At 43.9% G+C, this 121,896-nt stretch overlaps 5 protein-coding genes across 6 annotated transcripts in view; 3 read left to right on the top strand and 2 right to left on the bottom strand.

Moving 5' to 3' along the window:
• Positions 1-1,042: 1,042 nt before the first annotated feature.
• klhdc4 (kelch domain containing 4) lies at positions 1,043-12,499 on the top strand. The gene is made up of 13 exons (XM_070972794.1): positions 1,043-1,273; positions 2,214-2,305; positions 2,814-2,892; positions 3,423-3,521; positions 4,013-4,149; positions 4,408-4,500; positions 5,485-5,647; positions 5,730-5,808; positions 5,916-6,124; positions 7,415-7,646; positions 7,745-7,927; positions 8,132-8,248; positions 10,867-12,499. Exons 1-13 carry the CDS (start codon positions 1,175-1,177, stop codon positions 11,037-11,039), a joined length of 1,755 nt encoding a protein of 584 aa, XP_070828895.1. The 5' UTR covers positions 1,043-1,174; the 3' UTR covers positions 11,040-12,499.
• Positions 12,500-18,663: 6,164 nt separating this feature from the next.
• Positions 18,664-68,847, top strand: jph3b (junctophilin 3b). Its single transcript, XM_070972406.1, has 6 exons — positions 18,664-20,459; positions 35,546-36,032; positions 38,726-39,091; positions 52,909-53,033; positions 54,064-55,049; positions 66,192-68,847. Exons 1-6 carry the CDS (start codon positions 20,078-20,080, stop codon positions 66,270-66,272), a joined length of 2,427 nt encoding a protein of 808 aa, XP_070828507.1. The 5' UTR covers positions 18,664-20,077; the 3' UTR covers positions 66,273-68,847.
• A 1,322-nt stretch (positions 68,848-70,169) lies between these two features.
• zcchc14 (zinc finger, CCHC domain containing 14) lies at positions 70,170-96,655 on the top strand. Its single transcript, XM_070972416.1, has 14 exons — positions 70,170-71,444; positions 73,252-73,476; positions 79,786-80,062; positions 85,198-85,268; positions 85,442-85,513; positions 85,623-85,690; positions 86,313-86,479; positions 89,224-89,260; positions 89,343-89,868; positions 90,452-90,540; positions 92,911-93,047; positions 93,228-93,380; positions 94,488-95,717; positions 96,480-96,655. Exons 1-14 carry the CDS (start codon positions 70,950-70,952, stop codon positions 96,533-96,535), a joined length of 3,603 nt encoding a protein of 1,200 aa, XP_070828517.1. The 5' UTR covers positions 70,170-70,949; the 3' UTR covers positions 96,536-96,655.
• A 4,600-nt stretch (positions 96,656-101,255) lies between these two features.
• map1lc3b (microtubule-associated protein 1 light chain 3 beta) lies at positions 101,256-109,158 on the bottom strand. Its single transcript, XM_070972041.1, has 4 exons — positions 108,858-109,158; positions 105,789-105,844; positions 103,539-103,645; positions 101,256-103,160 (listed from the first exon to the last, which is right to left on the bottom strand). The coding sequence occupies exons 1-4, from the start codon at positions 108,895-108,897 to the stop codon at positions 102,983-102,985; spliced, it is 381 nt and encodes a 126-aa protein (XP_070828142.1). The 5' UTR covers positions 108,898-109,158; the 3' UTR covers positions 101,256-102,982.
• Positions 109,159-116,154: 6,996 nt separating this feature from the next.
• det1 (DET1 partner of COP1 E3 ubiquitin ligase) overlaps positions 116,155-121,896 on the bottom strand; it is a 9,426-nt gene continuing 3,684 nt past the window's right edge. The window contains exons 6-9 of one of the 2 annotated variants that reach the window (XM_070972227.1): positions 120,838-120,967; positions 118,562-118,752; positions 117,393-117,584; positions 116,155-117,020 (exon numbers count right to left, since the gene is read on the bottom strand). In XM_070972227.1, coding sequence (XP_070828328.1) covers positions 116,831-117,020; positions 117,393-117,584; positions 118,562-118,752; positions 120,838-120,967 — 703 coding nt within the window. In that variant the 3' untranslated portion in view covers positions 116,155-116,830. The remainder of the gene's footprint in view (positions 117,021-117,392; positions 117,585-118,561; positions 118,753-120,837; positions 120,968-121,896) is intronic. The other variant, XM_070972228.1, reaches the window with a different exon arrangement.

The raw sequence follows: 121,896 nt of genomic DNA, 5'->3' as shown, positions 1-121,896 counted from the left end.
AGAAATTGTGTTTGCAGACTGTTATGTACAGGGTGTATTGTACAGATTATTCCCTATGAATGATTATTTTCAGTATTGAGAACATGCTGACGTGCTGCCCTCGACACAGAGCGGTTTGGAAAGTCAAACTTTAGAGCAGTGGCGTAATGTTGTCATGATGGGGGCCCAGTGCACACTGGTTACTAGTTATGACGCACACATATCATCTTGTCACGTCAAATAGAGGCTTGACATTGGACAACGACTACATACTGTACCGTCCTGCCAAGGACCTCTATGATGAAACACCAGGAAAAAGGAATTATCATGGAAACGGTGCCTTTATTCAGCTACACATCACTGTTGGCCATGACTACGCCGTACAGGAGATCTGCTCAACAACAACAACAACAACAACAACAACAACACCAGAAAAACCCTGGTGATCTCCTACGCTCCCTCCCTGGACCTGCCCCTCTGTCCTTCTCACCAACCATAATAAGGCACAGCACTCTGAAGCTGGTTTGCAATAATTAATAACATAAATGAATGTAAACATTTACCTGTTGACTATAACTGACAGTAAGACTGAACTCGTCACATCTAAACAGAACAATCTCACAACATGTGAACAGATTTGCCACAATTCATATTAATATATTATTCATCATTCCATATCTGTGTGTGACAAAAATACCAAAGAAAATCAGAAATTATTAATTTAATTGAATAATTGGTCATAGTTTTTTCATAGTTTTATGTAGAATAAGTATGTTTGTTGTAGACTGCTAGCAAACTGTTTCATCAAAAGGAAAAGAAAACACAGGTGTATTTCAGAGAAGGCAATCTTAAACATAAGGCCCACTCTATATTGTTGGATTCCTGTGCTCCCTCTCCCTCAGTGGGCCCCACGGGCCCCAGTGCAGCCACTCACTCTGCGCCGTCTGTACACGGCCCTGCTATGGCACTCTTGTGGAAAGTGTAACGTCTTTTAAGGTCCTCCGACGCGCTAGAGGGCGCTGTTACATTTAAGCACCGTGCTGACGTCCAGGTTGTTGCCGGAAGGAAATCCTACTCAGAGGAAAGACATCGGCATACGAGTTTGTTTGGATTGCCATGTGACACCAACTTCATTTTAAATAGCAGATAAAAGTGACGGACCTGTAACGCTATCTGTCTGTGCATCCCAGCAGCCATGGGCAAAAAAGGCAAGAAGGAAAAGAAGGTGAAGGGCGCCGAGAAGACAGCCGCCAAAATGGAGAAAAAGGCTTCAAAGAGGTCCAAACGAGAGGAGGTAACGCTCGACCTGCACTAAATGAATAATGCTATGCAGTATATTTATATCTGTGATTTTCATATCACACAAAGAGGACACAGATAACAGCTTTGTACAAATGACTGTTAATGTGTCCTGAAAATAATTCACAGCTCGTCATTGGTTTGCTCACTGTATACGTCACTACATGTGCTGACTAAACTTCAACTCTAACTAAATGCAATATTTCTAGGACTCACAACATTAGATGATTTTTGAAATCCATTCAACTCCTTCTGGTAGTCTCACCTTCGAAGTCATGTCGTGAAGATGAGAAATACATCTCTGAGTCTGCAAACAGGCATCTTCTCTGATGAAGAAACTGGAAAAGATAGTTTCAGTACAAATGAACTCCTTTCTTAAAGAAAATAACATCCTGGAGGATGCTGGGACCTGATTGGTCCATTGCTGTTCTCATTATACACGCTGCCACCTGATGACATCATTAGAGAGAACAGTGTATGTTTCCATAGTTACATAGATGAAACACAACTGTACATCTGTGCTGAACCAAATAATGCTGCAGCTGGCAGTAAATATTTTTTTTTAGTTTTAGCTGCTCTGCTCTGGCTTCAGGATTGATTTGAAGGTCTTCCTCCTTGTGCACAAAGCGCTTAATGGACAAGGACCAAGCTACTTTGTAAATCACTTGTCTTTAATTAGCCTTCAAGAACTCTGTGATCATCTGCTGCTGGTCTGCTGGAGGTTTCCAGCAACAGTGGACAGAAAATCAGGGATGCAGCTGTTGTTGATGAAACCCCAAACACATGACCCACAGATATCAGGAATGCAGCTCGCTGAATAGAAAGCTAAATTCATTTTAGCCTTTAACTAGCTCTGACTCCCTTATACAGGCCTGACATTCGTGTGCTTTGTCTTGCGCTTATTCACTGCTGCACATCTTTTAAATTGTGTCCAGGAGGATTTGGAAGCTCTGATCGCTGAGTTTCAGAATCTGGATGCAAAGAAGACTCAAGTTGTAGAGACAACATGTCCGCCTCCATCACCAAGGTGAAAGACCGCTCTTCACTCTCCTCGACTCTATCATCTTCATATCATCATCATTATCTTATATAAACTGTGTACATCTTTGATAGCATGACATCAAATGTCTTACTCTGGTAGAGCTGCTCTTTGGTGATCTGAATCTCTGTCCAGCAGTGAGAAGCTCAAATTCATAACTGCGTGAGGAAGCCTGTTTTTTTCTTGTTTTCACCTGTCAAAAGTTTAATAATTAAGAACAAAAACTGTGATGACTGACTCTGCCATAGTCGCTATGTGACTAGATGAAGATTCAGGGAATCACAAATGGACAACAAATCATCCTGAAGGAGACATGAATGTCCCAAATTTCACGGCAGTCCATCCTATTAGCTCAGATATTTCCATCCGCAGAGCCATACTGTCGTAGCTCGGCTAAGAAGCATCTGCAGAGGAGCTTGTAACATTATGCATGAATCATTCCTGTCCGTCAAGGTAGGTGGATGTACGCGCCTCTGATGTCTTTTCTGTTTTTCAGATTGAACGCGTCCCTCTCCGCCCACCCCGAGAAAGATGAACTCATCCTGTTTGGAGGCGAGTTCTTCAATGGAAAGAAGGTTAGAGAGATGCTCTTTGTGTTAAATTAGTGCTTCTCCGTCGTAGTAATTTATGAAACTTCCCTCTTTAGATGCAAATATGTCTTTTGAAGATGGAAAACTGAATGAGAAGGTAATTAGATGGTTCAAACGGTGACGTTTAATCAGCGTCCACCAGTTCACAGCCACAGACTTCAAAGTGGAAGCCATCTTTACGCTTAATTACGTGGCACGGTGGAACAAGTGGTAACACTGTCGCCTCACAGCTAGAAGGTCCCGGGTTCGATTCCCACTGTGGCCGCCAGGTCACCTCCACCATGCCTTCGGTGCCTGCTGCTCGAGGAAAAAGGGGCCTTTCTGTGTGGAGTTAGCATGTTCTCCCCGTGTTCACCTGGGTTACCAGGTTTATTCAGCACTTTTTCAAACACACTGTGCAGACTGTATGAAGCTCACGAGCTTTGATGCATATGTTTTCTTCTATTAGTGCGTTGCTGCAGGAATTCCACTGAATAAATTCTCAATATAAAACCCTGTTGTTGCCTTTTTCGCAGACATACCTTTACAACGATCTGTTTTTCTACAACATCAAGAAGAACTGCTGGGTGAAATCAGAGATCCCCAACCCTCCTCCCCCACGCTGCTCTCACCAGGTACACCCACAACCAGGATCCTTAAAATTCTGTTAATATTCCTGCTCTCACTGAACACTGCAAACCAGCAGCCAGCAAACACCACATTCCCCTCTGTATGTCCTTCTGCATGTGTGAATTCTCAGCTTTCCATGACAGTATTTGATTTTTAGTTTCACTTCCAAGTAAGCAAAGGTCAGTTGACTAATGCCAGATGTTCATAATAAGCTTGCATCTGTATTGAATAGCCCCTGTTAATGCTACATTTGCTATACTGTAGCATCATTTTTACCTGGAAGTCTTTGATCAAATATGTGATTCATCATTTATACCACAAGGGGGCACACAGCTGCTGTGCAGATCAGAGCAAACTTTGAAACTTATCAGCGGTGTCATCACCAATTACCAATTAAACCAATTAAACCAACCAATTAAATCTGAGGGCATCAAACCTGCTTATCTCACTCCTTGCTCCTCCCCATTGTCTCACCCCTCCTCCCTTCCTCCTTTAGGCAGTGGTAGTTCCTCAGGGTGGGGGTCAGCTCTGGGTGTTCGGGGGAGAGTTTGCCTCTCCAAACGGGGAGCAGTTCTACCACTACAAGGACCTTTGGGTGCTGCACCTGGCTACACACACCTGGGAGAACATCAAGTATGTGCATAGGGTCATAAAAATAGGTGTAATGATTGAATGTGTGAATGCAGGCTGACCACAAACACTGTTCATCCCACCCTGTGAGCCTAATCAGTCGATGTGTTGATTGCTTGGTTCATAAAAACACACAGACTCATAGATTCACTGCTTGATTATGTAAAACAAGCCCCAAGAGTTTTGCTTTGTAGCTGTAGTGATCATTTCACAGGCATCAGACAGCGATCAGAAATGACTTCAGGTGTTGTGTTTTTCCAGGGTGCCTGGTGGTCCGTCAGGGCGCAGCGGCCACCGGATGGTCCTCAGCAAGAAACAGCTGCTGGTGTTTGGAGGTTTCCACGAAACCACCAGGTGGGCAGAAGGTTACAACAAGGATGTATGTCTGTAGTGGGGTAGATGGTGGGCAGGTAACACCTTCGATTGCATCATTACTTCTTTGGTGCCTGTTATGAGTGGAAGAAGAAGACTTCACTTTATTGATCACCACACAACATGCACATGCCAACACAACAACAACACAACATGCACATGCCAACACAACAACACAACATGCACATGCCAACACAACAACAACACAACATGCACATGCCAACACAACAACAACACAACATGCACATGCCAACACAACAACAACACAACATGCACATGCCAACACAACAACAACACCACATGCACATGCCATGCTTTTTTGGTGAAATTATTCCTCCACATTTTCCCCATCCTGGTCAGTCCTTCCTCTGTGGCAGACCAGGAGCGGTGGGCCGCCAGCCGACAGCTGGCATTGGTCAGGTGGTGATCTTCTTGCATGTTTTTAGTGGGGGGGGTTTGTGGAGGATACCCCAGGTGAACACGGGGAGAACATGCAAACTCCACACAGAAAGGCCCTTTTCCCCGAGATAAGGGGCAGCAGGCACCAAAGGCATGGTGGAGGACACGCACACAGCGCCCCAGACGGGAATCAAATCCGGACCTTCTAGCCGGGAGGCAACAGTGTTACCACTGTTCCACCATGCCACCAAAGGGGACCACCTCCTCCAAATCCTGCTTATTTCAGTGCTGCAAGAATCCAATTTTATCCCACAGAGATCAGCAAAGTTTCATCTTACATATAGAAGGTATAGAATAGGAACAAGTATAGAATTTTAAAAATAAAATTGCTACTTGCGACACCGTCTAAAACTTAAAACCTGCGCCATTTTTCTGAGGAGTCGCAGAGGCCAAAAACAGAAACATGACTCCAGATGAATGCTGCTCTGTATGCTGGAGGGACATGTTTGCTAACAAGCTGTGCTCAGTTCAGTTTCAGCCGCTTCATCTCCTCTTCCTCCCTCGTAGGGATTTCATCTACTACAACGATGTCTACTCTTTCTCCCTGGACACCTTCACCTGGTCACGCCTCACTCCATCAGGCTCTGCCCCCTCGCCGCGCTCTGCCTGTCAGATGACCTCCACGCCAGACGGAACAGGGGTCATCATCTACGGGGGATACTCTAAAGTGGTGTGTGTGTGTGTCTCCCATGTTGATAATGTGTTACTTACGATCTGGACTCTGCTTACTAGTTGTGTGTGTGTTCCTCTAGAGAGTGAAGAAGGATGTGGAGAAGGGGACCATCCACTCTGACATGTTTCTTCTGAAGCGAGAGGGTAAAGATGGTCAAGGTACAAACAAATTCACCGTTAGAGACAAAATTACGATACAAGTGATAAACAGAAATCATCCAGCCAGTGTTTTTTCTACTTGCCTTGACTGCTTCTCTGTCCTCCAGAGAAGTGGTCGTGGTCCAGGATGAACCCCTCCGGTAGCAAGCCCACTCCCCGCTCTGGTTTTTCTATGGCGGTGGGCCCAGCAGGGCGGGCGGTGCTGTTCGGCGGGGTCTGTGATGAGGAAGAGGAGGAGGCGCTGGAGGGAGACTTCTACAATGATCTGTATTTGTATGATACAGTGAAGAACCGCTGGTTCCCTGGCGTGCTCAGGGTAAGACACGCTGCAGGGGTGCGTTTGTGTCGTGTTTGTCAAGCTTGTGTGGATGAAAGGACGTGTTTTAGGAAAAACACGTGGCACTGCATTGGCTTCAGACTAACATCAGCTGTATGATCATTTCATCCAGACTCACATGAATGCTGTTGCTTTGAGCATCTTTGTCACTGTGTGTAGTTTGGATAGTTGTCAGTCTAAAGCAGCGATCGTCTGGCTGCTCCATCCAGCCGGCCAAAGCTTCCCCTCCCACTCCCAGCCCACAGAATATGAATGAATTCAGAAAACATGCACATCTAACATTACTCACCAGTGGAAGAGGCCCAGCCTGCCCTGAGAGAGATTGTTAATTAGCTTGCCAACCGCTGGAATGAGCCCAAAAGTCTGTAATTCATAGTTCACCTGTTCTACAGAATCTGACTGTTCTCCAGCTCCGCCCTCTCTGCTCCGTCATCAAACTGCTCGGCCCCCAGGCTGGCAGCAAAACTCATCTGTTAGACACGTGAGGCGTCACTTGGTTTTATTTCGTTGGCCAGCTGTTGTATTGTGTCTGAAATGGAGTATTTTTGTTTACTTCCTGGAACCCTGAAGATGAGTTTTTAGAGATGAGGGCTCATTCACTGGTAGTTGACCTGTGGGTTTTGTGTTGAGCGCTGACTGCCTCCTTTATTTTCAAGTATCTAGTTATCAATCATAGACTAGTTAGGCCTGAATATTTCATTTTTTTATTTGAAGGTCCAGCCACAGGATTCTGGCCCTTGAATAAATGTAGTTGATCCCTGATCTAAATCCTTGAGTTCTCCGAGCTGCTGGGTTTGTAGGAATATGGTAACTATTTAATTAATTATTTCCAACTTCTTGAGGTTACAGGGTCTCGTTCTATAGATGTGCTTCCAGTTAGTTTTCTAGAATCAATGCTGATTTCTGTGCTGTGAAGCTGGGGTTAAGAGACTTTAAGCTTTCAACCGGACAAAGTGGTGATTGGATGGGGCAACCTGAGTTGGCGCCCCTGCTGTGCTGCTGGACTGGCTCCATTCAAATAAATGAGGGTACACCTTTTGTCCACTCTTTAAATGGTGACTGTCATTGTTGAATGAGCGATGCCTGACATTGTTTTATTGAGTTGTGTAATGTTGGATAGTTTACCTTGATCGTTTGTCCATTTAAGTCCTGAAGCAAAGTCCTGACTAGAACCTCTGGCACGTGACCAGATCGTTACAGTATGAAGTGGTGCTTAACGGCTGGGATTGCTGTCTGCCATAGTTCATCATTTTGTTTCCGTCTGCGCAGGGAAACAAGTCAGAGAAGAAGAAACGACGGAGGGGGAAGAAGGGTGGAGCGGAGGGGGAGGGAGCAGAGGAGGAGGAGGAGGAGCTGGAGGCGGCACCTCAAGCACCCACTGAGGTCATCAAGGAGATTGTCACCGAGGACGGCACAGTGATGACCATCAAGGAAGTGATCCCTGGAGCTCAGGAGGAAGAGGAGGAGGAGGAGGAAGAGGAAGAAGAGGAGGAGGACGATGGCAAGATTACACACTAAACTAATTTAAAATGGGAGCAAACAGAAAATGTGTAGATAGGCTGAAGAATCCCATGTTTTTTTTTATCTTCTTGGGTTCAGCCTCGGCCTCCCTGGTGGAGCCCTGCCAGAGGTCCAGCGCCATGGCGACGGTGCGTCAGGGCAAGCTCTTCCTGTACGGAGGGATGTTCGAGGTCGGCGACCGCCAGTTCACCCTGAACGACTTCTACTGCCTGGACCTCCACAAGATGGACCAGTGGGAGGTGCTGGTTGAAATGGATCCAAGTGAGTAAAGAGGATATGTCAGGAAAGTGTGAGCGAAAAAAAACCCCCCCAAAAAACAGACCTGACGTGTCTTCAGTGTCAGATAGCCGTAAAGCTGCCCGCACGCTGATGTCTTACCTTGTCTGGATATCTTGAGTTGGAGGATGATAAGATGGGAGAGAAGGGTGTGAGGTTTCACTTGGATTAATGATTCTTTCTCCACAGAGACGCAGGAGTGGCTCGAAGAGTCTGAGTCAGACGATGAGGAGGAGGAGGAGGCGAAAGGAGCAGATGGGGAAGAAGAGGAGGACGAGTCTGAAGAGGAAAGCGAGGATGAGGAAGGCAAGGGATTGTTCTGCCTATTCGTTGTCTCAGCTGTATCTGTTTCTTTTCACGCGGCTCACAGCGTCTCCATCAGGATTCGCTTGACATTAAACAGACGGTGCAGCAACCATCCAAACATGTGAAGTCATCTCCAATATGACTAGACTTCAGAAGAAATCATTTTTTCAAATTACTTCATCTATTTGATTTGGCCATGCCGATATTGGCTGATATCAGGCCAGTAAGGTACAAGAAACTGCAGCACAGGGGTACAAGCGCTTCTTTGAGATGGGTTGTGAAACCATTACATCGTTTGTCCCCCAGAGAGACAAGTTACATTTTCAACTGTTGCTCTAAATGTTCGGCTCAGTATAAATCACAATTTCACAAGACTAAGAGTTTACAGCCATGCGAGCAGATCTTTGAGGATGTACTCAGGCACAGCAATGCTTTAAGCTAAATGCTAACATTAACATGTTAACATAATCACAGAGACAATGATAAAACACTGTGTTAGCATGCTAACGTTTGCTACGTGGCTAAGTGCACAAAGTACAGCCGAGGCTGATGGGAGTGCCCACCAGGTCTGCAGGTATGTTGGACAAACTGAATTGTTAACCTGATGATGGGGCTAGATGAAAACCCACCAAAGTGATTATCTCCTGAGCCTTAGGGACCGTGACTATCGACAAACCATCCAATAGTTGTTGAGATTATTTAGCCACACACATACACACACACACACACACACACACACACACACACACACACACACACACACACACACAGTCTGAATCTAATCGTCTGGGCATTTTAGTCTTATCTTAGTCAAAGAAAACTCTATTTTAGTAGTTTTTCAGTCAGTCTTTTTTACTCATCAATCAAATCAAACTTTATTTATATAGCACGATATAACACGATAAAATGCAACACAAAGTGCTTTACAACGGTTAAAAACATTGTAAAAGAAAGAGAAAACCCATCCCTCCCACCCTCCGTATGTACATATGGAGACCCACGACTACACACACACACACACACACACTCACACACACACACTCACACACTCACTGTAGTGAGACATGGCAAGGCACTGAGGATCGGGGAAAATGCCACCTTTGGGGCCGTCCACACTGAGAGGAGTCGTCACAGACTATGACCACAGGGGGTGCCAGCACCCGGGCCCCCCCGACTCCGACAGACAGGCGGACCCCCACACCAGGGCGGGGATCCCCCCGCCCAGCCGGGCCGAAGGGACCCAGCACCAGCACCCCCAGCAGTAGACCAGACACAACTCTCAGTGTGAAGGACCCCCCTGAGGAAACAGGAAACACTGCAGTTAAAAGTAAAAGGCATGATGTAAGATAACTAAAATAAATTAGACAGTTAAAGGAAAAAAACACACAAGATAATAAATAAAGTAGATTAAATAGAATAAAATAGTACAGAATATAAAACAGCAAAATAAAAGGCATCAACATATGATAAATGATAACGTAAGAGAATTTAAAGGTCATCAGTTTATATGGAGCATTTCAATCTAGTCGAGTCAAAACCAATAACTTTTTGTCATTGTAGTCGAACTTATTTCACATAAGATTTGATCTTATCTGATAAAAAACACAGACTGAATGATTTCTGTTCTCGTCATCTGATGGAATCAATTTAAGGAAAACATCCAGGTTCATTTTGATGAGAGTGTGAAGGACATATGAATACAGCATGTTCATGTCGCCAGATACATCCGTTAGTAAGTCAGCTGCTCAGGTGTTTGGTGCACGCTAGGCTGGTGTTGATGATCGTGAGGTGTTTGGCTTACAGGTTGTTCGCTCACTAGTTTCAGACTGAAGCTCCTCCTGCTGCTTTGAATTAACCTGATATCTCACTGAAACATCAGCGTTTCCCATATTTCCCCCCTACAGTTTCATGTCAGCATCCCCTGCTTATAAACCCACCTGTGCCACACGGGTCCAGATCTTCCATCACACTCTCTTAATAAAAATACAAACAGGCGTCTGAGTCTGATATGCTTTAGATTTATTGCAGTACAATAAATCGAGCTGCTCCCGAGAGCGACTAAGCGAAGTCAGTCAAACACAGCGTTATACTATCTTTACTCCACAGCCATCGCTGCTCTGACTGAAAATCTTATTGTGCGCCTATCTTTGCAAAACACCGTTGTCTGGTAACCGAAGGCGTTTCCTGTGGTCGAATGGAATATAATGCTATCTTGGCTCCCTTCCTCCAAGGTCACATGATAAAAACACACCTTTGGTCACTCTGCGTCTCTATTCTCGGACAACACCCTCAATTGGTGTTTTTAATGTTGACTCAATGAATGAAAATGAGTGAATATATTAGTCTGGGCTCCGAGCTCCAAAACACTCGATCGTAGGTTCTTTGCCTGGTAGACGTCCACATCTCCATGTCCACAGTTAGTACCCTGTAAGTCTGAAATACCCAGAATTCTCCTTTAACACGAGGAGTTGGACTAACCTGCTCACTTGAAACCAGCAGATATGCTTGATGGGAAATAACGAGCACACAGGCTTCATTGGAGTTGATGTTTGGCTGGAAGCTGTAAATTAAAATGTGATGAGCAACATTAACGTTTCTTCCTGACTGTGTGTTTCCAGATGAAGAAGAGCACCCCGCGGTGCAGGAGGGAGAGGCCGTGACGGAGTACCAGGTCCGAACAGAGCAGTACTGGATAGGGCTGGCGCGTGCCAACATGGGCCCCGATGCCAAGGACAAAAAGGTCGCCAAGGTCGCCCTCGCCATGTCGAAAGTCTTCTATGAAGACCAGTAGTGGGATACGCCAAGGTGTCTGAGTGACTGTGAGTGTGCAGTTTGTGTGCGTGTGTGTGAGAGAGTGTGTAAAATATATTTGTAATTACCTTTTATAAAACATGTCATTTGAACTGTCCTGCAAATAATTCAGTCATGCAAATTTAATTTCAGTTTAAAACAGAAAATGAAGATGAAATTTGAACACGTTTCCAACCACTGAGAAAAAAACGGTTTTCCATCACTTTCAATAAATCAAACTATCCTCAGACTGAACTAAGTGATATGTAACATTTCTTACTTACATTACTGCTGTCAGTTTTGAGAAGTGAAGCAGAAACGAGTGTTTAAGTGAACAGCTGAGCGTTGAGTGGTACAGCTTCTCTGTAACGTGATTCTTTGTTTGCACACATTCTGAAGTCAGCCAGTGTCTTTGTAACTTACCTCTTTCACTAAAGCACATACAGAAACTGCTACTCAATCATGAATCTTTGAAGTCGTCGCACTTCTGGTCACAATCCGGTCAGTAAGCTTCCTAGATTTCTTCAAAAGTTCAGAGAGCTTTGCAGCAAACCACAAGAAGTACCAGAACTAAATCTTGTCTACACTTACACCTGCATCCAATCATTTTTTTGCCCACTCAGGATCAGCAGAACAAGCTGTAAACACAACATAGACACATTATCAGCAGATACGAAGCAACATTATCATTCATTTGAAATTGAATTTCCGGCTGCCAGACAGTTTGTAGGCCCAAAAACCAAAACAACGAGCTGAACGACATTCTGCAGAGCTGAGGGAATCGAGTGATGAGCCACTTTGACACATTTCTGACACATTTCATTACACATAGACGTTTAATGCATTGATGGTGTGATTATTAATGCTACTTTAAGGTGCGCTGGTGAGTAAAAATATATTTTTTTTATGTTCCATTGCACCCAAAAGCTGTTTTGTTTCCTGCTGCAAGAAGACACTGATTCAGCTGACAGTAAACATGATCCCACTGCGGTGAGGACAGCTTAGAAAGGTGGTAAGACAAAGAGCAGAACGCAAAGTAATTGACAAGTAGAAACAGGAAATAAATGATTAAACCATGATGTGCATGTCCTTCAAATTTTATTTTTTCAATTCAGATTTTCAGCCTGATAATTCTCAAAGAGTTTTGCTCACACTGCGCCACGTACTGTTTCTAGGTGGGATTTTTGACCCGACACAGTGCTAACGGCGCCTTGACTGCTTTAACAATATGCAAATATGGAGGGATGTGCAAGCAGAACCAACAGAGTGGTGCTTTAAGTTTATTAAAACGGAACAAATAAACAAAGATGTCGGGGCTATTTTACTTTTCACTTAAAAACCATTGTGAATAAATAACTTCAATGACAACTGCTAAAATACATCTACTCAAGCCTTTGTTTGAGCAGGAAGTAGACAAGAGTACTCCAGAAAGTAGCTCAAATAAAAGCATGATGTGGTTTTACTTCCGCTCCCTCTGATTTAACTTCCCACCTGTACACACGTCATCATTTTCATCATCCCAGCTAAGTTGCATCTTTCCACATCGCTTCTGATTACGAGGCTGTGCTTTTCTCACTGTAGCGAGACCATGGCTTCATAAATGTGACGGCTGGTCGTGCCCCCTGCAGATAGCGAGCAGCAACACATGTCCTTTTGTCTGAGTTTTACTCTACGACAAGCAAGAGGGAAGATGAGAAGAGAGAAAAGAGAGGAGGCTGAGCTGATCGTCAAAAGATGAGAGGGGATGGAGAGCCAGGGAAGCAGCGTCAGAGAGAGGAGAAGGTAGAGAGAGAGATAGCGGTTGAGAAAGATGGGGAAGAGCAGGGAGAGGAGGAGGAGGAGGAGCAAGGGATGCAGGGAAGGAGGAGGGGAGGAGTGCACGATGTGTGAGGGAAGACATCAGTCACTGTGCGAGCACCAGCCTATCCCTCGGTGACCTATTTTATCCTCCATCAGCATGCTGAACAAGGGATGAGAAGAGGCTGATGAATAATAGAGGAGAGGGAGAGATGGATGAGAGCGAGGCTGCTTTCCTTTCGTTCATCTCTCCCTCCTTGAACAGCCCCTCTTCTCCCTTTTTCCTGCGACCCCCTTTTTTATTTTAACTCCGGGACAAAAAAAGATTTTATAAATAACTAACGAGATTTTTTTGGGTGCACTGCTGACGTGGGGGCACGTAGCGTGTAATCGTCAGAGATGCGTCTGTTGTGTGTGTGTGTGTGTGTGTGTGTGTGTGTGTGTGTGTGTGTGAAAGAGAGCGAGAAACTTGTAGAATATGGTTCGTCACTGTGGGGGGGGCAGGGTATTTCTAGCTTTTTCTTACCTTGTACATTATATTGCAAGAACAAAATCTCTTTATGTAGAAGAACTGAGTCACTTTTGGCTTCCAGGAGATCGTGAATGAAGAAAAAAGTGGTGAAAACGAGTGACCCAACATTGGAAACCACAGTATTCACACTGTGATGCTCGCACATATTTAGTAAAAACGTGACATATTACTTAAAGCACACACAAACTAGTGAAACCCACATTCTTTGATTAAAAAGCATCTTCAAAACATAATGTCGTACAAATGTCATTAAAGCTGCAGTACTCAGTATTTTCATATTAACGATGGATCAAATGACTACATGCAATGTGAAAGGAGTAGCTTGTATTGATGAGCCCACAGAGAATTATCCCTGACTCTGCGGTTGTCCTCATCTCCGCAGAGTGTTTCAGCATCTTTTTGCTCGTTTTGGTTTGCTTTCACCACTCATCAGCGTTCTTTCCAGGCCGTTTCTTCTGCAGAAGCCCCTCATATACCTATTGCACACCACCTGCCCAGCACCAAACGCAAGAAAGACTTGGCAACTCGCAGGTGAGCATAGTGGAGCCTTTAGGAGCTGAAGAGACAGATATTTCCCTCCCACCAAAACAGAGCTGAAAGGCTTTAGATGTGATGTGAATATTGGGCTGTATAGTGAGGCCAGAAGCATGACTCCATGTCTGCTCAGTGTGTGAATCAGCAACAGTTTGAAAACACATTTTGCCATGTGCATCTTTTTGTATGAAACATGGTATATGAAGCTTTATCATATTGACTTAAGTGGTAATAAAGACAGTGTTGCGTTTACAGCTAGTTTCTGTGGGCCCAAAGCGACCAAACATGTCAGTTAAGGCCATTTTAGTGAGTGCTTCGACCCTTCAGACATTTGAATAAGCAATACTGTGCCAAACAATTTCCAAAGTCCGTAATTCAACAGAACCGCCCACTGCATGCAGCGATTGGTCAGTTGGATCAGAGTAGAGACAGCCATGCATAAAAAAAACCCCACAAACGCCATCTTGTTTGGGAAGCAGCAATGAAATGCTCTGAAAGTTACTGCTGCTGAAAAAATTCTGTAATCTTGTTAAATCCTCTTGAACGTATTCTGATTTACTGTTTTGGTCGAAACATAACTTCACTGAAATCACTTTAATTTTTCTCTCTTTATATATATACAGAATATGTCAATTTGAGACAAACAACTTTAGCGTGCGAGTTGCGTATTTAAAGTGAGACCTTTCCGGCCCTTCATACATACGTTCATGTAATTCCACTCATGCTCTGCTTTTTACATTATGTAATGACCCAGTGACCATTATTCATGATTGCGCCAGTGCCGTTTTAGCTGCGATGACTCTTGTTCAGATGATGTCATGGATTTGAGAGCCCAGACACTTGCTTTACTAACTTCTCTAAATCCTAATCTCCTTGTTGTGGTCAGGAAATCACACTAACGGTGCCTCCTCCCCCAGCCTTCCCTCTCATTCACCTGCTCACCTTCTCTGTCGTGTCCTCCTTCACTTCTACCCTCTCTTTCTCACTCTGTCGTTCTCTCTACTACCAGTGTGTTTAGAGGCCTAAGCCTTAATCCCCAGCCTCACAGTGATTTTATTACTGTAATCTGGGCTGGAATTGGCTTAGCTCTCTCAGACACTGGCAGGCAGAGGGACAAGGACAACAACAGCAACAGGGCAGCTGTAGGGAGGAGCTGAATAGGAAAAGGAACACATGGGAATAAGAGTAAGAGACTTTGTGATCTGAGAAGGAAGGATTAGAGGATAGTTTGGGACAGGAAGGAGACAGAAAGAGTAGCCTGAAGTTAGTTAATCTGAAATAATAGTTTTAGTGACATTGGTTAATAGTTTTGTTTGTATAGGACCTTTTAAAACAAAGTTACACAGTTTCAAAGTGCTGCACAGGAAACAAATAAGAAAGCATACATGTATAAAAAAATACATGCATGAAAATAAATTACAGGAAAAGTAAGTAAGTTTTGAAGTATTTTAAAGCCATTTACAGACTCAGCTGATCAATAGTAGAAGGCCCTCCCTACAAAGCACAGTCACCCTTGGATTTAGTCTTCGGACCTTGGTTGGATGATCTGAGTGTGATAATAGTATCTTGAAATCAATTCTGTGCTTTACGGAGAGCCAGTGAGGCGATGCCATGACTGGTGTGATGTGAGATCCACAGTTGGTGTTGGTTAGCAGCCTGGCTGCAGCATTTTGCACAAGCTGCAGGTGGGACTGTGCTGCTTGACTGAGACAGGAGAAAGAGCACTGCAGTAGATCCTCAGTCCCATCCTTAGGGTGTGAAAAAGTTAGGGTACGGTTTAGTAATTCTAGATCTCTGGCGGACAGCATTGAGCCGGTTTTGGCAATATTCCCGAGTTGGACAAAGCAGGATTGTACAAGCTTGTTTATGTGTGGGTCAAAATTCAGATTTTGGTCAAAGATTACCCAGTTTTCTGTGTTTAACAGTGAAGGAAATTGAGTGACATCTGTTCTATAACAGCAGCCAGGCAGTCATGGAGGGCACCTATATTACCCATATGCATAGCATCTGCATAACATCAATGTAGCAGTGGTGAGAGATACAATTGAACTGGCCAACCAGGTTGTCTAGAAGTAACATGTGAAGTGAGAATAGGATGCAAAGCCTGTTTCCTTTCTGCTCACACTGAGATCTGAGCATCCGTCAAGTGATCCATATTAGCATGACAGACTCAAATAAGCAGGTCCAAAAAAATCAGCTCTCTCATTCATTTGAATGGAGCCATCAACGCAGAGGGGGTCAATGGACAATGCAGGCTTGTCCGTCAAAAAAGTGAAAGCAGGCTCAACTTTTGCTGCAAGACAACGCAACATCATCCAGGAAAGTGCTGAGTTGGCCAAAAACATGACATGCAAGCAGACATTTGTGTCATGATAAAGGATAAAAGCTTCCACTGTTCTGGAGTTATAATATCTGTGACTGTTACCAGCTGTTGTCTAAACCTATAAACACATTACTGTGTCACTCAAACTGGAGTTCCTGCGTTATATTAAATTTTCTTAGCGGTACCTTTCAACACAGAGCCGCCTGTGCTGTTTTAACGCATAGCTGAGGCGATTTTTGCGTAGTGGCCACATGATGCCCTGTGATGCCATACACAATGTTTACAAAAGAGATGGCTGCAAACCCTCTGATATGACTCTTTATTATCAATGCTGTATTTGTGCCAGTCTTGTGTTCAGGGAGCCAGCAGGAAGCGCTGTAATGCTTGTGCTCTATTGGTCAAGATATGTGAAAACCTTTCTGGCAAATGCACCCAGTTAACAACTTACATTAGAGCAAACGGGGGCGCCATCTGGGAAGATCCAGTTTTCTGAATACATCCATGGCCTGACCCATTGAGCTGATATTGGCAGCTGAAACAGCACAAACCGCAAGTCAGTGTTAGCTGGAAATTACACTGAATTGCAAAGAAAAAATGAAAAATGCACATCTGGGTCTGAGATTTGCATTTCTTCAGTGATGCATTGCAGCAATGCTGCAAATCAATCACAGCCCTGGAACAAAATTACATTATGGTTTTTAAATTCAAGTAAAACTCAGTGTTGGTTAAACAGTTAAACTTGATGTGTTTCAACTGTCAACTGCCTGATGTGATGATATGCCCTTCAGCCCTCAATTAGGAGGGCAAAGCTCCTCATTGAACACCCATAATAGGCTTTGTATCAGCTGACCTTAATAGTCTAAATTTAATCAGAATCACATTCAGTGGTGCAATCAGTCTTTTTAGAAACCACTGAAGCTGATTTGTTATGCTGTAAGTAAAGAAATCCATGTCACACTTAAGTGTGGGTTTCTCTGAAGGATCACATAATATCGATATCAGCTAATCAATAGGAGGTCTTCACATTGATTACCCCCGCCCCCCCCATGCTAATATTAAAATGATAACTTCAGCATTAAACACCTTTTGGGTAACTGACACCTGTTCAACAAATTTGAACAAAACTCTCTACACGGCTACATAGCCTCTATCCACACTGGACATGTGTCACCTGCATTTTTCAGTCAACAGGACACACATGCTTCAGTTTTAATCAGCACCAAACCTTACTTTTTATCCTGCATGGAAAGCATTTAGTCTGTCCTCCTGAGCCTCCATCTTTAATGATAGCCAAGAGGTCCACTGCTGTACTTATTATTCTTATCCAAACTTTCTTTTGTGAACTTGTACCAGTGTAAAGCACTAGCTAACATTATCGCTGATGCAGCAGACTCCTGCTGAGTGACAGGATAGGGGACATATGTGAGCGGTAGGCAGGATTTAAACCCTTAAGGTATGTCCTGTGTCACTTGAGGTGAATTTTAGAGGCGACTGCATTCAAAGTCAACGGACTTTGATAATGATAGCATAATTGTTGAAGACATAAAGGGGTGCAATTTGTCCCAAAAACACCTGGGGTGATGTCAGCTAAAGCAAAGATATGTCGACCTAAGCAGAAAATGTTTCAAGCTGAGCAAAGAATTTCTCCTTTCCCGGGCTTTTACGAATCTATTAGGTCGTCTTGTACAAAGAAAGAAAGACTGGAGAAAAAGAAGAGAAAGAACTGAAATTCTTGGTGAGTTCAGAGGTGTGTCACCGGACACAAACACACAAAACACACACACAGGTATGCTATCATACATGCTGTCTGTTGCAAGATAACTTGCAGCTAATGCCTGTGCAGCTGGTTCATCAGCTGTTTGGGCTGAATAAACACAGACTGCATGATTCAGAGGTAAATTTCTAGTCTTCTCACACTATCGATCTCTTTGCTAAATACTCCAAATTCTTGGCAATTTAAGAGTTCATTTCTGTTTTTATATGTCTTAATAGGCTGGTGTTTTCCAGATCAGAGTTAATATGGTGGTCAACTACTCGCTAGTAAACACCATCAATTTTCTAATCTAACTCTCAGCAAGACTGCAAGTATTCCCAAAATGTTGAACTATTTCTTTAAGGATCACCTGTCTACTGACTGGAAATATGTGTCACTACCACTGCAGTCATCTTTAGACTCCCAGATCACGCCATCCAACCGAGACTGAGACAAGATGCCGAAAGAGAAGACAAACGGTGAGTAAACGATACAAAGCTACAGGTGAGGGAGGAAGAGAGAAGCTTGTCTCTGTGCAGAGTGTGTGTCTCTTTAAGAGCTGAGCTGGAGTGTGCTATTGAGCAGGGGAGGGGGGGTGTGTGTGGGGTGGCTGGGGGGGGGTTGGCTGCATTGGAACAGTCCTCTCTAATGAGCAGATTTTCTGAGGGAGACATATACACACACACACAGATCAGGAGAGAGAGAGTTACTGAGATCCAGCCGTAGGAGGAGAGCTTGTAAGACCGAGGCAGCAGGCAGGAAGGCAGGCTGTGCGTCAGCCGGTGCTCCATAGGGAAACATGGAGACAAGCAGGAGATGCTGAAGCACCACAACAGGATCATATAGATGGATGTTCTTTCATCAAGCAGGCAACCTGAAGGCAACCCACGCAGGAGATAAACCACTTATGGACGCAGTGGATTAAAGACCTACAGACAGACTGAGAGGGAGAGGGAGAGGGGGAATAGAGGAGGAGAAATTAATCAATTCAGTTGTTTATTTTCATTGTCTGTGTGTGCGCACTTGCTGTCAGAAAGAGTGTGTGCCTGCATGCAGTGTGTGCCTGCATAAAGCAGGAGACTGCATTGCTGCTCTCCAGCAAGACAGGACAGACAAAAAAGAAGGCAGCCAAGCAGATTACCTTATGTGTTTCCCATTTTTCTGTCTCTCCCTCTCTCTATGCATGTGTGTGTTGCCTCGCTGTGCAACCAGGCACAGTGTGTGTGCGTGTGTGTGAAGACTGGGAATAAGAAGAGGATGCTGAAGCCTGAAGTGAGCTACAGATTCTGACTTTGAACGGTTTTTGTATTGTCGGATCATCAGGAGTGGGCTCGAAGAAAAAACAATATCTGCTGTGGAAGATCTTTTTTCTTCTTCTTCTTCATCATACAACATGTCACAGCTCCAGTTTGGGCCGTGGTGCTGATCAGGGAGTCTAAGGGTGGCTTCTATGTTGGAGGCTTGGAGGTTTGAAGGGCTGCCACCGGGGAGACTTCTCGTCTCTACACCCCAGAGAGGTGGAGGCATCATCAGGTAGGAGGCGACTGAACACGGGGGCCTGAGCGGAAGGAAGGAGAGGAGTAGGAGGAAGAGTTGTGTGTGTCGTAGACTGTGTAGGCAGGGCGATGGCAGGACCGGTGGAGCTGCCTGGTGCTTCGAACTCTTGCTGAGAGAGGATAATGGCAGCTCTGGGCCCACTCTCCTCCTCTCTCACCTGCATCCGCCACAGAGAAGCTGGAAAGTGCTAGCCGGTGCTACAAAGAGGCCACCAAGAGGATGGTGTGAACAGCGTCAACCTTCCCCACCACGCCGGGAGACCCCTGACACCTTTGTGAGGGGCCAAGTTTTGTTGCTCACCTTTCTCCCTCCTCTTCTCCAAACCAGCTCAAATAAAGGGGTGGCGTTGCTTGATTTGTGCGGGAGTTCTCTCCCTCTCCCTCTCTCTCTCTTCCTCACCCCTGACCTCTCCGTCCTCCAAACTCAGCTCCATGGATTGGTTCTAGCACCAACCTGTCCTCATTTTTCCTCCCTCTGTTTTCTTTTTCTTTTCTTTTTCTTTTTGTTGAGGCTTCAGGGGAATTGCCAAGACCTGTTTCATGCATGTCCACTGGCGGCAGGTTCAACTTTGACGATGGGGGGTCATACTGCGGAGGGTGGGAGGAGGGCAAGGCGCACGGCCACGGGATCTGCACAGGACCCAAGGGCCAGGGCGAGTACTGTGGGTCCTGGGCCCATGGTTTTGAGCTGCTGGGTGTCTACACCTGGCCCAGCGGGAACACCTACCAGGGCACCTGGGCTCAGGGCAAGAGACATGGCTTGGGCGTCGAGAATAAAGGCCGCTGGGTGTACAAGGGCGAGTGGACGCACGGCTTTAAGGGACGCTATGGCCTGCGGGAAAGCACAGGGACGAGCGGGAAGTACGAGGGGACATGGAACAACGGGCTTCAGGATGGATACGGAACAGAGACGTACTCAGATGGAGGTAAGAGGGAAGAGCGACACATGGGCAGATGCATTGTGGGTGTTTTGGGGGTCGGTTGGAGTGTCGGTACTGTATGTGAGAAGAGTGACTGACAGCTGTCCTACATGAAAAGGATTGGAGAATGACTGACAGGCTGGTGACAGTTACAGCATGACAGATGTACAACAGGAGGAGTTTATCGGGAGGTCTTCTCAGGTCATCCCTTCTTTTGCCACGCCTTGGCTGCACACACACACACACACACACACACTCGTGCAGCGGCAGGAGGTTGCGTCAGGTCAGGCTTGGAAAATTATACTCGATCTCTACTCTAATTTTCTACGTGGGAGTCCTCCCTCCTCTGTCTTCTTCCTCCTCATCGCCTCTTTCGTCCCTACCCTCACCCCTAACTTCAGCTGCACGAGGACATGCTGTGTATTTGGAGGCCTTCAATTCAGGCCATGCAGTCTTAAGGGATGAGTTAAAGGTTAGAAGGATGGATGAGGACAGCAGCTCCCAAGTAACAAGTCCCAGGAAAACAGCATTTTAGAAAACAGATTACAATGTTGTAATAATTCACCAGAAAGGCTAGAGACATAAAATCCATGTCATGTCTTCACCCTCGATTTCCCCACTTACATGTACCATGCCAGCTTAATTACTCCTGTAATCTAAATACACTGCAGAACAAAAGATTCACACTTCATTGTTTCACTCCAAATAAGATCTAAGTCAGCATGCTATCATGCTCACTATGGCATTGCTAACATGCTGATGCCAAGCTGGTGTAATGTTTATCATGTTTGCCTTCTTAGTTTAGCATGTAAGCATGCTGACATCTGCTAATTAGCGCTACATACAAAGTACAGGTGATGCTGATGTTATGAACCACAGTACTGTATGAATTCTAATTTCGACCTGATGATGGTGCTGCAAAAAAGGAGATAAAAGTTAATTCAGTTAGTCTTCTGGGGCCCCTGTACTCAATCTTATGACAAGTCATCCAACAGTTGTTATGACATTTCACTCAAAACCACAAATGTGAACCTTGCGGCAGCAATGAGGAATAGTCACAGGATCACGAGAGTCATTATGCTTCACCATTTATGAACCACGAATGTTTATACAAAATTGTGTGTTAATCCAACCAGTAGTTTTAGTCTGGACCAAGGCGGTGGATCTTATAACTGACTGCCAGACTGGCATTACTATCCCCAGAGCCGTGCTGCTTGCATGGCTAAAAATACAGCTTAAATCAAATACAGTATCTTCTAGTGGAAATGGCCAGAAAAATAAAAGCTGAAATTTTGATTATGGCAAGATAAGATGAAATTTAAGCCTCTTTGCACATTTAAATACATTTTTATGGACCTTTAATGTCTAGAATACAGTATCTTTGGAATCAGTGTCAGATTTACCCTGAAACTGGAATCAATGCCATCAATTCACTTTGAATCTCTTGGACCGGGACTCAGCTCAGTCACTGTTATTGAGGCACACACACCATATGGATTCTTGCTTAAAAATAGATATGCACACGCACACGCCCGAGCTATGCATTGTGCATGCAAAAATCCACACTCAAATCTAGTGGTGTGAGTTGAGCAACAGAGCTGACAGTAGCATACATGCAGTTAAAGCAAAGCTTTTGTTACATAACTCTACAACTAGCAGGCCGTGCTTGCAACGACTGGTCTGGACCAAAGGCGTGTGCACACACACACACACATGCACACACGCACAGTCTGATAAAATCCTTAGACCAGACTGGTTTGAGGTTGAATCAGGACAAAGGAGAAGAAGTCAGCTTGATAGATAACCAGACAGATGGGGCGAATGGACGGAGGGAGGGATAGTTGGATGGACAGATGTACAGATTGATGGATGAATGGATTAGTTAAATTATGAGCAGATAATGGAAAGATGGCTGGTCGGATGGATGGATGATTATCATGATTACAATGAGAGATATGCTTTAATCAGAGAACGAGTGAGAGCATTACGGAAAAAAGGGAATGGCAGAAATGGACAGCAAAAAAGCCTCCCAGAGAGGGACGTGTAGGAGAGACACTGTAGCTCTGTGAAGTATTTGAACCCACATACTGTAAATGCAGCAGAGATTGGCCTAGTTATGAGTGTTTACCTTGCTCCAGCAGTACGCAGTGTCCTTATTATAACAGCATGCATTTGTCCTTTATTGAAATGTATGTCAAACTAAAATGTTTTGACTGGAGAGAGTGACTGATCAAGCTCAAAATGATAAATACTCAAGTGTCCAAAGAGGGAATGTATTTTCTTTCAATGCTCATCTGTGTCATGTGTTGCTAGGATAAAGTTAACTTTGCACTGGATGACTTACTCAACTAACATGTCGCTTTCTAGTGATTTTCACACAGCATATTTCCCTTCCTGGTTTAGCTCTAACTGGCTATCATGCTAACAAACCATTGCCTTACTTTTACCTATTCAGCAGACCTTAAGCACCATTAGCATCCATTTGAAGCTGCGTTTTTGGCCACCTGACAAATCTAGTTTAATGTTGCTCTCTTTTTTTAATCTCTGTTTTGTTCTCCAGCAGCATCTGATGAGGAAAATCTCTCTCTACCTCTAACAGCAATGTTCAAATTCCTTCACCAGCTACTTACTAACTTTGTCTGGTACTGGACAACTACAGTAGCATATAGTGGTTTTCTGGTTGATTCGAGCGCCAAGACTGAAAGTAAATACACTGTTAAACTAAACAAAGAGCAAACAGAGGATAAAAGGCTTACGAAAGTCATTTAAGAGTTACAATCCTGAATCCAGTTACACTGTACTCTGTACTCTGTACAAACTGTTTGCTCAGTTTGTCCTTAATGATCAAAATTAGTGTAGTCTTGAGATGTAATGACATTCACTTCTCAGTCTTTTGTTGATTTAATGGCTCTGTCTTGTGTAGCAGACCTAAGCGTTTTTGCTAAATAAGGCATAAAGATGGGCTTAAATTAGGCATACTATAATTGTTATCGCTAGTTATTGACTATTTGATCATGAAATCAAAATGGCAATGATGTTAAATATGATCTCAATGCGCAGAAACACATTTGGTGCCCTGAAATAAACTCCACCGTGGGAAGCGGTCATCTGAGATGGTCAAACACAGGTTACTCTCAGATTAAAGCCGACAGTCTATCTTTCCAACCTCAGCGCTCTGTCACGTCCAAAGCAATGAGAGTCAGGAGCCAAAGCATTCAAAGATGCTCTGCTGCCCACATACTTTTGGAACATGCAGTGCACTTTAGAGCCAGCTACATTTCCCACAGTCAGGTCGAACCTGACTGCCAGTCCCACTCTCCTCTCCAACGGCACCTGATGCCACATTTCGAGGAAACACTCTTCTATCTTCTTGCCGCTGTTTGGTGTTTGGTTCCTCTCTTACGTTTGCCAACATTCCTCTCTCCTCTCCTCCCACCTCTCTTTCCTCCCTCGCTCCACTGCATTTCCTCGGAGCCGCTCAGTACAGTAGGGTTTCCATAGCAACGCTCACCGACATGCAGCAGGTCAGCGTGTCACGAGGGACTCAGTGTTCTTCACTCCCATTGGCTGCTCAGCCGGTTCTGACGGGCTCTGATTGGCTGGCTTGGCCTTCCGGGCTAATGGTGTTTACTGAGATGAAGAGCTAAGCTGACTGATTACCAACCACACACACAGAAAGAAAGAGGGAGTGAAGTAGAAAAACGAAAAGACAGCTTCAGTAATCATTTTAGTGAGAAATGAAGTGAGTCACAATGGGAGAAGCAGAGATTACAACTGTCACTGCGTACAACAGCGGTAACAACTAAAGATTACAGCAGTAGTGGTTGTTGTGTCTAACAAGCTAATACGCCACACACAGGGTCAAACACACAGAAACTCTCTAAACTGTCCCTTCTTCCATACTGCATGAAGTCTTCACCAAACACTGAAAAGAAATTGCCACAGCATTTATATCAAAGCACATCCAATCACATGTGCTTCATTAAACAAGGCTCGTGACAGCTCAGCAGCATCCTGGAACCTCTCTCCTATCCTCCAGCTGTTGGCAAACACACTACAACAACATTATAATTGTCCTACATTAACATATCTTGCTCGTTTGCTAAAGGCTGCTATCATTGCAGTTATTATTCCAGCTCTGACCATGTTATGTAAGCTGACATAATAAATTCACTTCTCATGTTTAAATACACCCGGCAACTGCATCAATCATTATCTACACTGAGATAGGGTAGGTGGGCCAGATTTAGTTAGACACCTGTTGGGTCATGTACTGCCATGGTAAGACATGCGCTCTGGAAACTAGATGACTGTATTTCAGAGGATACATTTGCAGCCAATTTGAACGTGTGGGAGGAAGCTCTTCAGCTAACAGCATCACTCTGTTTTCTATCATCCTGTAACTAAGACATGTCTCTCTGAACCCCTCAGACATGCATATACAATACACGGGTTATGTTCAGACTGGAAATATTGAGGACATTTTTTTAAACATCTTCTCAAGATGCTGTGTATCACCATATTTTAAGTCTCAGACAACAGCAATGAACCATGGTTCAAGTCCCTCTGTCAGCAAGTATGAGCACTGCTGAAGTGTCCTTAACATGACAGTAGGTCATGGGGTCCTGGGTTGTAGGTCACCAATAAGAACTATCCAGACATCCCTATCTTTGCGTTGGTTTCCTGCGAGCTTTACAAGTATCCCATCTTTCTCTTGTGTTGTTGGCCATCTTGCTCAGATGACCACACTATCTCTGTTGTCTTTTCATCCTTGTGTCTTCTACAAGTTTATTGTCAGCTATAGGATTGTTTTTTTGGTCTCTGTGTGTGTGAAAGTTTGTTTGGGTGTGGTTTTCCATTCCCTCCAGCTGCTAATCTACCTGTACACCTGCGACCAATCCACTCATTAAACCAAAGCAGTATATACCCTAGCTCTTCACTCTAGTCATCACCAGATTGGCCAGTTCACCAATGTGGTAGTAACGCTACAGCCAAGTTTTACTCTAATTTCTTCATGTCTGCCTGAACCCTGTTGAACCCTGTGTTCTCCTGTGACTCAGATTCATTGTCCCTTTGTGCTTTCTGTCTGCCTCCTTTGGCTAGCATTTGCGAGTTTGCCTTCCAGCCAATGCTTGACCATAACTCGTCTCATCTTACCAAAGCCCATCTCAACTGCTGGGTAATAAATCATATCATCACTAACAAACACTAACTATCATCACTCAACTTACCCTGGCAGTATCTGCAGTTCAGTCCATCCAGCATGTTCCTCCAGTTCCACTTCCTATGTCTCCTTCACCAGTGGGTCCTACCCAGAACTGCTCAGTGGAAATCTAGCAAAGTGTTGCTTTCCCCCTTCAGTGCTCCCTCGCTGCTGACTTTCACATTGGATCAGTCCAAGGCACATTATATTATAGGACTTTTGAGTTTTGAGAGGAAGGACTTTGGCTTGGGCAGTTAATGCAAATCAGTTTGCAGTTGCACTCTCTTAAAAATGAAAAGAGTTCAAACAGTCTTTGGCTAAAATGACATGGCTCACCACTAGAAGTGGGAGTACTGTTGAAGCAAACTGATTCCTCAGCCTCATCTAAAGCCAGAATGCAACTTCAAGCTATCCCTTTTTACAATCAGTTCTTCCTGGCCTCCCCTGACTTTGGTCAACTCGCCTTTGGCTGAAGATTTAGCCCTTCGGTTTTGAGTTTCCCTTGAACATCTTGAATCCCTGCTCATAGTTTGTGCTTTCAATGGGAGACATTAGGGAGAGTTAATATTATCTCTGCACCTCTAATTCTGGGGCGTCCTTGGATGAAACAACACAACTCCCAGTGTCAGTTGGTCGACTGGGAAAATTGTCAGTTGGACTGCATTTTGCTCACCGTCGCTCCTTCCACTCCGGATCCTCCAGATCCACCATCCCCACTTAGTATCATGATCTGGGTTAGGTTTTCAGTAAAGACTCTCTTTACCGCGTCACCACCCCTATGATTTTGCTATTGACTGTCTTACCGGGGCCCCTCTTCCCTCTCACAGACTTCACAACATGTCCTGAAAGAGAGGCTATGGAGAAATATATCAATGACTCACTAGCTGCGGGCATTGTTCGACCTTCCTCCTCCCCTGTTGGTACTGGGTTCTTTTTTTGTCTCCAAGAAGGATCACTCTCTACATCCATGCATTGACAACTGCGATTTGAATAACATCACTGTAAAGAACAAGTATCCTCTGTCATTTATCAACTCTGTATGCGAGCAGCTCCATGGTGCCACAGTATTCACAAAACTGGATCTCCGAAATGCAAACAATCTAGTCAGGATCAGGTAGGGAGGCAAATTGAAGATGGTCTTCGAAACCCCTCTTGGACACTTCAAATATCTGGTAATGCCTTTTGGACTCACTAATTCTCCTGATGTTTTTCAAGCTGCAATAAATGATATACTGAGAGATTTTCTCAACCACTTTGTGTTTGTGTGCATTGATGACACACTCATCTTCTCCCAGAACATGTCTGACCACATCTTCCATGTGTACTAGATTCATCATAGACTTTAAGAGAATACATCTCTGAGAGCAGGCAGGTGAGGATGGGTCTAGAAAAGATCAGACAAGTGACAGAGTGGCCTAAACCCACCACCTGTAAACAACTTCACTTTCAATAGTGACCCAGGTAAAAGTCCACCTCACTGCCTATTTGTGCCTGATCCTGTCAGTTCACAGGTCTCCAGTGGGTGCACACTTCCTGTTTTGCCTGCCATCCAGAAATACGTTGCACCTTGTCCCTCCTCCTCCTACTTCTGGTTGGCTAATGTGGAGGCAGATCCCTGTGCCTTTGTGTCAGACCGCTCTGTCTGTGCTTGAGGGAATCCTCCCATCATCCACCCTCTCATCTGTTATGCCAGCTCCCTGTTCCAAGTTGTCTTTGGTCACACACTTCATTATTGGTCTCTCCTTTTTCAAAGTAACACAGTCATACTCATCATTGTTGACCTGTTCTCCAAGGTGTTTCACTTTGTGGCTGTTCCCAAACTCCCCACAACCTGTCAAACAGCTGACCGCCTGGTACGACATTTCATCCATCTCCATGGCATTCCGCTGGACATCTGTAATGGTCCTCAGTTCATGTCACAGGTTTAAAGGGTGCTTTCACAGGCTCTTGGTGCTACTTTTAGTCTTAACTCTGGTTTCCTCCCACAAACCAACAACCAGATGGAAGAGGCTAACCAGGGCCTAGAAGCTGCACTATGACCATCACCAACCCCTCATCCTGGAGTTCCCAGCTCCCTGACCACAACTTTGTCCACTTTTGAGCCCTCTTTGGGTTATGAACCACCTCTGTTCCAGTGAACTAGTGGTACCCTCAGTCCTGATATGCCTCCACTGATTCTGCAATGTCAGACGGACACCAGCTCTACTCTACTTCACTCCGTTGGCATCAACTGGTGCATCACTGACTGCCACAGGACCACAGCTCCACCCACCTGGATCATCAATGATTACAACTACCAGCTGCCAGTCTACACCCCTCGACCAATGTACTCATCAAACCCAAGCAATATATATACCTCAGATCTTCACTTGCCAGATTGTTCAGTTCACCAACGTGGTACTAATGCCACAGCCAAGTTTTACTCATTGGTAATTTCCTTGTGTCTGCCTGAATCCTGTTTAATCCTGCCTTCTCCTGTGCCTCAGGTTCATCGTCCCTCTGTGCTTTCTGTCTGCTTGCTTTGCCCAGCGTTTGCCAGTCGGCCTTCCAGCCAACAATTCCACTCTCTCTCTTTGCTCTGCTCCCCCATAGTTCTAGTTCAGTTTTCCAAACCTCCATCTCATCTACTTTCTTGATTCTGCTTCTACTTTGTCAACTTTTGCTCTTATTGCAGCATCTATGCTGGTCACTTGTCAGTGACGCTGACAAGGTATATACAGTATGCACAGCTTTCCACCACTTTTCTAACCTTCACAAGCCATTGTAACTGGACGGTGTTCATTGTGTTTACATTGAAGATTTTGACCTTTTATCTGTGGTTGTTGAGGCTCATTTATCATACAAGAGTGGTGCAACTGTAGTTGTCTTCCCATGCATGTGTTGATAAGTATGTGGCAGCAATGCCAAGTCATCTGCAAAGCACAGGTTGTCCAGTTATGTACAAATTCTTCTGCTTTATGTAAGACTTTGATTGTTGTCAGTCGCCAGTAGAATTAAAAAGGGGGCAGCAGGCACCCTTGACCCCACTACTCACTTGGCTTTGCAGGTCATTGCTTCATACATGTTTTGACTCTGCTGACAAACTTGACAGATTTACCGCAAAGTTGAAAATATATTCAAAAAGTTCTCATTTTCCTTACTGTCAAATTGTCCACAATAAATTAGATGGATAATGATTTGGAAGCTGTAATAATAATGTAATAATAAACCTTATTGAGACAACACTTTTCAAACAAAGTTACATAGTGCTTTACATGGTTGAAACAGGATTAAAAACATTTCAGGACTGAGAAGTAAAATCAGAGACTCAAAATAATGTCAAATTAAAAGGAATAAAATGTTCAACAATAAAGAGAAGAGCAATAAAAGTCAGATTCCTTATACGTGCACACATACTTAGCCATGAAAGCTGATTCTAATTCTGATTCTGATTCAACAATGATACTAATACAACAGGTAAGACAACAAAAAGAAAGAAAAGAAAAACGTGCATTTTCAGAAGTGATTTAAAAATGACACTCATTCTGCTCTGAGTTCCAGAGCTGAGAGGCTCTGAAAGTAAAATTCAGACACCTTTGGTCTTGAGCTGGGACCTGGGAACAGCAAGGAGAGCCCTGTTGAGGGTCTGAACATACCTGCGCATACCTTGGCAGTGTCACTTGGTCTGTATTCCATCATTGCTCAGTCACAGTACAGAGTTGTAATTCGGTCAGTACAGTACACCTCTGTGAAATACAGTGTGCTCCTCCTGTCTGAATCCTGACTAATTCTTTCATTCTGTTCAAAATGATCCTGTTAAGCACTTTGCTTGGTATGGGGTGTGATCCCTCTGCAGTTTTTTCTGATGCTCCTCTTGACTGATGGTAGCATTTTAATTTACATGTCCACACTAAATTTACCATGTGGAGTTTTTGAGCACTAGCTGCACTGTGGTGCAGTATTTTTGTTAACGGGTGTCTTGTGCACCTGAACTAAAATACACATACGTATGCATGAATGCATGGCGATGCAATACACTTTCCTGGCAGCATTTATAAACTATTCAACCAGTTCTTGCCATCCACTTGATGACAAGACGTTAGTGAGGACAAGGGCAAAAGTTTGGACAAAGTTATTTATGTTTACAAGCAATATTGAACACACTACAATGAGGTCATCAACACAAAAAACTGTGGATATTTTGAAATGTTCAGGGCAATGACATGCCACCATGTTATCAGGGGTCTTTATCAGGAAATTTTTAGCAGATAAATAATCCTCAAATGGAAATCTGAAAGACTCAGACAGAAAAAGGGCCTAAGCAAAATCTCTTAAACGGATAACAGTCCCACACAGCGATTTACACATGCCAGAGGTTCAGCTTTGAACTGACTTCCCTTGCTTTTAGTGTTCAGTGACATAGTTTAGCTTGTCTGTCTCCATCCCTGCCCACCATATCTGCTATGTGTCTTCTTGCTGTTTATCCTGCATGTTTGTAGAGCTTGTTGTCTGTCAATTGTCTGGTCTACATGTCTTTAGTTTGCCATCTGTCTCTCCCTTTGACTGGTGAAGTGGTTTCTTTTTCTATTTTCTCTCTCTCTGTCTGGTATTTCTTACACTACACCATGCATCACATCATAGCAATTGATACAAAACATAAATCTGCTGATCTAATATGCTGGGACACACACTTCCATGTGTAATGCACTAGATTTACTTCTTTCTCCTAAAAGCATTGCACACGATACGGGACGAGACCCACCCAGAAATGGTGGAGTCAAAGAAAATCCACCTCCTCAGCATTTTTTCATGCCGTTTTTGATTTCCCACAGATGTGCTCCAATTGTGCAGTGAATTAAGTATTCAGAAGTGCCTTGGCATTTTTTTTTCAGGGTCATCACTAATACACACCTCCTCTACTACCAACAACAACCCCACTGCAGGCTTAAGCTTATGTAATGGCAATGGTTTGATGTTTGTAGTGAGGATTAGCAGTGCGGTCCGAAACATAAAAAACTCTAAATATCCATCTTGGAAGTCTGCCCTGCACCACTACTAATACGATACTGACTGCACATACTTATGAAGGAGCACTTGGGGCGGCATGGTGCTGCAACTTCTCTTTAAACTCTTATATGGGACTGTGTGAACATTAATAGCAGGGGAGGAGGGTCAGAAATATATATCTGTTCTTTTTATTGAGATTATTATCAGTTTTCTTGCAAGATCAGGAGGGATTATCTTTTATCTAACCCTTTTTCTCAGTCTGTTTTTATAGTTTATAGTTTTATAATTTATTTAAGATTTAATCATAAATTTAAAACATTTATTTTTTAACAAGAATGAACAAAAAATGTTGGTTTTTGGGTGTTATTATTATTATTATAATCTGATTATTCTGGTTTGAGTTGCAGATTTCGTAGCTGTTGTAATGGAGTTGAAATACGCTGCAACTGAAACCTCTACTGGCACAAATGATGTGAGAAAGCTGTGTGAGAAACCTGACCTTGTGTTGTCTAATCTCACTCTCCCTCCACATTTCTCTCACACACACAAACACAGACACTGCTCCGACATGCAAGTGCTGACATGGGGAAACAATGCATTAATAATTCATAAAATAACAAATTTCAACTCCTTCACAGGCCTTCTTGCATCCTCTTTCTTCCTGTTGTGCTTCACAAATCAATATTTTAAGGTGTAAGGTAGCGTCAAAGGCTAGTGTGCAATAATATAGGCACACATGAACTATGGACTTTAACTCCTCTGGAACTAGTGGCTGAATGTTGAACCCTTGTCATCATAACTTAAAGTATGGATAAGGGTCTAATTTTTGAAAGATAAAAAAAATGAGAAAAAAAGTACAGTTCACACAAGCAGAATTTGCAGATTTAGACAAGTGTCTCCTACTGCTGTGTCCTTAGAATGAAATACAGACCCTGAGAGACAGATGGTTTTTAACCTAGAAATAGAGAACAGACGCGCACATTTGTTAAAGAGACAATTATGAATTCAGCCTGGGGGTTGGCGCGTGATCAAATCGCTCTGCCTCTGTGATGTTTCCACAGCTTTGATCTCTCTGTTAACTCTTTCCGTGCGGCTGCCTCGTGCCCGCAGTAGCCCCAGCCCGGGTTTACAGGCCCATATGATTTGCGAGCGCTTCCTGTTGGCCTCCAGGCAGAATCAGTGAAATCGTTTTGGCATGCAGTTGTGACGTGGATTCTCCTCACAACTGTAAGCCTGGGGTTGAGGCCTTTACACATCTAGGAGTCTGTTTTTTTTTTTCTTTTATACAGCTCTGACATGTTCATATTGGAAATGATGAGTGGAGGATAACCTAATCTGCTGTTGCATATCTCTCTTGTCACAAAGCAGGTAAACTAAATAAATAGATAAATGAAAAAGTAGTGTACCTCACTCTGCTCTGTTTAATAGAGTTTCCATGTAATGTGCTGATTTGACATAAAAACTGTAAGAGGTTTTATTTTGAAGGACTACAACCACCAACAGTCTACCTCTCAGACTTGTTTTCAGCACCATGGAGAGCGACAGGCCCATATTGGAAAAGCAGCCTAGTGCCCCACTGAATATTTTATTTACTCAGGCATTACTGACTGAGGGTTGTATATGCTTCCAAGAAATCACGAAAAAGCAACAACCCACACACTGCTTCATATATATTTATTCACTCACACATTCAGTGGCCGGTTTCTGAGGTGCACCTGGCTGAAAACTGCTGCAGTCTGATACAACAGCCCTGCAATAAATCCTGCTGTTGTGAAGGTTACAATGTTCAGTTTGGGGTTGATTCAGCTTTATGGTCATTTTTGGGGCTGCGGTTTGTGCTGTTGAACTGTATTGTGCTATACTGAAGGTTTTCTTCTATTTACAATACTCTAAATATTGAGGGAAACGCTGGATTTACAACACTTTTGTAGCAATGACACTGAGTAGTAGTTTGATTCAAAACATTACAAATGAGGGAACAATGTGTGCAAAATAGTTACAAAATCTGTGGGAGTGTACTAAAACTGGACATTTGTATTTTTTCTTCATTCCATGCACAGAATGTTTACGGGGATGAGAGATATCTAAAGTTTTAAAATGATCTTTTGGTAGATACAAGATAACCATATGTGGATATGTGATTTCTTGCTTTCTAGATTTGGATGAAAAGATCGATACCACCCAGACAGCAGTTAGTGAGCTTAGCATAGCATAAAGACTGGAAACAAGGGGAAATAGCTAGCCTGGCTCTGCACCTGTAAAGATCACTAATTAACTGTATTGTATCGTGTTTGTTTAAACTGTATGTAATCCGCGTTGTAAAAAAACCCCGCAGTTTTATGTGGGTGATGTGTCTGACTGTTTCTTTGCCAGGAGCAGTGACTTCCTGGAGCCTCCGCTGGTTGCCTAGCAACCTCACAGTGATGAGAGACTTCGGAAAAAAGAGGCACAAACTCTCAGTAAAATGGGTATAGATTAAAGAACAAGGTATAAAAAAGTAATTAAGGAGGTTTAGAGCTGCTGGGTAGGTTCATTTTGTTACCTTTGATGGAGCAAGGTTGGCTGTTTCCCCTTGTTTCCAGTCTTTATGCTAAGCTAAGCTAAGCTAAGCTAACCAGCTGCTGACACATTAAACATACAGACATGAGAATTATTGTATTGATCTTCTCATCTAACTCTAAGGGTATTTCACAAAATGTTGAACTGTTTCTTTAAGAATGCTATTGCCAATAAAATTTAACAAAGACACCACAAAATGTCTTTTCAAAAATGCAGTGGAGCTGTTCAACAGTTTAGTTTTAGTTTGTTTTTTTTTGTATATTTTATTTTGTCACTTTTCCAACTTTTCCAATGGTAACACACACAACTCTAAACCTGCTTAGAATTAATATGGACAGTTTTTCTTATTGTTATTTTCTCATTATAAACATGACACAGTTTTTTTTTTCTTTTTCTGAAGCGACCTCTTTCTGCAATGTCAGCAGAAACACTATCGCACAGAAACAAAGGTGAAGCTCTGTCTCTCTGAGCACTCAGGACTGTCTCTCTTCTTTGTTGCCCTCTGTCTCACTCCCCTGCTCAAACATGCTAGCAGCCATTTGATGTAATGGTAACCTTGTCATACTGTTGCATGGGTGTTCCTGTGTGTGTGTGTGTGTGTGTGTGTGTGTGTGTGTGTGTGTGTGTGTGTGTTTGTGTGTGTGTGTATTCTTTGATCTGTCTGTCATATGGTCGTACAGCTGTGCACTGACATGATTACAAAGGCCCAGCCAGATGTGCAGGCAAGCTGTCTATGACACAGACTCTCTTTGTTTGTGTGTGTGTGTGTGTGTGTGTGTGTGTGTGTGTTTGTGAAGGATAAGAGGCAGCATATCGTCCTAATGACGAGGGCAGGTTCAGTCAAGTTTTTGAACAATACTGTGCTTGTGCTTGTTGTGCGTGTGTGTGCGGGCGCATTTGAGTGTGTCTTAGAACGCAAGAATAGAACTGGCGTTTAACGTCGGCTTCATTCACCACTTGCCACTTCACTGATGCTTGAGCCCACAAGGGAAATGTTTGTGTGTGTTTGCGATAGAGACGAAGAACGTGGTTGCAGTCCTTATATGGTCATGTAGTTTGGTTAGAGCAAGTGCGTTTACTACAGAATGAATCAGAGTGCTGTTACATCAGAGGTACGGGCAGGCGGGATGGATCACTTGCACTCCTATTGGAACACACACTTCCGTTCGAGTGTGTGTGTGTGTGTGTGTGTGTGTGTGTGGTGTGTGTGTGTGTGTGTGTGTGTGTGTGTGTGTGTGTGTGTGTGTGTGTGTGTGTGTGAGAGAGAGAGAGAGAGAGAGAGAGAGAGAGAGGAATGACGGAAACGCACACACACACTCCACACAGATGCCCTACTTTTCAGGAACATGGGGATGTAAGGACTATTATGCAGCAATATGGAGTGCAGAGACATGGTGTGAATGAATGGGAATGAATGGACAGATTAGAGGAAGCCACTCCCATGTACAGTACTGCTCCCCAACTTATGACTTTGTCAAATTATTTAATCAAAAATATGACTGTATACACATCACAGCATAAAATGCATAAAAACAATATGGCGTAAACTGCGCCTGTCACCCAGCCATGGCCTGATTAACATGTTAGGAGGCTTCAGGCCAAATATTTTCTGTGGAGCCTCTACTGATCCCCTAAAACACACACATTTATTCAGGAATATCCACCAAGTAAGCATGCTAGAAAGTAAAATATGAGAATAAAAGCTCTAAAACTAGCAAGGCCCCTCTTCAAGACTGACTCACTGCATATCGTTTCACAAAGGTCCGCTGTGCTCATTGACAGCTGTTTGCTCCGGTCAGAGAAAAAAATTGACCAATCACAGCTTAGTAGATGAAAAATGGGACTGCCATCTTCCTACCTAGCTACCTAATAACCCACCTAGCTAGCCCCGTTCTGCTCTGACTCATCCACTGCGTAGGAGACAGTCCTGGAAGGTCCCATAGAAAGGCCGCTGCACTGTATCAAAAGTTAACCAGAATGCATTGTCAAACCAAGCAGGTAGTTTTCACCCTTTATGTCTTTTGTCTTATACCAAATAAGTTTTACACACAAATGATATATATATGAAAAATCTAAAATCATGTGCCTCAGTCATGTGTGAGCTCTGAAACTTCAGCGATTTTATTGTATTCTGTGTACTTTGTATTTTTTTTATATTGTCCTTTAATTCTCTTTTTACGTACTATTTTATGTACTTTGTTCTTTCCTTTATTTTATATATGGTTCATCTTTTGCTTTTGAATTGCCTGTGTATGTAAATGTGCTATAGAAATAAATTTGCTATTGCTATGTAAGAAATTATTCTTATAGAATTGGTTTTGATAATTTTCTCATCTTTCTGTAGGAACATTTCAGGGCCAGTGGGTTGGCGGGATGCGGCATGGCTACGGAGTTCGTCAGAGTGTGCCGTATGGCATGGCGGCCGTCATCCGCTCCCCACTCCGTACCTCCATAAACTCTCTGCGCTCCGGTTCAGAGCACAGCAATGGTACAGCTCTGCTGGACCGGACCGGGGCAGTGGTTCCTGGTCCTCCTCCTGTTCCAGGGACACTGACCACCAGCGTGTCCATGTGCAGCACGGGCAGCAGCGGCAGCAGCCCCGCTGTGTCTCGCGGAGGGTTCGTGCTGACGGCGCACAGCGAGGCTGAGCTGCTGAAGGGGAAGAGAAAAGGAGGGCTGTTCAGGAGATCCATCCTGTCCGGGCTCAAGCTGAGGAAATCTGAGTCCAGGAGCTCTCTGGCCTCCCAGAGGTCTAAACAGAGCTCATTCAGGAGCGAGGCTGGCATGAGTACTGTGTCCTCTGCTGCGTCTGATATCAACTCTACCATCAGGTAATAACAGGAGAAGATGGTGGAGGGGGTGGGGTGAAGGTCTACTGCGGGTCAGGCAGTAGCTAGTGAGGTTGTATTCAAACTAAAGGTGTGGCAGAAAATCACAAGCATACAATGGATGGAAAAAAGCTTCGGTTTACAAATTATGTCCATATTGGAAGATTCTGCACCTCACAAATTACATCCAATGTCAACATTCAGTGCCAATTCAGTAAGCATAGCGAGCCTGACTTTGAAGCCGTAGAGTGGAGTTTGGTCACAAACCCACAATTAACCTTTTAAAAAAGGTATCTATTTTTAGGTTACCTTTTTAGATAGTTTTTTTTTTACATAGAGTTTTAAAATGTCAGCATTGAATGGTTCTTGACTGCCAATAAGGTTCCAAAATAAGTAATATCATATATAAAATTTCCATCCATTTTTGGGGCAGCCCACCCAAGCCTTCCTCAAGTCCCCTGGCCCCACTATCCTGTTCCACCCAGAAACAAAAGCCATTTCAAGGCCATTTCAGGACTGTGTTACGTCTTACATACAGTGCTGGCTGACGATGATACGAGTGTGTCAAACCAACTCCGTCATGAGGTAATGAAATGAATGAAAGTGCTAGCAAGGTGGAGTGAGAGGACAAGGAGGGATGACGTACAGAGAAAGGGTACTGTCCTTCATCTGGAGGACATCACAGCAACAACAGGCACCTGTCCTACTTTAGTGTCTTTAAAGTGGATTGGCATGCAGTCCAAAGCGTCCTATAGGTCTGTTTACTGGTCAGCTGGCCCAGCGCCTGATGAAATGTACATTGTGTTATCCAGTGAAACGCCTGTCATCTTTGTCTCTGCTCCGCTGTTGTCCACATTTTCACATTAATCATATTGCACTAGCTCAGAGTCAGGCACAGGGTGGACATGCTGCTGGGTGCACTCAGTTAATAGTAAACAGCAGTGTCTTTGTCTTGGATGTGTTGAATCAATTGTGTGCCATTAGAAAGGCTTGACGTAAAATTCGAAGTACGCTGGGTTGAGGTGGCTTATTTATAAAGGCACCAATTACCTGACAACAAGCGTCAGCAGCTTCAAACCTGTTTGTTGGCGAAGTGGCTGACAGCAGCTTATCAGGTCTGATTAATTATTGGCAAGGCTGATAAGGAGAGAAAGGTCTCGGCTTTTTTTTTCCTGTTCTACTAACGTAAACATTTACAGAAAGTCCTCTATAAGAGCTTATGTATGAATGCAAGGGAAAATACAACATTCAGAATTCATTTCTATGTAATGCATTGCAAATGATTAATTATTTATTGTAGTGTTAGTTGTCCTCATCATCTGATGGTGCACATTATGAACATGCGATAGAGATAAATCTTGTGTTGGGCTATTGAAAAAATACTAAAGGGAAGCAGAGATCTAATCAATGGGCCTTAGGAGGACAGATGAAAATGAGCCTCTGTGAATCCCAGTTAAGTAAGACACTTACTGTTCCCTATCAACTTCAGAGCAACTGTGCAGGGACTTACCATGAGGGAGTGTTACACGAAGGATTGGTTTCATATGAATAAGTAGGAACAAGGGAACGGGCAAAAATATCTGTGGAGCTTTGTTCATGTTATGTCTGCTCTCAAGTTTTTGAGATGCACATTCTTCATTAGACATCATGGGGAAAAAAATGCATGGTATTTTTGGATTTCATCATCACTCTCTGGTTCAAATCGTTATTTCTGGATGTTTTGCAGAATGATTTAAGGAATAGTTAAACTTCTCGAGAACAGCTGTTACAGGCTTACTTTCCAAATGACGGTCGCTATCAAGCTCACGTCTGTGTGATAAGTTTGTAGACTTGAGTCGCTACATGAGTAGCCATGGCGAGCCTTCTGGGTGTCTTATTGTCAGAGTGAGGTTGCCAGGTTTGGTACCATCATCCTTGTAAAGAAAAACCTTTGCTCACAACCATACCTGGCAGTCCACGATATAGTGATGCTGTCCAGGAGATAGATAAAGTTGTTAGTGAAGAAATAGCTTCTCTCAATCTCAAATTGTCATTTTTACATTTCAATGAAAGAGATTTAACGTCTTAGATTGTTGAATTTAAGAGGTGTTGGTTGGTGTAATTCCAACCTTTTCCCCGGCTTCTTATGCTAAGCTACGCTAACCACTTCCTGACATAAAATAAGTAATTATTTTATCTCCCTAGTTTCAAACTGCCCTTACAAGAAAATAATTTCTCTGGTTGTAATCTCGGCTTGATTGCTTTGTTTGGTTTGGTAAGTTCTAGGAAGACATCGCCTTTGGACCACATAGGGTGGTGGTCTCGACGTAAATAGGCATTACCTATGTCTACAGTCCTTGAGTTGAGTGGGTTTCCAGACGGTATCTTCATTTCAGTAGGAGCTGGGTCTTAATTTGATGAGGATTGGGTTACAGAAAGAGGGGAAAGATAATGAGACATGGTGAAAAGGATATTGGCAGGCTAAGAGAGGACTACTCATCAGCAGCCTCTAACATCAAAGCTACTATCTGCCATTGGTGTGCAGCACTCAAACATTTGTTTTTGCCATATAGGATTATATTTGACAAGAAAACTTGACTGATTGTTTTCTGTCACATGATAGAGCTCTAATTTTGTTCTTCTCAAAATGACATGCAGGACGTAGGATCATTGACTGAATACACAAGCCAAACCAATGTACCCTTTCACCTTTCCAGTCTTGGAGATGCAGACACAGAGCTGGCTGCGGCTGATGACGACGTGGACGCCACTGCAACAGAAACCTACTGTGGGGAGTGGAAGAACGACAAGCGGACGGGGTACGGCGTGAGTCGGCGGTCCGACGGGCTGCAGTACGAGGGGGAGTGGCTTAGCAACAAACGTCACGGCTATGGCTGCACCACATTTCCTGATGGCACAAAAGAGGAGGGGAAGTACAAACAGAACATCCTGGTGAGTGGCAAGAGGAAGAACCTGATCCCCCTCCGGGCCAGTAAGATCAGAGAAAAGGTGGACCGAGCCGTGGAGGGAGCGCAGAAGGCAGCTGACATCGCCCGGCAGAAGGCTGAGATCGCTTTGTCCAGGTAGTGGCTTTATGGTCGTTATTTCCCCCAATTGGTTTAAGTAAAAGGCCACCCAGTCTACGGGTGGCATGTGTGTGTTTTCTGGCACAGTTAAAGGCCGTAATGTCTTTCTCGTTCAGCTTTCCATGACGGGTGCAGTCATATATGAGCACAAACATTTCAGCTAAAGCTAGAATTAATTTGTTTGTTTCACATGTGAAACTTCTCTGTTTGTCTTTTGTCTGTTTCTTGCTGCTTTGAAGTGGGTGGAGCTCAGTTGGAAAAAGTGATGTCACTTGAATCAGGATTTACATATATTTGGATCAAGTGGTGATGACAGTTGTGGAATTGTTTAGAGTTGTTTTAGAGTTGTTATTCAGAGCCGTGTCAGTCAGTCCTTGTTGCCATTTTTATCACTATTTGTAATGGCTATACCTAGCAAGCTTCCTAGCATCATATCATGGGAATAGCTAAATAGCTACCTAGCTATGATGTGACATAGTTTTAGGATGAGGGCCCCATTCTTAATCCTGCTTACAAAGCTCTGATTTGCAGACTGTTTCTCCAAGTGGCATAAAACACACATCAAAGTGCGCAGGACCAGACCTATATGTGAATGACTAAACAAATCACAGACACATGTGTCAATTCAGAAATCTGAAACCGATTCTTAATCACTGTGGCATTTTGCTAATATTGAATTACAGATTGTGGATTGGCTATTGGGCTATTGCCCAATGCAACAGGTGCTCCTGTTAATTCCTCCGAAGCACCGGTAATGTCGGGTCATACTTTGCTGTAGATGCTCCACCTTGCCAAAGCTTATACAACAATCTGCACTTGAAAGCACTTCACTGCAATGATGAGTACTTAAGACTAATTGTACTATTTATTCTCTATTTTTGTTTGCGACTTGGCTTTTTAAAGATAATTTTCTCAGCTTCCTTGCTGAACTCCCTGCTAATAACTTCACATGGCTCTGCAGACTCCTGGTCATATGATAATTCCCTCCTCTCTTGTTCACATTCCCACTAGAGGTATACAGTACATGTAAAAGCAAATCTTAACAATCTCATACTGAGTGGACTATACTGAATCACCATTGTGACTGACCGATTTATTTTGAGCCATTAACCTGATAAACTAAGAGTCTAAACTAGCCACATACTGAATGTTCAACTGAAGTGCAGACAGTCAGGATCAGCGCTGAATGTTGTGATGTATGAGCAGTGATGCCTTTAGTCAAGTCCATATATTCCAGCTCACTACCTGTCTTATTCTGTGATCTTTCTGTCCTTGTATTGTACCAGTGTCCATCCCATACCGATGCCTCCACGTGTCTGAATCATTGGGGGAGTCGGCTGTACCTATAGACACCTGTAGATGGCTTCATTCCACATTATAATTGAGATCAATGAGAGATTAACAACAGGATTAAGGTTAAGGTGAAAGTAGGGTTAAGGAGGTTATAGTACAAGTTAAATAGCAAGCGTAGCGAGACCGTCAGGAGCTGCTGAGACTTTGATGAAGCTGCTCTGCTGAATGGAAATGAGAGTCTGCTCTCATTATAACTCTGCTCATTGAACTAAAACAATGAGCACAGTTGGGGTTATGATGTTAATGGCCATGCCCTGACCTTCTTTACTGCAGCTAGAAACTTTTGGACAGGAATATAACACAACAATTTTTGTTTTTCAGCTCAGGACTCAAAGCAGAAATTAATTAGCTGTCCTGGGACCTGTAGTCATGGATACACATTGATACTCTTGTCACGTGGGGACCCATCAGAAGTAGGTCTCTGACCCATTTTGGTCCCAGACCTTGTTGTTTCAAGGAATCAGGTTATCTGACCACAGATACAGTAGTTCTGTGGCGGCTCTTGCTGTCGAAGCTTCTTTTTTTAAACACATCATGTGTAGAAAGTGTTTGTAGAGCAACGTTTGGAAAAGAAAATATAATAACTGCCAAGGTGAGCATTTCGGATAACGTTACACCACAGAGATCAATCCAGGGATGCAAACTGAGCAAGCAATTTGGCTGCTAGCTTCACACGAATCCCATTCCAGTTAAATTTATATCCACTAAAAGATAGTTGTTCTGAGCCAGTTCTGAAAAGTGATACAGAAGGTCGCAAGTAAATGTAGTTCCCAAATGACTGTATTGGCATTTAAACTGTATTCCTCTGATACAGTACCAACAGTCTTGAGTCTCTAAAATATGAGAAAAGTAACCCCATATGATGCTTTTGAACACATGGATTCTGGTCTAAAGGTTAGTGAACAGAGGGTCACAGGTTTAATGGCAGGATAAATCTGGGTGGAGAAAGAGAAAGAGCAGCAGGGCTGGAATCAGAAAATGTTTTGTCTCTGTCACCTACACGCTCACGAGTTAACAGGCTGTGTAACAGGTTACAAAACGCTCATATTTAACAGAAAAATATTAGAGTGGTGTCACTTTTCTCATCTAACTCTCAGCAAGAAAGTGAGCGTATTTCCCAAAATATCAAACTATTTGTATAAGGAGCGCCATACAAATTACAGCTCGAAGACAAATTCAGCAAATCTCGGAAATTTTTCTTCATGAACTTGACTTTAAAACAAGAAAATTACTTGGAATTATCTCAGACTTGCATTTCTAATGCTAAAGCTTTGATTATGACTCCTAACATAGCGGCAAAAGCAATTTTTCTTTTGGATTGGAAATGGGAACTGGTAAGATTTTTTCCCTATTCGGGTTTTTCATTTCACATGCTCGGCTTCACATGTTGTCTTTAGCCTCAGCTTAAGATTTGACTTAATCTTGTGTGTGTGTGTGTGTGTGTGTGTGTGTGTGTGTGTGTGTGTAAATATGTGCTACAACATCAGATCTTGCTGTATGCGACCCACTGCACATGTGATCACTCAACAAAGACACATACGCTGTAATTTCAGTGTTATCCAGGAAGACGTCTAGCTTCACAGTGCCAGCACATGTTTGCCTCTGTTGCATTATGGGTAACAGATATTCAGTCTGCAAAGGAAAGATGTGAGCAGACGTCAGACAATTGGTTAGTGGTACTGAATTTGTGATTGAACCATAAACAGGAGTTAACTTTACTGTCTAATTGGCAATTAACTTTGGAACAGATCAATAATGTTATCACATGTTGCACACATCATGGGCAATAACTGTAACTTATGTACAGTATCCTGCTGTTTGCATGTGAGTAAAAGTGGATCACCTGTTTTCTACAATTGTCAAGGCTTAGATGGACAAGCTTGTTAAGAAGGGGATAGAAAAAACATAAGAGCGTGACAAAGGAATGGTGTAAGATGGAAATGAGAGAAAGGGCAGAGATGAGAGGAGTGTAAAAAAGGGAGTTAGACAGTAACAGACAATAAGAAAGTGAAACAGAAAAAGTCAGAGAGAGTGAGAGAGATTTCCGCATTATGCCATCAATGTTGGCAGGCAGCCTGAGAGAGCAAAGAGGCTGAACTGAACACACACACAGACCTGATCTTCCTTATATACTTAGAAGCTTACTTGTATGCTAATGTATGTGAATGCAGCTGCTGAGCACGCCTGTGTTTGTTAGGGCTACATGGAAGAGGAAACATGGGCTGAATGACTAAAGATCCAATCCTATTAGTCCTGATAACGGTCTTCTGCTCAGGGCGGCCTGACCACAGCTCGCTACAGCTGCTCGGCTCGCTCATCTCACACTGCTGATAAGTCACGCAGAAAACAAAGAAGGATTGAAGGAAATGACAAATTAAAGGTGGAGAACACATCAGACACTGGCTTGTCGTGTGCTGTTGAGATTAGGTCTCTCAGCTCTTGTATAAACCTGCATTTTAAAATTGCACAAAGAGTGAGATCCAATCTGGGCAAAGTTTCCAGAGGCAGCTGAACTCATCTCAGATCAGCTGGGGCAGCCTGTCAACAAATTTGAGGCTTCAGCAGATCGTGGCTAAAGAAAGTAAAATATCCTATTTCAACAGGTGTCAAAAATCTCTGTACCTGGTTCATATCTTGTAATATGTGATCAGCATAGTTATATAAAAAGTTTATAGGTGTGGTTTAATGAACATGAGACCCTGTTTCTATGTAATACACCACTTTGACACTTCTCACCATCATATGAATATTTCTGTTTAGGTCATAGATATTTAAGTCATGATTAAATTTACCATAAACTCTATTCCCTTTCATTGAAATGGTTGATGTTTTAGAATATTTTGAGAGATATGGTTTTGAGTAAAATCATTATTTCTTTGCATACGTTTTTACGTTCACTGACCTTGCTGGAACTGATTACAGGAAAAATACTGTAAATGTGAACTCTGTCTCAGCTGGCACAACAGAAACCACAGTGAAAGAACCACTTCCAAAAGAAAATGAGTCTTTTTGTTGTACATCAGTTTTCAGAGTGAGCGATGGTGCTATCCACCAGATGGCTTAGTGCTACAGCAATTCATGACCAAAGTCTTGGGGTTAAGATGGTTGGTATGCACAAATAAACAAAGCAGGCAGCCACATGAAGCCACATATAGGCTAATGATTTCAACTAGCTTCTCTGCTATCACCGTCGCTTAATGCTGAATTTTACTCTTCGTACAAATGAATTATGAAAAACTGTTTTTATCTGTCATGTTTTATGCTACTTAACAAGTGAGAAGTTTCATATTTGTGATTATAGTAGAGAAACTGGTCCAGTACATATTTAGCCTAAGCTAAGACCAACTCTTGAGGCAGGAGGAAACATGCTAGCTAGCTGCATCAAGCCACCTTCCAACAACTAAGCTGTCAAATGTTCATATCATATTTTGTGTGTTTTGCATGATACATGTAGATGTACAGAAGTAGACACTGTTGTTTAACACATTAGTTGTGTTTACTGAGAAGTAACTGAGTCTGTTGACATTACTGAGCCTCTAAAATTACTGTAAGCCTCTTAACAGTGAAGTTTCCAGCTTTTCCCACTTTCCTAACCTTAGTGAAACTCCAACTCAGACACAATGGCAGCTAGTTGGCAAGCTAACAAGGTAAAACACATCTGTAAGACAAGTTTTTGAATTGTTGGAGGGCATATTTTTTTGTTTCAGTGGAGCTTAGATGTTTCCTACCGCTTCCTGTCTTTGTGCTAAGCTAGGCTAACACATTTTTTGATCTTTTCCTGTATACAGAGACATGAAACTGAAACAACAAAACAAGCAAATTTCTTACATTGGAGATATATTCCTTTAAAGGTGGTACATATGGCATTTTACTTTCAGTATCAATATTTAATTGTCAGATTAAATGTGATACTTTTATAGAATTACTGAAAACAAATGGTAAAGATACTCGCGACAGCATTTTCTCATGTTTTTCTCAGTATACATCCACATTTACTATAAACTCTGGTTTGCTCACAGTAATTTATACAACATTTATTAATTTGAAGAATCATTCATTACTGATCAGCTTGACCTGGTTGTCTTTTCTTTTTGTCTGTTTGCGTCATTGCCAATCTGCTGGTTCACCTCACCGTATTTCTGCCGCTCTGTGTCAATGATGTGGTGGCTAACAATCATTTCCCACCAGCCTGGGGACAGTTTATTTGTCTTTGTTTTATTCTGTCAAGTTCTGTGGGTTTGAACAAAGTCTGACTGAATTATCTAAGTTGTAATTTGGATCCACAGGTGGATCTGGCAAGGTGAAGACATCAAAAAAAGACACACAGTCAGGTCATTCAAACTTGAGCTAATGTCTGCTGAGAAGGATTGTGCTGGGATATTTGGAGGGCAGGAGCTCATGCACAAAGGGGGGGCATAACTTATTTTTGGGGAGGGACAGAGTGTCCTTGTTTAAAGTAGGGTGCCACTTTATGCATGCTTAAAGCTGATAAACCCAGATCCCTCAATGCAAAAAGTACTTGAATTAACCTATTTCATGAAGGCAGTCAGAGCAGCGCAACACCACAGAGCTAAATGCTGACACATCGTAACTTAGCATGTTAGCACACTAACATGCAACCTGCATTAGATTATATAGCCATATCGATGTTAGCTCACCTCTACATTTACAAATAGTAAAAACTCTAAATTTATACTAGATTGGAAAAACATAACATGTTCAAAGATGAGGTCTTTGAAACAGAAGCAGCTTAAAGTGCTCATCACACCACACAGCTGAAGCTTGTCAGCAGGAGGTAACATGCAGTTTGAACTAATTTAATGAGTTTCAAAGTGGTGACGCTCTGAATATTTGACAAGTTCCCTGCAGACAGTCCAGGTAGATGATGCTATTTGCAATATGCATCATGGTTCCCATACCAGTCCATGTGTTTTCCATGTTTTTGTGTTCAACTTTTTGTGTGCATTATGAACACTGGACATTTACATTTGTACATTAATGTCATAACAATAAGTTTGTATTGACTAGCAAGGGTTTAATAATTAACATTTAATCGACTAGTTGACTAATCGCTCACATCCTTATACAGTACAGTTGCAGCTCTACACACACACAGAAATGTCTAACCCAGATTCAGACAGCAGCATAGCCCGGGACAGGGCAGCCTCTCCCTCTCTGTGTCCCAGAACAGAGCAGCAGGGTATTTCCTTGTGGAACACCAGGAGAAACCCTGAGAGGTGAAACACAGTCACAGGATAGTTGCTGCAGATACTCTCTGAGCTAAATGAAAGCACAATGGAAATCTAGTTCAAGGATGATGTGGCTCTTTGTCCAACCTTCCTGGAGTGTGCGTGTTTCTAAAAATGTTCATAGGCTACTTTTGAACGTTAATCCAACTTCTTAATGTTGACTCAGACAAAAACAAATCCACAAATTCCCTTCCTAAACACACTGAATGTGTTGACTGTATGATTTCCAAACAGAGTGAGATTTGCCCAGCCGTCAACAAACACTTTGTTGATGCTGGGCATCCATTTGAAAAGAATACTCAGGGCCTTTTCTTACTCATGATGACTGCACTGAGCCAAGCCTCTCGGTTTGACTTTCATCCCTTCTTTGCTAATGATCTACTGTACTTGAGGCTTTGCAAGCCATTGACACCAGGAGTTGAACTGAAGAGGATAAATTGGATTCTTGTTTTCTAAAACTGTCTGCTCCAACCATTTATTTAATCTTTTCATCTCAAATGATTCATGTTTTGAAATCAGTGTGGTTCCTTCACATAACCATGGCGATAGAGATGTTTTTTAATAATTACTGCCCAATCTCCCAAAAACCCTGCCTACAAAAATCCTGAAATCTTTGGTTAAACACCCCACCCAAGTCTTCTCTTGCGAGTCCCTCAGTTTTGAGTCTGCACCGATCTGGATTTAGAGCTAATCGCAGCACCATTGCAGCTGTTGCATTAGTTATAAATGATATAGTATCTGTATTGGTGAATAAGAAACCCTGTGATGCCCTTTTTGTGTATCTCTCAAAAGCGTTTGATGCAGTTGATCATCCTTTGCTTTAACAAACATTATTTAATACTGGTTTGGGTAGAAAGGCTCATGACTGGTTTCAGAAGTTTTTGTCTGAGGGAGGCTGAGTTTTTGTTTGTAACAAAGGGTGTGCTGCAAGGTTTAATCTGGGGTTCAGTCCTCTTCAGCATTTTTTTATCAAAGATAATGTCTCTTCTTTGAGTGGTTGTCAAGCCCATTTTTATGCCAATGACACTATTGTATGTTGTATTGCTGATTCTGTACTGGCCACGGACAACCTCAACTTTCTTTTAATGCTCAAAGGAAATTAAATGTATGGTTCTCACAATATCCAAAAACATAGACTATTGTTATCTGCATATCTCTACTGACAACAGATCAAATATTGAAAGCACTTTGGCCAGTACCTTGGCACCTGGTTCCACAATGAATTTACATTTAAAAACCCCATCCAGAATCTTGTTGGCAAATTACAACATAAGATTGCATTTTTATTCAGAAATAAATCCAAATTTCCTTTTATCTGTAGGGACAGTATTGATGAATCAACTTTCCAAACAATTTTGAATTATAAGGACATAATTTACAGGCACGCTGCTCCTTCTACACTTAGGCCCTTAGATGGTATTTACCACTCAACCCTGAGGTTTATTACCGGTGATAGCTACAATAATTAACACTGAATCCTCTATGATGAGGTTGGTTGGCCTTCTCTGCTTGAGGTGTGATAATCACAGGTATGTGTTTATCTTTAAAGCCCTGTTCAGGAATTTATCACCATATTGGCCCACCATACTGGCTGATTCTTCAGGCATCTTGTGCCAGGACTGATCTTGGAAAGACTGCTTTTAGTTTTAGTGCAGCAGTCTCATGGAATCTCTTCCAACTTACATAAAACTGAATGCACTTATATCGCTTTAATGCTTAAGGACTTAACTCTGCAACAATCTGTTGACCTGTAGCTGTTTTAAGTGATACTCTTATTGTTTTGTATGTTTGTATTTCCACGTTAACTGGATTGCTTTTGATTGTTTGATGTGTTTATTCATTCTTGCCATGGTTGAATATAAGGGTCTCCCTCAACTGACTCCCCGAGTCTCGAAGGACCAGTGTGTAGGATTTAGTGGCATCTAGTGGTGAGGTTGCAGACAACCAACTGAATACCCTTTGCCTCACCCCTCCAAACATGTAGGAGGTCGTACACTGGCTGCAAAACTCACAAAAAATGTGAAAGACGTGCTCTAGAGCCATGTTTGCTTTGTCTTTCTGGGCTACTGTAGAAACATGGTGGTGCAACATGGCAGACTCGGTGGAAGAGGACTTGCTCCCTCTGTAAATATAAAGAGCATTTTGAGAGCTATTCTGCCAATAGACCCCACTAAATCTTACAAACTGGACATTTAAATAAAGGTTTGAATGAATAATCTGTGCTATCCATGTCAGAAGGCAGAGAGGTCAAAGGTCAGGTTGAGGTCCAGATTAAAATCCTGGATCTGGTTGAAATTCTGTATCAGCTGTCACCGCGCCTGACGTTACAGTAAATCTCTGATTTGTATGTGTGTGCATGATACCGGGCTGATGTGCCCTGATCGCTGCTGTCACATGTGCTGATGTAACTGATGTGACATCAGGCTACCTGTGATTAGTTAGTACCAGATAAACACAACAGTGACTCACTGTGCTTTGTGGACAGAGCCATTCACTGCAATCCTGTGACCTCGTTTCATCAGCAAGCCCAACACACACACGCTCACTGGCATGCACACACACATCCACAGTGATGCAAACCGGAAAGCTCTGTTAGATATTCAGGTATGAATCATCCTCATCATCATCAGCTGGTTCAGAGTAATGACAGAGATGATGGAAGAGCTTAGCATGAGTCCTGGATTAGACTTTCTCTCCCTGTCTCTCCTCACCTCACCTCCGTGTGCTCGCCTTCATGTCTTCTCTGTGTATCTCTTCCATCTTGTGTTTGTTTGGAGTCTCCTCTTCTTCTTTTATTTCTCCTTTGGCCTTGGTATCCCTGCTCATTTACTGTGTCCTCTTAAAGGCGCTACGTATACCATTTAAACATCCACATACTATTGTCAAAGTGATAGCCTGCTTCACATGAAACAGTGAACACTGAACAGTGATACAGTCATAGTTTAGCCGCATGGCAAAGCTTTGGGATGCATGTTGAAGTGTGAAGTGAAGTATCTTGTGGGATTTCAGGTTACAATAGAAAAATCCCCATGTCAGGACAGGAGCATCCATTGTGCGAGAGCTAAGATGCTACAACATCAGATAGCGGTACTGTCCTGCTAAACTAAAGACTGCACCTCTGTCTGTGGATTATTCCTTATCTGTAAAAATAATTTTCTCTTGTAAATTTAAACATGCCATTTGAAAACATGAACAATACAAGCATAAATCTAGCCACCATGCTGTCCAATGTTTTTCCGTAATAAGCATCCAAAGTGTTTTTTTGTTTTTTTTAGAACAAAATAGATTTTGATCATTATATATCACCATATACAATATGTAATATTATACTAGAGCTGACAGGCTTAATCATGCAAATATGAACGATGCTCCTAGTTTCTGTGACTTCTACATGGACTTTTTGCCTGGGACATGTTGCTGCAGCCTTGGGTTAGGGTTAGTTTAATTTTAAGTGGTAAATCTGCTGTCATTATTGCAAACTGCATACCTGCTAGATTTGCAAGGGTCCTTGCAATGAGCATATGAAACCAGAGCTGGGCAACTAATTATTATTTCTATCATTGAATGATCAGTTATCTGTGATTGATCCATTGTTTTCTTGATTAGCAGTAATGGTTTTGTCTCTAAAAATGGAAAAGACTAATGGTGAATATAGCAAAAACAACAAACAACAAAAACACCTATCACAAGTTTTTAGAGGTCCAGCTCATGTCGCCAAATCACTTGTTTCATCAGTCTGAAACCCCAAATATTCAATTTATGGTTATATCAACGAGAGAAGAGTATCAAATCATCACATTTGAGAACCTTGGACCAGCACATCATCAGGTGAAGAATGAAATATTAATTTGTTTCTTTATCAAAATACCTCCAAAACTAACAACATTCCCATCAGCCTCAGCTACTGTGCTGAAATGTTAACATGCTAGCAGGCTAAAATAAGAGGGTATGTCATTATACAATGACAATGCTAACATCAGCATGTTAGCATTGTCATTGTTGTGCACGTTAGCATGACTGAAACAGTTACTGTTAATCTGATTAATTGATGCTTTGCTATAGAGGTTATCAATCTTTTGGGCACCGCTATTATTACGTTGTCTCACAGTCTGCTCATGATTCACTGATGTCAAACCCCAAACACCTTTTCAACACCATCTTCTGTCTTCCTTGTCAGCCCCTCCCCATGCCATTCTCCATTACACCCTCTTTACCTCTCCTCCCTCCCTCCCTCCCTCCCTCCCTCCCTCCCTCCCTCCTTCCCTCCCTCTCCTCATCACCTCACTCCATCGCTCTTTCCTTTCTGTCTTCTTGCCCTCCATCTGCATCTCTTTCTTCTTTTGGACAGGATGTTGTGTTGTATAATCAAGCTGCCATTGACAAGGCAGCTTTTTTCTCTGCAGGCAGTTGATTCATCCAGAAACAGGTTGTTCCCGGGGAAGACAGGAGTGGGACAGGAAGTTGTGGAGGATGAACGTGAGAGAGAGAGAGAGAGAGAGAGAGAGAGAGAGAAATTCTTTTGTGTTGTGGTGTGAACACCAAGGTGAGAGCATGTTGTGCCAGATTAGCATGAGTGTGTTTGCATGGGAAGCAGTTTATTCATGACATATAAACCTTGTGAATATGAAACTTTTGGCAAAAAAATAAATAAATCTCCATGCCATTATGTCATGTGAAACAGTAAGATAATCTTCTTCTCTCTTTTTACACCTCACCTCCCCCACAGCCAACAAGCACACACTCACACACGGTGGTGTTGAGTATACTGTGGGCCTGGCATAGCAGTGCTGGCAGAGAGTGCAGAGAGGGGCAAAGAGAAACAGAGAGGCGAAGAGCAAAAAAATCAATAGCCATCGACATGCAACACTGCATCAAGACTGTTACTGCCCAGAGAGAGAAAAAGGGAGGGATGGAGAGGTTATTTTACACAAGTCAAGAGCCCTTCGAAAGACATCGAAAGATAGGAGAGAGAGACAAAGGTGAGGGGAGGGTTGAGATTGAGAGAAAAGATCCGTTTGATATGACCAGAGAGAAAGAAAGAAAGGGTGTGACAAGAGTCAGATGAAAATGGGCTTGTGATTAAGGAGGAAGGGGCAATTAGGGAGAGACAGAAAGTGTCATGGGCAGAAATAAAAGAAAGGGTGAGGGAGATATGAAAAGGAAGCTGGGAAGGAGCACTTAGAGAGATGAAGGAGATGTGAAAAGCAGGCCAAGCAGTGGCAGTGGGATGAAATTATTTCGTGAAAATAAACACATTTTCAAGTACAAGATTACAGCTCCTGCAAACAGATGAATGCACACCACCTCATCATTGTGCAGCTCTGTAATAATTGTCGTCCCATAGCTACTGTGTGAGATATCATGTAATATGCTGCTGCCTACATGCTGTTGACAGTCCTGTGTGTGTGTGTGTGTGTGTGTGTGTGTGTGTGTGTGTGTGTGTGTGTGTGTGTGTGTGTGCGTGCGTGTGTGTGTGTGTAGGTGTCTGGGTGTGTGTTTTTCACCCTCTGGTTCAGGTGTCTTTTATAATGAGATTCGTCAGCCATAAAAAGACACAATAGAGCAGATAACTCAGATATGAATGCTGCATGTTCTTTTAATAATGAGACCTGAGAATCGATGCTTAATGTGGGCACATGACAAGAGCATATGACTAAGACGAGAGCCTAATTTAAGGCAACATATTCACATGAGTTACACTCATACACATTGCTTATTGACATTGTTTGGAGCAACAGTTGATCAATCAGGTCTTCTTAAGTATAGGGAGGTCATCTTCCTATCTACATAGACATCTTTATTTCAGTATGAAAAAACATGACATGCTCCTCGAGGACGGCGGGACAGATAAATCATTCATCGATTATAGCAAAGCAAAACCAAATAAACCCTCCTCCTAACATGAAATCAGCTAATAAGAACAGAATGTCACGCTGAATGGAGTGAGTGAAACGAAATGGCAGCTGATTATCAGGCTACATCTGCACTAAACTGGCTAATTTTGAAAACACTGTCTATGTGAGAGAATGTGTGTGTTCACACAACCCTGCTGAAAAAGCAGGAAGTGTGTTTTTTTTAGGTTGTTTTCATAAAGTTTTCCATCCACACTCAGCTCAGCCTCTGTTCTGTCCCCTCCTGCTCTCTCTGAGCCGTTGAGGGACAATTGAAGCAACTGTTCTCATATACGGCGCGTGCCTCACGGCGAGAAGGTCGCCGGTTCGATCCCCGGGTCGGGCAGGGCCTTTCTGTGTGAAGTTTGCATGTTCTTCCTGTGTATGCGTGGGTTCTCTCTGGGCACTCCAGCTTCCTCCCACAGACCAAAAACATGCTCATTAGGTTAATTGGTGACTCTAAAATTGTCCTTAGGTGTGAGTGTGAATGTGAAAGGTTGTTTGTCTGTATATTTTGCCTTGCGATTGGCAGGCGACCAGTTCAGCGTGTACCCCGCCTCTCGCCCGTTGACAGCTGGGTTAGGCTCCTCTCATAAACGTATTTGACGTACATTTACACAAATTGTGATTCATTTGCCGCTTCGTAAAGCTCTCTTTTGAATGACAAAAATGTTGGTGTTAAAAATGTAGCCTGTTTATTGTGCCTGCACTGTGACTCGAGTCCACCTGTCAGGTTTATTGGTTGTGTATTCGATAATAAAGGTTACTAACTTGTTTTTACATGGGTCCAAACAAGGTCAACAAGAGCCCTTTGGAGTAGCTGTGACAACAAACAGGCTCCTTAATTTGCATACAGTTTCCTGAACTTTTCGTCCAATCATCAAGGTGTTGGTGCACACTGCAACGTTTCTCATCAATGCTTGGGCAACACCTGAATGGGTTATTGGAGGTGAACTGGTTGCAGTCTGAGGGTCCTGTGTGTATTGAATAAGCCAGGGTGAAGCCATAAATACCTGTATATCAGTGAAAAAATTCTGTGGTGCACTGTTGGCACTTTCATTGTTACAAAAGGTCAGTTACTGTATTTTTCTTTTTTACCTTCAGTATTTCTGGACTATTTTCTATTCTGTTCTGTTCTTATGAACTCGGCTTCCTTATCGTCTTCCAACCTGCTATACCTTTTTCTTATAGGACATCACTACCAGAGATTCTTTTCCACTCTTTTCTCATTTTAAAATGTTATTATTATTTTATTTTAAAGATAAAGTGTGACGTATTTATTGTACTCTATACACTCTGTTCCCTGTCTTTTGTGTGTCAGGACGGCTCATGCACAGGGGAAAGCAGAGGCAGCCGTAGGAGCAGCTCAGAAAGCCCAGGAAGAGAGTCGCATGGCGAGGGTCACCGCCAAGCAGTTCTCCCCTTCCTTCCAGCACCCGGGAAACGGTGCGCACACACTCAGCAAAATCACAACACGCATACTGTATAGACTGCAGCACATCCATAATCTACACGCCCACCAAGCAGACATATATGCAACAACGTGTCTGTACACACGCATGAACACACAAACACATACTGTACAAGTGTGTGTGTACGTGTGTGTGTGAGTTGGTGATAAAGGTCAGTGTATACCACCCTCCAGCTTTGTGTTTCTGCCTCTGTCACTCATACCTGTACAGCACTGCAGGTAGCCAACCCACAAGAACATGCACTACTAAGCGCTGTGACAAATACACACATACACACACACACTGACTTCATGACACGTACTGTACACTCCTACACACAGATACCTGAGATGACAGTGATTGTTCTTTTGCCATCAATTCTGCTCTCAGTGGCTGTCTGTTTCTCAAGCCGCTAATAAAAAAAGGAAAAAAAAACAACTCCATGTTATTGTGAGGACATTTATGTCAACAAGTATCAGTGTTGACATTTTCCAGCATGTGATACATACACCCTAGACATCATCATACACCCCACTGTTTCTTTCTTTGGAAGAGCAGGGAAGGGACTTTTCACTTTTTCTCATCCTAGATTAACTCACTCACAAAGGTGACTTTTCATTTTCGCTGCTGTCTGGAAGAAATGTTTCCAACATGCTCGGCCATGTACTTCATTAGATGAGATCTTATATATCAGTCAACATCAGCTGATCGAATTCATGCATATTTTAATCAAGTGGAATCCGGGGTGGGGGTGGAAATACTGCAGTGCTCAAGTCCGTCAGCAGCCACAGAGATGGTGCTTGTTTAACTCATTCTGTAGCTGTAATAATAACTATTAACTTAGCAGCTTCATTCAAAAATACTTCCCCACCCTATATTCATACAGATGATATGGATGTCATTGTTGGCTGCACTGATACTTGCTGTCATTCAAGCAAGCTTAAAGTAATTCCAATCAGCATGGAGACAATGTCCATTGAGCATCAAATGTCTGTCATTTTTCTGATGTCATCTGTATTTTTCAGGCATGGAGGTGCAGCGTCCTAAACGTCAGGTGTCCAGCGAAGTGGAGGGCGAGGGGTTGTCAAGTAGCGCCGGCACTGCTGACAGCCCGGACCTCTATGTGAAAAGTGCAGGCTCAGACGACCCCTCTAATGATGCTGCAACCCCAGACCTCAGTCCCCCTTCCTCCTCGCCGCCGCACACTCCGCCTCCCCCCGCCCGGCCTTCCCAGCGCAGCAAGAGTGCCCGCTTCCATCGGCAGAGCGCTGTGGACCACGGGGACAGGGGGAAGGATGGAGGAGAAAAGGGTGAGAAAGGTGGGGGAGGAGGGCAGACGGAGATCCAGGTGTTGATGGAGGGAGGAAGCGGGGCAGGTGAAGGCGGAGGAGGAGGGAGGGGGGAGTACCCACGGGCCAACAGCTGGAGCGAGGACAAGAGGAGAGGGATGTTGTCAAAAGGAGGAGGTGGGGCCAGCGGACGAGGAGCGAGCCGGACCAACGGACACAAACATAGCTCCTCCAATCACAAGTCCAGGGAGCACGGATCATCCAATCACAGACAAGCCAGAGGGGACAGGTGGACGGAGTCCTCCTCATCTGCTTCATGGACATCTGGGCACAGGGGCGTGCACGGCAGAGGAGGCCGGCTGTTGGAGCAGGATGAGGAGAAAATTAGCAATTATGAGATGGAGATGAAGCCTTTACAGCCCAGAGACTCCACGACCCACAAGCCCCATGGGCATGGGGAGGAGAGGCACGGACACAGTCATGCTCACGGAGAGGGGCGCTCGCACACAGTGCAACGACAGAGGCATAAGAACCGTGATGGGAGGGAAGGAAGAGATGGGAAAGAGGGGAGGGAGGGGGGTAAAGACAAGCTGGACAGACCGGGGGAAAAGATGGATTCACGGCCTCTACGTCGGGACCTCACCCTCTCCCCCCCTCTGAAGTCCTCCCCCATTGCACCAGAGCAGCAGGACCACAGCCTCACGCAGAGCAAAGGCAACTCGGTAAGACTCAAACTGAACACAGCAGCACAACTCTGTTAGACACAAATACACTTAAAGCTGCACAGGGTACGATCTTTGTTTCAGAGCAAACAGACCACCGGCACAGTGAACAGCTGACGGCTGGGAAAGTCTTAACATGGCATCGCACAAATTACTTAAATTACTTTGGCGGATGGTCGCTGGCTGAAATTCCTACCGGTGCACAGGCAGTGTAAGCTCAAATGTAGGAGAAAAATACCAAACTGGCAGTGTGAGTTTAATGTGAAACCAGTAAGCAAACAAGCAGCCCTTCCAGCACTCACCATGCTCAACACAGGCTGAATATCTTCATCACCGTCTTCACCTCAGCAGCCCCTGTGAACAATCTTTTGACCCATAACATCACATTTCTAGTCTTATAAACTTCCAGAAATTCCATCAGTGCAGAGTTGCATTTGGTGCAGCTTTGAATCTTTTATGGGCCTTTTTTTTTTTTTTTTTTACAGCTGATGAAGCCGCTGTATCAAACTGTTACAAGAATGATCCTGTAGACACAAAATACAACGCCACAAACCCCTGCGAATACTTCCTGGTCTGAACAATGAGCCAGTTCTGAATTTAAGCAATCCAATATGAGCAAATCAACTTTTTGAAATTGCACAACTTGAAATTACCTTGTTGAAATTTCAAAGAGGGGGATTCAAACCACATAAGTTCAGACAGATGTTTTTCAAAGTTAAATGTGCAAATATGTGTCTATAATCAGTATTTTTATATTCTCAATGGATCACATGGCCACTTTTGTGGCTATGTGTGGAAGGACCTGCTTGTAATGATGAGCCTGCAGAGAATTATTATGCAACTCTCCAGTTCCCCTCAGCTCTACAGAGCATTTTCATCTTTCACTCATGTGATGCCTCTGAAACATTAGCATTTTGACCTGCGACATTAGTTTGAACTGTGGGCCCTCAGCTCCCGTCAACATGCTCCCGATCATCATACTCTGAGGAGGGTGCGTTGGTCATATTGGAGGTGTTCGGACTGGGCTGCCAGTCTGCCTCTGGCTCCACCGACTTGCTGAATCTTTTTTAGTTTTGTATCTTTGCTTTGAATCTTAATGAATTTCATTCATTGTTTTTAATTATATTCATTTTTGAGCAAATACATTTTTGAGTGCTGCAGAGCCAACCTGTGATGTTTGTGGAGTTGCTGCATTGCTCTATCTCCACAAACGAGCGTGGTGGGTACATTATTATGATAACATAACAAATGATGGCTTAAACAAAGGCTAAATTGTTGCTGAACATCTCTGCACAACACCACAGGAATTAATTTGCTCCTACAGCAGCCTCCACTCTTCTGGCAAGGCTTTCTGTAAGATTTTGATACCTGCAGGGATTTGCTCCCATTCAGCCACGAGAGCATCAGTGAGGTCCAACACTGATGTTGGCCGATGAGGTCTGGTCCATAACCCTAAGCTGTTGGACGAGGTTGAGGTCAGGGCTCTGTGCAGGCCAGTCCAGTTTTTCCAAACTGTGAAAGCAATCTTTAAACACATTTTCTTAGATTTCCTCAAAACTGAATTCATTGATTTTTTGGCCACTTGAGTGTGACACAATACACTGAAATCACTGCATTGGATCACTTTCACAAACACACAGTACAAACATTTGACCTGTAGTTGTGATTCTGACCACCTGAAGAACGTAACTTCGACAGTCTTTCTCTTTTTAGCTCTGACTTCGGTCCTCACAAACTCTCCAAAGAGATATTTAGCTCTCAGCAGCCAGATGCTCCACCAGGTTCACCAGCTAGCTGCTAACTTTGGCTGCTGTTTATTGCTGGGCAGGTTGCTTTAAAGCGACTTTATTCAAGCTTTTTACTGTAGCGACAAACTGTTGCAACTGGACACAATGCTGATGAGAGATGACAGAACTGAGAGTCACTGAGGAACCATTTCACTTTACCTGAAGTAATTTTTTCCATTGTTAAGATAAAAATGTTTATTGTTGCAGTGTTAAATTTCAGTAATTGGAATGTCTGCATGGCCCTGTTTGGCCTTAATATCACCCTGGACAGCAGCTGTATGGTGCATTTGTCATATCTGTCATGTCACTGCCACACATTGATTTGACTAAAAGGATTTGTTGCCCACTTTCATGAGGATACATTCCATCCCTGGTGACATAACACAATGTTATCCCACATATTAAGATAATCCTGGGGGAGAGGCACAAGGTTTAACCTTGTGAAATAAAGAAAGATTTTTTGTACTGTGAGCGAGCAGGGGGGATTACGCTGCTATAATATAATTTTTTTGGCTACGTCTTGACTCAGGCTGGTGGATGGCCCCAATCATGCTAATCCTGGATGATAATACGATCGCAGCATTAGCTAATGAAACAGGAAAATCAGCAGCATCTGAAAACCACACATGGTACACTATGGACATGCAGAGGGCACATTATGAATACAAGCCCTCTCTCTCTCTCTCTCTCTCTCTCTCTCTCTCTCTCTCATGCGCACACACATGCTCTACTTGTGTATAAACTGTTAAGTACAGTTCGGCACTCCTCACACAACTTGCTCACTTTAATACCGATTTGTCTGAAGCAGTGTGATGACTCTGGCACAGCGAATGAAGTGGTTATTTTGTAGTTAAGTGGCTGCTACTGCTACCTGCTACTTGAAAACATGAAGCCTAAAATACACACACACATAGGAGGAGAGAGAACCCCAGTGGTCCTCTCTGCACCTTAGTAACAGCAGACTGGCAAATTAGCCCCTTCCTCACTGAAGGCCCCCTATTGGTTAACCGGTGCTCTGTTGCTAGGGAACAGCTTATGCCTTGCTTCAACGGCGGCCAATCGGTGGGCGTGTGTCAGTGACAAGGGGGCGGGGGGGGTGGAGATGGGGTGAATGTGTGTGTGTGTGTGTGTGTGTGTGCGCTTGCAGCCGCAGAGAGGCTAGTGAGATTTGTGTAAGGCAGGTTCACAGCATACACAGATACTATCACACTCAGATAAATACACACAGGGAATGCTGCGAACACCGTGCGAACACTGGGGCTGCTCTGACACACACACACATGCATGCACACACATTCACACACAGGCAATCTCTTTTTAACAATCAGATAATCAAACTTTCTTGAGGTGTGTTTTTTGTGCAAGATTGCACCACAAAGTGCATTATACAGAAATGAAAAAACAGCGTACTCTTCCAGTTTAGCATGAAACCTGTACCAAAATAGCACTGCACCTCTGTGTCCACTTAAAGACATCAGCTAGTCATCATCATGGAACACAGAAATGATCCTCTGTGCATCCCAAAGGCTCCGCTTTACAGGAACAACACCTCAGTAAGATGTGTCCCCAGATGACTGAGCCCTACATGATTCACATTAACAAAAACTAACATAACGACAGAGATCCTAAAAGTAAAGACCTAACATGATGTTAAAAATGAAGAAATTCTTTAGCAGATGAACCAGTAACTTTGATCTAAAATTTATATCTTAAGATTTTGATTAAAAATGCCATCAGGTTACGATGACGCAATCGGCTCCAGACACTAAAACCTGCCTCTGTATCGGTTTTCGTGGTAGATCATGGATCAACTGAACCGCCAGTGCTCGATGAATGAACAAATGTCGTGGGCACACGTCTTTAAAGCGTGTTTGACATGCAAGTCAGTCTCTAATTAGTGATTTGACAACCAAGAGCAGAATCTCAAAATGAGCATTTTGAGAGCAGAATCTCAAAACGTACTGCCAAATAGTCAGTGCACACGCTGCTGTATTTTGGTTGGTCTGCAGCTTGTCCAAAGCCATCTTTGGTGGACCACAAAAGAAAGCACTACAGTCCTGTAGTCTCCTTTGGTATCTGCGTGGAAGAGATGTGGCAGTACTTTTGCAGTATCTCCTGAGATGATAAAGGCAGTGCTGTTGATATTTTGTGTGTGAGCCTCAAAATTCAGATGAGGATCAAAAAGCAGACCAAGGTTACAAGCTTTTGTGTCAAGGATTTTAAGTCACTGCTTCTGTTTCAGAGCCTCTGCTCTGTCAGTTGTAGGACAGTTTGTGACATAAAAGAATAGATGTGATGAATATATTGATTTACTAGTAGCATTTATATCATTGAGTGATAGAGAATTTCTAACCTAGTAGCCCCAAGGGATTATGTCCACGTCAGCTGATTCTACACCTAATGATTTTCTTCCTGTGCCAGAATTCAGTGCCATTGCAGGAAATATTGTGCCCTTTATGTAGTGTTTGTGGAGATGGGGGTAGTGGATGGTGGATGGTGAGATGTTCGTCGCAGACCCTTAATTGTAACCATCACCTCATGGTCTATGTGGCAATAAAAAGCAGGTCTGTGTCTGCTGATAATATTTTCAATGGTTGCATTTAAAGTCTGAACAACACTGGTCCTAGAGTGCTGCCTTGGGGTCACTAAGAAAGCAGACAGCATAGTCTCTGCCAGACAGATGAGACATAAGCCAATTTAAAACTGTGCCATAGAGCCTCACACATCTCTGTAGTTTTATACGAGTGAGGACAGCATGTGTAAGTGAATCAAAATTCATTTTTCTCTCTCTCTGCTGTGTTGAACAGGAAAAGTCTAGACAAACTTGTTTTTTCTCACTTGGAGGCAACTAACACAACAAGTTGAAACAGTCTGATTAGTTGTGGTTAATGTGTGGTCTATATTTATTTTTAACACACTCTTTACAATTTACACATTCAACAGACACAGAGCAACATTAGACATCTTAAAGTCCAATATTCACTCTGCTTTCAGCTCTGTTTTGGTCACCACTGTTTGGCTCTTTCACTACTAAATGTTTTATTTTGTATAGGCTTCACCTTCTGAGAGCTGTTGCTATTGGAGTTCAGTAAAAGTCCCCTTACATATGTCCCACCACTGTACGCTGTATAGTTGCCTCTCTCAGATTCTCATGTACAGTATAAAGCATCATACGTATGTGAGCTTTACTCCTAAATCAAGCAGCCAACAAGTGGAGAACAGAAGTGAAGATGAAGAAGTTCCACCACTCTTAAGCTGTCCTCTTGTGCCCCGCCTATCAAACCATCTGCATCCCTCCGGCAGACCTTCATCATGTAAGGCTTGCCTCAGTGCTGAGCACGTCAGGCTACCTTAAAATCCACTGCCCACTTGTCAGTACTGTAACTGCTTGCCTTAGAAGGAGCTCCAGCAGTGAGTGGATGCCTTCATGGAGCTTCAGAGGACGGGCAGCGGTGACGGAAGCTGGGCTACTACATCGGCATCCCTCTGGAGGATGAGGCAGACGAGTTAATCTTCAGTGGTGACATCCCAGACATCCCAGAAAGGGACCCAGACAGTGGTCACAAGTCAGATGGCTTGGCTCCTTCCATCTTGGGTTTCTCTGCTCCTGGGAGACCTGGAGACTGGTTACAAGGGTCAGGCTGCAGCTTTCCATGTCCCGACTGCAGCCAGGGCCTCCACTGCATCGACTCTCTCTTTCTCTGTGGGTCTGCCACCCAGCCAGCCATATGCCAGCTGACAAAAAACTTTTTCAGGACTTGCCGCGCATCATCATGAAGGCGGCAGATCTGAGGGGCATCGCAATGCTGGTAGAGCAATCTGCACCTGCTTCTGGCCTCTTAGGTGGGGACGTTTGCCACCATTAGCCCTACAGCCCTACAGGAAGGCAGTGTTTTCCAAGCCCCAAAAACTTACAGCGCCGGTTTCCACGTACTAGCATTTCACCAGAGTCCACAAAGACAGGGAAACAGGTTCTCCCCCTGTCTCTGAACAGGAGTATCTGGCTGCACGTGTCTCTGCTTCCTCCTATCATCAGCTGGAGCTGCTGGATGGTCCCGTATAAGAAGCAGAGAGAGGGAAGAGGCACACCTCCTGGGGCACAGCTGCACCTCAGCGTCATCAGCAGCACTGAGATGCTCAGTCCAGGAAGAGGCACCCTGCACCTCCACATACACCCACGAACAAAGCTGATGGAACACAACAGCTTTTCCCATAAAGATCAGTTTCCTTTCAGCCAGTCCACTTTCACCCCTACTGAACATTTTGCAGCTACTTTCACACAGACCATCCCCCCACACACACACACAGTATGGCAGCACCTCGCATTTTCACGAGTAATAAATTCTCACTTAAAATGTGCATTATTGACCATAAAGAATTGTCACCAACCTCCCACTTTTCAGGGCAAGTGAGTGGTGATATATCAGAGCAACCGGTTTGAGACTCAGGGTTTGGACACATAGAGCTCAACGCTCAATGCGTTTCCAGCACCGGCCCTTTCAAGATGGCCTTGCCATGGCAGGTGATGAACGAGCAATCATTTCACACAGCTTCAAAGAGGGCTATGAGCTGGCTGCAAATTATGTCAACAGACACTCCACAGACATGCACACATCTGCTTACAGAGCACAGCTCAGCGTGGCAAAGCCTGCTGTCCGTGAAAACAATCCCCATATTCCGATAACACTTTTATGAAGTCTTCCTGAGCCCATGCAGTCACATCCTTCATACAATCGTGTTTCACAAAGTCGTGAATTTCGCTCCATCTTTGCTTGTGAACAACTGAGTCATCAATTTTTCTGGCTGTGTAAATTAACTCCACAACCCTGAGAGCAAAGCTGTCACCAGCCAGTTTGGATGTGCTAAACTCTCTGTTGTCACACATCGCGCCCCACACAGTGGTGACGACGCTGTCAGTTATGTGTCTGCAGAGTATGATGGCCACAAGCCACGTAGTTGTTCCCTTAGAGTTCCTACATGTGAGGAAAATCCAGAGGTGGTTCAGCCATGTGCTCCTTGACCCTGTGGTGAATGCTGACTTTCTCCAGCTGGGGTGGGATTTGCGAGTCTCAGGTGGTGGGAGGAATGTGGAAGAATTGTCCAGACACCCCCCACTGGGAGTAGATGCCTTCTTTTACAGCCAGTGGCCCGGAGCTCTCCTTTATGAGTTTCCCCCAGTTTGTCTGATTCCTTGCTTCTTAGTGTGCGTTCAGGAGGAGGGTCTATAGGTCATTCTGGCATCAGAAAACACGTCTTGGGTCCCATCCATGGTGCATCTGCTGGCGGGGAAACTGGCAGCTCTCATGGCTCGGCTGTCACAGTTGGATGGTGCTATCCTCCACCTCCTGTGATAGACCAGCGACTGTGGGCCTTACCACTGAATGGGATTATTTTGAAAGCTTAAGACTTCCCCTTGCAGTGTTGTACGCTATCCAGGGCAGGAGAGTCTGTTGTACTGCAGCATGGTATGCAGGTAGTTGGTCCATTTTTGTGTGCTGGTGTGTGGAGAGAGGCTCACATCTTATGCCATGTTCTCTGCCTCTTGTATCTACCTTTATCCTCAGGCATTGGTAGATAATAGTTTGACTGCATAGGGGACCAGTATATGAAGTAATTAATGTCCCACCCCTCTGCAGTGGCAGTACTCTGTGGGGGGAGTGTCATTTTCACGTGACACAGAGTCAGTATAGCTGCTAAAATCTTTCCAGTAATTTTACTGAATAATTGTTTGAACTTGGCCCAAATTGGGCGTGAAGGATCTAAGATACTTTTCCTCAAGAGATGCTTCACAATGGCAGTTCTCAGTGCCAGGGGAATATGCCAGTAAGCTGGAAAACAATTTGCTCTTTGCCAGTATTTCATCTTCAGGATAATCAGCATTCTGTTATAAAAGATGTTTGGTAGGGTCAAGGGAACTGGTGGAAGGATTAAGTTGAGTTTTTCTATTAATAACAGCAAAATAGTCCATAGTAGTATCAAGCAAAGGTAGAAGAACGGCAAATGGGGGCTCACACTTTTTGTACTGTGACTGTACTTAACTTGATCTGAACTATCTCTGAGCTCTGCTCTGCTCTGTACATTTTCATGAATTCACACCAGGCGGATTACAAGTAAACCAGCTCTGGTGATGTGTTTTTGAAAAGTAAACAGTAGCTCTTCAAAAAAGAGGTTGTAAGTTCAGCATTTTGGTAGCAAATTTGCAGTCTACATAGTCTATGTAGCAGAAAGCATCGATTTCAGAATCACATATTATCAATAAAGGACAACATTTATGAAAAGGCAGTCGGAGATTTGCTTAATACCTATCAACGTAATCTGTGTGTGTGTGTGGGGGGGATGCTTCTCTAAATTTCACTGCCAAACCACAGCATGGACACACTTACTCGCCTTTTTCTAGCAATGTCCCATTTCACAGGTATATGTTTCACTGACCTTGTTTCCCGGGACAAAATTAAATTATTATTATTCATTTGAATCCTGGGCCAAACATTTTCAGAATTTTTAAAGCAGCAGTTTGTGCATTAGCATTTGGAAATTCACCTATTCATTTTCTTGCTGAAAGGTAAATGAGAAGATCTGTACACTAATCTGAAATTGTAGCCTGCAGCCATTAGCTAATGACAAGTTGCAAGCTAAAATAATCGACTGCTGGCTATTGCTTCATAGCTAGTGTACATATACTGAATTAATGTTGCATCAATCTTCTAATTCTAAGCAAACAACATAATAGTAACAAAATGTTTTTTTCAACGTTCTCAAACTGTTCATTTAAGAGGAGGACCACTGAGCCCACCCATATGGTTTGCTCTTTGAAAATACTAACTGAATGATTATGCTCCTTCGGGACAATTGAAATAATTAGACTGAGAAATAATCTAATTATTCACTAATCAACTAACTGTCTGTAAAGGAGAAACTCGAGTTTAAAAAGAACAGAAAACAAATATGAATATCTGTTAAATCTGGAACTGTGCTACAGTACTGCAATGGATATATAAACATGACACGTTTTCTTATTAAATAGAGGTAGAAAAGGCTTATTATCAGAGGATTTAACCCTCCTGGTCTGGTAATCATCTACACACAGATCTGTGATAAGCCTATCACCGGATTGATCAGCAGAAACCTTGTTAGCAGCCACTCTGGACAGATTCATTTACAACAATGTTGCACTAATGCTGCTTAATATCAGTGTAGTGTTACTCAGAGTCCCATTTTCCCTCTCCCACTGCAGCTATTGTTAAAATGATTTTAGAGGTAGACTTAATTAAAACCATAGGTCTTCTGCACCTCTTCTTTTGGTAAATCCTTTAATAAGATCACAACACACTTTATGTAAATACTAGTAAAATGTGTCATTTTCAAGCAAGGGAGACAATATTTAAGGTATCCTGTGTGAGATTAAAAAAAAATCAATGATACTGTCAGTGAATATACTAGATTCACTTTCACATTACCCAGAGTGGACAGGTGGTCCGAAAGTCTGGCCTTCACCCACATGACCCAGGTTGTCACCAAGCATCTGCTGAAGTGTCATTAAACAAGACGCTGACTCCCCACCAGCTCCAGGCTGCTGTTCTGCAGCAGAGCTTGCACTCTGACCTCACTCTGTCAGAGAAGGTGGGCTTCCCTGTGGGATCAACACAGGATTGTATTATTTCTCTTAAGATGCAAATTGCTCCTTCATCATTGCACATGTATCATCATCGCTGCTGGGTGTTATCTCCATGCACGTCACATCAGAAAGACGCTGCAAATATTTAACAGCATCATAATTCAGTCTTTTTTGTGACATTTTACCAGAAATCAGTGAGTGAAATGTGAATCTATATAGTATTAATATCTTATTAGCTCATCTGAGGAAGTGGGTTAGATGTGTAGCTATTCAATGGTTTTCTCTCCATTTATCTAATTGCTACCTTTTTATATCCATCACTGACAAAGTGACTAATAGTGTTCCTTTGACCTGTGGAGCTCCTCAAGGCTTCGTCCTGGTACTTGCGTCATTCTCTCCTCACATGCTCCTTTTTCGGTATATTATTAGTCAGTTTAACAATGCTATGCCAGCTTAGTGTATTTGTAAAATGGGGAATTTTAAAATGTGGTTACTTTACATAACTCTCTTAATGAGATTAGTGTCTGGGGCATCATAGTTTCCTGCAGTGAAATCACAAAGCTGAAGTTCTTGTGATTGCTTTAAAACAGTGCAATGGTTCCTTGGCTTCTAACCCAGAAACCTTTAGGGGTCACTTTTTGATTCCTGGTTGAACTGAAGAAACATCTTTCGTCACTTATTCAGTACTTTTATATATATATATATGTATAATTAATTAAGAAACATTGTCAAGCTCTGCCCCTTCAACTTTCAGCTTGAACAACATTACTTTGTCTCCTCAAGTCTGGACTACTGCAATACTTTGTCTTGCATGATAGCAATCAAAACTCTAAAGTGTTCCTACATGAACCTGGTGTTGGCTTCGCTAACTGTCTAGTTTAGGATGAAATCAAAAATGTTTGTATTTGCTTAAAAGGCGTTACACAATTTGGCTCCATCCAATCAATAGTGAGTAGCTGATCCCATACAGGTTCACTGGGCCTCTCAGATGAAAGCTGCTTCAATGATCTCATAACAAGCTCCAAACTCATCAGTTTTAGCAACATCCTGCAGCAAGAAAACCAGTATCAGTGTTTATTCAATACGGGAGAATATTGCTCCTGCCAGCTGAAAACCTTGCATCCTCAAAATGTCATAGCATTGTATTTAACTTGACACCCATGTGTTTGAGTTCATTTGTAATTTTTCCAAGAGGTTTTCTAAACCCCTGGGCTGTGGGATTTTCTGACCCAGTGAAAGCGCCTGCTCCAGCTGAAGTGACAGTTAGCAGAATCCACCTGACAGCAGTGGGATGATTGATGTGTATGCAGTTATTCAAGGTCCGATGATTGTGACGTTAAAAGTGTGAAATTATTTCAACAACAACAAGAAATCCTTCACTCACCAACAATTTCACAGGAATGCATCGGTGAAATAGAGGAGAGTCACTACCTTTATGTTGAAAATAGTGGTTTGGTCCTTTGAATTGTATTAAAGCAAAACACTTTACCACCTACACTTAACCACTGGTTGGTTGGAGGTTTGTGCTCCACTTTAGCTTCTTTTCAGTTATTCCCCTTATACTGCATTTATTGACATATTAATGACCAGCTGTGGTAATAAAAAGCGTCTTGGTTGTTGTGCATTGATTTGCTTAAAACAGTAAAGGGATGGATTTTACTGTGTGTATGTATTAGCAGGTTTGTGTGTGTGTCCTTATTATCAACACTCTCCCCTTTTCTCTCTCTCTCTCCCACGCAGGCCTACAGCTCTATCCTCGTTGTCATGGTGATTCTGCTCAACATTGGAGTGGCTATTTTGTTTATCCACTTTTTTATTTAAAGACAGCACCGCTTTCAGAGTCAGCCTATCTATGCTACAACAACTATAAATTCATATGAGTATTACAAATAATCTGCTGCTCCTTCTTGTTCCTGGTGAGAGGACTGCACCTGGCTGAAGGAAGACTAGGACCAAGGAGGGCCCCGCCATCATTTGGGCTAAAGGTGGCGTACCCGGGCTAACCTCAGCTAAGCTCGGTCCAGCCTTTGTGAAAGAGATGCTGAAGTGCATAGCCCAAAGAAGTGGACGAAAGAGGGTTAAAGCAGTCCAGGTAACTGGACTACGGGGAGATAATATAGTCCAGAACCTGGACTTCAGTGAACTTCTGTAGTTCACGCATAGACTCAAATGGGCTGAGTCGGTCTGATCCCCAGGCCACGAGAGCTCCAGCTGGCACTACAGCAAGATGTCTGCTTCCACTGTCTGCAGACAGGACTGATGAGACAGACTTTTTCATCTTCAAATCATAGTTTTCAACAGATTTGTAACTTATAATTTATTTATTAACATTTTCTCTCATGTACAATATGTTGATGGATATATTCTTTATTTTGTAACCCTCCACTCCTCTTTATATAACTCCTGCCTTTTGGTTCCTCTGCCTGCCCAGGTGTTGTTACTGATGGTTCAAGGTGTGTGTTTATGTGTGTTTGTCCATGTAAGACTGGTGAGTGTGTGCTGCCTTGATGGCTCCCTGTCCGCACACACATGCACACTCGTTGCTTTTACCCCGTCCCTCTCATTCATTCGTCCACACTCCGATGTCTGTCTCCCCTCGTTCTTCATCTCATGCTTGGAGTGGTAGCGTACGTGTGTGTATGTGTGTGTGCGGCTGTGTGAACAAATGAGTGCATGCTGTATGTACAGTATGTTTGCAGTGTGCATGTGTGGAAATGGGTTTTTGTGAGCATGTATCAGGCTTTATCAAGCAATGTGTGCGTGTCCATGATTGTGCATGTGCGTGTGTGTGTGTGTGTGTGTGGTCTCCAAGTAGCTCACTGGCCTTTCACGCTGTTCATGAACTTTACCAGAGCATCTCATGAGGGCACAGTCACTGCTAATCCACATCTAGCCTACTAGCATCATCTGACAGCTGTGCTCTATCTATCTCTTTCTCCTACTCTCTCCCACCTCCACACACACCAGTCAGAGGATGGAGCTTCCTCTGAGTTGGTGGTAGTTCAAGACAGACCGTCCTTGGCAAAGCCCTGCGCCTACTGTACCACTAGCAGAGATATTTAGAGGCAGTGCTGCATTCACTGAAGCAAAGCCTGTATGTGCATCACCAGAAATATGGTTTTAGAGACAATATCATACTGATAAATCAGTCTTTCCCACTGCTTCTCTCAAAACTCAACTCAAAGACAACGACTACATCTTTTATACTATACTTGCAAGATGTCTGAAAATAATACTAGTCGCCACTTGCCTTGCTTTTGTAGCGCAAATTGATAAAAGTACAACGATGCATGCATATGTACTGTAATATCTTAGTTGTGCGTTGAATCTGAAAGTGAAAGAAGCTTCAGAAGCACATGCAACATGTTCAGTTTTGATAGGAGCAGTGTCTGGAGAGAAGCCTATTTGGCACCGATCATAAAGCTGAGATAAAACAGCAAAGTCAAAATGTCTTTTATGGACTCTTATTGATCTTTTCTGGGTTAAAAGAGACCAGCTGAAGTCTCTATGCGGAGCTAAGTGATACTCCGAGCAGCCTGACGACAACAAACTGTTTGAAAGGATTTTAGCGAAGTGATGCGAGTCTGTTGTCGTGGCCAGGATGGAGGTCAGGATCCCTGTTCCTCAGCTTCTCCTCCACCGACTCAAGACCCTGAATGACAAACAGACAGAATAAAGTTCACATATACCAGTTACAATGTGTCTATTGTTATAGTCAAGTGAAGATGCAGTGTGTGTGAGTATGTGTGTGTGGGTTTCAAACCCATCTGGCAGACAAACCTGTTTGTTTGTGTGTGCCCACATGAACGCTCATCGTCTGAACGTGTGTGTGTGTGTGTGTGTCCTCCGTCTTCCACATGATGGAATGGGATGGCTCAGCCTGTTGCCATCGGTAACAACTTCCAGGGGGCAGGGAGACTCGCTGTTGTTTTTCTGTCCGACGGCGTCTCTCAAACTAAGGACTGGAACTCAAACTCGGCTCTAAGCTCATTTCTGGTGTTTCCCCACATTATTACAAGAGTACAGTCTAACGTGCCTGCACCCCGAGAGGCAGGACAATATATTTTCATTTCATTTGGGTCCCAGACTGAAGCTCCGCTGTATGCCATCAGCCTGGTGACAATGCCCTGCGCCACCCTGTTAGTCCGCAGCATGCTACAGCATGCCAAGCTCTCTCTCTCTCTCTCTCTCTCTCTCTCTCTCTCTCTCTCTCTCTCTCTCTCTCTCTCTCTCTCTAGTTTTGACTCTTCTTTCTTTCTTTCTTTCTTTCTTTCTTTCTTTCTTTCTTTCTTTCTTTCTTTCTTTCTTTCTTTCTTTCTTTCTTTCTTTCTTTCAGTTTCTGGGAATTACTCTGTTTGGTTTTTGAGTTGTGTGGAGAAAATAATGAAAGTGTTTGAAAGAAAATGACTCTTGGCTCTTGTTTTTAATCTGCCTCCTTTGTGTTGCGCTCTCATACTTTTCGTGTGTGCCATTGTGTGTGTTATCCGTGATGCAGGGAGGGAGTGGTACCGTTACTATAGCAACCTTAACTGAATTTTCCTCCGTCAGAGGAGGGGATGGGCGTGTGTTTTGGGGGCGGGGTTTACCTCTGGAGACCAGTGTTCTCAATGAGAGGGAGGATGGAGGGAGGATGCATTGATGGAGAAGAGGAGGAACTGGAGAACAAAAACAAAGGAGGGCGGGGGGGGGGGGGGACAAGAGCTGATACACGTTTTAATCATTTTCAAATAATTTTTACTATGTTGTGTTTTTAATCATCTGTGACGACGAAGCATGGTCAGGTGTCATGATGGATGCAACAGCACGTCCATCAGCAAGTGTGCGGCTGCGGTGTGGACGTCTGCCGCCATCTACTGGTCATATATCTGAACTACAAAATAATAGCATCAAGAGGCTTCACGACAGGACACCGACGAGCGAACTGTAAATATACTAAATAACGTAAAAATATAATACGAATTACTATTATTATTAAGTATATTAATATTTACAGCGGTTCTAGAGAACCACCAGCCGTCCTAACATGGACTTACTCGACCACATATTTCATCCAAAACTCTTTTCTACTGGCTAATACTCATAACTGTAACTTTACTTGTCTGGTAATCTGAAATCTGGTGATTACAGTAATCCTAATTATTCTATATGTGCTTGTATCTGTAATAGTCAGAGGTGACTATCATGGCAGTAAGGATTACTTTGTTCAGCGTCAGTACCGTCGCTGTCACGTCTGAGGAGGCTGGCTTACTTCTAAAACTCAAAAAGTAACGCTGTCAAACGTACGAGCTACATTCGTTGTAGGAGATGTACAGACAAACAATCTTAATAGAGAGACTGTGATACTAAATAGATTATATATCCGTTGAAAGTGTAACTGGCACTTTAAAACTCCAGTAACTGTGCAGAGATATGTATGAGCGCATGAGAGAAAGATGTGAAATAGCAGGGCAGCGGATATCGCTCTGAACCAATCACGACAGAGGCCTCGAATACAGACGGGGCTGGCAGCCAATCGGAGGAGACATTTCTGTACAGTGGGCTGGTCTTGCTGCCAGAGTTGGGATAATGTTATACACAGCTGTTTTTTGCAGTGTTTTCTCTGGATTTCGAGACTCATGGCAGAATGCAGGAAGGGTACCTTTATATTTTGCATTCATGGACACCGAGCGAGACCTCTAGTATCTGTGAGGGTTTATTTTTCCACAGCGGCGTCCGATGAGGTAATGTCTCGGAAATGTTATAATGGTATTTCCAGTGGCAGCAACCACGGGCCACACTAGTTTTGCTCTTAAACTTCAGCCCCAGCACAGTCTGGCTACCGGTTCGGACTTTGTCGCTGGGCTTCAGCCGGCGGCTCCTCGCAGAAGTTGTTGAAAACCATGCGGACGGAGGAGCAGCTCTACAGGAAGGCTGTGCAGGACGGGACAGCGGGGCGGCTCGGATCAAAAAGTCTCTGTATGGTTGAACGTCTCCTTGAATGGGGTGGTGTGTTTTGATCCTCGCTGCCATTCTGCAAGAGCTGTGTCTGTCCCGTCTGGGGGCAACGGTCCGACCGGCGGGGAGGGACACAGCGGTGGGACTCCCGGCTGCCATGCTGCGTGCTGAGCACAGACAGACCACTGTGGTTTCACATGAGGCGACTTGGTGAGATTATGGTCGGGAAAGGCCTGCTGCTCCGCCAACAAAGGAAACGACTGTTGTTTCTTTCATCTTGCTGCTGTGGCCGCTAACACAGATAGTGTGAAGTTACAGACAGCGTCAGTCACTGACTTCAGCTCAACTTCACTAATTAGCCGTGATTTTATGGCCACTGGAGAGTAGAGCTGCTCACGCGCGCCTGCGCAATTACGCACGCATACAAAGACGCGCTCCCCTTGTTGTGAAGTTTCCTCTGAGGTGAAAGTCTGACATTTTAGTTCAGTTACTGTCCAAAACAGCTACTTAAACTTATCGTATAAACAATAACAGTTCAAGTTCAGTTTGAGTGGATGTGTCAAGATGGTGGAGAGCCGGAGCTGTGTCCAAAGGGAGGGGGTGTACCGCTGGTTCTCCTCCCTCACCTCAGCACAGAGAGCCGAGTTCCTGTGCGGCCTTCTGGACCTCTGCGTCCCCATCGAGCTGCGCTTCCTCGGCTCCTGCCTGGAGGACTTGGCCCGCAAGGACTACCACTCCCTCCGGGATGCGGAGATCAAGGCCAACAACCCCGCCGACCTGTCGGGCCTCACCAACATCACAGACGAGGTGGTGCGCAGCAAACTGCTGGTGTCCCTCGCCCTGCTCGGCTCGGACAACAGGGAGGCGGCAGGGGTCCTGTACCGGACCCTGACGCACATCGACACGGTGATCAATAACTACGGCCTGGCGCTGAACGACGGGAGGACCGAGGAGCAGTTCCTCTTACTGTTCACCATGGCCTCTCACCACCCGGCCTTCAGCTTCCACCAGAAGCAGGTGCTGAGGCAGCAGCTCGGCCAGATCCAGGACATCCTGCAGGTGAGAGGGATGCTCCAAGGACCCAGCTGACCTTCACAGGGTGACCAGGAGTGAGCAGCAGGGCCGCAGCTGCCGCATTCAGGCACACAGTACCATGATTTAACGCGCATTCTGACACAAAGCCACGTTTTTACAAGTGAAATGTGCTTGTGTGTGAAATACTTTTACTTGTACTAATTACATTCTCCAATAAACTCATGTTATCTATACTAGTAGAACAAAGGGAGGACAATACTGTCTGTTGACAGTGAGGCCAAGAAACTTTTGAAAAACCACATTCAGGAGTTATTTCTTACAAAGTCCGAGGCCACAGTACACGCCTCAGCAGCCTTACGTACTGTGATTTCTAATTTCTTCTTTCAAATGCCACTTTCTCAACATTTAGATGAGCGGACACAGTGATTGTTTTACATAAATGCCATTTAACTTGTCTTAAATCGTCTAAAGTCTAAGCCCACCTGTGTCAGGTGATAAAAGTTTAATGTAGTGAAGTGTGTGCTAATGCAGGTTCTCCATCAGAGGAAGTGAGAGCAGCTCCACTGCAGTCTTAGAAGTGTGAATGGTATAAAACGGAACAATAACAAGTCAAATTTCTACTCAGCGGCTGACTGAGAGCATGTGGTAAACCACTATCTGAGCAGAGAGCTACATGAAAGAGCTCGTGAGGCTGCTGAGACTGCACGGTGAACACGCTTCAGGCTGGTGCTCTGCGGTGAATTCACAACTCTCTGACAAGGTGCCTCCTTCAGAATAACAGGATCCCGTAAATCCAGAGCGCTGTAGGTTCTTAGCCCACCCATCAGGCCCGCAGGCCACAGGTGAGCTCTTCACCTGCTCAGAGGAAAGGAAAAGTCATCACAGCAGGTGAAATTCAAACTAATTTCAGGCTTTTCCAAGACCTGCTGGAGGCCATATGTTACAGATAAGTACAGCACACTGATGTTACCTGTACGCCAAAATTACAGGTGAGACACAGCCAATGACAGGCTGCCTCAGTCATGTGTTATTCAGTGGTGAACAAAGCAGAAGCTTGAAGGTGAAAGCTGACAACGAGCAGGAGTTTACGACGTTGACCACAGTTGAGGTTAGATCACAAAGATGTTCTTGTTTGTTGACTTAGCTAAAAGAATGATTGATGTCTTTTTTAAACCAATCACCTTTCATTTACTGATGAATCTTGATGGCCTCTCTGATTAATTGCATTTTTGGCATGACACCTGTCACCAGTCGTAGTTTGATGGCTCCCACAGCTGCAGCTTTTAATTTGTCATAAGGAAATATCAGCTGTGAAACAACCCAAACAAACAGGTTACATCCACGACATAATTCATGTCTAACATTTAACCCTTGTCTTGCATTTGTCTTGGAGACCCTGGGTCCCATTAAACAGATCAAAACATACCACTTTGATATTGTAGTGTGTATTTATATGATATTATAGTGTATTTGTTGAGCTCATTGAAAGCAAACAGCACATGCTGACCTAAGTGCTTTCGTCTATACTTTCCTCTTTCAGCTGAGGCATTTTCAGAAATGTTTTCTGGTGCTTTTGCTTGATCTTTGCTCTCTCTTCTAGTGATACAGCGCAGGCTACATCGTGTCATCATTTCACGTCTTTTAAGATTAAGTTGCAACCTTTGAAATCCATGCTCCTGTCACTCGTCACTACGCTGCACAAGACAGCAAAAGACCGTTTTGTCTCCTGTGATAAAAATGACTAGAGATAAGCAGAAAAGGGGATAACACAGCTGTTCCGGCTCACTCTGGCTGTGTTTCTGATTTTGCCGTCTTACTGCCCTCGTTGTAGGTGAGCAGTGGAGGAGGAGGAGGAGAGGCTCAAGCAGGCGGCCCCGGCGGGGATCGAGCCGCCGTCTGTTACGCTCAGCCGCACCACCACTATCATCATCAGACCGTGTCCCTGCCTCTGGCCCCGTTGTCTCCAGCTGCCTGCTCCCTGCCTGATGCCAGCGCTGCCTACCTGCCTCTGTCTGCCTGCCAGCCCTGCCACACACACTGCACCTGCTGGCACAAGGTAGGCCGCCACGCAGCCACACTTCAGCGGGCTGCGTTAGTGTTCATGCGCCTTTAACAAGAGAATTCTTCCAGAAATAACACATATTTGAATTTATATGTCATCTGTGCTTCTGGTAGTTTTATTCTATGTTATCAATATTATCTTGCGTTGGTTAACTGGCTAAAAGTTACATCTCAGGTCTCTTATTTGGCATTTCCTCGCTCCTCGATCGTCACTTGAAATGAAAGTCGTGTCAGAGCTCTTATTTCTGCTCTGAGGAATGAGGAGGGATCTCTGAGGAGCCATGAGGGAGGATACAGGAGAGCAGCTTTCATAGAAGTCTTTTACCAGCTGACACGTCCCCTTCTCAGTTATTGGCTGCACGATGCTGCTGATCAGACTGATCTGATACGACATGCAGTTTAATACCAGAGTGAAGGCAGAGATGCGTCACGCCCACATTTTATATTTCATTTGTTTTCTGATTCACCATCTAATTATGAATCTGTTGTAAGTCTGAACGACAAAAGGACCACAAACAGCTTTCTTCATTTACGAGAAAGATTTTCATTTTCGTGATCTGTTATTTCCCCCCTTAACTTTTGTGGAAGTCAGGGAGATGAGGAGAGTCTTTCAGTCAGTCGGAGAAGGAAACTCTGCCGCTCTGGTTCAGATAACTGTGTGCCTTTACTTGCATTAGCAGAGTGCAAACGTGTGCAGACACAAATTCATCAAAAGTCGCCGCAGCTGTTAAAGCCGACTGACAGCTGATCCAGCTGTGATCAGCTGCTGCTCATCAGAAACAGACGACGCTTCAGAGGAAAAGAAGGCTCATTTCTTTAAAGGCATATTTCCTCCTTTCTTCTCTCCTCGCATGGTTTCCTTGTGTCCCTCCGCAAGGAGAAAACACACGTGAGGAAAACATGGATGCGATTTAAGAGACTTGAGATGCCTTCAGTTAACTTTCAGTGCGGACAAAAGTGTAGTCTCCATGTGTTTGTATTCCTCATCCATTGTTTAATACTGTAATTAATTCTTCTTCTAAATGTGTAACAGACAGGGCGAAACAGCTCAGTTTGCTCTGGTTTGCTCTTTCATACATAAAACAGACACTATATACATGAATCCTCGCCCGCTGTGAGCTATATTTGTGTGTATGAACAGGTGTATGAAAGGTGCCAAACGGAGTCATTGGGGGTTGTGTGCAGTGGTCGCAGGCCGACCCCGTCATGCGATAAATGCTCTGAAATGTGAAGAAAAGTCCTCCTCCTGTAAAACAAATGCCATTCTCTAACAACACAATCAGTGGTCAACCATAAATGTCCAAATATTGATGAGAAAAGAGGACAGGAAGAAAAAGACTGGAGTTGTTTACAACCAAATGCGGTCCCTTTGCCTGGCCGTGTTGTCAGGAAAGGTGGAGATCATAGGGAGAGGGAGAGGGGGGGGATTTCCCAGTGATGCAGAGGACTGAGTGCTTCATTAACCCTCTGTTACAGTCACATGTGGGATCGTCCTGCAGAGCGCTGAAGACGGGTTATTTAGACACCAATCAGGAGAAATGTGGAGGAAGAAACTGAGGCTCTATCAATGCAAGCAGTATAAAGAGAGCTGTGAAAAGAAAGTTAAAGAGGCAAGACGCTGGGTGTTTCGTTCCTCTCTTTCACAGAGACGTAAACACACACTCCTAAGCTCACACAGAAGCAGGCAGGCACACTGTTCAAACATGTGTGAGCAGTGAAGGGAAAGTACCCAGCTCAGAGAGGAGCGTTTGTATTTAGTGTTTTGTTGCCCTTGGCTCCTGCTTAGTGCAGGTCAGCACATTTCTCTATGCTGAAATCAACCCTCTGTGGTGTGTGTGTGTGTGTGTGTGTGTGTGTGTGTGTGTGTGTGTGTGTGTGTGTGTGTGTGTGTGTGTGTGTGTGTGTGTGTGTGAGAGAGAGTGTGTGCATGTGTGTGTGTGTCTCCAGTGAATCCCCAGGAAGTTATAAATGCTCTCGCTCTCTGTCTCTCTCGCTCGCTCTCTCTCCTTCCCTCAGCGCTCTAAAGGCAACAACAGGGTTTCACTGTAAACCGGAGCGGTTGTGTTCATTATCTGGTAGAGAAGCTTTTAGCCGGGCCTGCTGTCATCTGCTGTAGATGTATATGTATATATGTATGTATATTTGACACAATAGCTTTCACTTTCAAGACCGTAACAGTGTGTATCTCTACTGTAGCAGGGTTAACATTCGCTACAGCGCCAGTAAGCTGGAGGGAGTGTAACAGAAGTAAGTAGTCTAGCAGGAGCCATGGTTGAATTTCCACATAATCAGCGGCGAAAAAAGTACAGTACAGTGATCAGACGTCCCGGTTCGTCCGGGATTGTCCTGGTTTCAAGCTGGGAGTTCAAGTACTCTCATATATTTGCAAAACACTAAAATATTCCAGCTTTCAAAATTCACTAATGTATTGTTCTGTCCCAGTCATTGTTACCTAACCCAATATAAACAACGGTGATTCGTCTGTACATGTGTCAGTCAGTCAATACCAAGGCTGTTGCTAGCCAATGAATCAAAGGCAAGCTGGCGACTCTTTCTGATAGGACCTGTCAGTATGTTAGCTGACAAGCTGAAGACAATGAAGGTCTTTTCTAAACATCTCCGGGAGGATTAGTCCTTCCTGCGTTGAATACCCGCCAATGAAATTGCCGTGTTCATGGCGTCCGTTGTGTTCAAAGCCTGTGGTGCGTGCATAACATATACAGGTCATGTAAGTGCTGTCAGTGTTTGGTACACTGGTCTGGGGGCTTGAAAATATGGGAAACTAGAAAAAAATACGTAGAACTTTTACGCAAAGCCGCACCAGTCAATGTTTTGAGTGCAGTTCCTCTCAGTGATGGAGTGTTTCAGCGTGCTTTAGCTCACTGTTTTGGCTGTATGTCTGCAACTTTACTGTTTTGGTTCACTCTCTCAGCTCTCATCAGCACCATTTCCAGATACAGATGTGGATCAGACCACAAACGGGAAACATTTCATTCTTGTTTTACTTTTGTGAAAACAAATCGAATATTTGTTGTAAATGTAGTGCAACCATAAAGATAAACAGAGAGGAGTCACAGAGTCCGTGTAACCGATTGTCAGTTATTCAGTTAAAGCTATTTAAAATTTGCTAACATAAGCTAACATTAGCCACCATAATCCACAGGTCATACCAGACCAAGTAAGGCTGTAACAGCTAAAAGCACAGAGCAAGGCTGTGTTTTAATGCTCAAGATTTTACTTTTTATTTGTAAGAGGAAGGAACAATGTGTTGTTTCTTCTTTTAAAAGAGCGATTCCTTCAAAATCTGACCAGTATTGGAACGCTCCAGCTTGAAGTGGAGCTAACTTTGAACTACCTTATATACTGCTGTAAGACAAATATAGTGGAATTAAAAGTACAATATTTCCTTTTGAACTTAAGTTGAGTTCACGCACCTCAAAATGGTGTTTACTTAGTTACTTTCCACCACTGCACATAAGACAGACTTCAGTGCTGCAGCAGCCACTGCAGTCTGTTTGTCCTCCAGGATTTAAAGTCAACTTGCATGAGCTTGTTTTAACACGAAGCAGCTGGATGCCGAGTCACTCCAGAGGAAAAATAGTTGAATTAGATTTTCTCCAGCGGGATCTAGTGACAGAGGTGCTGTGGTATCAACGGCAGATCCAATACTCTGGCCTGTGCAAACCTGCATAATCACCCTATTATATGGGGGTGTTACGTATCTATTAAAAACAATTCCAGTGTCAGAATTAACGTCAAAGTTAAGCTGCATTTTATAGGGGGGGGAGGTGTGCTGTGTTTTATAGTTTTCAGTGTCTTTACTGCATGGTTGCTACTAGCAGTGTTCATATTCACATGCTGTCCAGATATCTGGCTCATATCTATATTTCATTTGAACGCTCCTTGTTTTTCTGTTTTCGTCCTTGTAATCTTTTCCACTGATTCATGTTGCTCCCACGAGTGCCGTTTTTACTTTACGTGCCTACAGTGAAACAGTCAGAGTCAGACTCTCTTTCCCTTCGCGAACAATCTGCAGACAGAGCAGAGAGTTGGCAGGTTGGATAAGTAACATGCGGATGTGGCAGTAGCACACTTAATTGTTTTCAGATCTACTGCCTCATGCTGTGCGTGTGTGTGATTGCAGGCAATAGCACGTTGGCTCTCCCCTCTGAAAAATAAAGCCGCACACTTCCAACTCGAAAGTAATCTCTTTATTTTTAGTTCTATAAATCAGCATTTTGAGGGGTTTTCCTGTTGGACTGTGCAACATGCAGCAATCCTAAAGCGGAAGAAGTAACCTTTTATTTAAACAAGGATAGACACAAAAAAACTGCATCTACCAAGTGGTTTTAAACGTTCTGTGTTTGAGTTTCCATGACAAACAGATGCTGTATGTATGGCTCAGAATGGCCCAGTTGTTTTGAATTTCCTGTTATGTTGGCATATCATACATATTATGTAATTGTAATGTAATATGTACCATATGAGCAGTCATTATCATGATAAATTGTTTATAGTGCTGGCCCTGTAGTTGAAGCAATATGTCATAATCTTGTGGGCTCTAGGGATATATAAAGTGTGCTGTTTGTCTTAAAGAGAGACAGTCGTGGTACAGACTGCCATGTGAATGTTTTGCTTAAAGTAAATTTTAAAACCTTCAATTTGTGAGCAATAGACTGGATAATGAAAATCTTTGGTAATTATGCAAACCTTTATTGTCCCCTCTTTTCCCTTCAACCTGATTTTTTGGCCACTAGAAGGCAGTACAACCAACTGTAAACACATCACTGACATAAAAAGTAAACTGTTACAAATAAGGTAAGTCAGTTTGTAGACATTTATTTGTTGTTGTCCAGTATGCCCTCTCTTTTAGCTCTGCTCCTGGTCTCCACCATCTCCTGAGAAAAATGTCAGGCTCTTAAGCTGCTAAATACTCTGTTACGCTGTTCACCCTGTCTGTCACTGTGTGTGTGGTGCTGGACAGGTTGCGTCCAGTGTAGAGCTGAAGTAATCGGACAATAATTGTTAATTAAAGTAATCATTTGTGGCAGTCCTAGTACGGTTTGAGTGGTGAGAAGGAACCAAAACAATGAGCTGAAGGGCGCTAAAACACTCTGTACAGCTGGCTTTATAACTTTTCACATTATACATAATCTTTTGATCTGTTGTTGATGTAGAAATATTGATTAATGGGCACATATCTTAAAGGAACAATCCATCCTCAAACCTACACTCGTTGTCTGTCTGCATTTTGTAGCGACGCGCGTCTGATTTGCAGTTTAATAATACTGATAACAGTTGGAATCAGTTGTTTCTTTGTGAGCTCCGTGTGACACCAGAAAATCTAAATATACACATTAGAAGCATTCAAGTGCTGCATGGCCTGCTGTCAGTCATCAGAAAATCATTTCCCTATGTGGCTCCAGATGACGGAGGATGACAACTGCCAGAGGAGTCCAGTCATTGAGATACAGAGCTCATTTTAAACTGAAAGTGAACTGAAGTGCAGGTGTGAAAGCACCCAAGCAAAGAAGTTATAAGACAGCACATCCAGCACAAACTAAACTACTAATCACAGGAAGATTGTTTTGATAACAGGAGTATCTTAAAGTGGAAATGCAATGGTTAGAAAATGATTATAATTTGCAGGATGAGCAAGTTCCGAGTTCCGACATCTTCTTCAGCGAAGCCCATCAGCCCCAGCTTCGATCAGAGCAGCAGTTCGTCCAGCAGTGAAAGCTGGCTCCAGGTCTAACTGTGTGTTTGGATGTCGACTCTTCCTCCCTACAGCTGCTCCTTGAGCGCGCTGCTATAAATAAGTGGACGAGCCTGGTTAAATATTGGTTTGCTTGGCTCTGCCAGATCTTTCTCCTCACTTTGTTTTAGCACTGCGCCAGCCCGGAGAGAGCGTTGCTTAGTGTTTGAGTTTGCTCAGACAGCACAGAGCCGAAGCGTCGCATTCATCTCCACGCTCACTGAATGTTGCCTTCTGTGTGCTTTTGTGCCCATTTTAGGCTGTTAAGGCAACTGGTGCAGAGGAGGGGGGAACTGTGTGGGACGTGTGCTCTCAAGGGAGCAGATGCAGAATTCACTAGCCTTTTTACAGTTGACCCGTCTGTCAGCACCGACAGACCACCTTGAGGTCACTGTGGTATTGGTACCGCACATGCTCCAGTGTGCAAACAAGCAGCACTTTGAGGCTGAGGAGTTAATGATGTCCTGTACTGTGTCTAGTTATCCCTGACCCTTGCCCTGTGGTTTTAACCTCTCTTTTGCTGAATGATCTCTCACCCCTGCGCTCCAGAGCCAGACCAGAGAGGCCGGCACGGTCTCAGGGCAGGCATCAGGGGTCACCATGGGACGACGAGACCAAACGCTCAGCCAAGAGCTCAGCCCTCCTCATCCAGACCTCCCCCCTCCTCCTCCTCCTCCTCCTCCTCCTCCTCCTCCCCCTCCCCCTCCTCCCCCTCCTCCTCCACCACCACCTCCTCATCAGCCTCCTCCTGTACCTGCTGCACAAGGCCAGGATGCAGCAGCAGCAGCAGCAGCAACCAAGAACCACCAAGGGAAAGCAGGAAAAGGTGAGCCACTGGGACAGTCATTGCACAAGATCTTGATTTTCTATTCATAAAACATGTCTTAATCTGTCTCACTTACTGTTCTGTGTGTGTGTGTTTGTGTATGTATGCATACATGTATGGCCTCATCCTCACCTTCCATCCGCACAAATCACCATGAAGTGTGTGCGTCACGCTGTACACTAACTTAAGCCCGGTGGAACAAGATGCAACATGCTGGCACATCTGAACACTAAAACTAAGTGCAAAGAATGCTGCTCTAAGGCGTAGATTTGTGTGTGTGTGTGTGTGTGTGTGTGTGTGTGTGTGTGTGTGTGTGTGTGTGTGTGTGTGTGTGTGTGTGTGTGTGTGTGTGTGTGTGTGTGTGTATGCACGCCTGTGCGTATTACTCATGTTGTGGGGACATAAATCTGTCTGCACCCACTATGTGGATACTCGCCTTCCTTGTTATGGGGACAAAAGGCAAGCCCCCATCATTTCAATCGTTAAATTTTAGGGTGAAGACTTGGGTTAGGGTTAGAGTTAGATTAAGTCCAGATGACTGTAAGTCAATGTCATGTCCTCTGAAGTGATAGAAACACGGCTGTGTCTGTGAATGTGTGAGCTGCAGTGTAGTATATCTCTTTGGATGCATGTGGTTTCAGGTTCAGGGTGACCTGTCAAGGCAATCATCACCAAACCTCCTGTCAGACAGTCCCCACTGTGATGAGGCTTTATGATCAGTCTCAATATTTTCTTCAGTTTTTCAGCATTTCTACATTCTGATATTAAATGAGAGTTATAAACAGTTGAATTTTTCCATTTAATCTGTCAGTTCTCCTCCTGTGCATCGGCCTGGCACGACAAAACCTCCCTGTGTGGATAGATAACAGAGAGAAGTTTTCTTTTGGTTTTGTTGTGGTTTCCTTCAGCCACTAAGGCCCGCATTAATACAAATCCCACCACATTAAGGTCTTAGAGCTAACGATGAGTATATTTACATCCAGGAGCGACTGAGTAACATTAGCATTTAATTGGAGACACGTTTCTGGCCGCCTGTCAAGCGCAAGTCCAAGTCCATTTATCCTGTCTTAGTCTTCACCGACTCCTGAGAAAAACACCTTTAGCTGCTAAATGCTGGACTCTTTTTTACCAGCTGTTTGCTAACTTTGTCTGCCTGCTGTTTGGTGCTGGGCAGAGTTTTTCACTGATTCCAGCTACCTGCTGCAGCCCAACACAAGGTTTATTAGAGTGAAACAAAACTGTTGCAGTTCACAAAAGCACAAAAGCAAAAACAGTGAGCTGAAAGATGGCAGAATGTTAAGTAGCACTAGAGGGACCTGCAGAGTTGGATGATAATTATTCAGGATTCAGGATTCCTTTATTGATCCCAGAGGGGAAATTGTTTTTGTAGCAGTGCTCCATACAAGATAGAATTATAGAATTAGAATGAAATTCAAAAAGAAAGAAAAGAAAAGAGAAAGAATTTTATATATTGAAGCAATATAAAAAAACAAAATATTTATACTAAGAATATATATATAACAAAATATACAACAATAAAACAAATATATATATATAATATAAATATAAATAATTATCTGTGGATGCATGAGAAAAACCCCTCTCACATTACACATCGTCATTCGATCCACTAGAATTTAAATATATTGATTTGGGAAATCTTAAATCCTCATACTAACGTGTCAGCAAACAAAAATTCAAAGCCCCTCCTCCTCCTCCTCCTCATCCTCCTCCTCCTCCTTGGCTCAACGCCAGCAGAAGCACCCTGCAGGTACAAACACTGCAAGCTACTATTGTAGTAGCGTTACATTTGTGATGGAGAAGCCGATACAATAATATGCTAACTAAGCTAACTGTTAGCACCTACCTGTCTAACAGAGAACAAAACAACTCCATATCACTCTTCATCCCCATCCTCTCCCTCAGCGCTCGCCAGACTGGCTCTCATTTTCGAACAAGCTTTGTCCACTTGGCGTCTCTCCTCGCTTTAATTGCATTTTTCTCCTGCGCCGTGTCCGCTGTTTTCACGGCTTCCTCTTGGATGTGCGCTGCTTACGGTCTGGCACCTCGCCGCTTAGAAAGTTCTGATCTCGCCCCCGCAGCCCAGAAACATCCTAAACACAGACGAATAAGAGATCTCTGCAGATAAACACACCACCACACACTTCTAGGAGCTCATAAGTCACGATGGAGAGGGAGCACTTTTCTATGCGTGAGCTTGTTCCAGGGTCCCTGATATTGCACATCATAACCCAAAGAGTAAAAATCATATCTTAAAATATTCAAAATGGACAGCAGCGACTCACAGCACACTCACACTGAGTTATTGGTTTTCGTAAGACAGTTTGATCAGCTCGGGTAGCTCCCACTGTCATTCATTTGAAATGAGCCAGTGTACAGTATGTGGTTTTAGGTGGGGCGAGCCTCTTCAGTCTGTTATTGTCTTGGCCCCCTGCCTCTGTCTGTAACACAATACTCAACTATCTCACTGCCTCGTGGTTGTGCCACATAGCTGTCACCAGCATAAACACGCGCACACACGCAGTACTCAGCGTGTTGAAACGCATAAAACACAAATGCAGAGCGGCGCACACACATTCTCACAGGCGCACACAATTAGGTTTATGTGCCAGGCCCTACCATTTTCCCTGTGTGTGTTTATAGTGTTTGCTACCTCAGGCCAGGCAGAATGAGCCACACCTCATGTTGGTTTTACAGTGTGTTTCTTAGCACACGCTTAATCCGTGGCTGTAAAGTCACACAGACAACATGAGGGATATGTATCCATATGGAGTGTTAGCATTATTAGCGTATAACTGAAACTTTTGTTCACATCATCAGCATGTCACACACACACACACACACACACACACACACACACACACACACACACACTCGAGGAGTTCATAAAGCTTGAGGATACGTCTGTGTGTGTGTGTGTGTGTGTGTGTGTGTGTGTGAGAGAGAGAGGGCAGCTCCTCTCTCTTTACTCCCTCATCCCCCTCTTTATTCGTCTCCTCCCTCACTCACGTCTTCCCCTCCCCTGCTGCTTGCCCCTGCACGCTTCATGTGGTTTCAGATAGAGCGTTTTGGAGTCTAATATGACTGAATTGATACCTGAAGGTCTTCTGCACACACACTCACACCCATTATTTAGCGTTTCCACCACTTCAGCTCACCTTGTACCTGATGGCACGGGTCAAATGGCAGTGGAGCAGCCCTAACCTGCCTCTGCACCTGAGGCCTGCATTCAGGATGTGTGTGCACATGTGAATGCAGACCGTCGTCAAGCATGTGTGAGTAAGACGTAGCATATTCAGGCAACTATGCATTTTTATCAAGTTTAACGCAAAAAAATGGAAATGGAAAGTCAAAATACATCATCTTTTGGAGGGATCATTTGTGTGTCAGGGGGAGAAATGTCATTGCAGAAACAGAACCAGGAGAACGAGGTTTTAGCACCAGAATTGAGGGCTGGACGATCACTCAGGTTAAGAGTCTTTAACGACATCACCAGTGTTTTAGGTTTGATGCAAATAGCTGCAGGCAGCTGGTGGGCAGGTTACAGGTTGGACCGGACAGATTTGTGGAGGTTGAATCCCAAGTGGGGAGCACAATCCTGAAGGAGCTGTACAGCAGCAGCTGTGGGGAGGGTTTGGCACTGCAGCAGGACAGAGTTTCTCTTATTGCCAAGAGTTTAGCCTCATCTAATGGACAAAAGTCCATTAAGTTCAGTCAGTTACTGCTGGACCATGAGTGTGCACAGCCGATTAGTTTGGTTCGTCTCGATCATAGATGAAACTAGAGGTGTAACAGAAAATAGAAAGATGTAAATGGTAGTTGAGGCTACTGAGAGAAAGCTGGGTTATAGTTTGAGAAATGCTCACATCAAGCTGTTGCATGACATGTATTTCAACGTGAGGGGAGATAAAAGTCAATGATCGGAAGAGGAGTGAGCAGTGTGGTTCAATTCATTTATCCTTGTAGATGTGATTTCATATTATGGTGTTGCTATATATTGTGATAAAATACATTTTCTGCGAAAAGGCCAGTCTGAAGTCGAGTATCAGGCCGTGGCTGCAGACAGTGGTCGTCTTTGGTGGCTGAGGCTGCTGCTCTCTACCTACAGGCTGCCTGCTTGTCTTTGACTTACAGCTTCTGCCTGGCCCTTGTGTTTTGGTGATTTTATTTTCCAGACGATACAGTCATGTATTCCTCCTCTCCCACCGCAGAGATGATTTTTTTCCTCCTTTTATTCTTGAAGGTGTTCATATTCAGTCCGTTGATAACTATAAAAACAAGCCATGTTGATTGCACTGCATGATGTAATGTATATTTGTTGTACTTGTTGTGATGTGATGATGTGCTTGGCGCTGCTGTTTGACCCCGTCTTGGGTCGGACTCACTCGTAAAAGAGGTTTTAATCTCAGTGTGACTGTCTAGTTAAATAATGGTCATTTTCTTTAGCTCATCCAGCAAAGCACACCATCGAAATTAGTGTAGAAATTCAAAGAGGGTTGAGTCAAGGGCAAATGGACTTGACTGTAGAAACTTGAAAAGGTTTCACTTCTCATCCATCTGGCTGGTGAGGAGCTCCAGGACTGCTGCTCACACAGTCAGCCACACTCTCAATGAGGTTAAATACCTGGGTCTCCAAACCAGCCAGTTAGAACTGAAGAAACCACTTTGATGAGATGCGAAAAGTTTCTATAAGCAAGTCCATTTACCTGTGATTCAGTCCACCTTCAATAACTATGGATGACTGAGAATCTTCACATTCAAACATCCAGCATTGCCATAAAGCAGTCCTGCTCTTTGATTTGAGGATGCTCACAAACCCACCAAACATTATGCACACACTGTACACTGCAGTCATTTTGAGTAGAGGCGAAGCATAAACAGTGCAGGCGACTGGACACTTCACGTCACAGTCGGTGAAGTTACAGCGACCGGACTGAGCTGCTTCACTCGTAGTTTCTGGTTTTGTCCTCTTGATTTATTGCTTAGGTAAGGCACCAAGTTTAAATTCCTCTGTGCCATTTAAACTAATCAACCGTGAATGATGTGTTCAAACAACTGTCTCAATCATGTGACATGTGCTTAATCTCCTGTGAAACCATCTGTGCTGCTTTCAGCGGTGATTGAGAGGGTGGTGCTGAGAGGAGTGACACACAAGTCTGAAGACACCAGTGAATACGTGTTTGAGGTGGGTCCAGTGTAAACACAGAAAACCACATGCCGTTGACTCCTGCTCATTTTCCTAAATTCCCTCTCTTCATCTCTTCACGTTTTTACCCCCTTCTCCCACCTGGTTTTCTGCTCCATCACCTCCACCTTCCCCTTCTCCTCATCCTTCCTCTTTTCCACTCCTCGCTGCAGGCCTGCTGGTCGGATGGTTCCGTGTCGTCGGTTGTCAGAACTCGGCAGGAGGTGACAGAGCTGCTGTCCCAGGTCAGGACCACCGCTGAAACACTCTTGGTATCGTCTGCGTGGAAGCGTGATGACACCATGCGCTTCATTTAATATGTGTTTGTCTTGATGTTGAACTTTTCTCCCCAAGCTGTCACAAGCATTTCCTGATGAAGAAGTGGAGAAATGCCTCCCTCAGTCCTTAGAGCTGGACCCCAGGTTAGTCCCACAGCAATTCCTGTTCAATATTGTCCTATCCTGGTGAGGTGTGCTCCAGCTTTAATTGAACTCTTTGAGGAAATAAGTTTGTCCACTTACCACAGATTAATTTAAATCCGGCACTGTTTACATCTATGTCTGCTTGCTTACAGTCTTTTTACTCACTGTGTTTTGTCGGTGCATGTCAACGTTTCTTGATGCTTGACTGCCTTCATGTAACCCAGTGCGGCATGAGGCGTGGCTGGAATGTGTGTTGCATCGCCACGCACTTGTGTGTGTACATGTGCATCCCGGTACACATGCACATTGCTCCATACACCACAGGTGGTCACAAACTTCTTAGCTTTCTTGTTATAAGCAGGTGATATTTGCAGAATAGCAAACCTACTGTACCTAGTAAACTCTGTCCTCTGGCGAGCAGCAGCTGTGCTTCAGTATCACTTAGCTTGCTTGTTCGTTGTCTGGCTCAAAAAGCAGAGACAAGGAATGAAGACGTGGAGTCTTTATTCTCATCCAACCTCTGAACATCTCAAATCCAGTTGACTTCATTTGGCTTCCCGCTGTCTGTCTGACCTCCTGTCTGTCTGTCCCCCTGCTGTCCTGTCTCTCTGCCTGCACCCAGGTGTCTGACAGCGCTGCCCTGCCATGTCCTCCAGCACCACAGCATCCAGCTGTTCTTCACCTCCACCAGGCCTCTCTCACCCAACTGTCCTGCCTCCCTCCCTCCATTGCCCCCCTCCCTTCCCACTGCTCCTGTAGCCCCCACCTGCCCCATCACCTCCAGCTCTAGTAAGTCTTTATTTTGCTTTGTTATTGATCAATGTCCTTTCATGAGTTTGGATTTTTATTTGTTTCTTGTTAAAAGATTGTCAAGAAATATGAAATTATGCATTGCACAAATGATCAGATGGGATCAAACTGCACATATCATGAGTATGTGGCAGCAGAGTCTGTAAAACTAGTCTTTACAGGGGGCAGCAGGGGTATAAAAGAGGCGATCCTATTCTTAGATGCAGGCAGTGAACGTGCCAAGGGGGGACTATGCATGATAAAAGATATCATGTCAGGGTTTTGGCGCTGGAGGTGAGAGAAAGAGGCAAGTGAAGAAAGAGGTAATGGAAAGGACAAGGCCATGAGTGTCGGGCTTGGTTGGTAGTAGAAGAGGTGAGACTGCAGGCAGGATTTTCAGTTTGTGTTCTGGAGGTGTTGGAGGGAGCAGACGAGGTCTATTTTAGTCTGGTGTGGGAATTCAGGGTGGCATGTTTGTGTTGGGAAGCATAGAGAGTGGTGACCTCATGTTGTGTGTGTGTGTGTTGTGGATTTTCTGAGTGTGACTTCATCTCAAAGAGTATTTATAGCCGTGTGTGTTTGTGCTTTTTGTATGTGTTTCTGTGTTGGTGTGTGTTTGTGTGTGTGTATGTGCGAGACTCACAGGAGACCCCAGGGAACCAGGCTAATATGAATGTGTCTGACTCTGCTCTGATTTGCCTCCACAAACACACACAGCTCTGCCCTCCAACACACTACACCACCGTCCATTCTTCATAAGCTTAATATTAGGCTGTAGCATCACATTTATTGCGCCGAACACATGGCTCACTGCACGCGTTCCTCTTGGTCATGGGTTTATTTCAATAAAAACAGCAGACTTTGCTTTCAGACAAGAACAGAATGTTGCCTGGCCTTGTTCGCAAGTTCTTAGTAAGTCATCATATTGATAAACATTAGTGCTGTCAAAAATATTGCGTTATTAACGCGTTATTTTTTTATCGCAAGATTAACGCTCTTTGTGACCTAGTGAACTTGTAGTTTTTTATAAGCTGTGGCCACTGCTAGTAACGTAGGAAAAACTACAGGATCCGATTGTAAACCGGAAACAAAACAATAGACACGCCGCACGCACGTTTTGGTCTTGTCTGCTTGCTAGCTGTAAAAGAGTAGGCTACCGGTTTGTGTGGATGTCAAGCGCCCAGAATGGATGCGAACAAGATTCTGAATGGAAAATTTAGTTTCAAAAAGTTGCCAGATGGGTCGACTGACAAGACTTAAGTTATCTGTGTGTATTGTCGGTGTGAACTGAATTATCACCGCAGCACATCCAGTCTGAAATACCACTTGATGGCCAAACACACGGCGAATGTGAATTCTCCGCCGCCTCCTTGTCAAAACCAGGCGACAGTGGACGGCTTTCGACAGAGGCATATGGATGCTGTTATGTTCAGAGGAAACGTAAGAAAGAAAAGTTTAAGCCATTAACTGCACTATAGCCTGAGTCCTAGTTTACAATGATGTGCACTTTGTAACTTTATCTTGTATCACCCTGTTTTGATCCCTTAGAAAGGGTTGTTGAAGGGGCTTTTTTGTAACCAAGTATTTCTTTTTTTGTCACCTGTTTATTGACAGTGTTAAATTGTGTGAGATTTGATTCATTCAAATGTGAATGACTGCTCAAAGAGAGAATGTTAGTGTGAAATATAACACTACACGTTGTTGTTTTCAGTAAAAAACATTTGCACAGAGCAAGCTGATCCACTTTTCCATGTTAATAACAGCATTAAAATGATAATTCAAGGGACATTTAGAATAGCTAAAAATGTGCGATTAATTTGCAATTAATCGCGAGTTAACTACGACATTCATGAGATTAATCGCGATTAAATATTTTAATGGATTGACAGCACTAATAAACATTCAAAGACTGTACTTATGGCTGATTCATTCAAGTCTTCGTCATGCAGAAACCACCATGACATTTCAAATTCCTGTAGCACTTTGCGCTATCGTAAATTATAAAAGATAAAAAACTATGTATGCTATGGTTTTGACCTGGCAGGCCTTTATCAGGCCAGAGATAATAATATAATAAGACTGATTATGCCTAGTGCACTACTGTAAATACTACAGATACAGATAAGACAAGATAACATTATTCCATCATATCTGTCCTCACGGAGATACAAAATGTGAAACACCAATCACACACTCCTCAGAGCGCGGACATGTTACGTTTCAATGTGAATCACTAAGCGTGCAAATCACCGTCAATGTAACAGATGTCATATCTGTAACAGCATTCACTGCATCCATGCGGGACATCTGTTCATGTGGCTGGTCGCCATAAACCTTCCACCCCCACATGGAAAAGAATTCCTCTGTTGGGTTGAGGAACGGAGAGGAAGGTGGAAGGAAAAGTGACACCGTCCTGGGGAGGGCTGTAAACTACTCTGTGACTGGAAGAGGTGGTGAAACGCCACATCGTCCCATATAATTACCAAATGTTCTGCGTTCTTCCTCACCTGGAACGAGTCTTTCATAGAAGTCATCAAGCAGTGAAATCACGTCCTTAGATGTAGCAGAATGTAGTAAATTCCAGTCTTATTTGCAGTAACTGTGTGTCATGTTGGGTTTGGAGGTAAAGAAAATAGAGTGTAAATACACAGAGTTTGGCTGGTGGTTGAGTTTGATGGAGAAAATAGTTGATCAGTGAAATTTTGTTTGCTCAGTGAGATTTTTGCTTTCACTCCGTCTCTCAGATCTTGGCTGTACGCTTCAGTACAAAGGAACCAACCGGTAAGATTTTCTCCTGTCTTTGTCTTCCATCCTTCATCATCGTCATCATTTGTGCCCCCTCAGACTGTCTCTCCTTTCTCAGGGCGGTGTACAGAGTGGCCAGCGTCCAGCCCGTTGTCAGCGCCCACAGCTCTGTCTTGACTCGCCCTTCTCCTCACCTCTCCTCCCTCCCTCCTCCTCTTGCTCCCTCCATTCCTCCTCCCCAGCACTCGCCCAAGCTGTCCTCGCTCCCTCCCCCCGTGCCAGCCCTGCCCACTCAGTGCTCCATGGCTGTCGGAGGCGATCCCTCCTCCCAGCCGCATCCCCAGCACAGCCAGTCGCACTCGTACTCTCAGCCCCAGCACTCCCAGCACCACCTTCATCCACAGACCAGCAGTCAGTCCAGCACACAGCCTCAGTCCCTGCACCTGTCCCATTCCCAGCCAACGTCCCACTCACATTCCCAGTCCCCCTCCTACCCGCAGTCCCATGCCCAATCCCGATCCCATTCACAGGCACCATGCCAGTCTCAGTCCAACACTCCAGAGCAGAACGGCATCCTGGACTGGCTCCGCAGGCTTCGGCTCCACAAGTATTACCCCGTCTTCAAGCAGCTCACCATGGAGGAGGTGGGTTAGCTTTGGATTCTGTCCTGTAGTTTGTTTATTTACGCGTTATTTATTCATGCAGTTTAAAAAGAACAGGCACTTTAAAGTTAAAGTCGCAGAGGAGAGGGAGAGACGCTGCTGCCAGAAGAGCCGCTGACTCTTCTCTGTCCTCTTTTTGTGTTGTTATCAGTTACAGGTTTGCATTTCTCTGTGTGGGAAAATAGATGTGTGGTGTGAGAAGTGAGTCTCACCAGCAGAGAGTTGGCAGCCCTGTGGGACTAATAACTAAAACTTCTTGGTCAATAAAAGAAACAGAGGAAAATTGGTTTAATTACTGAAGTATATTCATCATTATGGATTTCTGTTTGCTCTGATGTAGCCTAATAAAATAACTAACTACTAATAACTAATAACTTATTTTGTAAGAAAGTGAAAATATATATATATATATCTCTGTCTTCCAGGAAACAACAAGCACGCTCAGTAACTACCAAAATCAGTATTTTTTAAATCGGTATTATTTTTAAGTGGTGGTCATGAGTAAGCCGTTCTTTTCCTGTACGTGTTTATTAGTTTGACATCTGTTTCTCTGTGTTACCTACAGTTTTTAGCACTGACAGAGGAAGACCTGAACAAGTACGACCTGACCCAAGGAGCGAAGAAGAAACTCAAGACTCAGCTAGAGCTGCAAAAGTCAGTAGAGTAAGCTGCAGATGTCACAATGCAAAGGCTGATGTGCTAATGGTTTTTCAGAACAGGAATGTTAAACTTAATGCCGCTTTCCTGTCTGTGCGCTAAGTATGAAGATTGAGGAGGAGGTAATTAGCTTAGCTTTGCATAAAACTGGTATGGGGGAAACAGCAAGCTTGGCTCTGTCTAGGTCAGAGATGTGTCTACCAGGACAGCGTTCTCATTGAGCTGAATCTAACCTGCTTGAAATGAAAGCTTGAATTAGTTTCTCTAAGTCCTGACAGCACATAAATTCTCTGATCCTAGCAAAGGTTTCAATGCGGTAGAAGGCAGACTTTGTTATAGAAAGTCATGGAGTTGATGTGACTGTTCAAGATTAAATCTGAGGTCAAGATTGGACCAAGATTTCTGACTTGGTTGTTAGGTTTTCAGAGACAGAGAGTCGAGAGGAGGGCTAATGTTCACTCAGTTATCTTAGTTTGTCTGCATTTCGCTGTCTTTGCTTGGTGGCTGAGCAAAGTAAATTTGGGTTTCGTCTGCGTAGTTATGATACATTATTGTTTTATATAATGTAGCCTAAAGGAAGCATGTCAACGTTAAATAAAGGAAGACCAAGGACTGAGTCATGGAACCCCCACACATCGTGTTGCCCCCTCAGATGCATAATTACCCTTTGAGACAGAACAGTTCTGAATATCTGACATGAACCACTTTAACTCTGTGCCTGAGGAGAGCCCAACCCAGTTTGTCCAGTCTGTTTAGTGGTGTTGTATGGTCTACAGAAGCACCACCGAGATCTAAAAGACTCCAGTACAGGAATTGTTGGTTTCTTTGTAGATAAAAGAGCTTGGTCTGTACCAGCTCTATATGGAAAGTGTCCTGAGACAACTTCTGTTGTGATTTGGCGCTATACAAATAAAATTGAATTGAATTGAATTGAAAATTATCTGAAAGTGAGGCACTGCCTCTGTCCAATCAGAATACAGTATTCCCTATGATCATGGTCTAATTGAAATGTAAATAAGAGCCTGTCCATCATGGATAAACCCCACTGTTAGCCACTGTTAGTGGAACAAACAATGAATAAGAAGAGTTCAGCTGTTGCTGACAGCTGAATGGACCCTTGATGACTACAAAGTTCAAAACAAAGCACACTTACCAGATCTCTGCCAGATGTTGCTGAGGACAAACTGAAGCAGCTTTTCATCTCTTGCGGCTCCTACTGGCTCCTTAAGAGGAACGAGGAGCCCGTAGTCAGGCTGTAAAACAGAGCCGTCAATAAAAAAGCATTATGAGTCATAAATGTGGATAAGAAATATTAGGCTGATCGGTCCAGTAGTTTCCCTAATATGAAAACTCCACAGAGACCAAACTGTTGTGGGGTTTGACCTGGAAGTGAAGTGTCATCCTTTCTGACTGACATCTATGTGTCCTTTTGAGCCATGAGAGGCTCAGCGTGTATTCCTCTCACATGCTGACCATCTGCCAGAACATCTGGAGAAAATCACAAGAGCAGATTTTGAACTGAGGGTGAACAAAATCAGTCTGAAATCGCTCAGGGAAAATCTGTGCTCGCAAATCTGTCCGCTAATCTTGACACGAAATTCCCAAATGCTGAATTCAGCATCGCTGATGCACTGGCAGGTGATGCTGTTAGTCTACATACAGAGTATGTGTTGTCATGTATGTTGCACCATTAGAGCATGCTTATCATCTCATCTGTAAAAAGTAGAATGATTGAAGTGCAATTCCCAGTGCAGATCTTTGTGGCAGTGCATGGTGAAGTTAACAGATGCTTTGTTCTATTAATGATTAACAGACAGACTGATCAGCTGCTGATTTCCACAGTAAATATTCAGCAGCACTGGTCCACGCAGTGTCAATGGTTAACTGGCTGAAGGGGGACCACAGAGATAAGATGTACTTATGTGGAGATAACCAACAGGAACACATGCAAAAACACAAAAACGTGGAAGTGAAAACAAATGCCTCTACAAACGACTCTCTTACTTACACAAACACATCCACTCACACGCACACACACCTGCACTGGTGGGTTTCTCACATGTGAGCTGCACTCATTATCTGTGATAATGGTGTTTCCATCCCCAGTATCAACAGGTTCCCATTAGGCAGCATGTGTGTTTGTGTGTGAGCATGCTTAAACAAGACACAGGAAATGCAAAGTTCCCGCAGCGGTGCCCAGGCAACAGATCTGCAGATGTTTGGGGAAGAGCAGTTGGGATGCTGAGGAACATGTTGGTTGGGAAATGTCTCCCCCTGGTGGTGATAGGAGAACAAAGGCTGCCTTACAACTTTTCTCAACAGCTGGACAGGCTTTAACTTAATGCATGTGTCATGTTCACAAAACAGGATGAACCACAGCATACATCAAGCTGTGTGTGTCCCCAGCAGAGAGATGAAGATGGAGAAGCGGTCCTGCGGCGGCATTGCCAGGGTGACGCCTTCCAGTCACATGGGACCCTCGGCACATCCCGCCTCCACTGCAGGTAACACAGCTGGTTCGTCTCATTTGACTTCATTTGCAAGTTTACAATGTTTAGATGTGAAAAATGTTTGCTGCCAGTGGCCCAAAATCAGTTGACTTGATGTTCGTCTGAAAGTAACTTAGAATCAAACTGCGGCAGTCCAAAAACAGCCCAAGATGTGGTGTATTGAAATGTATTCAGGAGAGCTGCGAGTGGAGGTGGACGCTGCGTCGCACCATCACCCCGTCTCAACAGACAGCAGCTCGTCCTCGGGCTACTCCAGCTCTTCCTGCTCCCCCCGAACACCACTCTGCTGTGACAGCACCTTCGACAGGACCAGAGACATTCACAGGCGTAAGTTTTGAATCGTCACGGAGTGTTAATCCTGAAAAAGCAGCTCTGATAGTGAGATTTATTCGCCTTTTGCTTTAATAATCAAGTCTTAATCAGCCCAATTCCTATTCATGCACAAAATAATGAGAATAAATTGTGACATTAGCATGGGCTGAGCAGAAAGCTCCTGCTTCCCCTGAGCTTAAAACACACATGCGGATGTTGGACCCAAGCAACTTCCTCTGTATTACTGTGGAAACAAAGAAAGATTTTGATGATATCAATTCAGAAACAGGTAACATTGTAAAAAGTGACTGAATGCGTTGTGTTGAAATTTAAACAACACCAAATTTATGTCTCTGAAACCTCTGTGTCACTGCCTGGGAAACTACCAGTGTTCCCCCATATTCACCTGCAGCCGGTAAAATTAAAGTCCTCTTCCCTCATGTTACTCTGAGGTGGGATTAACCCCTCCACGACACGCTAACGTGCTGATGGACTCTTCCTGAGTTTTTATCTGACCCAGAGAATATTCAGCTAAAACTGTGAGGCTGTTTTTGTCCTCATTGTTCTGGAAGTGATGTAATGTGGCCCCGCTGTGTTTCACGTGGAGTGAGCACTGCACCGGACTCTGCTTTAAAAATAGCCCTTTAAATGCTGCATTGCTTGTCAGCAACTGATGAATTAGGAGGCAGTTTGGCCTTTTGTGCTCCGATTAATTTGGAATACAGTGAACACACCGGCCATAATTTTGCTTTAATGAAAACTCAACTCCTGGCATTTGCTCCCAGTGCTCTTCATCACCGTTTTGGAAGAAGGAAATAATGGGAGTAACAGGCGCACCAGCTTTAAAAGTGATGTATTTTCTTTGTAGATCAGTGGAGTGTGGTGGATCTAATTTATGCTGATGTGAAGAGTGGCTCATTTCAAAAAGTGACATACATATTTAAAGAAAACACTGCACATCTATCACATTATAATATATGTATACATGGACACATTAAGATGCCACCAACTGTGTCTATAAGTTGTATCCTTTAATATGTTTGATTTCTGCCTTCCTCTCTCTGGTATTCAGTCACACATTAAAGTGAGCTTTCAACACACCGGTGTGTGTTTGTGTCACAGGTGTGCCGGGTCCAGACGCAGCAGGAGGGGGTCCCGAGAAGGACCGCTCCTGCCTCTTCATCCTGAACTCCAGCTGCCCCACAGGCTCCAGTCGCCCCACAGCCCAGGTCCTACCTGTCCAGACTGATCCAGCTCCTCCTCTCCCTCCATCCTGCTCCTTTGGCCTCCCGCAGCCTCCCTACCACCCACAGGCCAGTTACCCCCAGACCCTGCTCTCCCCAGTCTCAAACCCGGCACGCATCCTGGCCTCCCCGCGTAAGCCCAGGCCCCCTCCACTGTGCACGGAGGACCGGACTAAGCCGCTGGGCTCGGGCCTGCCTACAGCTGGTCCCGGCTTCAGCACGGGGCTCAATGTGGGGATGGGGGTGAGGCTGGAGAACCTGTTCCCCGGCCTGAACATGGACGGCTCATCCACGCTCCAGGACTCTGTGGTTTGCCGCAGCCTGGCGGGAGGTGCTGTGGGTCTGATGGTGGAAACCAGTTCTGCTATGACCTCCACCTCCAACAGCCTCCACCACGTCTCCCACCCTCCCCTGCACTTCCACCTCTCCTCCTCTTCATCCCCCTCTCCATCTGGATACTACTCCTGCCCACCTACTTCTTCTTCGTCCTCCTTCTCCTCTGCCTCCTCTTCCTCCTGTCCCTCCACAAAGTCTGCCTCCCAGTCTGGCAGCTCCAGTAGTGGTGGTGGCTTTGTTCCCATGGCAACTGGAAGCAGTGTTCCTGTGGCTGCGGTGCCTGGCAACACTTACTACCCGCCCCAGCCTACCTCTAGCCCCTCCCCGTCGCCCTCCTCTGCATCTTCATTGGATCAAAGTTCAGGTCACACCCCTTCCGTGTGTGTTTGCAGTTCCTGCGGTTGTCGGGGAAACTGCGGCGCATACGGGGCGTTGCCTGGATACGCGGCAGCGGGCTACCTGCAGCCATTGTCGGCCGGCCCGTCCCTCTTCACACTGGGTCCTCTGCTCCATCTCAGCCCCCTGATCGCCTCGTCCAGCACCGCCGGCACTGGAGCCTTCTCCTACCCAATGATGGTGCCACCGCCTCTCTACCGCCACAGCCTTGCACCACATGACCAGCAGCAGGGCTTCGCCTTCTACCAGCCCCATGGCATTGTGGGAGGTGGAGGTCAGAAACGGACAGCTGGGAGCCTGTCGTGTTATAACTGTGGTGCCAGTGGGCACAGAGCAGAGGAGTGCAAACAGCCGCCCATGGATTCAACACAGCAAGGTGAGCAAAAGGAGAGAACCAATGAGCTCCAGGTGTTTCCTGATAGACTTTTTCAGTCTTCCAGATTTAACATTAATCAATTCATATCCTGATAATTTGCGTTTCAAAAATGGACTAAGACTAAAAAGAGCAATAAATGAAATCTGAGTTTGCAAAACAAATTTTTCCTCTTTATTATTTACCCTAATACTTAAGAATATATAATTCAATGATATGATAAATTGATAATTAAACATGACACAGAATCTAGCATGTCAAAGATGGTGATCTATCTCATGGAGGTTTGACTGCAACAGAATGTGCTATAATTTATGTAATTATAAAAAAAAGCACGTGATCAATAAATATCATAGCCACCGATGTTTTGACTGCAGCCATCTATGAAATGAAAGATCATTATTGTGATTTTAGTAGACGTTGAGATTATCTCTTATGTAAAAAAAACTATATTTACATGAATGCTGGACATCTTTTTCACTGTATACACATTTTTACAAATAATCAGCGTTTTTTTTTTTGGCACAACACTGATTTCACACCCATAGCTCTATTGTTAATAATGTGTCTTGTAATTGTGGCACGGAACGTGGTTCAACCTGTAAATTATCCATAAATAAACAAGCAATAGATTAAAAAACTAACTGAATAAACAGTAGTCATGTTTTAATCAAGCAAACAGGACCTTCTACTGTGTGTCTTTGTATTATTCTGGCATTTCAAAGCTTCAACACTGCAGCTGAATTTCTCTGCTGTGCTTCACAGGGACATTTCGGCTGAAGTACACTCCTCACTCTGACAGTAAGGACTCTGGGGACTAACGAGCAGAAACGCCAGTGGATCTGAACTGTCACACTCCCGACACAACTGTACCTCATGCTCCTGCTGAAGCCGGCAGGCAGCAGCCACAGAGTTTAAAAGGGACGAGCGGACGGATGGACGGACGGACGGACGGACGGACGGACGGATAGATGGACGGCCTCTGGGTACGACGAGTCTGTCCAAAGACTGTAGATGTGAAAGCACAGACCACCTGTGTCTTTTGTAGTTCTTTTGCAGCAGCTTACAGAGAGATAAGAGGAGAATGGAAGAGAAACAGATTGGCCAGAAGAGAAGTGGCTGTCACACTGTGTGTCATCAGATTAGCTTTCATCCCGCGTCAGTTCTCCGTAAAGACAAACTTAAGTCACGAGCAGAGCTGGAGATTTGTAAACTGCCTCGCATCCTTTCAGAGAACTCTCATCCTCATCCTCAGAAGAAACTCGACAAACAGACAATCGGTCGTGTTACTGATGGTGCAGTACGATCAGAGAGTCTGAAAATCTGCCACTCAGCTAAGTGACTGAGCATTCATTGTCTTCTAGATGCCATATACCAAAGGCCCTCCATAGGAACTCAGTTGAGTGCATTTCTACATGGTCTAAAGCTTAAAACTCAGTTTAAACGAATTCTAGTGACAGACTGGATAGCTTGCATGTACGTCCAGCACTGTGAAGCCACAAAGACGCACCTTTCACTCAATCTGCTCGTATGAAACATCTCATCCTACATTTTATACTAACAGGAAGTTATGCAATATGTGCGCTGAGCAGAGGCAATCAACTTAATTACCATGAGCAGCTCCTGTGTTTCCTTTAAGCATCATGGTGCAGGAGAAAAGCATCGATCAAACCTCAAAAGTCAATGTAAATCTATCTTTGGTTAGTTTACAAGCCAAAGTACCCCTGATTCCATCATCTGCATACCTTGAGCTTCTGCTGAACCTGCTGCTCTACCCAAGATCAGGTGGTCTTGTCCCACACAGACCAAAGCTGACGAAGCATTCAAGTTCTCTCATGTTAACATGTTAAGCTCTTTGAAGTCGATGACCACGTCGCGGCATTGAAAGGCTGGTTGTGTAGAGACCAGCAAGACATGCCGACCTCCATGACGCCAAGTGGTGACAATCCAGCATACGTCGCTTCTGCATCTGATCTGTGCCACGAAAGCACCAAAAGATGTGTTATTTATCAGAACTGCATGATAATCAAGGCAACGCGGGTGAGAAAGGAACTCGCTGTACAGTAAGAAATAACAGTGTGTGCTGCACTCATCTGTGCAGCAGATCTGCTGTTAACAGGGCAGATAATTCATCTAGTCTCAGAGGAGCCTACAGGCCAGTACAGCGGGACAAAGTGACACAGTGTCTTTTATACAAGAAAGGAATAACTTAATTTGCTGAATTTAAAATGGGGGGGGGGGGGGGGTGAAGTAATGAAGTTTTTGTAGGTGGAGTTTCACCATTTTTAAAGTTTCCACAAACTCAGACAGGTTGTTTAAGTGAGTCTGGGGCTCATTTACCACCTTCTCAAAAGATCCAATCCCAGTGAAGACAAAGAGAACACAGTGAAATACCAGCTGTAAACACAGAGGTAAGATCGGGTTGTTTCTTGTCCGGATACACAGATCCCATTTTAAATACCAGATGTGAATGAGCTCTCGCTGCCTGGATTCCACACAATGGCTTTTCCATTGGTCTCACCAACGTGATGTATAATCTAGTAATCAATGAACACCAGAGCACTGATCACCTTCATGCAGTAATTGATATTAGCTTATTAGATACTGACGGCTGCAAAGGACACCCCTCGTGGACCCCCCAAACAGGGCTAGTTGGCTGCGAAGAAAAGATGGACGAGGAGCATCCAGCTCTGTGCCGGGACGACTGTCAAGATCAAAGTGTGTTTGGACAGGTCACACTTGGAAACTGAAATCCCTCCTCAGCAGCTGCCGATCACAGAGTGAAGCCGCACCAGCCGCACTCTTGTCCATGAAAGCCCCTCACCAGTGCCTGGGGCGAACTCCACAGCAGCCTCTCTACCTCTGAGCCAAGCCGAGAGCAAAACAACCTCCGGTGTCAGATACTGTTCCTGTACAGCAGGACAATCACAATGCACACTGAGCAGCTTCAGACACTTCAAAAACCTTTTGGGTCAGCACAGAATGTCTCTGTATCCTCAGATCACGCCGGTGTGCTCGTTCAAGCTGGACGGACATTTCAAAAGTGCCTTTTTTTCAGTTCAGCTCCATGACAGTACGTTTTTCATGTTGTGGATGTTAGTGAATGATTGCTGAGCAGCCTGGATGTTGATCCAAAACCTGTTCTCACTCCAGTAGATTTGTTTTTTAATTGATGTGTGTGGACTTTACGCATAGGACTGATGAGCTGGAAAGAGTCTGTTAGAGAAACGTTCTCAGTGGATCCGAGACTCTGACTGTGAATGAGTTGCTGGGCAGGACCCAGCGCTTTCCAGACATGAGGACAGCTGGTCCTTCAGATGAAACTCTATCTGTGCCCCTGGAGGGCACGGCACAGAGACGTAGGGTGTTTATTTAAAATAGTAAATGATGAACATTCAGTGTGTTTAACAGCTTCTGTCTGTTGTTAGAATAAGTCAGCAATGTGCTTTTGTATTGTAATGTAAAATATAGGAGTTCACAGTGTTCACAGAAATGTGAGGCTGAGAATCAAGCAGCCAGCTCTCGCTCACTCAGCCGAATGTTCATTGAACTTTCTGTAACGGTGCGACCATCTCTGCGAACATGGCTGCATAAAGACACTTTATACGTACTGAAACGGTTGCACAGTACAGAACAGCTGCCTCCAGCGATCACACCAAAGAATGCCTTCTTTTGGATTTTTTTTTTGTCACATAGCTCTACTTTTGTAGGTTTTTTGGAACTATTTAGTTTTGCCAGGCAGGAGTGGACGTCTGTCACGATCTCAGCAGAGGTGGTGAACTGATCCTCCAGCATGCATGTGCCTCACCTTTCAGTAAAATGTGCTTTTGAAACGTTTGTGTGCAAATGTTTGAACACAGTTTCTAATTATCCAGTTCATTTGTAGGTCAGATTTTATATTGCTTATTGTGTTTTAAAACTTGTTTTATCAGTACTTTGAGGGAAACAGGAATAAAATATTTTCTGATTCTGTCTTTCATCACGGCGTGCTTATGAGTTATTTGTTCAGTTAAAGACTCCCGGACATCGATGGTGGACAGTTAACAGCTAATGTAGCCCCGAGCTGCTAGTCTGGTAAGCTCACTTCTTTCTGCGTCCACACCCTCAGAAGTTTTCAGCCCCAACTGATGCTGACTCAAGTGACGTCACTTGAGGCTTTTTTTTGTCAGACAGGTCCCTCTGGAGAATGTAAACTTTGCTTTAAGGTTTATGAACATAAGCAAATGTATTTCTTAGGTGGCACGGTGGAACGGTGGTAACACTGTCGCCTCACAGCTAGAAGGTCCTGGGTTTGATTCCTGCCTGGGGCGCTGTGGGCGCCGGGTGGCGTGTCCTCCACCATGCCTTCGGTGCCTGCTGCGCGAGGAAAGGGGACTTTCTGTGTGGAGTTTGCATGTTCTCCCCGTGCCCGCCTGGGGTATCCTCCATTAAAAAACCCCACAAAAACATGCAAGAAGATCACCACCTGACGAATGGTGACGAAAGGAAATGGGTCCCCGGGCGCTGGTCGGCTGGCAGCCCACCGCTCCTGGTCTGCCGCAGAGGAAGGACTTGCCGGGATGGGTTTAAAAGCGGAGAAAAGAATATGTAAGCATGGCGTGTTCAGTTTCCCCTCTAACTCTGCATGTTGAGTGTGTAGTGACTCATAAAGGGATGTCTTCTTCTTCTTCTATAATGCAAAGAACACACATTTAGCATGGAGTGCCTGATAAACAGCTACATCTCCATCCACTGTCCCGTACCTTGTCATTTTCATTATCTGCCTGAATATAAATCCAATAACAGTCTGTAAGGTTTCTGTGTGAATAGTCACATTTAAATCTTCAAACTAAGCCAGCTGACTGGGGGACTTGCGTTAAAATTAGCCAGTGGAGCGACGCTGAGATTACAGGTCTAATTTTGTCATGGATAAAAACCACCATTCTCATCCACAGTAAATTACAGGGCAGACGGTGGAGCAGACCCGTATTTCCACATGCAGGATTAGATGTTTTAGATTGCTAAAAAAAAAAAAAAAAAAAAAAATACAGACACGTCTTAAATGTTGCAGAACATCACTATTAATCAGCCTCTGGGTATTATTTTGGCATCTGTTAACGAGCTATAAAGCCATCCCAGACACGAGCAATGCACATGCATTTGAAACATTTATGTTTGAGTGTGAGTGTGAGCGTGAATGGTTGTATGTTTGTATATGTTGCCCTGCGATGGACCGGTTCAGGGTGTACCCCGCCTCTCGCCCGTTGACAGCTGGGATAGGCTCCAGCCCCCCCCCCCCCCCCCCCCGCAACCCCGAGAAGGGATAGTCGGGTATAGACAATGGATGGATGGATGGATTATGCCAAAACACCCAAGACACCGGTACCCTCAGCACAGACAATTCTGTGGCATGCATGTTGTACCGACTCACTTTGTATCTACTGACACAGAAAGTACTACATGTACTACACATACTACAAGTGTGCTGAGAGTTATTTGTGAATTGGTGTGAGCAACATGATGGACGCCTTTAAAACAGTGCACACAAACAGCCGTGGTTTTGGGAAACTGGTTTATAGCGACAATAACACAGAAACCCCCAATTTTCTCTTTTTTTCTCCTTTTATTGTTTACAAAATACCAACATAAATACAGAAGAGGAGGCTGTGTGATATTGCTGTGTGTGGATGTGTGTGTGAGGAACAGAGGAGCAGGCAGAGAAGTCAGCACAGAAACAAACGCTCCACCCCTCTGTAACAAACACACAGCGGCTTTCAGAGAAAAAGTCACCTTTGTACTTCACATACTGCAGACAGAGAAGAGTAAAGACATGGCGTGCAGTGGAATAAAAATCACATTAAACAAAACGAACCAAAATGATAAAATATTGCGATATAAAAGCAGCTAAACAATCTGTTAAGAGGATGGCGAGGGGGAGGAGGATGAAGAGAAGCACAACAGCACAGAAAGTGTGGAGGACCATCTATAGACAGACAGGGCTTTTCTCCTTAAAAACCCACTGGGCAGGGGTACGTTCCCACAGTGACAGCGCTGGTTGAATTCCAGTGACCTGAAACTAAACAACAATGACAGCTGTGGGAAATCAGCCCCGTGGGTCAAAGGCAGGACACGGATGGACAGTTAGACACGATGCTCGTCAACCTGTCCGAGTTTCACCCTCGTTTTTGACTTTCCTTCGTCCCTTGATCGCCTTCATAAATACTCGTGACAAAGGAGATAATACAGAAAGGAAATGGCGCCCCCCCTCCCCTCATCAGCATTGACAGAAACACCATCATGCTCCATTCACACATGCAATCAGACCATGCTCCTTGTAGTGTGTCCAAAGTCAACTTGGTTACACTCTCACTGGAACCCCTTTCATATTCAAAGCTGTAAAGTTATCTGTACACCAAGGCATTTTTTTTTTTTTTTGCAAACTACAATCATCTGTTTCAAGAGCAAAAAGCAGTTCCTACCATCTCGTTGTTACAGTGAAGATGCTTTAGGTTACAAGGCAGGGAGGGATGAAAACACCGAAGAAGGATCACTGAGGGAATGTGACGAAACGCACAGCAGAGATGTGTTCGCTAACATCAGTCTTCTCTACTTCATTTACCTTTTTCCTCTGGAGAAAGTACTCTGCTCGAGACTACAAATCCCTTAGTTTCATCTTTTAAATCTCCTCTAAAAACAACATATGAACCCACACACCCCTAACGTTCTCTAGTGCCTGTCTCCAAAACCCTTAATATTAAGGTTGGCTTTCTTCATTGGCTAATGTATATATAGAAAAGTGGTGGAGCCCCGCCACGTTTATGTAATGTCACTACCTGAAATGTATATATACATTAACATAAATACAGCCTAGGAGACACGTAATCACAACACTGAAAATAACTGGCATCAACAGGCTGTACTTTGCCATGACAGCGGACATGATTCACCGGAGAGGACAATAAAGAAGCAGAGACACTAAGAGACTCTATTGGCCTGAGTCATCGTCAGATTCGGGGATTTCTCTACTAAACTCTGCAGTTCTAGTCAACCCTTGTGGCTTTATGCTACTGGGAGAGTGTGGTGGTCCACAAACAGTCCATTCACTCACTGCAGGCCTAGCGGAGACCAATTGGAGCTGGGAGACTATTACACGTTGTGTTTAGATGTTGCGGTTGGTGTTTTAGTTCTTACAGACAAGACTAAAGGTGTGTGGCAAGAAACATGGAGGGGGCTAAAAACTACCAATTGTCCAATTGTCTGCCAGGTGGAAGAAGAAGTAGGAAGGCTGTTCACTGGCTGGTCGTGGCATTGCCAAAGGTCTCCTGGGAGGCGTACACCATGTAGAGGAAGCCGTCCTGGTCCCGCTCCCGTTCGTAGACCTCAGAGATGGCAGCCGACACAGAGACCATGCTGTGGCCATTGACCAGCAGGAAGAAAGCCTGGTTGGAGTTCAGCTGGAGGCGCCTCCTGGTGGGGAGACAAAGCCAAGGCAGAATGAGTGGAAGGGGAGAGGGAGGAGAGGGGAGAAGAGAAGAGGGAGGATGAGAGGAGGAGGGATAAAATGACAGGAAATGAGAGGAAAGAAAAGAAAGGGAGATGAGGAGAGGCAAAAGAGGACAAAGAGAGAAAAGAAAGTGAGAAAAATGAAAAGGAAGAAGAGGCAAGGAGAAGAAAGGAAAGGAAAGGAAAGGAAAGGAAAGGAAAGGAAAGGAAAGGAAAGGAAAGGAAAGGAAAGGAAAGGAAAGGAGAAGAGAGGAAATGGAAAGGAAAGGAAAGGAAAGGAAAGGAAAGGAAAGGAAAGGAAAGGAAAGGAAAGGAAAGGAGCAGGGAAGACTTCAGGTCTACCTGATGATCTTGATGAGTTCGCTCATGTTGACGTGGTCTGGCACCAGGAACTTGGTCTTGTCCAGGATGGGAAGCTGTTTTTCTCCTTTATACCTCTCGATGATCACCTGAGATCAGAGACATACACACAGTCAGTTCATGCTTTCTCTACATTTACCCCGGCTGGTGAAATCCTATGAAGGCAGAGTTTCCTGTCTGCTTTTAGACCTGACACCCTGACACCTGAAGCTGTTCTGAGACCAGTGTCCATGATCAATAGTGAGATGTAATAGGTAGATGAGGTCATGCATATCAGGTGATGTGGTGAGAAAAAGAAACACATCTCTCTGCTTTGCTGAATTGTCCTCCTGAACCTTAAGTCCACTTCGATTGTCTATTACTTATCTGAGCTATGTGTTGTCTTAATTATTCATGCTTGTGTTTATGTTGTCTTTAAAAAGAAAACCTGGCTGTCTGATGCAGATAGATATTAAATCAAACGTAATCTTATATCATTACAGTGACATTGATATACAAGGAAATGTATTCCAGAAAACAGACTAGTGTTGCTATGATTAGGTGATTAATCTGCAACTGTTTCTTCTACTTATATGGAGTAAAAAAATTAAAATAAAATAAGTAAAGATTGCCTTGTTTGAGCTTTAAATGTAGAAATCTCTGATTTCCTTGTCTGGCATTATAATTAATTGACTGTCTGTGGGTTTTGGCCTGTTGATGAGACAAAACGAGACATTTGCTGATGTAATATGGCTAGAAAATTGTGATGAGCATTTGAACTGTTTTCTGATGTCAGACCATGTCAATACATGGAGAAACAAACAGACACATAGTTACAGGAAACACATTTTAGATGATATTGAATTAAATATCAGGATATTGACATTATGTAAGGCCGGACAAGGTGTCCATTATCAGGAATTCATGGACAACATGAATTCAATTAATTCCTTATAACAGACACCTCGAAGGACCTTGTGCTGCTTACACCGTGGCCACTTACCAAAGAGGAAATGAAATTATATTTTCATGTGTTTTGCAGACAGTATCTGATATTTTCTCAAGCCCTGAAGGCACTGACGGACTGCACTCAGCGTGCTGAAGTCACTAATTACATATTAGCTTGTTAGCATGTTGCAATAAATTATAAACAGAGGCTTTGACTGCGTTCCTGTTGCTGTGGTTACTCATTTTAGATAGGGGCTTGTACTATGTAGCCAGCACATTCAAAGGACACCCTGCAGCCAGAATTCAGCCAAACCATGACCTAAACTGGTTTACTGGCCGGCTCTGATGTAAGTTATTGTTTATCTGTAACATATCCGCTGATTACTTTATCATGCGTTGTTTATTTTCTATTTAATCTACTGACAGCTGTTCTACTGTAACAGGACAATTAAACCGTAAAAAGAATTTAAAGAGGAAACTCAATTGCTGGTGTGAAACTTGAGCGAGTGTTTAGAGGTGCGGTGACCTCTGTTTGAGAGGATGAAAGCAGGTACACTGCTCAGTGAGGCAGGGCCTGGTCTGACAGCTGCAATCAGTCAGTCTCCCCCACACCCCGGTCTTCACCGAGGCTGTCTGGATGGAGTTACATTACAGTGACACAGCGTATCTGCCTGTGGTCTCAACACTTACCATGACATGGCAGTTCATAGCCCCAGGAGAGTACACAGGGAACACACACATAAGCTGAGGTGCTTTTAAGATGAGATGAGGCCTACACGGGGCAGCAGATGGAGGGCTGTGGTGATACTCTATCTCAAAATGATAAAATGAGCAGGCGAAACATGAGGTGCGCCTTTGTTTAGTGGTGGTTGCTAAGAGCCACTGGAAGCCGGACTTATTCGCAGATGCATCACACCCATTTCTTGTAAGAAAAACTGGAAGTAACTGCTGTGGTCACTGTAAGACGGAACCTGACTGACCCTAAAACATGACATAAGCTTAAAATAATGACCAGCAAGAACAGGAAAAAAAACAACCAGATGACAAATAGCCCATGCAGAAATGTGTAACACTGAATCTCACAGACAGTTCAGAGTACAACCAGGAAATATGTGGTAACGCTTTCCGTTGCAGTATGTTTGTCTCGTTCTTACTGGTGTCTTCCTGCCTGCTGCTGCGCGTGTCATGCTGAGACATCTCTGCCACTGCAGTGTTTTTCTCAAGGCGTTTTCAAACCGTTGGATCGTACTGCATATGCCTCAGTGCTCATTCAATCAGTGCAAGTGAACGTAGGTCTGAACTCACAGGTATCTTGTTGGGGTGCTGCTCTCGGATCAGTCTGACATCTTCTACTCTCTGTTCTGTAGGGCAGAAAAACAGACTGTTTATGGAAATGTACAACCAGACAAAGGAGACAGGCCGGTCGGGAGAATCGGCACGTGCTGATAAAGCAGAGATGAGCTCAACGACAACGCAGATACAGGTGTAAACAGAGAGAGAGAAACCCCCCCCTCCCCCCCCAAAAAAAACAACAAACAGACAGGCAGGTTTTAACAGAACTTCTCAGACACTCCACACGCATGCACACACAGTATTCAAATGACCCCCCTCTGTAAGTTAATGCATTTGCTGATCATGTGATCAAGGTGCAGTCAGTGTGTAATTATAATCTCTGGTTCAACAGCTTTGGGCAGGTGGTAACGGATCACACATTCTTCACCAAAGACTGCTGCAGCTGTAATTGGTCTTCCACTCTTTTCCATCATTTCTACTTTGAATAAAAAAAAAATCATAACATGATTATAGTCTTGGAGCTTAACATTATACACAACAGAAACATCTGGGAACAATGTATTTAAAGGACTAAGGCACTCCACTGAAAACATAATGGGCTTTGCTAAAATCCACTCATTGTGTAAGCACATTGTTCCGCAGTGATTAGCAGATTATTAGACTGAAATCATAATTCACTCATTTTCCACTCAATTTAGTGTGTGTTCTCAAGTGTGTACAGTCTGGATCCCTTACACACACCACACCTGTGTAGGAAACAAAGCTAAAATGTTACATAATGGAGATTTGATGTATTTATATCAGGGGTGTTCCTAGGACTCATTTCATAATATTAACATGGTCTTTATCCACTGAACGTCCTCAGCACAGGCTGCAGTATTTAAAATCATGTTCATTTGTGCCTGGATGGTTCCTCAGCTGGAGATTTTCAGCACTAGGTTTTCCCTCCACGGTCAAAATGTAACAGATCAGGTCGGTGCCACGGCTGCTGATTGGACGGATCACTTCCTCATTGATGACCTACAGCAGAGCGGGCCCCTCCTTTCTGAGGTTTAACCCCATTCCAAGTGATTTGCAACTGGGCCAAAACAAACGACACCCTGGGCCTGCTGCGCTTTGTAATGACACAGCAACAACAGTCTAATGGTCAGCACAGGACCAGTCAACAAAAGTGAAACAAACAAACATCTCAGTTTTGTCTCAGTTGATATATTTGTTTAGTTATCTGTATATATATTTTGTTTATATTTTTTTTCTTTCTCTTTTAATTGCGCATACATGTTTATCTCTTCTATCTCTTCTTCATCTCTTCTATTTCTTCTAGTCTTTTAAGGAGCAATGTAACAAAAACAATTTCCCCGGGGATCAATAAAGTATATCTGATCTGATCTGATCATCACCATCTCTGTTAGACTGTGGACAATGTGTACAATGAAACCTTTGATAAAAATAGCAAAAATGAAACCAGAGCCGAGCCTTCGAAGGCAGTGCGCTGCCTCCTGTCAGCTGTCAGGGTTGGCTGAAGTCTTGTGACATGCCACTAAAAAAAAAACACGTTCATCAGATTTTAACACACACGCGCGCACAAAATGGGAAGCAGTTGACCTAAAAGCATCTGTTTTTTTTTTTCATACATTTCTGTTCTGTCACAATATGAGAGTTAGTCAGAACAGAAGACTCCCTGTGGTTTCCTGAGTCATGTTATGACCCACTGTATAGAAATGGAGCTTGAACTGTTTGACACTCACAAACTGAAGTCAGGTTGAGGCCTGCTGATTCATCCAGGACTGATCACAGTGTACTGTACGCTGTGAAAAGTGGGTTTATTCAGACAGATAACACAAGGCAGGGACACAGGGATGAAATAAAGTAAGTGACAACTAACTATCACACTGAATCTTTGTATATCTTCATGTGACAGCCTTCACTAACACTTCGCTGTGTCTCAAGAAGTTCACATTACATCAAAAACATCAATTTAGACCTAAAGCTTCACTTTAGCACGTTCGCAAATATGCTTTCGCGCACGTGACTCAATGTTTCTCTGGACTGCCTGGTCCTCACGTGCTCCGGTTGTGTAAATTTGGACCAATAACGTGACATTTAACCGGAAGTCGGTAACTTTTAGTCATGCAGGGAATTATATTTCCAGGGCTGAAGGCAACAGTTCCCATCTTTGTTCGAGGTATGAAACACTTCGAGGAAAACAACTCGAGGCCAACTCATCACGCTAATGACATTTGTTTTTGATGGAAAGAAGTTTTACACTGAATTACTTTGAGTTAGTTTTACGTGACGTGAAATACAAAGTGTATTAAGTTAGAGGCAAGTGGGTAAACGACTAATTTGCATTTGCAAAAGCACTGCAGGCCTTGTTAGCTCTGCGGGTGAAACTAATCCGCAGCGAGGCTGTGGCCTAGTCAAACAAAGACACACAGGAGATAACGGACTGCTTTTAGGTGATCATTTCAACCGTTCCCGATTTTAAACTCCTCTCTTCTCCTCCACAAATTGTCCCATCCCCCAATCCTGCAGCTCTCCTTCTCTCTGCCCTGCATTTCGACACCACTTTGTTTTTCTTCCACCGCTCTGATGCAACCAAACACACACACACACACACACACACACACACACACACACACACACACACACACACACACACACACACACACACACACACACACACAGGCCTCCAGCAAATAACGCTACTTAATTCTGCTCTTGTCGTTTCTGTTCTATATTTAAACCTGTACGTATACGAGCGGAAACCCCTGACGTCTCCTCTCTTCTTCTCGATAAGTTGACATGACCGCAGACCTCCGTGTACATTTACAAACCTGCAGTACTCCCCCTGATGTGTGTCACATACGTTCAAAGTGTAAACTGGACTAGCTGAACCAAATGAACGCTCACAGTCTCCACTGGGATAATAACTAACAACTAGCTGGCCTGTCTGCGCGACGGGACGACGCTGTGGTGGAGCTGAGAGACAAAAACCGGGCGACAGCTGCGAACATGACGAGAAAGACACGCAGGACAAGCTGCGTGTAAAACGGTGAAACAAGCTGTGATAACACCTACCGAATGTCCTTCTTTGTTTGAAGGTTTTTTCTGAAGGCATATTGCGTCAAAGTCAAGCAGCTGGCAGTAGATGAAAACAGAGGTAGCGGCTGTATCAAAGCGAAATAAAAAAGCTACAAAGGGGTTATAAAACTATCCGTGGCTCCGCTGCTGGTAGCTTATTCGTAAAAGAGTGAGTGAGGATGCTACTTTCGAAATGGCTTGATGTCGTTGCTTCCTTCCGCTGGCTGTGTTTTTATCAGGACGAGCTCGAGCAAGCAAAACAAACCTGTCAGCTGACCTCTGACGTCATGCGCCTCTCTCTCTCTCCGTCTCTGTCAAATTCAATTTGCGACATACACTTAGTTAACGTTGGATAAACAAATAAAAGGCGAATATTGCATCGCTAGTTAAGGAATACATGGAAGTAAGAGAATATTTTATTATTACAGGAACGATTACAAAGAAATATGTAGGATTTCCTGTTCTATATTCAACTTCAGTGCCAGAGAAATTAAAGATTTTCCCATGTGGAAGGAATGGTTTTATTAACCTGTATGATCCCTTAAAAGGCCTAGTTCAATCTAAAATCACCTTTTATCAAGGTTTCAAAATCTGAAACACTCTGGTACACGGACTTTTTTTTTTATTTTGACAGTATATTCTTACATTTATTCTGCTGTTAAAACCACTTCATATTCCTTAGTGAACAGCAACTGGGCAAACTGAGAGACGCCACCTCAGGACTGTCACACTGTGTCACATCAGCTTCTCTGACTGATGCTGACTTTCTAAAGCAAACCACAATTTCTCAGTGGTCAAAAATAGTAGCAGCACCACATACAGGTGCTTTTTACAAGGTCATAAAGCGGTCGAGTGAGTCCTGCATCCTGCTGTCCTCACTGCTCCGTCGCAGAAGTTTGCATTTACCCTGAAATGTTATATGTTAGCAGGCACAATGTTTTCACCTTGTGAGTGTGGTGCGTCATCATGGCGAAATGTGGTTCTGGAGACACTATTGCAGCAGGAACTCCCACAGGAGCGGGTTCAGTGTGAGAGCATTGTCATGCTGTCATGAAACTTCAACGGATTAAAATGAGAGTTTAAAGCTGGGTGTGGTCTGACCAATGAGAACCGAGTCCTCGTGTAATACTGAAGGAATAGTTGGCCTACTGAGTGCTCATGGGTTGAAACGTCAGCATGTTGACTTGCGCAGTCACAGCAAGATGGTCTGTAGTTTGCCTAGAATTTTAATTTTGGCAAAATAATACTGAAATCCATGGTTTCTCAAACAGGTGGGGAAGGAAACATTTTGAAACCTAACTTCTTTTTAAAGGCTCATAAGCCCTCTTTCACATTACAGTCTTTTTAATGCCACTTTAAAGTTGGTATGTGTAATGCTTTAATTGCAAAAACTGGTAATACAACTGCGAGATGGACTGTAATAAAACACAAGAGCATATGTGAAAGGCCTCCTTTCTCATCTGAGGTCTTGATTCTTATTTAGGCCCCATCATCATTCTCTATGCATCATCATAACTAAAGTTGCTCCTACAAACTGCTCGTCAAACCCCTGATAACAGGAGAGAGGAACAATGACAGGTCACAGGACTTGTATAGATAATGGAAGTAAAGATAATACATTGGGCTCCTAAATGGTGCTTTAAAACAGCTGCCAGGAAAACATACATCACCTCATCTGCTCAGTGAATTATGGCTGCATTGTGTGAGCTTGCTAATTATGCAGTGTTTGGGCACACTGCATAATATTTGCTACTTAGTTGGATGACAAAGCCAATGAAGTTCTTCAATTTTGAAAGCTTAAACTGACTGTTAACTTATAGGCATATTAATGTAAGCAGAGATGTACTGCTGATCCTGACACTGAGTGACTGGCAGTGAGTTTCAGTACTTTATATATTGTTGTTAGTTTAATATATAGGAATTAAAAGCTCAAATCAGTAAAATCAGGAAAGTTGAATACACAGAGGTCTATGTGTGGTGGAATAAAACATTCAATGCTCTCAGAAGAACAATAGAAGTAGTATAAACTGAATACACTATAAAAAAAATACCTTTGTACTGCAATTAAATCCGGGACTTGCTAAATCTCTCCATGGACATCAGGGTTGATGGTAGTTGTAGTTCAAAGACAGCAGGCCAAGAAGAAGATGCAGTTCTAGTTTTTGTCCAGCAGGTGGAGAACTCTGATCACCTGTTGCTGCTAATCTATACTGTCAAAGTTAGCAGCTGGTCTCAGGGACCAGCAGGGGACAAAGCCTGGTGCACCGCTCGGGGTTTATCTAACTACACTCTTAACTTCATGCAGAACTGGTTTGAAATCAGTTTGAGGCTTGCCCCAGTTTGCCTTTTAATAAGGAAAGCGTGTGCTGCAAGAGGTCACTAACAAGCTGACAGTGCAACAAGGCCTGTGTTAGTTTTCCAAATGCACACTGAGAGCAGGACCATGTCCTTCACGGTCATGATCACACGTAACGCTCTCTTACTCGCTGAACACGTGACAGTGACGTTATTTTCTGTGTGAAACTGATGCTTGTGTCTTGACCTTTCTTTTCCAGGTCTTACTATGAGAATGGCTAATGTTGCAGTGTGTTTGTTTATTCACAGAAGACCTCCCAGCGCATTATATTTTCAGGCTGGCCATGCTGCGAAGCCTTCCCCGCGGACTTCCACCTGAAACCCCCCAGCTGACGCTCAGTCAGGCGTGCCTGTGTCTGCAGTGTGTGTTAAAGGGTTGCATAGAGATTACTCTTTGTGTGTGTGTGTGTGTGTGTGTGTGTGTGTGTGTGTGTGTGTGTGTGTGTGTGTGTGTGTGTGCTTGTGCTGGCATCCAACCGAGTGTGTCTGTTACAGATATGAAGTCAGTTAGAAATGATCTGCAGCTGAGACATACGCACACTCTCTCACTCACTCACACGCGCATATATGCAGTATCATCCACCACTGTCAAGCTGTGTATTTGTCTCAGCATGGTGCAGGCCCTAAGGACTGTGTGTGTAGGTGTGTATATGAAGCATCCACCTGTTTTTTCGAGTCAAAGACAGCCGTAGAAGCTGATAACAAATTAAATTTTTAGTCGGGGCTCTGAAGTGTCTTTGTGCGAGTGTGTGTGCGCGTGTGTGTGCATTCTGTGTCAGAGCACTCACCTATGAGTCAGGGGACAACCTTACCCTTCAATCAAATATTTGCTGTCAATATTTAGACCCTCTCCTTCCCTCCTCAGTGTGCTCCCGCCTGCTCCCTCCACTCATTAGATGGAGGCGCTGTGATGTCATGGTTCTCACCAGGAGGCTCCACGAGCGCAGAGCTGGTCTCAGTCAGCTGTACAGAGGGCTGAAGTCCTAATCCACGTGATATCAAATGTTGACAGTGTTACAGTTTTATATATTGCAGGGAGGAGCAGTACTAGAGTGGTCGATAACAATAACAGGTGAGGGATATGAAGGGGGCAGAGGTGGAGGTTGGGGTGCTTGTGCATGTGTGTGTGTGTATTCACATTGTGTGGAATAGTTCCCACTGTGTGTCCATCAATGCGTAAGAGGAGTGCAAATTATTTGGGACACAGTCACGGTCTCTTCCACTAAACCCTATTGATTAGGTGTATTAAATCCAATGAAGAGACGTGGATGAGCAGAAGCAGTGTATTCAGGGAATAAGTGTCAGTTCACACAAATTGCAAAAAGACATGTCTGTGGTGCTCTCAGCTCAGAAAAAAAAACAAAAAACTCAACTTGTCTTTCAGGTAACGATGTCCTTGTTCCACAGACCTCACCACCAAAAGAGCAACTTTATATCAGGGAAATAGTCCCGATTAAACTGCTCAAAGTAAGCTCTGTTGATTTTCCGGAGTAACCGGGACAAACGGCTAAGTGCTGCTAAGTCTGTGAGTATTTTTCAGGGCTTAGAAGAGCACAAACAAGATTCCATTTACTTTGAGTATCTCATCGCTGTGCAAACACTGAACCCTGCTGCATGGCTGGACTCAAGCTTCCATGAAGGGCAGTTCACAACAGTTTCTATTTATTTTGTGATTTAGCTGAAATGTCTGATGGGTATGCATTATGCACAGATTTCTCTGTATTTAATGCTCACAACAAATGCACACGTTCGATTGTGATTGAATAATAGCTATTAATCCACTCTGCACTGTATATTTTGACATGAACTCCTGTATTTGTTTCAGTTGTGGTATATACAATAGAACTGACTGTATGACTCTGTGAAATGTGTAAATAAAGCGAGTTTACCCATCACAGCAGACAGCGTAAGTCTGTCTAACAACGTGGAGCAAGAGACAATGCCAGAAAAAGCATGGAGAAGATATATGGCAGCCATCTTTCAGTAATAAAACTGTGGCACTTCAGGCCTCCGTGGACATTCTGGCTTCTTTTTATATGTCAGAGGATAATGAAATCCCCCCTGATAAATCTTTTCTGACCTTTTAGCAGCCACTACCTCGTATCCATACAATTATCTGCTCTTCCTTCACCATCCCACCTGTATTTTACACCAGTTGAGCAGTAAACTTGAACCACAGTGGACTGTTGGTCATGCTGTGATTTTTAAACCACCGTAACAAGCAGTGCTGTTGCAGAGGAAACTTTTTGGAAACACGTTTGCTCTACGTCAGAGCAGGAAGATGAGCGGTTGGAAGAGGAGCTGCTGTTTGGTGCTGCATCACTGTTTCTGTTGTGATTAGGCCAGGCACTCTGGGGCCCTCGTAAAAAACGGTAGTCAAGCAACATTAAATTTAGCTCATGCAAGAGACTTGGCATCATAACAGCTGGACCTTGAATGTGAGCAGAGGTATTAGACGTCCTCTTCAGGAAACAGCCTCCCGAGCCGACGTTACCAGACACTAACTGCACTTTTCGTTCTGCTCCAGTCATCTCGTCCCTCTGCAGTCAAAATATTGTAGTGGGACGTATCAACTGTTTGCCAAATGCAATGACAAGGCCCCACGCCAGCGGTTCCCAGTGGGGTTTGTCAGATGTGCCCCCACAGCCCTGTCAGAGGAACACCAGTAGCTCCTCTGAGACAACACCCACCATGTTCTGAATGTGTTCATCTGGAGTCTAAACTGGTTATTATAGAAGAGGATATTGTCATAACATTTTTTTTCCATGTGTGTGTGTGTTTTTAAGAGCCCTTTCACCTCGGAAAGTAGACACAGGCTGAATTTTCATGCTCTATGAACTAACAAAACAACAGCCCCTCATAACAGAGAATCAAGAATCTGATGATTGCTCTGTGTTCAGAAAGCTGAACAACATACTGAGAATTAATTGTAATGGTTAACACAAAACACAAGTGGTGTCATATCTGTGAGTATTTCAGTGTCCGTCCTGCCACGCGTGTCCTCCAACGAGGAGACAGAGCAGCCAAACCTCACACTGCGCACCACAGCTCTTGGAGGCGACTGTTGTCGAAACGAGGAGATGTGTCTGTGTGCGTTTGCTCCGAGAAGATGAGCGCTGCAACAGGAAACACTTAGGATTGTGGCCTTTTCTGGATTACATTGGTTGCTCTGTTGCCAAGACAACAGCAATTAGAAAAGACTACGTTACCAAGCAGAGAGCGGTTATGTTTCCGTAGCAACCAAGGTCAGGGAGAAGGCTCTGGGTTTACCTGGTTCGTAAGAATAAGACACATACAGCATATTTGTTACTGTGCTGGGTACTAGGTGTCATTGGGTTCATGTAGTAATACATTATCTGCGTTTGCACCGCCAGCACAAACTCCACAGTGTCCTGCATCCTGGATGGATTTTAATCTGTTGGGGAATGGAAACGCTGATAATTGCTTACTTTACCTATAAGGGAAGTTACGTCTCACATTTCCTGCAGAAAACTGAAAATACAGCAGCTCTAGTAGCCGTGGATTGGGTAAAAAACGTTGCCTGAAACGAACAGAACCACGAACATGTGAGAGGACACACTAACTCGCCTCCTCGCCAGCACTCAAATGTACACAATGTCTCCTGTTTTCTATGTGCAATCTGTTTGCGAGAGGAGGACAACAGACAATGTCCTCCTCTGTATAAGACTCTGCGCGCCTGCTGTGTGTGCTTCTTGTAATTACTGCAGTTGATTATCACAGCATGTTGTCACACACCAGCTTACACAAACACACTATAATGACAATGACATAACACGGCTTCCTTAAAGCCTTGATCTGCAAGATAGTCTTTATTGTGCTTATGCAAAACTAAGCAGCTGCATTACGCAGTCACTGCTCTCAGATCACATTGATCCTCACATCTCTACCTCCCTTCTGTCCTATTTTCTCACATCCAGCACTGACTCTCACCGAGTCTTTCATCCCTCCATCATCTTTCCATCTGTAAATACCTTCCTCCCTCTGCCTAAAACCCCTGTTAGTCTGTCTCTCTCACAAACACACGCACCTCCCAGGTCCACTGTAGTGTGTAACCAGAGGCTAGAGAGACACTTAATCCCTCAGCACCTGCTTTCCATACCACCATGACCTCTTGCAGCTGCTTGGGTGTTTGCTTTTTTTTTTTTTTTGCCCTTATATCTGTTTATCATACATATGTGCCTGTTCATGTATTATTGATGTTGCGTTCATGTTGGGAGTGGGGGTGTTAGAGCATTTGCATATTTGTAGGTTTGTGTGTTTTTAATAACACCTTTAATATGTAAACAGATGCCCAGCACTTTAGTCTGCAGAACAGATGGACCTGATATAAAATAGCAACGTTATGATCCTTTACACTGCAGGAGAACAGACTGCAGGGATCAGTAGTCAAATGAAATATGATGACACTTGCACTTCATCTTGTCTGTGCTCCGAATGCGGTGCAAATTTGAGAGTGAGATTCACGGTCTGTGCAGCTCGTTAAGAAACTGATTATTAGTTTACAGGCAAGGTATTATTAGCAAAAAGTACTGAATCTGCTGCATGACAGAACGCAGATTCATCCAGATGAAACAATGTTTGCCATTGTTTTACTAATCCAATGGTTTCCCACTCACATTTGCATAAAAAAAACACCCATGCCTGCTCATGCAAAAGCTCTGTCTCACTCACAGGCATGCACCCAAGCATATGAGGAAACGTTTTCTCAGACATATAGGAGAAAATGCACAGGTCAATATTTAGGAGAAGGAAGCAGAAACAATACCAAGCTTTTCCCTGTCCACGTTTCCCAGTCCTTCAGGCAGCTTCAAATAACGCTGGACCATAGCTACTCTACACTACCTGCATACAGTAAAATGCTATCCTATCCCCCTGCAACCCCCAACTTTCTGTAAAAAATAGCAAAAAATAAACAGAGCAAAATTTAGACAATTTTATTGGCATAAAATATATACAAGCAGTGACGTGTAAAAAAAAAAGTGTAAAACAATATAATATAAAATTACCTCTTTCCCCCATCCCCCATGTGAGAAAGAAGAAAGTTTGTTGGACAGCTGGTCACTGACCAACTGGATAAGCAAATCGGATATGAATGTGCAGCTTTCAGTGCACAGTAGGAAAAAGAAAACACCTCTGGTTCCTTCTAAGAGGTCCGGCTACCTGCGGCTCCCACCTCCGTCGCACATCAATCACTCTCGCTACATCTCCATTTACACTTATTCCAGCCTCTCCTCCCTACAGGTCCCTCTTTGTTCTGCGGAAGGGCAAAAGAGGAGGCGAAGTGGTGCAGACGAAAGGAGAAGGCAGAATTGCTGCTTTCTTGCAAAGGGGGAGAAGGGGGTGGAAGTGGGGTGACCACTGTGTGATGGAGGGGCAAAGAGGAGAGGAACGGTGGTTTCCATCAGGAGGAGAATGCAGGGAGAGGACCGCTGATTTCTCTGGAGGAGGAGAGGGCGACTAACTGAACAAACAGTTTTGTGCCTCCTGATGGAGGACATGTTTGTTGTATTGTCACCAGTAACTGCTAACAGAAGCCCATCGGTCCTGCAATTTGATTCCAAGTGTGAGTTTTGTTGCGCACATACACAAGCTCCTCACGCACAAACATGCCTCATGTGGAAGTTGACCACATACTCTGCATTTGTGCGCTGGACAGAGATGGCAAAGGGCTCGAAGGGGTGGAACGTGAAGGCGACCAGGCGTCGCACGGTGTGATTCACCGGCCGTCCCAGCAGACCTGCCTGGATCTTAAACTTCAGCAGGCCTGAGTCCCGAGCGTAAAACCTGGTGGGTGAAGACAGAAGCACAATTTAATTCTAGTCCAGGCTGTTGCACGTCTGAACTGTCTGTTGCTGCATGAATAAATTAACTGTACTATATATAGTGGCAAGAACACATGGTACACATGGTATACATGCAGCATGTACACCATGTGTACCATCACACATATGGCGCTCTCAGACAGTAAGCCACATCAATCTGCCAATCATTTTCAATTAATTGCTCATTTTCGTGTCTCAGAATGAGCTTTGCAGTCAGTCATGGATGGTGAGCTTGAACTCACACCTTGTTGTACTGTATCATTCACAGACTTCTATCGATGATGTGATTAATGTGATCTGACAGGACGTCCGTTCACCCTGATGGAGCCGGTACCTGATGGGGTGGTCTCCGCAGGTCTTGGGTCTCTCCATCACCGACACCCACTTGTCATCATAGCTGAAGAGGGAGAGGTCAAGGTAAGGACTGCTGCTGTAGGACTGGGCGCTGATAGGCAGCTGGCCCAGCAGCCGGCGTACCGCCTCGGTGTGGCCGCCATATTTGGCGTTCACTATGGTGTCTTTGAATCTGAGGCACACACAGACAGGGATATGAGCACGATAACGTCAGACAGCAACAGGTAGCTTCATTACTCTCTTTCGGCGCTGCGGTCGGCACGTAAAACCCCATGACTTCCGAAAGAAGTGCTTCTATGATCCGGAGGTCTCAATTCTTCTTAGTTTGATGTTTTGAAAGGGGCGAGCAGCCTTGTTTCCACCATAGTTGTTTTGCTTTGGCGAATAACAGCTCAAAGCCTCCATTAGATGCAACACTCAGCAGTGACTCTGTGCTCTCACATCCCCCCCTCCATTCCCTCCTTACTTTACAACCCTTTAAGCTCTCCATCCATATTTTCAGTCTTTCCTCCCAACTTGTTTTGTGCTCCATTCTTGCAGACCCGCTGGTCTCTTCTCTGTTTGTGGCCGTCTAAAACCCTGTGAACTGGGCTTATGCTACCCAGCTGTTAAGTGGTACGAATCTGTTTTGCTGAGTGCGCTCGCAAGCTTTCAATTTCTCCTCTCCTTCTTCCAGACATCAATTTTCACTAGTCTAAAATCCTATTATAAGCTCTTCTCCTCGCTCAAACTATCCTTTATCTTCTCCTCCTTCCTGAATCCCCCCCCTCTGTCTGGTCCTCCCTCTTTAACTTCCACAGAGGATTTTGTCACCTGTGCTGGCGAGTTGAACCGCCAAATTCAATCAGAACTCCTCCAGCCACGCTGACTGTCTTAATGTCTCTTTTCTATATCCAGATTAAGTCCTAAACCTCCTTCCTCCTCCTCCAGGCGATTGCTGCTGATCTGGTTCCCTTCCTAACCACCATCTTCAAATCCTCCCTGACATTTGGCTGCACAACATCAGGTGCAGTTTTATATTTCACTCAGAAAAGACCCCTGGACCCAGCAGCCTGCCAGCACAGTACATCCAAAATGAAATATATTCAATTTTGGAAGGAAAATATTTGTTATTTCAATTCAATTACGGGACATTTCTCTCCTTGGTACCTTCTCTGGACCTGCCGCGCGTAGTTGTTGGATGAGGCGGAGCAGGGGAACTGGACGGCCTGGCTGTGCAGCGTAGCGTTTCTGAACAGGTCGCAGAAATTCTCAAACAGCTCCAGCAGCTGGTCGGAGGTGTTCTCAAAGACGGCCAGCACCTCTGTAGACACCATGTTGTACACGACGAAGAACGACGGCTGTGACAGAATGCGAGGGAGAGGGTGACGGTTTGGAAAAGACGAAAGATTGTGTAGTATTTTTTACCTGTAGTTATGTTTTTTTGGACACAATCCACCCTGGTCTTCAAGAGTGAAATACCAAGGACCGTAAGGCAGGGCTGTACGCTTACTTTTTTTAGGTGGTAGCACAAAATTTTAGTAGCACAAAGAAAAATTTGGTAGCACACACAGCTGGACAGTTAGTTAACGTGTTTATTGGCTAAATTAATTTGATACTGATAAGAAATTCTAACAATGTTGAACAACAATTCAACTGATTCTTTAGCCTCATTTTTCCTCCACCTGAACACAACAGGATGAATTGAATCATTTTTAAACTAGTGCTGTCAAAAATATTGCGTTATTAACACGTTAACGCAAATCAATTATAACTGCGTCATTTTTTTATCGCGAGATTAACGCTCTTTGTGACCTAGTGAACTTGAAGTTTTTTACAAGATGTGGCCACTGCTAGTAACGTAAGAAAAACTACAGGATCCGGTTATAAACCGGAAATAAAACAATAGGCACGCGGCACAAACGTTTTGGTCTTGCCTGCTCGCTAGCTGTAAAAAAGTAGGCTACCGGTTTGTGTGGATGTCAAGCGCGAAACGCCGAAATGGATGCGAACAAGATTCTGAATGGAAAGTTTAGTTTCAAAAAGTTGTCAGATGGGTCGACTGACAAGACCAAAGTTATCTGTGTGTATTGTAGGTGTGAACTGAATTATCAACGTAGCACATCCAGTCTGAAATACCACTTGATGGCCAAACACACGGCAAATGTGAATTCTCCGCCGCCTCCTTGTCAAAACGAGGCAACAATGGATGGCTTTCAACAGAGGCGTATGGATGCTGTTACGTAAGAAAGGAAAGTTTAAGCCATTAACTGCACTATAGCCTGAGTCCTAGTTTACAGAAGTATTTATTTTTTTGTCATCTGTTTATTGACAGTGTTAAATTATGTGAGATCTGATTCATTCAAATGTGAATGACTGCTCAAAGTGAGAATGTAAGTGTGAAATATAACACTACATGTTGTTGTTTTCAATTAAAAAACATTTGCACAAAGAAAGCCTATCCACTTTTCCATGTTGACAACAGTATTAAAATGATGATTCAAGGGACATTTAGAATAGATGAAAATGTGCGATTAATCGCGATAAAATATTTTGATCAATTGACAGCAAAATTTCAAACATGAAAAATCAAGAGTGTTATATTTTCAATGCGCATCAGTGAACTGTCTGTGCTGGGCTCGAGTCTTCTTGTTATTCTTAGCTGTTGCGGTTGGTTTGTCACAAAAATGATACAAAAGTCACAGTTTCCCGGCACAGATCAGCGAGGGCGGGAACATTTACCCAGAAATGTAGTTATTCTGTATTTGGATTGGGAAAGACGGTACACACTTAGAACTACAACTCCCATGAAGCATTCTTCCAACAAATGACGAATAGGACAAGAGACAGTAATATAGCCTAATTTTCCCCACTATTTTTTTTTTTAAAGACATGATACCAGCGCAACACTGTCGCACTTGTGCTAGTGGAAGCATATTTCTCTTCGCACAGAATGATTTTTAGTAGCAAATGCGACAGAAATTGACGCACGGTACAGCCCCACCGTAAGGAACAGGGAGATATTCATCATAGTGAACGTTAGCATTCCATGGTTTGGCTTCTATGTAGATTTATAATGAATATGAGATTGTTTATATATTCTTCCTTGGTGAGAGGAAACTTGCTGATCAGAAAGGACGTTAGAGGGCTGAGATTTCATGTAAATAACACATACATTAATTAGATCTATTTGTTGTCGGCATGAATGGATCACAGCCCCGACGAGAATCACGAGGAGAAATGTGTCCTAGGAGACCTGAAGGAGGAATCCCTGTTATGCACCGCGGACAAGAAAAGACACGGAGAGGACGAAGAGAGCAACAAAGAGAACGCTGGGAGGAATTCAGAACAGGTGTGTGTGTGTGTGTGTGTGTGTGTGTGTGTGTGTGTGTGTGTGTGTGTGTGTGTGTGTGTGTGTGTGTGTGTGTGTGTGTTGCTGTTCCTACCTGTGAGGGGTCAGTGACTCTGAGCGTGACCACATCTTCGCTGGTGTATTTAATGAACAGGTGATGCTCATCCAACAACTGCATCTTCCACATCCTCAGCCTCCTCAGCTGATCAAAGAACTGGAAGAATCTGACAGAAAAACAAGAGCTGGGTGAACTGAAGAGATCGCTAAATGAATCAGTGCGATGTCGAGGCGGCACAGCGGCGCAGCCGACGTTTTATTCGCTTTCAAAGCAGTGTGGCTAAATATTTGTAGATATTTGGCTTGAGTGCAGCAAAGCGGGGTCAGCCCTATAAACGCCACAGTCTGTCCCTGACTGACTGATGTAGCCGCAGCACTGGTCAGTTGAGAGTGGGAGTCTTCTCATTGACCATTGCTCTTTGGAAATGAGTAGGCACAGAAAGTCTTGAGCAATGTTCTCAGGAGACTTTTACGCTTGTCATCACACCACAGACCAATCAAGGCTGCATGCTCTGTTGTACAGCTCCTCAGTGCCAAGGAGAAATTGGTATTAGCTGTTAACTCATATCCTTTCATGGACGCACTTTATCACCACAATACAATCCCTGGAAACAAACACAAGTATTTGGAGCAGAGAACGTGTTCGACTGAAATGAAAGTTGAATATCTCGTTTACAGTTTGACTCTGCTGGCAAAGTACTTTTCAGTTAGATGTAGATTTTTAAGATGCTGTTTTTGAAGCGTTTAGAAACAAATTGGCCGGCTTTTTAAAACCCTTGAGACAAATTAACAGGAAAAATTTGTTAATTACTTCTTAAGCAGTAATTGTGGCAGGCAGGGTCTCAGTTGTGTAGTAATGAACTAATGTCTGACGCCTGAACTTTTGTTTTCTCCAAAGTGAGAAAACAGACTAACAGGGTCATCATATACTCCTGTAGGGTTCCACCTAGTTTCTAAAATCACCTACACAATTACAATTGTTTAGGTTTTATTTTGTTTTAGCTGTTATGATTTTATACAATATTCTAAGTACCACCTCATAAAACCACAAGTACTTTAGATTAAAGTATCCTAATGACGTGGCAGTCACACTACT

This window comes from Chaetodon trifascialis, chromosome 10 (assembly GCF_039877785.1).
Source record: "Chaetodon trifascialis isolate fChaTrf1 chromosome 10, fChaTrf1.hap1, whole genome shotgun sequence".
Taxonomy (NCBI): Eukaryota; Metazoa; Chordata; class Actinopteri; order Chaetodontiformes; family Chaetodontidae; genus Chaetodon; species Chaetodon trifascialis.
This window is presented reverse-complemented; position numbering and strand designations above follow the sequence as displayed.

Bases quoted from the DNA above. Each gene is read 5' to 3' on its own strand.
- klhdc4 (XM_070972794.1), top strand. From the start codon at position 1,175: ATGGGCAAAAAAGGCAAGAAGGAAAAGAAGGTGAAGGGCGCCGAGAAG. The intron at 5,809-5,915 runs GTACAAACAAAT...TCTGTCCTCCAG, and splicing joins AGAGGGTAAAGATGGTCAAG to AGAAGTGGTCGTGGTCCAGG. The intron at 6,125-7,414 runs GTAAGACACGCT...CCGTCTGCGCAG, and splicing joins GGTTCCCTGGCGTGCTCAGG to GGAAACAAGTCAGAGAAGAA.
- jph3b (XM_070972406.1), top strand. From the start codon at position 20,078: ATGTCCACTGGCGGCAGGTTCAACTTTGACGATGGGGGGTCATACTGC. The intron at 20,460-35,545 runs GTAAGAGGGAAG...ATCTTTCTGTAG, and splicing joins AGAGACGTACTCAGATGGAG to GAACATTTCAGGGCCAGTGG. The intron at 55,050-66,191 runs GTAAGACTCAAA...TCTCCCACGCAG, and splicing joins CGCAGAGCAAAGGCAACTCG to GCCTACAGCTCTATCCTCGT.
- zcchc14 (XM_070972416.1), top strand. From the start codon at position 70,950: ATGGTGGAGAGCCGGAGCTGTGTCCAAAGGGAGGGGGTGTACCGCTGG. The intron at 93,381-94,487 runs GTAAGTTTTGAA...TTTGTGTCACAG, and splicing joins GACCAGAGACATTCACAGGC to GTGTGCCGGGTCCAGACGCA. The intron at 95,718-96,479 runs GTGAGCAAAAGG...TGTGCTTCACAG, and splicing joins CATGGATTCAACACAGCAAG to GGACATTTCGGCTGAAGTAC.
- map1lc3b (XM_070972041.1), bottom strand. From the start codon at position 108,897: ATGCCTTCAGAAAAAACCTTCAAACAAAGAAGGACATTCG. The intron at 103,646-105,788 runs GTGAGTTCAGAC...CTCTGATCTCAG, and splicing joins AGCACCCCAACAAGATACCT to GTGATCATCGAGAGGTATAA. The intron at 103,161-103,538 runs GTAGACCTGAAG...TCTCCCCACCAG, and splicing joins GAACTCATCAAGATCATCAG to GAGGCGCCTCCAGCTGAACT.